The 144179-nt window shown below is 44.3% G+C and overlaps 2 protein-coding genes and 1 pseudogene across 6 annotated transcripts; 1 reads left to right on the forward strand and 2 right to left on the reverse strand.

Annotated features, from left to right (window-relative positions):
* Nucleotides 1-5919: 5919 nt before the first annotated feature.
* LOC132388655 (gastrula zinc finger protein XlCGF26.1-like) lies at nt 5920-8536 on the reverse strand. The gene has a single exon (XM_059961025.1). It carries the CDS (start codon nt 8415-8417, stop codon nt 6522-6524), a length of 1896 nt encoding a protein of 631 aa, XP_059817008.1. The 5' UTR covers nt 8418-8536; the 3' UTR covers nt 5920-6521.
* Nucleotides 8537-34018: 25482 nt separating this feature from the next.
* On the reverse strand, nt 34019-35665 carry LOC132388657 (gastrula zinc finger protein XlCGF57.1-like; annotated as a pseudogene).
* A 16334-nt stretch (nt 35666-51999) lies between these two features.
* LOC132388659 (NACHT, LRR and PYD domains-containing protein 3-like) lies at nt 52000-120502 on the forward strand. Of its 5 annotated transcripts, XM_059961033.1 has the most exons (12): nt 52000-52138; nt 55702-55870; nt 71249-71356; nt 93550-93783; nt 106647-106813; nt 107071-107242; nt 107340-107405; nt 115429-117142; nt 118177-118263; nt 118738-118908; nt 119064-119231; nt 119399-120502. In XM_059961033.1, exons 4-12 carry the CDS (start codon nt 93567-93569, stop codon nt 119484-119486), a joined length of 2850 nt encoding a protein of 949 aa, XP_059817016.1. In that variant the 5' UTR covers nt 52000-52138; nt 55702-55870; nt 71249-71356; nt 93550-93566; the 3' UTR covers nt 119487-120502. The 5 variants fall into 5 exon arrangements, with proteins under 5 accessions (XP_059817016.1, XP_059817015.1, XP_059817018.1 ...); XM_059961032.1 differs by lacking the exon at nt 71249-71356; XM_059961035.1 differs by lacking the exon at nt 71249-71356 and having other exon boundaries at nt 55706-55870.
* The last annotated feature ends 23677 nt before the right edge of the window (nt 120503-144179 follow it).

The following is a 144179-nucleotide window of genomic DNA, read 5'->3' on the forward strand; positions in this document are numbered from 1 at the left end:
AGGGCATGAGCTATAACGAGAGGCTGGACAAACTTGTGTTGTTTTCTCCAGAGCGGCGCAGGCTGGGGTGAGACTGGATGGATGTTTATAAGATTACGAGAGGAATAGATCGAGTGGACAGACGATATATTTTTCCTGGGGGTTGAAATGTCTAATACAGTTAAGGTGAGTGGAGATGTGAGCGGCGTTTGCTTCTTTCCACAGAGTAGTGGGTAAACGGACATCTGTCTGGGGTGAGAGACCAAAGCGGCCATGTGATCCCGTTTCCTGTTCACGTTTCTCTGCAGATCTGCAGCATCTGCGGGTCACTGCTCTACCTATACGTGTAGCTTCATCTTTCCCCGTTCAGACAAAGCAGTGAGATCCGGATCTGTCACGTCCTCTCGTTGTGGTGGACAATATGGTTTTTTTTTCAGCATGCTTCCTTCCACTGTTTTTACCTGCTGAAGTGCTGCCAATGTTTCTGGGTGTCTGACCCACTTATGTGAGAATTTAGCTTTTTATAATTATCTGAGCTTCTCATAAATGTGGACAGTTCAGTTAAGCTTCACTCCACTACTTCCAAAGCAACAACCCAGTCAGTCAAATAGTTCCACACAATTAAAATAGTTTATTACATCTTTTTTTCATTTTGTACTATTTATATAAATTAACAATGTGATAGTTATATTCTTATATTAAATCACAATTGTTAAAATCTATGGTAAAAAATTGGGTTCCACTGCTGAACGAATTTCTTGACATAATTCTGGTATTGATATGGGAGACCCACCACCAGTCACCTGATCCCACTTACCGCAGATCGTAATGAGAGATTAAAGCCTTTTCTATTTATTTGCGTTCCTCAGAAAGAGAACTGTTCAGTTTCCTTCTGTGGTTCCAGAGCAGAAGCTCAGTCTGTCTAATATTTCCACACAATTAAAATGGGGAATTTGTTTATTATCATCATGTACTGAACGACAGTTCAAATCTTCCCTGACGTACCATCCACACAGATCGATACATAACAACGGTACATCGGTCTGATATACGATAAAACAATAACTGTAACAAAGCATTATGGCTGCAGAGAAAGTGCAGTGGAGATAGACATATGGTGCAGGGTCACGTCGAGTCACATTGTGATGTCGAGTCTATTTAATCATTCATTTGGCTTATAACTGCAGACAGGAAGCCGTCCTTCAGCCTGGTGTTACGCACTTTAATGCTTTTGTATCTCCTCCCCGATGGGGGAGCGGGTTTGCAGCGAGAATGTCCAGGTTGTGAGGATCTTTAATACATGGCCTGGTTCTCCGAGGGAGTGGAAGTGTAGGGAGAGTCCATGGAGTGGAGGCTTGTTTCTCTGATGTTCTCTGCTCTCCAAAGTTCTCTGCAGTTCCTTACAGTCATGGGCAGAGCAGTAGCCATACGAAGGCGTGAAGTATCGACAAGAAGCTCACAGACCTCGGCCTTCACCCTGCCTTGTGTAGCTGGATCCTGGACTTCCTGTCAGATCGCCGGCAGGTGGTAAGAGTGGGCTCCATCTCCTCTGTCTCTCTGACCCTCAGCACACATACCCCACAGGGTTGTCTCTTTGGCCCACTCCTTTACTCTCTGTGCACCCATGACTTGTGTTGCCACCCACAGCTCCAACCTGCTAATGAAATTGGCTGACAGCACTACATTGATTGGCCTAACCTCAAATAATAACTTTCAATCGATCAAATGCCTCCCGACAAGGTTCGGTCCAAACATACTTTTCACGCTTCTTCAGGAGATTGGTCAGAGAAAGAGCGATAGCAGCAAAGTTCTTACGAAAATATCCATCCATTCCCAGAAACCTTCTAAGAGCCTTCTTATCAGTCAGAATAGGAACTTGAGAAATTGCCTGGACTTTTGCCCAAACAGGAGCCAACTTGCTTTGACCAACAACATAGCCAAGACAGGTCACAGTGGCATGGCCAAATTCACTCTTAGCTAACTGTAAAGTCGTCCTGAGAAAGCCTGTCAAACGGCTTCTCTGCTGCAGAGATATGCTCTTCCCAAGTGTCACTCCCTGTGGCTAACTCATCAATATAGGCATCTGTGTGTTCTAACCCTGGAATTACAGAATCAATCATTCTCTGGAATGATCCTGGACTATTTTTCCTTCTAAAAGAGAAAACAACCCAGAAGGTGTCACAAATGCAGAAATTTCTCTACCTCTGTCCGTCAATGGATCACACCAATACCCTTTCAACAGATCAATCTTTGTAAGAAATTTAGCTTTTCCAACCTTATTGATGCAATCATCCTCCCTAGGGATAGGAGAGGATTCTGTTTTTGTTACTGCATTTACCTTCCCATAATTAATGCAAAATCTAACACCACCATCAGGTTAAGGCACAATAATGCAGGGTGAGCTCCAATCTGATGCCAAAGGACTAATAATACCATTTTCAGCATATATTCAATTCCTTGCTCAGCCAATTTACACTTTTCGACGTTCATGCAATATGGGTGTTGTTTAATCGGTTTGGCTTGACCAATATCTACATCATGTACTGCGACTGTGGTTTGCTTGGGAACATCGGGAAATAAATCTTTAAACATCAGGATTACTTCCTTCAGCTGTTGTTGTTGCTTTGGCTGCAGATGAGCCAACTCGTTAGCAATGTTTTCTGGAACAACCGAGTTCATTAGCCTAACTGGGACAATGTTTGGCTTGTGAAAATTCTCAGACGAGTCGATTGTTTCATTCTCAGAGTTGCCAGATTCATATGTTTTGACAACAACACTCACAGATGGTGCCTGCTTGTCAAAATACGGCTTTATTATATTTATGTGTACCACCTGTGTTAGTTTACGTTGGTCGGGTGTTTTAATAGCATTATTCAGATCATTAATTTGAGAGACTATTTCAAGCACCTTATCTCCCACCTGGTATTTTCTTTCTCAAGCCCACTTATCAAACCAACACTTCATTTTGTTTTGAGAGATCTTTAAGTTTTGTCTCACTAGACTACAGACTTGGTGTAGTTTATTCTTGAACTTCTAAACAAAGTCTAACAAGTTAACATGTACATCCCCATCAATCCACTGTTCCTTTAACAAGGACAAAGGTCCCCTCACTATAAATTTTAAAAAGGGTTCACCGAATGCAGTTATAGGGCAGAGTGGGGCCATTGGCGTGACCTGATTCGGTTTACCCACAACTTGACAAGTGTGACAGCTTCTGCAAAAGGTCACAACATCTTTCCTCAAATTAGGCCAGTAGAATTATTACATAACTGTTTACAGTTTTATTCACTCCAAAATGTCGACCTAATGGCATACTGTGGGCCAAAGTTAAAATTTCAGCCATATAACTTTAGGAACTACAACTTGGTGAACAATTTCCCATTCCTCACTCGCTGGAATAGCAGGTGGCCTCCACTTCCTCATTGACACTTCATCATGAGATAATACCCTACTGGCACATTCTTAATCTCATCATCTGAGAGGGCTGTTTCTTTTAAAGCTTCAATCTCAGGGTCTCGGTTCTGTTCTGCTATAAACTCCTTCCTAGACAGGGATAAATCTTCCTCATCAGACTTACGACTGAATCCTGTTGAAACAATGAAGGCAGAAATTCCCTGACAAGTCATCATAACCTGAATCCCGATTTTGGCTATCATGGGTATCAGAATCATGCTGCACAGATTCGTCTGCGTCGGCATACTTTTAGCCATACTTTGAGTTCCTGCGCAGGAAGGATAAATGTTAAAACCCATCTGTGGGTCGTCAGCGGTTGTCTTAGTTGTCAACAGCGCTGCAGGAACAATTTTAGGTCATTCCCTAACAGCAAACTAACATCTTCCAATGGTAAAATGGAGTATAATCCAATTTTAACAGGTCCCAAAAGCAACCCTGACAGTAAATTTACCTTGTACAATGGCACAGAAACCATGCTACCCCCAAAGCCTTTAATAAGATTTACTTCATCAGTGTTCGTCTCATCACCAAACTTTAGAATGCTGTCTAATATAAGTGACTGAGAATCCCCAGTAACTCGAAGAATTTTGGGTAGTTGGGTTGACCCTTCCTTTACTAATACAAACCCATTTGACATAAAATGATCAAAAGCCTTCTTAATTCAGTCAGAGTTCTCAGTCCATAACTGAGCCTCAACAGAATGTTCAGAACCCTGTGGGTTTATAGGTGCGTCAACAAACTGAACACCAGCATTTGGGACTGGCTTCTTTTCATTTTTCTTATTCAGGATAGAACAATTAGCCATCACATGACCAGCTTTCTTACAATAGTAACAAGCAAGACCAGAATATTTCTCTTTCAACTGCTTCCCTTCATCCTTACTCTTGTCACTAGTCCCAGCTGTAATTTCTGGTTTACCCTGGTGATCTCTGGCACTCTTTTGGAAGCTCTTATTTGGGATAATCTTAACCTTATGAGTAAAAGCAAACTCATCTGCTATTCTATCAGACTCCTGCAAATTGGCAGTATCCTTTTCATCTAAATATGTCTTTATGTCGTCAGGAGCACACCTTTTGAATTCTTCAATTAAAACTAACTCTTTCAAGCTATTAAAATCATCATATACTTATCATCATCATCATATATGTGCACCAGCGATCAAAACACACAGACTTCTCATAAGCAAATTACATATGTCCGGTTCACAGATTTCCACAAATTTCAAAACTTTTGGGACCAACTCGTAAGCTTTGAGCACAGCCTGTTTCACTATGTCACAATCAGCTGCTTCATCAACTGTCAAAGCAGAATAGGCTTGCTAAGCCTCCCCCTTTGTAAGAGAACCAACCCTCTTTTGGCCACTTTAAATTCTAAGCAACCTTCTCAAAATGCTGTAAGTATTTATCAACCTCTTTCTGATCAAATGGAGGTACCAATTTAATTTCCTGACTAGCCTCAAACTTATTACCAGAGTCTAACGCTAGACCCCTTTGCTGAAACCACTGTATCTTTTCCAGCTCGAATAGCCTCTGTCTTTCTGCTTCCTCCTTCTGTTTTTCTGCCTCCTTTCTGATTTTCTGCCTCTCTAGCCTCAAATTGCCTCTGCCTTTCCGGAGCCTCCATCTTTAATTTTTCTAACTTGTCCTGGAGCTCAAGCTCACTAGGTTTACTTCCAGGAAACACGTCCAACTCCTCCACTTTAAACACACCCTCAGATACATAATGTTCAGCTATTACCCTCTGCATCTGTTCCCTCCTCATTGTCAATTTCAACATAGCAAGTTTTAACCTTCTGGCAAGACTCAACAACTCAATCCGTCTGGCATCCTCTAATGCCTCAGAGGTTCCCGCTTCCAAACAATAATCAGCATCCGCTGCTGATTTTCTACACACAAATATATCAAAAGGGACTTCCCCAATGAAATCGATAATTAATGACTACGCCCCCATAGCTGTTCATATCCCAGATGCAGGCCCCAATTTTGTTATGAATCGTAAAGCTTTAGAAACGAATCAGCACCAATAGACTACACCTGGAACAACACACACAAAATACTGGTGGAACACAGCAGGCCAGGCAGCATCTATAAGGAGAAGCATAGTCGACGTTTCAGGCCGAGACCCTTCATCAGGACTGCCTGAGACTGCCTGACAAAGGGTCTCGGCCTGAAACGTTGACAGTGCTTCTCCTTAAAGATGCTCCCTGGCCTGCTGTGCTCCACCAGCATTTTGTGTATGTTTGACTTCCAAGCATCTGCAGGTTTCCTCGTGGAGACTACACCAGGAGTCTGTTTTTGATCTTAAAACTATCTTTATTAGAATCGACTTATAATATAGTAACTTAAGCAAGATAAACAAAAGTTAACAGTGTTATGTGTATATATGTGTGTAAATATAAATCCAAAACTATTGAGCTTGGGGGGGACAAGGCTTGGAGTCTTGAGATGGTAAATTATGAAAGTTCAGTTCAACCACAAAATAGGTGATGAGAGAGATATATGTAATCCAGGGTAAATGTCGAGAGAAGGCAATTATGTCGAATTCCACAGGTTCCATGGTGGTAAAACAAGAGAACAGTCACTGTAGATATTATCTGTCATCCTTCCAAATCCACATACTAATTATCACCCAAAGTGACTTGTCACAAGGCGTATCGTCTTCAAGTGAATTACCACACCACACCCAGGCAAGGGTTAACACATCGGTGGTCTTCACATGATACCCCAAATCAGATCCACTCCTATGGATCAAACGAGGTGACAACCACACATTCGATGTATGATGAATCGATAATTAACCCATACTTGCGGGCATAGGAAAATTCCAAACAGTGACCCTTGGCACCTATTTCCCTTGTATCGATCTTTCCATTTTTCCTCCTTCATCTCCGTCTGACTCTGAGAGTCTGTGTCCTCAGTTAAAACTAAACAAGCTGTGAGTGATGTAAACAAGCTGCAAGTCAGACTGATTCACCTTCCTAATCTCTCTCTCTTAAAATGACAGTCCACAGCAAACAAAACCTAGGGATTCATAACAACTGACTGGTGTGCCAGTAGTTGGAATGACTGAGTGAATCCTATCCCACATTCTCAGCAGGTAAATGGCTCCTCTCCAGTGTGAACTCGCTGATGTCTCTGTAGTGTGGAAGAGTGAGTGAATCTCTTCCCACATTCTGAGCAGGTGAATGGCCTCTCTCCAGTGTGAGCTCGCTGATGTTCCAGCAATCTGGATGAGTTATTGAATCTCTTCCCACAGACTAAGCAGATGAACGGCTTCTCCCCAGTGTGAACTCGCTGATGTTCCAGCAATCTGGATGAGTTATTGAATCTCTTCCCACAGACTAAGCAGATGAACGGCTTCTCCCCAGTGTGAACTGACTGGTGTCTCTGCAGGGAGCGTGAGTGACTGAACCTCTTCCCACATTCTGAGCAGGGGAATGGCTTCTCTCCAGTGTGAACTCGCTGATGAGTCTGCAGGTCGGATGAGCGAGTGAATCTCTTCCCACATTCTGAGCAGAGGAACGGCTTCTCCCCAGTGTGAACTCGCTGGTGTTTCAGAAGGTTGGATGACAGAGTGAAACGTTTCCCACATTCTGTGCAATTGAATGGCTTTTCACCGGTGTGAGCACTCTCATGTCTCTGTAGGTAGGATGACTGAGTGAATCCCTTCCCACATTCTGAGCAGGTGAACGGCTTCTCCCCAGTGTGAGCTCGCTGGTGTCTCTGTAGAGCGGATGAATGAGTGAATCTCTTCCCACATTCTGAGCAGGTGAACGGCTTCTCCCCAGTGTGAGCTCGCTGGTGACTCTGTAGGGCGGATGAATGAGTGAATCTCTTCCCACATTCTGAGCAGGTGAACGGCTTCTCCCCTGTGTGAACTCGCTGATGACTCCGTAGGTTGGATGACTGAGTGAATCCCTTCCCACATTCTGAACAGGTGAATGGCTTCACCCCAGTGTGAATTCGCTGATGACTCTGTAGGTGGGATGACACAGTGAATCTCTTCCCACAGACTGAGCAGGTGAATGGCTTCTCCCCAGTGTGAACACGCTGGTGACTCCGCAGGTGGGATGACTGGGTGAATCCCTTCCCACAGACTGAGCAGGTGAACGGCTTCTCCCCCGTGTGAACTCGCTGATGTCTCTGTAGGCGGGATATCAGAGTGAATCCTTTCCCACAGTCTGAGCAGGTGAATGGCCTCTCCCCAGTGTGAACTGGCAGATGACTCTGTAGGTGGGATGACTGAGTGAATCTCTTCCCGCATTCTGAACAGGTGAACAGTTTCTGCCCAGTGTGAAGTCGCTGATGTCTCTGTAGGGTGGATAACTCACTGAATCCTTTCCCACATTCTGAGCAGGTGAATGGCTTCTCCCCAGTGTGAACTCGCTGATGTCTCAGTTGGCTGGATAAAGCACTGAATCCTTTCCCACATTCTGAGCAGGTGAATGGCTTCTCCCCAGTGTGAACTCGCTGATGTACCAGTAGGTTGGATAACTCACTGAATCCTTTCCCACATTCTGAGCATGTGAATGGCTTCTCCCCAGTGTGAACTCGCTGATGACTCTGTAGGCTGGATGACCGAGTGAATCCCTTCGCACAGACTGAGCAGGTGAATGGCTTCTCCCCAGAGTGAACTCGCTGATGTACCAGTAGGTTGGATAACTCACTGAATCCTTTCCCACATTCTGAGCAGGTGAATGGCTTCTCCCCAGTGTGAACTCGCTGATGTACCAGTAGGTTGGATGACCGAGTGAATCTCTTCCCACAGACTGAGCAGGTGAAGCGCCTCTCTCCAGTGTGAACTCGCTGGGGACTCCGTAGGTTGGATGACTGAGTGAATCTCTTCTCACATTCTGAACAGGTGAACGGCCTCTCCCCAGTGTGAACTCGCTGGGGACTCCGTAGGTTGGATGACTGAGTGAATCCCTTCCCACAGACTGAACAGGTGAATGGCTTCTCCCCAGTGTGAACTCGCTGGTGAGCCATTAGGTCAAATGACTGAGTGAATCCTTTCCCAGAAATTCAGCAGATCATCAGCCTCTACCAGGTGTGGTGTGAACTGACTGGAGTGTCCACAGGTCCAACTGAATCCTTTCTCACACACAGAACAGATAAATGGCCTTGCCCAGTGTGAACCTGCTGATGTACCTTCAATTGTGATAACTGAGTGAATCTATTCCCACTGTCTGAGCAGGTGAACAGCCTTTCTCCTGTATAAGATGACTGGCTTGCTATTTGGTCAAATGATCAATTGAATCCCTCTCCACAGTCTGAGCAGGAAGGATAGTCGATTGAATCCCTCGCTCCACTTCTTAAATATCCAGACAGAGACAGCAAAACTGGCGTTTTCTGTTTGAGATCCCCGGCGACAAATTCCTTCTCGTTTTTAACCTGTGAAAAGATTTACAAAATCCATCAATGGGTTTAGGATAACATTTCAGATGAGATTACTTGAGTTGCCATGGTTTGACTTGGTATCACACGGTTACAGTGAGGTTCAACCCAAGTTGGACAGAGAAATCATCTTCTGACTGGGCAGAGTGCTGGTATCTGGAATGACCATCAATTCCCTGAAGCTCTTCCTGTCTCTATAAGAATGGGGCATTTCTGCCGTCTCCAATCTGTGACCTGGCTCAGTTTGACTCTCTCCATTGGTATTATTCCCTGTTCCTGCTGAGCTGCATGGGTGCCTGGCCCCACAGTAACTGAAACAGTCTCACGCAAATTGTCTTTGTGGATGTGCATCTGGGAATTCTTTTATGTATTATTAACTTAAAGTGCTACAGCTTTAACACCATATAAAAAAATTCCTGCTGAGATGACTGGTTGGTCCGCACAGCTGTTAAAAGGGGTTAGAGTGAATTTTTGTAATATTTCAGGTTCTTGTAGAAAAGTACAACACAGAAACAGGTCCTTTGGGCCATCTAGTCTTGTGCTGAACTATTTAAATTGCCCCTCCCACACCCCTACAATCCAGGTACCTACACGAACCTCCTAAATGTTGAAATCGAGCTCGCATGCACCACTTGTGCTGGCTGCTCATTCCACACCCAGATGACCATCTGTGTGAAGAAGTTTCCCCTCATGTTCCCCTTAACATTTCACCTTTCACCCTTAACCCCTGGCCACTGGTTGAAGTCCCACCCAATCTCAGTGGAGAAAGCCAGCTTGCATTTACACTATCTGTGCCCCTCTACCACAATCAAATCTCCCCTCAATCTTCTACATTCCAGAGAATAAAGTCCTGACCTGTTCAATCTTTCCTTATAACCCAAGTCCTCCAAACTTGACAACAGCCTTGTGAATTTTCTCTGAAATCTTTGAATCTCTTTTAAATCTTTCCTGTAGGTAGGTGAGCAAAACATCACACAATACTCCAAATTAGGCCTCTTTTACAAGTCAACATAATATCCATCTATTGTCAGTATTTGGTTCACGAAAGCCAATGGGCTAAAATCTTTCTTTCCGTCACTATCGAACTGTGATACCACTTTCAGTGAATTAAGGACTTGTATTCCCAGGTCCCTTTCTTCTACAACACTCCTCCGTGTCCGACCAGTCACTGTGAAAGACCTCCCTTGGTAGGTCAAACCAAAGTGCATCAGCTCACACTGGTCTGAATTAAATTCCATTTTCCATTTCTCAAACCATTTTCCCAGGGGGTCCAGATTGCACTGCAAGCCATGATAGTCTTCCTCGCTGTCCACTACACCACCAGTCTTGGTGGTCATAAATCTGCTAATCCAGTTAACCACACTATCATCCAGATTACTGATATAGATGACAAACCACAACAGATCTAGCACTGATCCCTGTGGCAACCACTAGTCACAGGCCTCCAGTCAGAGAGGCAACCATCTGCTACCACACTCTGGCTTCTGCCAAAGACAGTGTCTCATCCAATTTACTGTCTCATCTAGAATGCTGAGTGACTGAACCTTCTTGACCAACCTCCCATATGAGACTGTGTCAAGTGCCTTGCTAACGTCCATGTAGACAACATCCACTGCCTTGTTTTCAACCACTTTCCTGATAACTTCCTCAAGAGACTCTGTAAGACTGGTTAGACATGACCTACCATGCACAAAGCCATGCTGTCTATCCTTAATCAGTCCACATCTATCCAAATACTTATATTTCCGGTTCTTGCACATACGTTCCAGTAACTTTCCCACTATTCACTACTAGTCACCACACCGTGGGTTTGGAGATTTCCCTTGAATTTCATAGAATCATAGACATCTATAGCACATTACAGACCCTTTGGCCCACAGTGCTGTGCCGACTATGTAACTTACTCTAGAAACTGACTGGGGTTTCCCTAGCACATAGTACTCTATTTTTCTGAGCTCCATGTAACTATCTAAGAGAGTGTTAAAAGTCCCTGTTGTATCCGCCTCGACAACCACTGCTGGCAGTGCATTTGACACATCCAACACACTCTGTGTAAAAAACCTACCCCTGACATCCCCTCCGCATATATTTCCAAGCACCTTAAAACTATGCCCCATCCTGTTAGCCATCTTAATGCTGGGGAAAAATCCTCTGGCTATCCACACACTCAATGCCCCTCATCATCTTATACACCTAAAAAAGGCTCTAGACATTAGCAAGGAAATTATACATTGCTCTGAGGATTTGTTAGAAGTAAGCAAAATTATGAGGGTATAGATAGGGTAAATGCAAGCAGCTTTTTCCACTGAGGTTGGGTGGGACGACAACCAGAGGTCATGGGTAAGTGGGGAAGGTGAAAATTTAATGGGAACATTTGGAAAAGTTCTTTGCTGAAATGGTCGTGAGAGTGCAGAATGAGATGTCAGCACTAGTGGTGAATATGAGCTCGATTTCACCATTAAGAGAAGTTTGACAGGTACCTGGATGGTAGGGGTATGGAGGGTGATGATCCCAGTGCAGGTAGTTGCAGGTAGCTTAAATGTTTTTGTGGCATTGACTAAATGGGCCAAATAGCCTGTTTCTCCACTGAACTTCTCCATGTTTCTGCGACAGAGAAGCTGGCCAAACTTGTTTGGAAGAGAAAAGGTTGGAGTGACAATGGAGCAGCAATGGCTGGAGTTTCTGGGAGCAATTCGAGAGCTGAGTAATCGATACATCCCAAAGACGTGGAAGCATTGGAATGGCAGCAGGGCACAACGTGGGTTAAATGAGAATCCAAAACCAACATAAAAGCAGAGGAGAGAGCAAACAAAAGAGCAAAAGACCATTAGGAAGCTTTTAGAATCCAACAGAAGACAACTAAAGGAAAGTCAGATGAGTTCAGGAGTGGAATTATGAAATGGCTGTCATTACTGAGTTTTGGTTGCACCCAACAGTCCGCGGCATTTAGAGGAACGAGATATCCAGGGCCTTAATATCTCTTGAAAACCAAGATTCCCTGCACTAGTTACCATTCAACTTTTATTTTGTCAGACACATACAAACTCTACACCCTTAAAATTTCACTTCTGAAGAACTCCCACTTACCAAGTTCTCCTTTGCTAAAAAACATCCTGTCCCAATCCACACTTGTCAAATCCTTGTAAATATCATAAAAATTGGCCTTTCTCCAATTTAGAATCTCAAGAGAGGTCCAGGCCTCTGCTTTTCTGTATTTACTTGGAATCTCATGATCAGTAGATACAAAGTGTTCCCATACACTAATTTCTGTCACTCGCCCTAGATCACTTCCCAATAGCTTATTGCACACTTCTACATCAGGAATTTTACATACTGATTAAGGTAGATTTGATAAGCTCTACCCCATCTAGTCTTTTTACAGCCTAGGATTCCAGTCAATAAATGGAAAGTTAAAATCACTCACTTTATCAACCTTTGTTTCTTGGCATAGTCCGCAATCTCTCTACAGATTTGTTCCTTGAAATCCCTCAGACTGTTGGGCGCAAGCAAGTCCAAGTAATGGCTACAATATCATAATTTCATGTCCTGAGGTCTGAATGACATCTGTTTGGTGTCAAAAATAAACCTTGCCCTCAATGTCACTGAAACAAAGGAGCTGGCTGCAGAATACAGGAGAAATGGAGACAGGCTGACCCAGGATCTGGGGTTGAGAGGGTGAACAGCTTTAAGTTCCCTGGCACACACAACACCGAGGATCTCACCTGGTCTGTACATACTGGCTGTGTGGTGAAAAAGGCACAACAGCACCACTTTCACCGCAGGCGGTTCAGGAAGTGTGGGACGGGACCCCAAATACTAACAACTTTCTACAGGGGCACAATTGAGAGCATCCTGACGGGCTGCATCACTGCCTGGTATGGGTGCTGTACTTCACTCAGTTGCAGGACTCTGCAGAGAGTGGTGCGGACAGCCCAGCGCATATGTAGATGTGAACTTCTCACTATTTAGGACATTGACAAAAACAGGTGTGTAAAAAGGGCCACTGTGTAAAAAGGATCATTGGGGACCAGAGTCACCCCAACCACAAACTGTTACAGCTGCTACCATCTGGGAAACGGTACCACAGCCAGAAAGCCCGGACCAACAGGCCCAGGGACAGCTTCTTCCACCAGGCCCTCTGATTGATTAATTCATGCTGATACAATTGTACTTTTATTTATCCTGACTGTCCTGTTGTATATACTATTTATTATAAACTATTATAAATTTCACATTGCACATTTAGACAGAGACGTAACATAAAGATTTCTACAACTCATGTATGAAGAATGTAAGTAATAAAGTCAATTCGATTCAATTCACCCTCTCCACTATCTGTTCTGTCATTCTGGCTCCGATCCTCCCTGCAACTTTAGTTTAACCACCCACCCCACAGGGGAGCACCAGCAAGCCTTGCCACTAGGATACTCATCCCTTTCTAGTTCTGTTCCACTAACTAACAAATCCCCTATCACCCCTTTGACTTTCCTCTGCCAGGTAATTCCTCCCAACAGTTTCTAAAGTGTCCACCTGTTGTTGTGTGGGATGGCAACAAGAGTACTCGGCGATGGCTATTTAACCTCATTCCCCTTCCTGACTCTCACCCAGTTTCCTGTGTCCTGCACCTTGGGTGCAACTCACCTCTCTGCACGTCATACCTATCACACCCTCCGATGCTTGGATGATGCGGAATTCATCCATTACCTACTCCAACTCCTTAATGTGCAGCTGGATATACACCTTCTACGTGAGGGCGTCAGGGACACTGGAGGTCTCCCCGCCTTCCCACCAATATCCCCTCTAATTTGTAGTGACCAGTGTGTGCAAAAACCTTGTACTGTACAATTTTTACCCAGTGACAACAACATGTGCAAACTGAATTTTACATAGAGAGGTATTCATTTCAACAGCGAGCAAATCACTGTCAGTAAGAACTTTAATCTCCTCTGGTTGAGTCTTGATTGAGTTCATCTGCACTCTCACACAACCTAAGTAACAGGTTAATGAAGGATTTACTCGCCGCTGCTTTTGCAAACCACCTATTTGTGATTTTCTTGCTAAATGATGCTTTCAATTTCAGATTTCCAAATATCACTCCTCTTCTTCCCACTTGAAAATCCTCCAGCAACTCTTGCATCACCACAATACACGAAGTATTGTACATAAGTATTTCCCCTGAAGTCTCACCCAGGTGACTGACAGTGGTGAACTCAGTGATGGTAATGCCAAGGAATACTGCCTTTAAGGACAGTAGTCTGTCTCCCTGGAGTCTGGCACATTTCTGATGTGAAGGCTACTTGTTGCCCAGGGCAAAGGTGTTTGATATCATTATGTAGCCAGACAGAATTGGTGGAAGCGTGTTCTCACTGGTAGAAAAATGCAGACCGAGAGGAGGTAGAACAAGCAACACACACAAAATGCTGGAGGAACTCAGCAGGCCAGGCAGTATCTATGGAAAAGAGTACTAATGCTGAATTCCTCCAGCAATTTGTGTGTGTAGCTTGGATTTCCAGCATCTGCAGATTTCCTCTTTGTGATTGGAGGTAGAACAAAGATGATTTTCTCAACTGGTGATGTAAAAGATTTTAGAGCCACAGAATAGAACACTGCAGCACAGTACAGGCCCTTCAGCCCTCCATGTTGTGCCAACCCATATAAACCTTAAAAAAAAGAACTAAACCCACACTACCCCGTAACCCTCCATTTTTCTTTCATCCATGTGCCTGTCCAAGAGGATGTTAAATACCCCTAATGTTTTAGCCTCCACCACCATCCCTGGCAAGTCATTCCAGTCACTCACAACCCTCTGTGAAAAAAAAAACTTACCCCTGATGTCTCCCCTAAACTTTCCTCCCTTAATTTTATACATATGCCCTCTGGTGTTTGCTGTTGGTGCCCTGGGAAACGGGTACTGACTATCCACCCTGTCTATGCCTCTTGTAATCTTTTAGCCCTCTATCAAGTTCTAGACCAGGCATGGGCAAACTACGGCCCGCGGGCCATATGCGGCCCGTTAAGCTTTTTAATCCGGCCCGCAGAACTTGATGAAATTATATTAATAAACCTTGTTAACGTCTTTTCCCCACAATTCTGGCGTTTTCCCAATAGATGACGCACTCTATATACATTGACCTTTGTTGAGGTGCAGCGTATTACTCCACATTTGCGCTTTACTCTTTGTTCGGCTCGACCTATTTGTGTGAACAGGCGTTCAGCGTCATGAACATCAACAAAGCCAGCCACAGATCCAAGTTAACTGACCAACCCCTCAGATCCATCCTGAGAATCGCCACAACAAAACTAAATCCAGACTTTGATGCGCTAACTAAAAAGGGAGACCAACAACACTGTTCCCACTGAAATTAAAAATAAGTTTCTTCGTTGTGTTATGTAAAAAATGCATTTGAAAATATTTTTTTCAATAAGCCTTACATGTTACATGTCATTCCTGTTAAGTGATGGACACGAGTAGTACGCAGGTGCACGTACGTTCTCAAAATAAAAAATGCACTCCAGATCAATAACGCGCTCCGCATACTGGCACGCTGGCATTGTTCTGCCTTTGTGCTGGTCGTTGTTGAGTTTTGGCACAGTGGACAATTGAATAAGAAGGAGTAGGACAAGTAGACCTGCATCTCCTACCGGTTTTGAAATAAAGACAGTCAGGAGGAGAGTGATGATGATAATACCTTGAAGGATAACAGAATTTTCAGTGCTTTAAAATAATAACTGTTACTATTTAAAAAAGCTGTATTTTATTCATTTAATTTTCAGTGTTTTAAAAGTCATTTCAATAAATAGCTAAATACCATGGGACTTCAAAGACAGATATTTTGTTGTAATGCATTTGTTCATTTTCAATTGAAATTAAAGCACATGTTTTCTACATATCCCATGATATTTTATTTTCTCTTATGAGGTGTATTACCAAAACACTCCGTCCATCTGCTCCTGGTCTGGCCCCCCTGTCAAATTTTAGAACCCTTTGTGGCCCACAAGTCAAAAAGTTTGCCCACCCTTGTTCTAGACCTTTCATATTATTTCACATTTCATAAAGATTGAAACAGAATAGGCTGAAACACACTGTTCAAAAGTGCTGGTGTTCAATCCACTTGGTGCATTGACTCATTACATTTTTTGGGTTTATGTTTGTCAGAAACACATCCAACAGATTTCCCATCAGAAGTGCAGGAAAATTCTGGACCTGATTTCAAATGAACCACTGAGCACTCTGAAAAAAAGGTGTGGCAGAGGCCGATTTCTCCCCTGTGCTTTTATTTTCAGTGTGAACTATGTAACATTGATGGTGATTAATGATCATTACTTTCAGGCGACAGCCCTCCAAACATGTGACGAACCACAGTAAAACTTAGTGAACCTGCCATGGTTGGGTCTTGGGTGTCGGACCAGCAGATTTTCTGTATTATTAGATGTTCTCATATTAATACATCATACCTCACTTCCAAATCACTGTTTTTAGACATCACATTATAGAATGATATGTTCCACATAACCTGCAAGTTTAAAAGAAGCTCAGAAAATAAGGTCAAAGTAAGTTTCAAAGGCATCTCGGAAACAGAAACGTGCAAGTTTAAAGGGAGCAGAGATACCTGACTGACCTGCATGAGGTGTTGAGCTACCTAAAATGCATTCTTGAACGTATAATGTAGATTTAAAGCAATAATTGGATTTAAATTATTTTATTAAATTAACATTATCTTGGATCTCTTAATCGTAATTCACATTTAATGTAGGATTAACCTTTCTGCATTTGGATAACTACAATTTTTGTTCTTTTCTTTCGAAAAATGCAGTCACATCATAACACTATTCAAACTTCAGACCAAAAGTCTTCTTTTTCCCCCTTCTATTTTTTCCCAGGAAAAAAATACTATAAACTTTTTGCTATTTAAAATTGGTAACATTTATCAATTCATGCTGTTGTTTAAAATTAAATTGCTTAACTCCATGAAGCAAACTTGCAAGTTCACTAGCTAATAAAGAATTGAACAAAGAGGATTGTATATTTTACGCACAAAGCAGCATAATATCAATGCTCCTACATCATAAATTGGGAGACAAATGTACACATCCCAACCTTATTAGGTATTTGTACTCAATTTTTCCCACAGATGGTGAACTGCTAATCTTGGCTGGTTCATCAGGCACAGCATGGAGTAGATCTGAAGGGAGCTGGAGTGGTTTGTGTATTTGCAGCAGTGCTGGGAGGAAAAATCAGCATGAATGATGAATGTCTTTAATGTCCCTTCCTATAAAATGCTCGACAGATGGTTCACACTTATTTGACCTTGAGCTTTTTTTTAAAAACCATATTACAATTTAGTCAGGATTACTTAGAATTTCAACATCTCTCTTCCAGTGAAAATAATAAGTGGGAAGGGGTATAATTTAAAGATCCTATATATTCAGTTTAATCCACCCCGTTCTAATGAAATGTTTATTCAGTTATTTATGCTATTGACAAGGCTCCGAATAAAGCAAATGAGGACCAATAGGTGTGATCCATTCTTACAACCAGTTCAATGGCATAATTTTAAACTCACTTCCCCAAGTTTTCACATTTAGGAGCAGAATCACAAGAAGAGCTGGCAAATGACCAGGGAAAGCTTCACACAGAATCACAGAATAATTATTATAAAATTATTGTTGGCATGAAAGGAGATCATCAACCAGAACTATCCTTTCAACAACAATCCTTTTCTCTTGCCCTGCATCACTGCAAAAGTTCACTCTCATTTCCTTTCCAATTCTATTTGAAAGTACCATCTTAGTCTTTGACAGTACTGTCCTGTGGATATCCAGTAACTGTGCTCTGGAAGTCCAATCCAAAGTAGAATCTTTGCTAATCTACAATGCTAGCAATGTACCTCACCATACTTTATCCCTATTTTCTAATCACAGGAAAGACTAAGTACTAATTTAAAACAAAGGCTAAGATTTAAACTTTCATCTTATGGTGATGATCATCTAATGTTATACTGCTATATATAAATAAAAGGGGTGATAGATAAGTTTGTGGCCTAAGGTAGAAGGAGACAATTTTAGAAAACCCAGCACATCTATTTTTCAACATAGTCCACTCCTACATTTACACACTTAGTCCAGCGGTCGTGGAGCGTACGGATCTTGCACCTCCAGAAAGTGTCCACAGATGGGTGATTGATAAGTTTTGTTCCCTTTCTCCGAGTTCCTAATCCTTGCATTTAGAAAGCTGGAGCTCAGCTCTGTCTGAGAGATCCATCGGTTCCCATTCCCTCATCAGCCGGGAGCTCCCCGGGGCCCGTGTACGGATCGTGGAGCTGAGAGAGAGGGAAGAGAGCAGGACTGTGCCGGGATTGCTGGCCACGGTGTCCGAAATTCAAAGGAATTATCCCGAAGTCTGTGTTTAAGATAAAAACACGGAGAATCACTCTTACCTGCATCCGACATTTTCAAAGCCTTCTGTGTACTGCGCGCATGCCTGAAACTCAGGGACGTCCTCAGCCTGACGCCTGCGCATTTCATCGGCGCTTCAGCGCCGGCGAAATTCTTAATGAATGGCCCTATGGGTAATCACGGTGCCATTAAACATTTGTGCAAGCACCGGTTCAATGTCCATACTTCATTCTTTTCGTGTGTATAGAAAAATGTACACATCCCAATCTTATTAGGTATTTGTACTCAATTTTTCCCACAGATGGTGAACTGCTAATCTTGGCTGTTTCATGAGGCACAGCATGGAGTAGATCTGAAGGGAGCTGGAGTGGTTTGTGTATTTGCAGCAGTGCTGGGAGGAAAAATCAGCATCAATGATGAATGTCTTTAATGTCCCTTCCTATAAAATGCTCGCCAGATGTTTCACGCTTATTTGACCTTGAGCTTTTTTTCTAAAACCATATTACACTTTAGTCATGATTACTTAGAATTTCAACATCTCTTTTCCAGTGAAAATAATAAGTGGGAAGGGGTATAATTTAAAGATCCTATATATTCAGTTTAATCCACCCCGTTCTAATGAAATGTTTATTCAGTTATTTATGCTATTGACAAGGCTCTGAATGAAGCAAATGAGGACCAATAGGTGTGATCCATTCTTACAACCAGTTCAATGGCATAATTTTAAACTCACATCTCCAAGTTTTCACATTTAGGAGCAGAATCACAAGAAGAGGTGGCAAATGACCAGGGAAAGCTTCACACAGAATCACAGAATAATTATTATAAAATTATTGTTGGCATGAATGGAGATCATCAATCAGAACTATCCTCTCAATTCCAATCCTTCTCTTGCCCTGTATCACTGTAAAAATTCCCGCTCATTTCCTTTCCAATGCTATTTGAAAGTACCATCTTAGTCTTTGACAGTACTGTCCTGTGGATATCCAGTAACTGTGCTCTGGAAGTCCAATCCAAAGTAGAATCTTTGCTAATCTACAATGCTAGCACTGCACCTCACCATACTTTATGTCCAGTAATTTAACCAAGATTCCGATTTTCTAATCACAGGAAAGACTAAGTACTGATTTAAAGCAAAGGCTAAGGTTTCAACTTTCATCTTATGGTGATGATCATCTAATGTTATACTGCTTTTCCATATACATATATATATATATATATATATATATAAATAAATAGATAGATAGATAAATAAATAAATAAGGAGTGACAGATAAGTTTGTGGCCTAAGGTAGGAGTCAATTTTAGAAAATCCAGCACATCTATTTTTCAACATACTCCACTCCTACATTTACACACTTAGTCCAGCGGTCGTGTAACATACGAATCTTGGACCTCCAGAGAGTGTCCACAGACGGGTTTTGTTCCCTTTCTCCGAGTTCCTAATCCTTGCGTTTAGATAGCTGGAGCTCAGCTCTGTCTGAGAGATCCATCGGTTCCCATTCCCTCATCAGCCGGAAGCTCCCCGGGGCCCGTGTACGGATCGTGGAGCTGAGAGAGAGGGAAGAGGGCAGGACTGTCCCGGGGTTGCTGGTCACGGTGTCCGAAATTCAGAGGAATTATCCCGAAGTCGGTGTTTAAGATAAAAACACGGAGAATCACTCTTACCTGCAACCGACATTTTCAAGGCCTCGTGTGCTGCGCGCATGCGTGATACTCGGGGACGTCGTCAGCCTGACGCCTGCGCAGTTCATCAGTGCTTCAGCGCCTGCTAAGATTTATTCGCGCAGGGCCTTTTGGGTAATACCGGTGCCATTAAACAGTTCTTGAAGTACCGGTTCAATGTCCATATCTCATTTTTTTTCGGGTATATAGAAAAAGTCTGCAGCTTTTTTAACGCAGGAAGCGGCTCACATGAACAATATACTCAATATCAACGTGTATTTAATGCCAAAGTAAAATGTGGATATAAAACACAAGAGATTCTGCAGTGGCTGGACATACAGAGACGCGCACACACACAAAATGCTGGAGGAGCTCTGCAGTTCAGGTAGCAACTAAGCAGCGGAGTCCACAGTCTAGGCATGCTGAAGAGGCTCGGTCTAAAAGTTGTTTATTTATCCCTTTCCACAATTGCTGCCTGATCTTTTGATTCCCACTAGTATTTTGCAGAAACTAACCATCTTTTTTTTCGGTCAACCAGTTTCCAAATTTTTCTGATCTTCCCTTTGTAGCCATATCCTGCTGGTCTGATTCCTCCTCCTCCTCGTAAACTCCAGACCCCATCTCTGTCTGGAGCCGCAAAGCCCTGGCTCAGGCTGGCAACTCTTTGGTTTCTGACTCTGCTCCATCGAAGATTCACTCGCTAGTCTGCTGTCAGACTTCAGAGGTGCATTGTGTTACGAGACCGCAGATTCGTTTACTGTGAGTGTCGCTTTGAGCGCCTGAGTGAGGCGGGGCTGTGACGTCAGACAGGCGCTGCAGCAGAGACAGAGAGACAGAGGGGGGAGGAGAGGGAGGGGAGAGAGAGAGATAGAGGGAGAGGAAGAGAGGAAGAGTGAGAGAGACTTCAGCTTGTCACTGCTATGCCCAAAAGATTGGGTTGATCATCGGCACGCAGTGCACAACGGATGTGTGACTGTCACTTCGTATAATCCATATGTGTGGATTTCCCTTACCCGGAATCGGGGTGTTTTGTGGTAACCACCCGAAGACGATATTCTTGTGACTGTCACCTGGTGATATTTCTAAGTGTATTTCGGAACTAATCGACGGATAAGATCTTCGGCGACTGTTATTCCGTTCACCCAGCGTGGAATGTGTGTGGAATTCTTCGTAGTTGCCTTCTCTCTACATCTTCGTGTGGATTTACAAATCTCTCTTCTCACTCACTTGTTCCGTAGATTACTGAACTTTTCCACTTTACCATCTTAAGACTTTAAGCATTGTTTCCCAAGTTTGATAGTTTGGAATACGTACAACACCGTTAATTGCTGTTTATTTCGTTCAATCTTTTAGATTTGGAGTAGATACTAATGAAGAGGGTGGTTTTAACATCGAAACCTGACTCCGTTAGTGATCTATTGCTGCTGGTACGTAAAAATTGCAACAACCCAGCTGTCTGAGGCACAGTCCTTTAAAATAGGTGAAAATGACACAAAACATTGAAAAGAGCGGAGAAGGAGTTTAACCAACTTCGTCCGGAGCCCTGAACAACGTCACAACCACAGTGAGCTCATCGTCTTGTTCAGCCCGGAGAAAATCATGCAGGAAATTCATGCAGGTGTATAAGATGATGAGAGGCATTGGTCGTGTGGATAGCCAGAGGCTTTTTCCCAGGGCAGAAACGGCTAACACGAGGGGGAATAGGTTTAAGCTGCTTGGAAGTAGGTACAGAGGAGATGTCAGAGCTAAGGTTTTAAAACAAAGAGTGGTGTTTGTGTGGAATGCATTGCCAGCGATGGTGGCAGAAGCGAATACAATAGAGTATTTTAAGAGTCTCTTAGATAGGTACACGGAGCTTAGGAAAATAGGTGGCTATGCGGTAGGGTAATTTTAAAGCAGTTTCTAGTGTAAGTTACATGGTCGGCGCAACATTGTGGGCCAAAGCGTCTGTAATGTGTTGTAGATTTCTATGATTCTCTGAAATTCAAGAGAAATCTCCTATCCCACGGAGCGGTGACTAGTTGTAACCTGTCATCTCAGGGAGAGTGAGAGGGAAACGGCGGGGGTAGATTTTAATATACTGATATGGAACAGAAACATGGGCAGGGACCAGATGGACAGAGTGGCCACTCTAGTGTACATTGTGAGTGTGTTAGAGACGATAAGAACCTAAGACACGGGATTTGATACAGAGCTGATTTATCTTTCACAGCTCCACAATATTAAACACCAGTCTAGTTTAAGTCTAACATCAGCAGAACAGACTCCTCCAATGCTCAGTGACCAGGGTTCTGTCCTGGGTACGATGAGCAGGCGCAAGAACTGCAGAATCTGACAGTAACAGTCCCTCATGAACCTGCAGCTGCCTTCAGTCACCGTGATGGTTAAACATTTAACACGGAGCTGATTTGAACTTCCTCCCTGATGTGAAGTTGCTGGTGTTGCAGCAGCTGGGATGATTGAGTAAAACTCTTTGCTCACTCCAGACAGAAATGTGGCCTCTATTTATTGTGAACTCAGCGGAGCATCACAAGGTGGGTGAACTGAATGAGTCTCTTCGCACACACGGAGCAGGTGAACGGCCGCTTCCCAGAGCGAAGCTGTTGGTGAATCTGCGATGGCCGACTGAATCCCTTCCAAAATGAGAGCCAGTGAATGACGTCACAGTGCTATAACGTCATGGCGATGTATCCAATCAGATCACGGACATGGACACGTGATCGGGCTCTCCTAGTCGCGAGTGGGGCGCTGTCTTCTCCAACATCTCCGCCTCCACATTCAAGGATCGGCGACATTCAAGCGCTGGTGAACTGACAGATACAGCGGAACTAACGAGCTGTTGTGTTTGTGAGTCCCAGCATGAAAGTCGTTCAGAGAGAAAAATCAAACTCCCACCCCAACCCCAGCTTAAAAAAAGAACGGCATCCCGATCATCAATCTACAAACCCCACCCCTCTGGACAAAAGGGTTATTTCAGGTTGGAGAGGGGTGTGGAGTTTTGAAATCAATTCCTTGTGGTGCCACCATCGTTAATTTAGCAAGTCCGGATTGGTGGATCACACAGCACGGAAACAGGCCTTTGAGCACCCCCCCCCCCCAAAGGAAACAACCATACCACGTACAACAGCGGAGGAGCCGGTGTCACCAGGGTAGCTGAAATCTGGAACTCACTGCCCGAGGTGGTGGTGGAGGCAGGTCCCTTCACAACATTTACGAAGAGGATGAGCATTGAAACTGCCGAGATACAGTCGGCTGTGAACCAAGTGCTGATGAATGGGACCCGTGTGGACAGTGAGTGGATGGTCAGAACAGGTATGGCCGGCCAGAGGCCTGTTCCCGTGCTGTGTGATCCACCAATCCGGATATGCTAAATTAACGATGGTGGCACCGCAAGGCATTGATTTCAAAACTCCACACCCCTCTCCAAACTGAAATAAACCAGACTGCACCCCTTTCTCACCTCTGGGAATATCTGTTTCTGTCAAAGTAGCATAGATTGGTCACTTCTGCTAAACAACTGGCAACTGATGAAGTTCCTGTGTCTTCTTGCATTAATGTTGCTTCCTTACAGCAAACCTAACCCTCTCACTGTGTCAGAATCAGTGATTAAATCAGACCCCAAACACTGTGCTTTCATCCCTGCACGTTATAACTGGAACCATCTCACTGAGGGTCTGATGGAGACATAGGATCATCTCCTCTGCTTCTGACGTTTCAAATACCCTCAGAATGGTTTTCTGATTCAGTCTGAAGGTTATGGTACATTCAGCTCGTCATCAGACCTGAAAAATCATGTCTTCCCGCAGCTGGTTCCACCTGTTGGTGTGTCCTCTTTCGTCCACCTCCAGGGAAGCTGCATCTCCACACAGACTCCTCACTTGAGAATACACACAGTGTTTTCTGTTGACTAATACACCGTGTGTGGACTCCGCTGGCAATTCTGGTGTTGTGACCCGAATCGAGACAAACACCACGCTGCCCACTCCACCAACAACACGGCACAGCCGGACACATAACAGGGGACTTTACATCCCACAACACTGGATTCAGTGATGAAACCCGTCATTAATGTTGTTGTCCCACTGAAAAGTCCATTAAGGTGCTTTTAAATGCCAGCGCTCGCCCACAGGTGACGTCAGACACAGTTCCCACGCGCCTGACGTCACACATGGGCTCCCCACACCGGGATCTGCCCTCACGTGCGCGGTGTCTTACGTCAACAACGCGCTGCTGTGCTCGAGCTTTATCGGTTTAACGGCTGGGCTAATAATCACGTGACCAGCCCCTCCCCCACCGCTGTCAACAGAGGATTTAGGAGCTGCGCTATTCCTATTGGTGTGAAGCGATGTCAGTCACTGGTTACAACCAGTCCCGGAGGCGGACATGCCGAGTGGGCGTTACCCCGCCGAGTTCGTCTCCCGCTCAAGCGCCGACCGCCTCCTCAGAGCGGAGAAAACCTCAAAGTAAATGTCCGCTTTCTGATTTATTTCCATTTCCCTCCGAGGGAAGTTGGGGGGCGTTTGTGAAGCGTCTCCTGCGACCGGAGTCTGATGTATCGCTGAGAGGTAGGAGGAGACCGCTCGGCCCGTCGGTTCGATGCCGGTTCCCCGGGGAGGGAGGGATTGTATTGAAAGGATGAAGATGCTGAGAGAGGGGGCGGACAGGATGTTTGTCCCGGTGGGGACAGGAGGGGCTCATCTGTGGAAATGTCTGAGCCCACGGTGGTGTCGAGCAGAGGGATTCACCACATTGGGGGCAAACACCGGCAGACTGTTGCCCTGCAAGCGGGGCCAATGGTCCGGGCAAAGTGACAATTATTTGTGCTTTGTTGAGATTGTACCTGGAATATGGTGTAAAATCCCGCTCCCCATACTAACACGGGTTTACAGACCAAAGAACAAACTGCCGGAGGAACTCAGTGGGTCGGGCAGCATCTGTGGAGGGAAATGGACCGTCAACATTTCGGGCCGAGACCCTCTCTCTGGACTGAGAGTGGACGGGAAATAGTCAGAGAAAAGAGGTGAGGGGTGGGGATGGGGCAAGAGCCGGGGAGAGAGAGGTGGATCCAGGTGAGAGGGGAAGTGGGAAGGTGGAAATAGTGACAGGGGTGGGAGGTGAGGGGTTGGGGCAACACGGGGCTGAAGAAGATGGAAATTAATTCTATAGAGGATTAACAAAGTGGTTAGAGAGCATTTGTTATAGAGAGTGCAATGAAGATTCACCAGACTGATCCCTGGAGTGGTGGGTCATCATATGAAGAAAAATGAAATGTAATACCCCTTTCAATTGGAGAATCGAGGACTGAGAGGTGAACACTGAAATGCACAACATCATTACCAGTTGAACCAGGGATCCCAGTCTCTGAAACAGGGGTGGACTACCCGGGACTGAGATGAGGGGAAATGTCTCCACTCCGAGGGTGGTGAATGTCTGTAAATCCCCACCACAGAGGGCAGTGAAGACTCAGTGATCGTCCCCACGTAAAACAGAGGCTGACTCATGTGTGGAGACCGAAGGGGTGGAGAAAATGAGGATCGGGCAGGAACGTGTGGCTGAGATGGGTGAGCAGCCACTACCTTGCTGATGGTTAGAGGGGCTGAATGGCCTCTTCCTGCTGTTTCTCACTTGATGTTTCAGAGTTCCTGTCCAGCAAGGCTCTGGAGGAATGTGAATAGAAATTAGTGTTTAGAAACACAAAACTGATTTAAATGAAACGTGAACATTTCCTTTTTGCGTCTGAGTTATGTTTTGGACCTGGATGGGAATTGAACCAGTGACTCTGTGACCTGGACGTGGAGGGAAAAGGATCGGGGAAGATATGGTGTGGAAAAATAATCATGTATCTGGGATAAATATGGAATAATGTGGGGAATGCGGTGGATGGGTCGGGCAGCGTGTGAGGGCCGAGGAGCAGAGTCACCGGTTCAGGAGGGAGTCCCTCCACCCGTCAACTGATCCCGTTTCCTGTTCATGTTGTTCCGCAGATCTGCAGCATCTGCGGGTCACTGTTCTATGTGTCCGTGTAGCTTCACCTTTCCCCGTTCAGACAAGTCAGTGAGATCCGGATCTGTCACGTCCTCTCGTTGTGGCTGGACAATGTTTATTTCTCTGCAACACTTTCTGTTGTTTCATTCCACTGTTTTGTGGTGCTGAAGTGCAACCGATGTTTCTGGGTGTCTGACCCGTTTATGTGAGAATTTAGCCTTTTGTATTTATCTGCGCTTCTCATAAATGTGTAAAGTTTAGTTCAGCTTCACTTCAGAATTTCCAAAGCAACACCCAGTCAGTCAAATTGCTCCACACAATTAAAATAGCTTATTGCATTTTTTCCATTTTTGTACTATATATATGTATATTCATATTTTAAATCACAATTGTTAAAATCTATTGTTCTGAATTATTTTCTACTGCTGCCGCAGGGACAACGAATTTCATGACACATGTCGGTGCTATTAAACCGGATTCTGATGGGAGACCCACCACCCTGATCCCAGGTACCACAGATCGTGATGTGAGATTGAAGCATTTTCCATATATTTGCATTCCTCAGAAATGACAACAGTTCAGTTTCCTTCTGAGCTTTCAGAGCAGAAGCTCAGTCTGTTTAATATTTCCACACAATTAAAATGGGAAATTTGTTTATCATCATGTACTGAGCTACAGTGAAAATCTTGCCTGACGTACCATCCACACAGATGGATACATTCCAACAGTACATTGAGCTGATATACAACAAAATAATCACTGTAACAAAGCATTATGGCTGCAGAGAAAGTGCAGTGCAGATAGGCAAATGGTGCAGGGTCACGTCCAGTTACATTGTGAGGTTGAGTCCATTTTATCATTCATTTGGCTTATAGCTGTAGACAGGAAGCCATACTTCAGCCTGGTGTTACGCACTTTAAGGGTTTTGTATCTCTTCCCCGATGGGGGAGCGGGCTTGCAGCAAGAATGTCCAGGTTATGAGGTTATTTGTGTACATGGCCTGCTTTTCCGAGGGAGTGGAAATGTAGGAAGAGTCCATGGAGTGGAGGCTTGTTTCTCTGATGTTCTCTGCTCTCCAAAGTTCTCTGCCGTTCCTTGCAGTCATGGGCAGAGCAGTAGCCATACGAAGGCGCGAAGTATCGACAAGGAGCTCAGAGACCTTCACCCTGCCTTGTGTAGCTGGATCCTGGACTTCCTGTCAGATCGCCGGCAGGTAGTAAGAGTGGGCTCCATCTCCTTTGTCTCTCTGACCCTCAGCACACATACCCCACAGGGTTGTCACTTTGGACCCCTCCTTTACTCTTTGTGCACCCATGACTTGTGTTGCCACCCACAGCTCCAATCTGCTATTTAAATTTGCTGACAGCACTACATTGATTGGCCTCATCTCAAATACTGATAACAATCAATCAAATGCCTTCTGACAAGGCTCGGTCCAAACAAACTTTTCACGCTTCTTCAGGAGATTAGTCAGAGGAAGAGCAATCGCAGCAGAGTTCTTACGATAATATCTATCCATTCCCAGAAACCTTCTAAGAGCCTTCTCAGCAGTCAGAATAGGAACTGGAGAAATTGTCTGGACTTTTGCCCGAACAGGAGCCAACTTGCTTTGACCGACAACAAAGCCAAGATAGGTCATACTGTCATGGCCAAATTCACTCTTAGCCAAGTTAACTGTAAGGTTGTCCTAGGAAAGCCTGTCAAACAGCTTTTCTACTGCAGAGATATGCTCTTCCCAAGTGTCACTCCCTGTAACTAAGTCATCAATATAGGTATCTGTGTGTTCTAACCCTCGAATTACAAAATCAGTCATTCTCTGGGATGTTCCTGGAGCATTTTTCCTTCCAAAAGGCAAAACATTGTATTCATACAACCCAGATGGTGTCACAAATGCAGAAATGTCTCTACCTCTGTCCATCAATGGAACACACCAATACCCTTTCAACAGATCAATCATTGTAAGTAATTAGCTTTTCCAGCCTTATCGATGCAATCATCCACTCTAGGGATAGGATAGGCATCTGTTTTTGTTACTGTATTTACCTTTCTATAATCAGTGCAAAATCTAACACTACCATCAGGTATGGGCACAATAATGCAGGGTGACTCCAATCTCATTTTGAAGGCCTAATAATACCATTCTCCAGCATATACTCAATTCCCTGGTCAGCCAATTTACACTTTTCTACGTTCATGCAATTTGGGTGTTGTTTAATCAGTTTAGCTTGACCAACATCTACGTCATGTACTACGACCGTGGTTTGCTTGGGAACAAAGGGAAATAAATCTTTAAACTTCAGAAATAATTCCTTCAGCTGTTAACCATATAAACCATATAACAATCACAGCACGGAAACAGGCCATCTTGGCCCTCCTAGTCCGTGCCGAACCCTTAATCTCACCTAGTCCCACCTAACCGCACTCAGCCCATAACCCTCCACTCCTTTCCTGTCCATATAACTTTTCAATTTTACCTTAAATGACACAACTGAACTGGCCTCTACTACTCCTACAGGAAGTTCATTCCACACAGCTATCACTCTTTGAGTAAAGAAATACCCCCTGGTGTTTCCCTTAAACTTCTGCCCCCTAACTCTCAAATCATGTCCTCTAGTTTGAATCTCCCCTACTCTCAATGGAAACAGCCTGTTCACGTCAACTCTATCTATCCCTCTCAAAATTTTAAATACCTCGATCAAATCCCCCCTCAACCTTCTACGCTCCAATGAATAGAGACCTAACTTGTTCAACCTTTCTCTGTAACTTAATTGCTGAAACCCAGGTAACATCCTAGTAAATCGTCTCTGCACTCTCTCTAATTTATTGATATCTTTCCTATAATTCGGTGACCAGAACTGTACACAATATTCCAAATTTGGCCTTATCAATGCCTTGTACAATTTTAACATTACATCCCAACTTCTGTACTCAATGCTTTGATTTATAAAGGCCCGCGTTCCAAAAGCCCTCTTCACCACCCTATCTACATGAGACTCCACCTTCAGGGAACTATGCACTGTTATTCCTAGCTCACTCTGTTCCTCTGCATTCCTCAATGCCCTACCATTTACCCTGTATGTTCTATTTGGATTATTCCTGCCAAAATGTAGAATCTCTTACTTCTCAGCATTGAACTCCATCTGCCAACGTTCAGCCCATTCTTCTAACCGGCATAAATCTCCCTGCAAGCTTTGAAAATCCACCTCATTATCCACAACACCTCCTACCTTAGTATCATCGGCATACTTACTAATCCAATTTACCACCCCATCATCCAGATCATTTATGTATATCACAAACAACATTGGGCCCAAAACAGATCCCTGAGGCACCCCGCTTGTCACCGGCCTCCATCCCGATAAACAATTATCCACCACTACTCTCTGGCATCTCCCATCTAGCCACTGTTGAATCCATTTTATTACTCCAGCATTAATACCTAACGACTGAACATTCTTAACTAACCTTCCATGTGGAACTTTGTCAAAGGCTTTGCTGAAGTCCATATAGACTACATCCACTGCCTTACCCTCGTAACTTCTTCAAAAAATTCAATAAGGTTTGTCAAACATGACCTTCCACGCACAAATCCATGCTGGCTACTTCTAATCAGATCCCGTCTATCCAGATAATTATAAATACTATCTCTAAGAATACTTTCCATTAATTTACCCACCACTGATGTCAAACTGACAGGTCTATAATTGCTAGGCTTCCTTCTAGAACCCTTTTTAAACAATGGAACCACATGAGCAATACGCCAATCCTCCGGCACAATCCCCGTTTCTAATGACATATTAAAGATCTCCGTCAGAGCTCCTGCTATTTCTACACAAACTTCCCTCTAGGTCCTGGGGAATATCCTGTCAGGACCCGGAGATCTATCCACTTTTAAATTTCTTAAAAGCGCCGGTACCTCCACCTCTTTAATTGTCATAGGTTCCATAACTTCCTTACTTGTTTCCCACACCTTAGACAATTCAATATCCTTCTCCTTAGTGAATACCGAAGAGAAGAAATCATTCAAAATCTCTCCCATCTCCTTCAGTTCCACACATAGCTGACCACTCTGATTCTCTAAGGGGTCAATTTTATCCCTCACTATCTTCTTGCTTTTAATATAACTGTAGAAACCTTTCAGATTTACTTTCACCTTATTTGCCAAACCAACCTCGTATCTTCTTTTAGCTTTTCTAATCTCTTTCTTAAGATTCCTTTTACATTCTTTATATTCCTCGAGCAATTCCTTTACTCCATGCTGCCTATATCTATTGTAGACATCCTTCTTTTTCTGAACCAAATTTCTAATATCCCTTGAAAACCATGGTGCTCTCAAACCTTTAACCTTTCCTTTCACCCTAACAGGAACATAAAGATTCTGTACCCTCATAATTTCACCCTTAAATGACCTCCATTTCTCTATTACATCCTTCCCATAAAACAACTTGACCCAATCCACTCTCTCGAAATCCCTTCGCATCCCCTCAAAGTTAGGCTTTCTCCAATCAAAAATCTCAACTCTAGGTCCAGTTCTGTCCTTCTCCATAATTATATTGAAGCTAATGCTATTCTGATCAATGGACCCGAAGTGCTCCCCAACACATACATCTGTCAGCTGACCTATCGCATTCCCTAACAGGAGATCCAACACTGCCCCATCTCTAGTCGGTACTTCTATGTATTGTTGCAAAAAACTATCCTGCACACATTTCACAAACTCTAAACCATCCAGCCCTTTTACAGAATGAGCTTCCCAGTCTACGTGTGGAAAATTAAAATCTTCCACAATCACCACCTTGTGTTTACTACAAATATCTGCTATCTCCTTACACATTTGCTCTTCCAACTCACGCGCCCCATTAGGTGGCCTATAATACACTCCTATCAGTGTTACTGCACCTTTCCCATTCTTCAATTCCACCCAAATGGCCTCCCTAGAAGAGCTCTCTAATCTATCCTTCCAAAGCACCGCCATAAGATTTTCTCGGACAAGCAAGTTGTTGTTGCTTTGGCTGCAGATGAGACAACCTATTAGCAATGTTTTCTGGAACAACCGAGTTCATTAGCCTAACTGGGACCATGTTTGGCTTGTAAAAAGTCTCAGACAAGTCAATTGTTTCATTCTCAGGGTTGCCAGTTTCATTTGTTTTGACAACAACACACACAGATGGTACCTACTTGTTCAAAAAAGGTTTTATCATATTTATGTGTACCACCTGTGTTAGTTCACCGTCAGTTGGGTGTTTTAATAACATAATTCACATCATTAATTTGGGAGACTATTTCATATGGTCTATTGAATTTCGCCTGAAGTGGATTCGTCAACATAAGGCAAGGACCTTATCTCCCACCTGGTATTTTCTTTCGCGAGCCCTGTTATCAAACCAACACTTCATTTTGTTTTGAGAAATCTTTAAGTTTTGTCTCACTGGATTACAGGTTTGGTGTAGTTTATTTTTGAACTTCAAAATATAGTCTAACGAGTTAACATCAATCCACTGTTTCTTTTAACAAGGTCAAAGGTCACTCTGCGACCAAATACAAGTTCAAATGGAGTAAAGCCCAGTGATTCCTGTACTGACTCTCTTTCTGTGGACAAAAGCAAATGTATTCTTTCATCCCAGTCTTTTCCATTTTCAACACAATATGTCTTAATCATTGTTTTGAGGGTAGAATGAAATCTTTCTAAAGCCCCTTGTGATTCTGTATGGTATGCAGGTGATGCAATTTGTTTTGCTCCCAGTTCTACCTGCTGGAATAATCCAAATGTAAAATTACATCCTTGATCAGACTGGATTTCTTCAGGCAAATCGAATAATGTGAAAATCTTGGTGAGAGCCTTCGCCACAGTTTTAGCTTTAATATGTATGAGAGGTATTGCCTCTGGGAATCTGGATGTGGTACACAAAATAGTTAGCAGATACTGATGGCCAGCTTTGGTCTTTGGCAATGGGCCAACACAATCCACTATAACTTTGGAAAAAGGGTTCACTGAATGCAGGTACAGGCCACTGGGGTGAGCTCATTAGGTTTACCCACAACTTGACAAGTACCTTTTGGAAACTCTTATTCAGGGTAAACATAACTTTATGAGTTAAAGCAAACTGATCTGCTAATCCAGCAGATTCCTCCATAGTGGCAGCATCATTTCCATCTAAATACATCTTTCTGTCATCAGGGACACACCTTCTGAATTCTTCAATTAAAACCAACTCTTTCAAGCTGTTAAAATCATCATTTACATGTTCAGATGTGCACCAGCGGTCAAAACACACAAATTTCTCGTAAGCAAATTCTGTATGTCTGGTTCACAGTTTTCTTCAAATTTCTAAACTTTTGCCTGTCTGCTTCTGGGACCAACTCATAAGCTTTGAGCACAGCCTGTTTCACTATGTCATAATATGTGGTGCGTGACCATGTGGTTAAGGTGTTGAACTAGCAATCTGAAAGTCATGAGTTTGAGCCTCAGCCAAGGCAGCTTGTGTGTCCTTGAGCAAAGCACTGAACCACACACAGCTCCTGCACATTTATAGCCCAGTGGCGATGATTGGGGAAGCATAAATAAATAAATAATAAGCTGCTTCAGCGCTGTCAAAGCAGAATAGGCTTGCTCAGCCTTCCCCTTAATTACACTTAGTAAGAGTATTTTCTTACTGCTTTTCTGTCTCCAGCCTGAAATTGCCTCTGCCTCCATCTTTAATTTTTCTCACTTGTACTGGAGCTCAAGCTCACTAGGTTTACGTTCAGGAAACACCTCCAACTCCTCACTTTAAACACCCCCTCAGATACATAATGTTCAGCTATTATCCTCTGCATCTGTGCCCTCCTCATTGTCAATTTCACCTTAGCAAATATTAACACTTTAGCAATACTCAATAACTCAATCCTTCTGGTGTCTTCTAATGCCTGAGAGGTTCACACTTCCAGATATCTATCAACATCCATTGCTGCAGATTTTCCACACACAAATAAATCAAAAGGGATTTATCCAATGAAATCGATATTAAATCAATCCTTAAATTTGTTCATATCCCAGACGCAGGCCCCATTTTGTTACAAACCATAACGCTTTAAAAAAGAACCAGCAGCAACAGACTACTCCCAGTGGCCATACATTTTATTTCCACATCCCATTCCCATTCTGATATGTCTATCCATGGCCTCCTCTACTGTCAAAATTAATCCAAACACAGGTTGGAGGAACAACACCTTATATACCGGCTGGGTAGCCTCCAACCTGATGGGATGAACATTGACTTCTCTAACTTCCGTTAATGCCCCTCTTCCACTTCTTACCCCATCACTGACATATTTAATTGTTTGCCTGTTTTCCATGTCTCTCTGGTGCTTCCCCCGCACCTTACTTTCTCCTGAGGCCTCCTGTCCAATGATTCTTTCCCATCTCCAGCTCTGTATCACGTTCGCCAATCACCTTTCCAGTTCTTAGCTTCATCCCACCAACTCCTGTCTCCTATCATTTCGCATTTCCCCCTCCCCCCACTACTTTCAAATCTCTTTGTATCTTTCCTTTCAGTTAATCCTGACGAAGGGTCTCAGCCTGAAACATCGACATTTCTTCTCCTTATAGATACTGCCTCGCTTGCTGGGTTCCACCAGCATTTTGTGTGTGTTGTTTGAATTTCTAGCATCTGCAGATTTCCTCATGAGTGTTATGTGTATAAATCTGTAGAAATAAAACTTCCAAACTATTGAGCTCGGGGGAAACAAGGCTTGGAGTCTTGAGATGGTAAAGTATGAAAGTTCAGTTCAACTACAGAATAAGTGATGAGAGAGAGATATTTGTAATCCAGGGTAAATGTTGAGAGAAGGCAATTATGTCATATTCCACAGGTTCCATGGTGGTAAAACGAGACCAACAGTCGCTGTAGATTTTATCTGTCATCCTTCCAAATCCACATACTAATTATCACCCGAAGTGACTTGTCATAAGGGGTATCATCTTCAAGTGAACTACCACACCACAGCCAGGCAAGGGGTAACACATAAGTGGTCTCCACAGGATACCCCAAATCAGATCCTCTGCTATGGATCAAATGAGGTGACAACCACACATTCGATGTATGGTGAATCGATAATTTGTCCACCCTTGTGGGCGAAGGAAGGTTCCAAACAGTGACCCTTGGCCACTAGTTCCCTGGTTTCAATTCTTCCATTTTTCCTCCTTTGTCTCTATCTGTCTCTGAGTGTCTGTGTCCTCGGTTAAAACTAAACAAGCTGCACGCGATGTAAACAAGCTGCAAGTCAGACACATTTGCCTTCTTAATCTCTCTCTCTCTCTCTCTCTCTCCACAGCAAACAAAACCTAGAGATTCATAACAATGGCCACTCCCCATTGTGAACTGATGGTGTGCCAGTAGGTGGGATGACTGAGTGAATCCTTTCCCACATTCCCAGCAGGTGAATGGCCTTTCTCTAGTGTGAACTCGTTGATGTCTCTGTAGGGTGAATGTCTGAGTGAATCCCTTCCCTCAGACTGAGCAGGTGAACGGCTTCTCCCCAGTGTGAACTTGCTGATGTACCAGCAGGGTAGATGACTGAGTGAATCCCTTTCCACAAATTGAGCAGGTGAATGGCTTCGCCTCGGAGTGAACTCGCTGGTGACTCCGTAGGTGGGATGACTGAGTGAATCCCTTCCCACATTCGGAGCAGCTGAACGGCCTCTCCCCAGTGTGAACTCGCTGATGAATCAGAAGGGTGGAAGAGTCAGAGAATCCCTTCCCACAGACTGAGCAGGTGAACGGCTTCTCCCCAGTGTGAACTCGCTGGTGTTTCAGTAGGGTAGCTAACTGAGTGAATCCCTTCTCACAGACTGAACAGGTGAACGGCTTCTCCCCAGTGTGAACTCGCTGATGTACCAGTAGGGCAGATGACTGTGTAAATCCTTTCCCACACTCTGAGCAGGTGAACGGCTTCTCCCCAGTGTGAACTCGCTGGTGTACCAGTAGGTTAGATGACTGATTAAATCTCTTCCCACATTCTGAACAGGTGAACGGCTTCTCCCCAGTGTGAACTCGCTGGTGACTCTGTAGGGTAGCTAACTGAGTGAATCCCTTCTCACAGACTGAGCAGGTGAACAGCTTCTCCCCAGTGTGAACTCGCTGGTGTCTCTGTAGGGTAGCTAACTGAGTGAATCCCTTCTCACAGACTGAGCAGGTGAACGGCTTCTCCCCAGTGTGAACTCGCTGATGACTCTGTAGGTGGGATGACTGAGTAAATCTCTTCCCACATTCTGAACAGGTGAATGGCTTCTCCGCCGGGCGAACTCGCTGGTGTCTCTGTAGGGTAGCTAACTGAGTGAATCCCTTCTCACAGACTGAGCAGGTGAATGGCTTCTCTCCAGTGTGAACTCGCTGATGTACCAGTAGGGTAGATGACTGTGTAAATCCTTTCCCACACTCTGAGCAGGTGAACGGCTTCTCCCCAGTGTGAACTCGCTGGTGAGCCATCAGGTCAGATGACTGAGTGAATCCTTTTCCCAGAAATTCAGCAGTTGACCAGCCTCTGCCCGGTGTGGTGTGAACTGATTGGTGTGTCCACAGGTGGGAAGACCGACTGAATCCCTTCTCACACACAGAACAGGTGAATGGCCTTGTCCAGTGTGAACTTGCTGATGTACCTTCAGTTGCGATGACCGGGTGAATCCATTCCCACTGTCTGAGCAGGTGAAAGGCCTTTCTCCTGTGTAAATTACAGGCGTGCCAGTTGGTCAAATGACCGAGAGGATCCCTCCCCACAGTCTGAGCAGGAAGGGTGGTCAATTGGATCCCTTGCTCCACTTCTTAAATATCTAGGCAGAGACAACAAAACTGTTGTGCCGTGTTTGAGCTTCCTGAAGACGAATTCCTTCTCATTTTTAACCTGTAAAAAGATTTACAAACTCCATCAATGGGTGTAGGACAACATTTCTGATGAGATTACTTGAGTTGCCAAGGCTTGATCTGGTATCCCACTGTTACAGTGAGATTCTACCCAAGCTGGACAGAGAAATCATCTCCTGACTGGGCAGAGTGCTGGTATCTGGAATGACCATTAATTCCCTGATGCTCTTCCTGTCTCTATAAGAATGGGGCATTTCTGCCGTCTCCAATCTGTGCCCTGGCTCAGTTTGACTATCTCCGTTGGTATTATTCCCTGTTCCCACTGAGCTGCATGGGTTCCTGGCCCCTCAGTAACTGAAACACTCGCACGCAAATAGTTTTTCTTGACTTGCAGCTGGGATCTTCTTTTATGTATTATTAACTTAAAGTGTCACAGTTTTAACGCCACATAAAAATTCCTGCTGAAATGACTGGTTGGTTCACACAGCTGTCAAAAGGGGTTAGAGTGAATTTTTGTATTATTTCAGGTTCTTGTCACAATCATAGAAAATTTCAACATGGAAACAGGCCCTTTGGGCCATCTAGTTTGTGCTGAACTATTTAAACAGCCCACTCCCACACCTCTGCCATCCAGGTACCAACACAAACCTCTTAAATGTTGAAATCGAGCTCACATGCACCACTTGTGCTAGCTGCTCATTCCACAGCTGGATAACCGTCTATGTGAAGAAGTTTCCCCTCATGTTCCCCTTAACATTTCACCTTTCACCCTGAACCCATGGCCTCTGGTTGTTGTCCCACCCAATCTTCATGGAACAAGCCAGCTTGCATTAACACTATCTGTGCCCCTCTATCACAATCAAATCTCCCCTCAATCATCTGCATTCCAAGGAATAAAGTCCGGATTTGTTCAATATTTTCTTTAACCCAAATCCTCCAGACATGGCAACATCCTTGTGAATTTTCTCTGAAATCTCTGAACTTCTTTTACAACTTTCCTGTAGGTAGGTGACCAAAACTGTACACAATACTCCAAATTAGGCCTCACCAATGTCTTCTAGAAGTCAACCGAACATCCATCTATTGTTATCAGTACTTTGGTTCATGAAGGGCAATGGACTGAAATCATTCTTTCCATCCCTATCTACCTGTGATACCACTTCCAGTGAATTAAGGACTTGTATTCCCAGGTCCCTTTCTTCCACAACACTCCTCCGTGCCCGACCATTCACTCTGAAAGATCTCCCTTGGTAGTGCAACAACTCACACTGGACTGCATTAAATTCCATTTTCCATTTCTAAAACCATTTTCCCACCTGGTCCAGATCACACTGCAAGCCATGATAGTCTTCTTGCACTCTGCTGAACCCCCAGTCTTGTTGTCATCCACAAATTTGCTGATTCAGTTAACCACACTATCATCCAGATTACTGAAAAAGATGACAAACAACAACAGTTCCAGCACTGATCCCTGTGGTAACCACTAGCCACAGGCCTCCGGTCAGAGAGGCAACCATCTGCTACCACACTCTGACTTCTCCCAAAGACTGTGTCTCATCCAATTTACTGTCTAATCTCGAATGCTGAGTGACTGAACCTTCTTGACCAACCTCCCATATGAGACTTTGTCAAGTGCCTTGCTAAAGTCCATGTAGACAACATCCACTGCCTTGCCTTCATCCACTTCCCTGATAACTTCCTCGAGAGACTCTGAAAGATTGGCTAGAGCCATGCTGTCTATCCTTGATCAGTCCACACCTATCCAAATACTTACAGTATATACCTGGATCCTGCACCCACATTCCAATAACTTTCCCAGTTCTGATGTCAAGCCCACCCACGTATAATTTCCTAGTTTATTTTTACAGCCTGTCTTGAACAGCAGAACAACATTGTCTGTCCTCCAATCCTCCAGTACCTCACCTGTCACTAAGGATGATTTAAATATCTGTGCTAAGGCCCCAATAACTTCTGCACTTGTCTTCCGTAGGGTCCTAGTGAACAACTTGTCAGGCCCTGGGGATTGATCCACACTAATTTGCCTCAAGACAGCAAACCCCTCCACCTCTGTAATCTGTACAGGGTCCATGAAGTTGATGCGGCTTTGCCTCACTTCTATAGACTCGGTGTCCATCTCTTGAGTAAATACGGATGCAAAAAAAATCTCCCCAAGTCTATGTTATCCCTTCATATGGATTACCATTCTGATCTTCCAGAGAATTATTTTTTTCCCTTGCAATCTTTTTGCTCTTAACATATCTGCAGAATCCCTGAGGATTCTCCTTGACCTTGTCTGCTGGGGAAACCTCATGCCTTTATTTCTTCCATAAGTGTTCACTTGAATTTCCTGTATTTCATAAGTACCCCATTTGTTCCTATCTGCCTGTACCTGGTATGCACCTCCTTTTTATTGATCTGGGAGAGGAAAGCCAAAGGGGTGATAGATCTGCATGGTGGGAGGTGGGGGTAAAGAGGGTTAAACTAAAGTTGCAGGGGGAATGGGAGTCTGAATAACAGAACAGATAGTGGTGGGGTTGTGGAGACAGATGTTGTTCAGGCCTCAGACAAAGTCAGGAATGAAAAAGTTGAGCATGGTGCAGTGAATATGCTGAGCCCTGTATATTTCAATACAAGGAGCAGCGTCGGAAAGGTGGATGTGTTCAGGACATGGATCAACACCTGGAATCAACACTAGGATCTGGCAACTGTGGACTGGGACAGGCTGCTTTATGGCAAAGGTGTGCTTGCTAAATGGGAGGCCTTCAGAGCGAAAATTTGAAAGTACAAAGCGGGTATGTCAGAATAAAAGGTAAAGATTGAAACTGTAGGGAAACTCGGATTGCAAGAGATATTCAGACCCTGGTAAAGCGCAAAATGGAATTGCATAACAGGGATAGGCAGTCAGTTTCTTATGGAGTATAAGAAATGCAAGAGGACACATAAGAAATAAATCCGGATGGCTAAAAGATGGCATGAGGTTGCCGTCACAGAAAAGGTGAAGGATAATCCTCAGGGATTCTAGAGATAGATTAAGAGCAAAAGGATTGCAAGGCACAAAGTTGGTCCTCTGGAAGACCGGAATGGCAATCCACGTGTGGAAACAAAGCAGATGGGGGAGATCTTAAATATTTTTCAAACTCAATTTACTCAGGAGATGGACAAAGGGTCTATGGGAGTGTGGAAAAGTGGCATTAACCATTTCAACCCTGGGGGAAAAAACACTCCTCTGGCCACTCACACGCTCAATACCCCTCATCATTTTATACACCAAAAAATGTCTCTAAATATAAACAAGGAAATTATACATTGCACAATCTACTTTCCACGATTCAGTACATTTACATGGCCAGGTGTGTAAAAAGGGCCCAACGAATATCAGGGAGCAACAGGCCCAATTCACCCCAACCACAAACTGCTCCTGCTGCTACCATCCAAGAAACGGTACCACAGCCAAAGGAGCAACAGTCCCCGGGACATCATCTTCCACCAGGCCATCAGACTGATTAATTCACACTGATACATTTGCATTTTAATGTTATATTGACTGTCCAATGCACAATCTAGCTATTATAAATTACTATAAATTACACATTGCACATTTAGATGGAGATATAAGGTAAATATTTCTACTCCTCATGTTTATGAGGTATGTATCTAATAAAGTCAATTCAATTCACCCTCTCCACTATCTGTTCTGTCATTCTGGCTCCCATTCCCCCTACAACTTATTTTAACCACATCACCCCCTCCCCTGCTCACTACCACTAGCAAGCCTTACCACTAGGATATTCGTCCCCTCTTGTTCTGTTCCTATAACTAACGAATCCCCTATCAGCCTTTTGACTTTCCTCTGCCAGGTAATTCCCCCCAACAGCTTCTAAAGTGGTCCACCTGTTGTTGTGGGGGATGGCTACTGCAGTACTCTGCGATGGCTATTTAACCTCATTCCCCTTCCTGACTCTCACCGAGTTTCCTGTGTCCTGCACCTTGGGTATAACTCACCTCTCTTCGTGTCATATCTATCACCTCCTCCAACTGCTGGATGACCTGGAATTCACCCATTTCAAGTTGCAGCTCATTGAAGTGCTGGGTTACAAGCTGCACATCTTGTAGGTGAGGGCATCAGGGACATTGGAGGTCTCCCCTCCTTCCCTCCACTACCCTTCTAATTTGTAATAATCTCCCCTCTAATTTGTAATAACCAGTGTGCAGATATATCTTGCACTGTGCATTTTTTACCCAGTGACAAGATGTGCACAGTGAATTTTATATAGAGAGGTATTCATGTTCACAGCTGGCAAATCACTGTCAATAGGAACTTTGATCTCCTCTGGGTTTGATTGAGATCATCTGCACTCTCACACAACCGATATAGCAGGCCTGTAACAGGAAATGGAGGATTTTCTCACCAAAGCTTTTGCACATTGTCCATATGCGATTTCCTTGCTAAATTACGCTTTAAAAAGTCAGATTTCCAAATATCACTCCACTTCTTCCCATTTGCAAATACTCCAGTAACTTTTCAATCACCAAAATGCAAACAGGCATTACTAGTTTCTGTATTCGACATAAATATTCCCCCTGAATCCTCCCCCAATGACTGACGGTGGTGAACTCAGTGAATGAAATCCCAATGAATATGAAGGGAAGGGCAGTAGTCTGTCTCACTGGAGTCTGGCACATTTGTGATGTGAAAGCTACTTGTTGCCCAGGGCAAAGGTGTTTGATATCATTACGTACCCAGAGAGAATGGGACAAAACATGTTCTCACCGGTAGAATAGTCCAGAGCAAGAGGAGGTAGAGGAAGCAACACATACAAAATACTGGAGGAGTTCAGCAGGCCAAGTAGCATCTGCGGAAAAGTGTCCTAATGCCGATTTTCTCAACTGGTGACGTAAAAGATTTTGTTCCCTTTCTCCGAGTTCCTAATCCTTGCATTTAGATAGCTGGAGCTCAGCTCTGTCTGAGAGATCCATCGGTTCCCATTCCCTCATCAGCCGGGAGCTCCCCGGGGTCCGTGTACGGATCGTGGGGCTGAGAGAGAGGGAAGAGAGCAGGACTGTCCCGGGGTTGCTGGTCACGGTCTCCGAAATTCAGAGGAATTATCCCGAAATCGGTGTTTAAGATAAAAACACGGAGAATCACTCTTACCTGGAACCGACATTTTCAAAGGCTTCGGTGTACTGCGCGCATGCGTGAAACTCAGGGACGGCCTCAGCCTGACGCCTGCGCAGTTCATCGGCGCTTCAGCGCCGCCGAAATTCTTAACGCATGGCCCTATGGGTAATCACGGTGCCATTAAACATTTCTGCAAGCACCAGTTCAATGTCCATACCTCATTTTTTATTATGGGTATAGAAAAAATCTGCAGCTGTTTTAACGCAGAAAGCGGCTCCCATAAGCAATATACTCAATATCAACGTATATCTAATGCCAAAATAAAATGCAGATATAAAACACAGGAGATTCTGCAGTTGCTGGAAATACAGAGACGCACACACACAAAACAATTCAGAGAGCAACCAAGCAGCGGAGTACACAGGCCAGGGATGCGGAAGGGGCTCTGCCTAAAAGTTTTCTATTTATTCCTCTCCAAAATTTCTGCCTGATCTGTTGATTTCCACCTGTGTTTTGCAGAAATTAATCACCTTTTTTTTTCGACCAACCAGTTTCCAAATACTTCTAATCTTTCACTTTTAACCACATCCTGCTGGTCTTATTCGTCCTCCTCCTCTGGACACCATTTCTCTCTGGAGCCCCTGAATCAAGCTGGCAACTCTTTTGTTTCTGACTCTGCACCATCGAAGATTCACTCGCTAGTCTGCTGTCAAACTTCAGAGTTGCATTGTGTTACGAGACCGTTTACTGTGAGTGTCGCTTTAAGTGCCTGAGTGAGGCGGGGCTGTGACGTCAGACACAAGCTGCGGCAGCCTGAGGGAGCGGGAGAGGGAGACAAGCTGTTGGAACTTCAGCGTGTGACTGCTATAGGCTACAACTCTTGCATGCCCAAAAGGTACGGTTGATCTGATCATCGGCACGCAGTGCACAATGGATGTGTGACTGTCACTTCGTATCATCAATATGTGTGGATTTGCTGGAGTATCCTGTGGTGTCACTTTTGTTGTCCCTTACCCGGAATCGGGGTGTTCTGTGGTAACCACTTGAAGACGATATTCCTGTCACTGTCACCTGGTGATATTTCTAATCTTCGGCGACTGTTATTTCGTTTACCCAGCGTGGAATGTGTGTGGAATTCTTCGTAATGGCCTTCTCTCCACATTTTCGTGTTGATTTACAAATCTCTCCTCTCACTCACTTATTCCGTGGATTACTGAACCTTTCCACTTTACCATCTGAAGACTTTAAGCATTGTTTCCCAAGCTTGATAGTTTGGGAGCTATATATATCCGCATTACACTGTTAACTTCTGTTTATTTCCTTTAATCTTTTATATTTGCAGTAGATACTGTTGGGTACCCCGTGACGGGTCAAAGAACCAGCAGAAATAGGAAACACCGTGGAGTCTGGTATTGCTGTAAACTAATGCTGTTTATTAGTAACTACGCGATACAGCAATATAAATGCAGATACATCAACCAGGTTAGCAATGATTATGTGTGTGTGTGTGTGTGTGTGTGTGTGTGTGTGTGTGTGTGTGTGTGTGTGTGTGTGTGTGTGTGTGTGTGTGTGTGTGTGTGTGTGTGAATAGGAAAGCCAAGCTTCTTCACGCCTCGGGGTGAATGGAGACCGTCTGACGGTGATGAGTGAAGTTCGGTTCAGTTCGTGGGATTGAGTCGAGTAGTGATGGAGAGAGAGAGAAGGAGAGGTTTGTGTCTTCAGGTAAGCTGATGCCGTCGATAGTCCCGTCGTCCTCCGAAATCCTTTGGAAGTCACCGACTGTGACACTACAAACGGGACCGTTCTTCAGTGGTGGAGTTATTAACCCAGGCGAGGGATGGACACTCGAATAACTCCCCACGGGTCACAGCCTTTTCACACTGCGAGAGCCACTGATCGATGCTCCTGATCGATCCTCCAAAACCCACGTTTTTCTGTGGACACAACAAAGCTCATTCAGTGTCCAAAACCATGTGTCTGGAGGTCTATCAGCGGACCTCCTACTTATCTCACCGTGCTGAGCCCCAGCTGTCCATCAACTAGTTCCTCCCTTCTCTCTCTGTAAGAACACAGAAGCTGACAGTGTCCTTGTAAAAGTGGAAACAAGCTTGCAGAGAAACCATAACACCGTCTCCGAGCAGTCTTTCCTCTCTCTCTCGCTCTCTCGCTCTCGCTCTCTCTCTCTCCAATGATTACAATACAACAACCATAACTACATCAGCACTCATGAACTGAACTGAACTATATACTTTTCTATGACAATTCATTTACCCCTAGACATCGATAGAGCTTCTTTATTATTGCTTGTTATTATTCCTACACTTTTAGGTTTATTACTGCTAACTTGTTTTATATGTATATTCGCATTATTGATATGGTTTTGCTTATTTTTATTAATAAACACCTTTAGTTTGGTACCACCAGACTCCAACAGATTCTTCTTTCCCTGCTGTTTAAATACCCAGTTACGGGGTACGTAACAAATCTCCTATCTCATAGAGTGGTGACCAGTTGCAACCTGTCATGTCAGGGAGAGCAAGAGGGGAACGGCAGGGATATATTTTAATATACTGATATGGAACAGAAACATGGGCAGGGACAAGATGGGCCGAGCGGCCTCTCCAGTGAGACACGGGATTTGATACAAACTGATTTATCTTTCATAGATCCACAATATTAAACACCAGTCTAGTTGAAGGCTAACATCAGCAGAACAGACTCCACCAATGCTCAGTGACCAGGGTTCAGTCCTGGGTGCGATGAGCAGCCGCAAGAACTGCAGAATCTGACAGTAACAGTCCCTCATGAACCTGCAGCTGGCTTCAGTCACCGTGATGGTTAAACATTTAACACGGAGCTGATTTGAACTTCCTCCCTGATGTGAAGTTGCTGGTGTTGCCGCAGCTGGGATGATTGAGTAAAACTCTTTGCTCATTCCGGACAGAAATGTGGCCTCTATTTATTGTGAACTCACCGGAGCATCACAAGGTGGGTTAACTGAATGAGTCTCTTCGCACACACGGAGCAGCTGAACGGCCACTTCCCAGTGCAAAGCTGTAGATCTCGGTCTTCGGTCTTGGCCTGAAACGTTGACTGCTCATTTACACGGATGCTGCCCGACCTGCTGAGTTCCTCCAGCGTCTTGTCCGTGTTGCTTTGACCACAGCATCTGCAGTGGACTTTGTGTCCAAGCGCTGGTGAACTGACAGATAGAGCGGAACTAACGCGCTGTTGTGTTCGAGATTCCCATACACAAATCCTTTTAATTTTCTACACTGTTAAAAGTTTACAAAGCACGTCAGTGGGAGAAGGACAACATTTCAACTGAAATAATTTTAGTCTCCATGGTGCCTTCTGATTAAGACACTGTCACATCTCAAAACAATTTAGAGGAACAAGATTTCATCTTCTAACTGGCCACAGTTCCGGAATCAGGGTCAACATCAAACTCTCTGCTTCCCTCTCTGTGTCAAAATGGATCATTCCTCCCCTTCATCAGTCTGTGACTTGGCTCAGTCTGTCTGTCTCCTTCGCATTCTGAGCATGCGCCACACACCCACTGAGATCACATTGTATTTACACGGCTGTGACTAGAGACTTTCTGATTATTATGTCCCTCCCGGCATTTGACGGTTGTAAACTCAGAGTCAGCAATGGTAGTGACCCTCAGGAGTAGGTGATTAGGCTTTTTCGTTGGAGATCGATAAACTGCCGGTAGTGTGTGTCTGGATGAGTGGGTCGTTTTCAGACTGGAAGGAGGTAGCGTTTGGAGTACCCCAGAGATCAGTCCCTGACCACAGTTGTTCACAGTTTAATGTCCTGGAGAGGCAACGAGATGTGAGATGTCCCAGTCTGCTGGTGAGGCAGAAAGAGTGGAGTTGGGGGAGGGGAAGCTATTCACATGCAATCTCGTAGCTTTGCAATCAGTACATAGTGCACTGTGGGGCTGCAGTGGCGGGTTCCAAACTGCTAATTAAATTTGCTGACCACACTACATTGATTGGCCGAATCCCAAATAACAACGAGACAACTTATGAAGAAGAAGTCATCACTCTACACGGTGGTGTCAAGAAAACAACCTCTCCCTCATTGTGACAAAAACACAGGAGCTGATTGTGGATTACAGGAGGAATGGAGACAGGGAGCACATTCAACATTTCCAAGTCTGTTATTGACACAAAATGCACATTTCAATATTGATCACTACACAATGCATTTTATACATTGTTAATGACATAAAACATATTTACAGATTGTTACGGACAGAGAATCGTATAACTTGTGTTCCGTGTGTTATCTGAATGTACTTGCGTGTGATGCTGCCACAAGTCAGTGTTTCTCTGTCCCTGTACCTTCCCGTACTTGTGCACTTGGCAATAAATTCAACAGGACCTGAGAAATCTCAGTGAGATTTGATTAGTGATGATCATCTTGGCAGCTCGGTAGGTCGAATGTATGAGACAGTACACTGTTAAATGCAAAACCCTGAACAGTGTTGATGATCAGTGGGATCTTAGACTCCAAGTTCATCGCTCCCTGAGAGAGACTGCACAGATTGATCGGGTGGTTAAGAAGGCAAATGACATGGTTGTCTTTATTAGTTGAAGCATTGAGTTCAAAAGTCGGGAAGTTGTGTTGCTGCTGTTACGAGCCTGCGGTCGTACTGTGACTGTTTCTTTAAGAGCGCCGGCGTGAGGAGGCGGGACTATGACGTCAGTCACAGGCTGACAGCGCTGACTGAGGACTGAACCATCAGAGAGAGAGAGCGATCTGCAGACAGGCAGTCGGCCAGTCTAAAGGGAGAGAGAGACTGGAAAAGCTGATCGCTTCAGTTAGTCGCAGCTGAGGCTTGGAACTCTCCTATGCCCACAAGAGTGGGTTGATCATCGGTAGACGGAACCACAACGAATGTCTGTGGCTGCCACTTCGTATAATCCATAGGAGTGGGTTTTGGAATGTCTTGTGTTAACCCTTGCCTGGGTATGTTGTGTGGTAACCCCTGGAAGACGGTATTCCTCTGACAGGTCACTTTCGTTAATCGTATGTGGACGGATTCAGCGGATAAGATCTTCGTCAACGGTATTTTGAAGTAACGGCCTTTTCACCCTGTAAGACTCTGAGCTTTGTTCCCTCAGGCTCGATAGTCTGGGAATTATATTTACACATATATTCACATAACACTGCTAACTTTCCTTTATTTCGTTAAGTTACTATATTATAAATAGATATTAATAAAGAGTGGTTTTAACATCAAAACCAGACTCCAGTGTGAACTCTATTGCTGCTGGTTCGTTTCTAAAACGTTACAGTTGGTAGCACAGTTTTATAAAACTCGATTAGACCACATCTGGAGTGTTTCATACAGTTCAGGTCGCCCCCATTCTCGGAAGGATGTCGGGGCTTTGTACAGGGCGCAGAAGAGGTTTACCAGGACACTGCCTGGATTAGAGGGCATGAGCGAGAACGAGAGGCTGGACAAACTTGTGTTGTTTTCTCCAGAGCGGCGCAGGCTGGCGTGAGACTGGATGGACGTTTACAAGATTACGAGAGGAATAGATAGACGGGACAGACGATATATTTTTCCTGGGGGTTGAAATGTCTAATACATTTAAGGTGAGAGGAGATCTGAGCGGCAAGTTTGCCTCTTTCCACAGAGTATTGGGCAGCCGGAGTGTCTGCTTGCGGTGGGAGACCAAAGCGGTCACGTGATCCCGTTTCCTGTTCACGTTTCTCTGCAGATCTGCAGCATCTGCGGGTCACTGCTCTACGTGACGTGCAGCTTCATGTTTCCCCGTTCAGTCACGGCAGTGAGATCCGGATCTGTCACGTCCTCTCGTTGTGGTGGACAGTATGCTTTTTTCTGCAATATTTGCAGCATGTTTCATTCCACTGTTTTTACCTGCTGAAGTACAGCCGATGTTTCTGGGTGTCGGACCCACTTATGTGAGAATTTAGCCTTTTCTATTTCTCTGAGCTTCTCATAAATGTGTACAGTTCAGTTAAGCTTCACTCCACTACTTCCAAAGCAACAACCCGGTCAGTCAAAAAGTTCCACACAATTAAAATAGTATATTACATCGTTTTTTTTTCATTTTGTACTATTTATATAATTTAACTATGTAATATTTATATTCTTATATTAAATCATAATTGTTAAAATCTATAGTTATGAATTAGGTTCTATTGCTGCCGCAGAGACAACGAATTTCATGACAAATGCCGGTGCTATTAAACCTGATTCTGATATTGATCTGGGAGACCCACCACCGGTCACCTGATCCCAGTTACCGCAGATCGTAATGAGAGATTGAATCCTTTTCCATTTATTTCCTTTCCACAGAAATGACAACAGTTCAGTTTCCTTCTGTGGTTCCAGAGCAGAAGCTCAGTCTGTCTAATATTTCCACACAATTAAAATGGGGAATTCGTTTATTATCATCACGTACTGAGCTACAGTGAAAATCTTGCCTGACGGACCATCCACACAGATCGATACATTACAACAGTTCACTGAGTTGATATACGACAGAACAATAACTGTAACAAAGCATTATGGCTGCAGAGAAAGTGCAGTGCAGACAGACATATGGTGCCGGGTCACGTCGAGTTACATTGTGAGGCCGAGTCCATTTTATCATTCATTTGGCTTTTAAACACAGACAGGAAGCCGCCATCGAGCTTGTCATTCCTAATAACTGCAGGTCTTCTTTTTTTCTCACTTTCTCGTGGCACTAGACAGGGATGTCCATTAACCCCTTTATTATTTAATCTTGTATTGGAGCCTCTAGCTATAACACTACGTGAAGCTAAAAGTATTCTTGGTATCTCTATGAATGGAACCATACATAAGATTTCTCTTTATGTAGATGATCTTTTGGTTTTTATTTCAAATTTTGAGGAATCAATTCCTAATCTTTTGGAAACACTTAAAGATTTCGCTAAATTTTCTGGATTTAAACTTAACTTGAATAAAAGAGTATTTTTCCATTAAATGTCCCTGTTAGTGTATATAATGATATTCCTTTTAGAACTGTTAATACATTTAGATATTTAGGTATTATAGTTACTAAAAAATATAAAGATCTCTATAAAGCGAATATAGTTCCTTTAATGGACTTCATGAAACAATTTTCTAGATGGAATCCACTTACTTTTTCTTTAATAGGTCGTATTCATGCTGTGAAAATGATTTTACCTAGATTTTTATATATTTTTCAAAATATACCTATCTTTTTAGCTAAAAAAATTTCGATCAAATTGAAAACCATATCAGCAAGTTTGCTGACGATACTAAACTGGGTGGCAGTGTGACATGCGAAGAGGACGTTAGGAGAATACAGGGAGACTTGGATAGGCTGAGTGAGTGGGCAGATACTTGGCAGATGTCATTCAATGTGAATAAATGTGAAGTTATCCACTTTGGAAGCTGGAACAAGAGGGCAGAGTATTGTCTGAACGGTGTCGAGTTAGGTAAGGGAGAAATGCAAAGAGACCTAGGAGTCCTAGTTCACCAGTCAATGAAGGTGAATGAGCAAGTGCAACAGGCAGTGAAGAGGGCAAATGGAATGTTGGCCTTTGTTACAAGGGGAATTGAATACAAGAGCAAGGATGTTCTTTTGCATTTGTACAGGGCCCTGGTGAGACCACACCTGGAATATTGTGTACAGTTTTGGTCTCCAGGTTTAAGGAAGGACATTCTGGCAATTGAGGAAGTGCAGCGTAGATTCACTAGGTTGATTCCTGGGATGGCAGGGCTGTCTTACGCAGAGGGGTTGGAGAGATTGGGCTTGTATACGCTGGAATTGAGGAGATTGAGAGGGGATCTGATTGAAACGTTTAAGATAATTAAAGGATTTGATAGGATTGAGGCAGGAAATATGTTCCAGATGTTGGGAGAGTCCAGTACCAGAGGGCATGGATTGAGACTAAGAGGTCAGTTATTTAAAACAGAGTTGAGGAAGAGCTTCTTCTCCCAGAGAGTTGTGGAGGTGTGGAATGCACTGCCTCGGAAGACGGTGGAGGCCAATTCTCTGGATGCTTTCAAGAAGGAGCTGGATAGATATCTGATGGATAGGGGAATCAAGGGATGTGGGGACAAGGCAGGGACTGGGTATTGATAGTGAATGATCAGCCATGATCTCAGAATGGCGGTGCAGACTCGAGGGGCCGAATGGTCTACTTCTGCATCTATTGTCTATTGTCTATCAACCGTCATTTCATATTTATAAAATAATGGAAGGAAACCATATAGCATAATTCAAATTATGATATTTGGCAAAAGAACTCTCAAATTCGAATCGAGGATCAAAGGTTCTACTTCTATTTTTTCCAAACTAAGACATAACATTCCTTGAGAAAACGATTCAATTAATGTAGGGGAAGAAATATCTTTCCATTTTAATAAAGTAGCCCTTCTTGTCAGTAGTGTAACAAATGCAATTACATGTTGATCTGAAGATGAAATACCCTGAATATGATGTGGAACTATTCCAAATAGACCAGTCAATCTATTAGGTTGTAAATTTATTTTCTGAGCTGTAGAACTTGTAGAAAATAAAGATTTCCAGAACTATTTTAATGAAGAACATGACCAGAACATATGTGACAAAGTAGCTACTTCAGTTCTACATCTATCTCAGCAATTGTCTATACTAGGAAATATTTTAGATAGTCTCTCCTTTGTTAAATAATAACGATGACTAGTTTTACATTGACTTAAACAATGGTTGGCACATATAGAAGAAGAATTTATGTTTTTCAAAACTCGAAGCCAATCTTCATTAACAAAGGTCATAATAAGTTCTCTCTCCCAATCTTGTTTAATCTTTAGTGATAGGTTCTCGTTTTGTAACAAAAATAAATTATAAATTCTGCCAATGGAACCTTTCACGAAGGGATTCACTTTCAAAATTGTATCCAACAAATCAGATTCTTGTAAACATGGAATCTTAGGTAAATATTGTTGTAAAAAAGTCTAAACTGAACATATTGCAAAAAAATGTGTATGAGCGAGAGAAAATTTGTTAATGAACTCTTCAAAGATCATAATGGACCATCACAAAATAAATCTGTAAAAGAATGGATCCCTTTATTTTTCCATAGGAGAAAAATGGGGTCAGTTGTTGAAGGTATAAATAAGAAATTTCGATGTAAAGAACTAGTCATCTTAAATTGTTTAAATTTTTTAAAGAAACGAAACTGAACCCAAATCCGTAGGGATTGTTTAATAACCGGGTAAAGATTTAAATTTGGAATTTTAGAGAGATGTAAAAGTAATGGAGCTCCTAATATTGAAGTTAAATGAAATTATTTAACTGCTTTTAATTCCAAATCAACCCATAATGGATTTTGGTTCTTATCAAGACAATATAACCAAAAACAGAATTGTCTAATGTTCACAGCCCAATAATACTCTTAAATTAGGAAGTGCAAGTCCACCATCTTCTTCAGATTTGTGTAAATGATACTTATTAATTCTTGGTCTCTTATTGTTCCAAATAAAGGAAGAAATAAGTGAGTCAATTTGATCGAAATTTTTTTAGTTAAAAAGATAGGTATATTTTGAAAAATATATAAAAACTTGTATGTGGACGGATTAGCACACAACAAATAGAGAGATATTTGTAATCCAGAATGAAACGTATAGAAAAGACCGTTACATCAAAATAACCGTCGACGATGTTCTTATTCGTTGAATCCGTCCACATACCAGTTTACAGCGAAAGTGACCTGTCACGGAATACCGTCTTCCAGGGGTTACCACACAACATACCCAGGCAAGGGTTAACACAATGTATTCCAAACGCCACTCCTATGGATTATGCGAAGTGACAGCCACACACATTCGTTGTGGTTCCGTGTACCGATGATCAACCCACTCTTGTGGGCATAGGAGAGTTCCAAGCCTCAGCTGCGAATAACTGAAGCGATCAGCTTTTCCAGTCTCTCTCTTTCTCTTATGGTTCAGTCCACTAGACTTCCTGACTGGGAGACCTAAGTCAATCCGGATCGGGATCAGCCGCTCCAACACCATCACACTGAGCACGGGGGCTCCCCAGGATTGCGTGCTCAGTCCACTGTTGTTCACTCTACTGACCCACGACTGTGCTGCAACTCACAGCTCGAACCACATCATCAAGTTCGCCAATGACACAACCGTGGTGTGTCTCATCAGCAAGAACGACGAGTCAGCTTACAGAGAGGAGGTGCAGTGGCTAACGGTCTGGTGCAGACAAAACAAAAGAGATGGTTGTTGACTTCAGGAAGACACGGAGCGACCACTCCCCGCTGAACATCGACGGCTCCTCGCTGGAGATCTTTAAGAGCACCAGATTTCTTGGTGTTCACCTGGCGGAGAATCTCACCTGGTCCCTCAACAGCAGCTCCATAGCAAAGAAAGCCCAGCAGCGTCTTTACTTTCTGCAAAGGCCGTGGAAAGTCCATCTCCCCCCCCCCCATCCTCATCACATTCTACAGGGGTTGTATTGAGAGCATCCTGAGCAGCTGCATCACTGCCTGGTTCGGAAATTGCAACATCTCGGATAGCAAGACCCTGCAACAGATAGTGAGGTCAGCTGAGATGATCATCGGGGCCTCTCTTCCCGCCATCACGGACATTTACCCAACACGCGGCATCCGCAAAGCAAACAGCATCATGAAGGACCCCACGCACCCCGCATACAATCACTTCTCCCTCCTTCCCTCTGGGAAAAGGCACTGAAGCATTCGGGCTCTCACAACCAGACTATGTAACTGTTTCTTCCCGCAAGCTATCGGACTCCTCAATACACAGAGCCTGGACATTCACCTTACTGCCCTATTGTCTTGCTTATTATTTATTGAAATGCCTGCACTGTTTTGTGCACTTTATGCAGTCCTGGGTAGGTCTGTGGTCTGGTGTAGTTTTTTTTTCTTTTCTGTGTTATTTTTTATGTGGTTCAGTCCAGTTTTTGTACTCTGTCATGTAACACCATGGTCTTGGAAAAAAAAACACGTTGTCTCATTTTTACTGTGTACTGTACCAGCAGTTATGGTCGAAATGACAATAAGAGTGACTTGACTTGAATCGGCAGCATCTGCGGATTTGTCTCCGAGGCCCCGCCCACGCTCTGATGACGCAATAAGCACACTGCGCATGCTCACATTCCCGGGCTGGGCAGTGATTTTTTTTTCTTTGTGTTGAAGCGGGTCTGGAGCGGTGGATTGTCCACGGGATCCGGATCGGGAGAGGGTCCTCGCCCCCTCGGGCGGCGAGCCGCGGGGGCCGGTCGGATCATTCTCTGCGGAGCGGGACCGACAAGATCCATGCGGTGAGTATTGAGTTCGGTCCCGACCGATGCTGGGCAGTGAGTCCCAGTAACTTCCCCGAACTCGCGGTCTCACCCCGCTTCCTGAACAAAACCTACCGGGGTCTGTCCGGGTTGTGAGACCTTCACCTCGAACCTGGGGATATTTTCTACGATGTGTTGATAAAAGTTGGTTCAGGGAGAAGGGTAAATGCCAAAGTTCCTGTTGCTCTATCTTGTCATTTTAGCACATAGTAGTGTGTACTGTTAATGCTGTATCTGTGTATTGCCGGAGGGCCATCAGTGATCGTCCTTGATCCCTGCTCCCCCCCCCCCCCCCGTTCCATCTGCTTAATCCCTGCCCATCTTGTTCAACCTCTGTCCAGCCTGTATCCCACCACCTCGATGATAAATGTCGACAATCTCTCTTCTACCGTTGCCTTCATTGTGAAGTCTTTTGCCTCACGGAGTTATTTCTGAAATCAGTGTTTGTTACCTGGAACTGCCAGAGGATTTATTTAATGCAGAATGAGGGAGGATAAAGGCAGTCACTACAATTTTAGTTTCAAAGTTACCAAACGGCCGCTGTGTTAATCTTTGCCAGACGGAAACTCCCAGTATTTAAAGTTGAGTCCGATATTTCCTGTTTTGGTCATGTTTGGAGAGGCAAATTCCCTGTTGCCAGGAACAGCCACAGGATCTGCAGGGAGTGGAGCACAGTTTTATCGCTCTCTGGTCACTTCCTCTCATTGAGAGTTAGTGGCCTCGGGAGCAGATGTAACAGACTGATAGTGGGTGGGGAGGATGTTGTGAGCATTCACTGTGTCGAATGCATTAACCCTGTGTTGGAATGCAGAGAAAACTAATGAATGTGGGACTTAAATTTGTGCAACTTCGTTCAGGCCGTCACAAACATCTTGTAATCAGTCAATAGTTGTGCATCATTTAAAGTCAAAAGAGAAAATGCTGAAACCGTTCAGCAGATCGGGCAGCGTCAATTCTGATAGTGAGTCTTCCACAGTTTCTCTTTCCATAGATCCAATCTGATGTACCGAGTTTCCAGCATTTAATTTCAATTTGAAATGAAAAGCCTGTTGTTCCTGTTAGCCTACAGGAAATGCGACGGCAAATTGTACTGGGCAAATTCTCATTTAACAATCGGATAATGATAAAATGCTTTCAGTTTAGCTGGTGGAGACAATGTGAAACGTATCCCTGCCTGCTGGTGACCCGCGCCCGCTGGTGACCCACGCCCAGGTTTTCCAGCCCGATATCTGGCCCAGTCAGAGGTTTATCAGGTTCCCATTCTGCCATCGGTTGATGCAGGAGTGTCAGCCTTTGAACTCTGAATGGCGGACACATGTTACCGGCAGTAAGGGAGTCCTCTGAAAATTGGTGTTTGGACTGTATACCTGGGGTGTAGACTCCGGGAAGATGGAATAGTCAGTATTTGGGATTTGACCAGGTCAGTACTTCTGTAGCTGGGGCTGAATGTTCCTCCTTCCATAATGAATCAGAAGTCTCGGGTTGCTGGACATTGGTTGTGGGGGAATCCCTGATGTGGGGAGGATGTGTGAGGATTCTGGGGTCGGTAAGTGTCACGTTCAGCTGTGTGACCCGATCACAGATTGTGGCCTTGGTGAAGTGGATCTGGGGATCGGGCTGCTCGGGCTCATCAGCTGTTGACAGAGTGTTTCTGGTCTGGTCTCAGTTGTTTGTTTTTGGGGTTCCTTTGGAGGCAATGAGTGATAATCTGAGGAGAGAATGAGGATGCTCAGAGGATGTGCAGACCAACTAGCAGATGTTCTCACTGACATCTTCAACATCTCCCTGAGCGGCGCCACCGTTCCAACTTGCTTCAAGGCCGCCACCATCGTTCCCATGCCGAAGATGTCTTCAGCGTCCTGACTAAATTACTACCGCCCTGTTGCACTTACATCCATCATCATGAAGTGTTTTGAGAGGCTCGTCATGAGGCATATCAAGACCCTGCTGCCCCCCTCACTGGACCCCCTGCAGCTTGCATACCGTACCAACTGCTGAACAGATGACGCCATTGCAACCAGCCTCCACCTGGCCCTAACCAACCTGGACAAAAAAGACACATGCGTTCGGACGCTGTTCATAGACTTCAGTTCAACATTCAACACAATCATCCCCCAGAAACTGATTGGAAAGCTGTGACTACTGGGTCTGAACACCTCCCTCTGCAACTGGATCCTAGACTTCCTGACTGGGAGACCTCAGTCAGTCCGGATCGGGAGCAGCATCTACAACACCAGCACACTGAGCACAGGGGCTCCCCGGGGTTGCCTTCTCAGTCCACTGCTGTTCACTCTGCTGACCCACGACTGTGCTGCAACACACAGCTCGAACCACATCACCAAGTTCGCCAGTGACAGGACCATGGTGGGTCTCATTAGCAAGAACGATGAGTCAGCTTACAGAGAGGAGGTGCAGCGGTTAACGGACTGGTGCAGAGCCAGCAACCTGTCTCTGAATACGAACAAAACAAAAAAGATGGTTGTTGACTTCAGGAGGACATGGAGCAACCACTCTCCACTGAACATCAACAGCTCCTCAGTAGAGATCATAAAGAGCACCAAATTTCTTGGTGTTCACCTGGCGGAGAATCTCACCTGGTCCCTCAACACCAGCTCCCTAGCAAAGAAAACACATCAGCGTCTCTACTTTCTGTGAAGACTGAGGAATGTCCATCTCCCACCCCCCATCCTCATCACATTCTACAGGGGTTGTATTGAGAGTATTGGAGCAGCTGCATCATTGCCTGGTTCGAAATTGCACCATCTTGGATCGCAAGACCCTCCAGCGGATAATGAGGTCAGCTGAGAAGATCATTGGGGTCTCTCTTCCCACCGTAACGGACATTTACACTACACGCTGCATCCACAAAGCAAGCAGCATTATGACGGACCCGACACACCCCTCATACAAACTCTTCTCCCTCCTGCCATCTGGGAAAGGGCACCGAAGCATTTGGGCTCTCATGACCAGACTATGTAACAGTTTCTTCCCCCAAGCTATCAGACTCCTCAATACCCAGAGCCTGGACTGACACCTTACTGTCCTATTGCCCTGTTTATTATTTATTGTAATGCCTGCACTTTATGCAGTCCTGTGTAGGTCAGTAGTCTAGTGTAGTTGTTGTTTGTGTGTGTTTTTTTTTTTCTCTTTGTGTTGTTTTTTTTACGTAGTTCCATCTAGATTTTGTACTGTGTCCTGTAACACCATGTTCTGGAAAAACGTTGTCTCATTTTTGCTATGTACAGTGCCAGCAGTTGTGGTCGAAATGACAATAAAAATGACTTGACTTGAGTTGAGCTTCAGGGTTACAGGAGGAAGGCAGGAATATTGTTTTGGAATAAAATCAGCCATGGTTGAATGGTGGAGCAGACTCGATGGATAAAATCACCTCATTCGGTTCCTGTGACTTATGTCTTTCAGTGAGTTTTTATTTAGGAACATTCAGATCATTATATTTGTCTTCAATCTTTAGATTTCAGTGAGCAGAAATGTTTTGACCTCCTTTGTATTGTTAACATACTTCATTATCTTTCATGTTAAAGTTAGACCTGTGGTGAGAGATTTATTGGAAGAAAAGCCCACAACTGGAAGCAAACCACGACTGAAGACGAGGGAACAGCAACAAGTGAACCAGCCCGAGGACGGAGATCATCAACTGGAGAGAACCCATCTGACTCGGAGACTCCAGTAATTCAGTCAGGAGAAAGTTTGGTGAGTCTCCTTTACTCAAACACTGGTCCTTTAGACATTACATACCTGTACAAAGGAAGGTAGGATATAGTTGGAGTGAGACCGAATGTGCCCAAAAGTACCAGTTATGCCTCTGTCAGAACAGTTGCAATCACTCCAGCTCTGGTGATGTGCTGTCAGTATCCCAGCTCTTTAAATTCACTCACATTCCCTCAGTGTTTGTTCATTTCAAGGTCTTCCATCCTGTGAAGCAGCTTTTGGTCACTTCTGAGTGGGGAGATGGAAACGAAGGGGAGAGTTTATACTTAATATCTTTCCAAATAAAAAATACTTTGAAATTACTTGCTGCAAACTTGCTTGAGCTTTTCTCAACAACACACACAAAATGCTGGTGGAAGACAGCAGGCCAGTCAGCATCAAAAAGGAGAAGCACTGTCAACGTTTCAGGCCGAGACCATTCGTCAGGACAGGAGATGAAGGGTCTCGGGCTGAAACGTCCACAGTGCTTCTCCTTATAGATGTTGCCTGGCCTGCTGTGTTCTACCAGCCTTTTGTGTGTGTTTGAATTTCCAGCATCTGTAGATTTCCTCGTGTTTGCCCTCAGCATCACCCCCTGCTTCCTGCCATTCAGCTGTTCCCAGACTCTGGGGCTCTGTCACAAACACAATGTTCAGGAAGGTTAGTCAGATGGACCAAACAGAGGGTCTGGCTGACCTGTCCTTTTAATGTGACACCCCTGAACTCCACTTCAACTCTATTCAACTATATCTGGGAGAACTTCAATGACCATTCCTCTCAGCAAACAGCTGTTTGAATGATACACTGACTTACAGGAAGGGGTATCTGTGGTTCTCATTGTCAGGGTGTTTGGTTTACCAGGAGACAAAGACTCCTGTGTTTACACTGCAGCCGAATCCGGTTTACATCAGTCAAGCCATTGTTTATGAAAATAGTAAACAGTAGATTACTGCACTGGCTGAACCACCCAAACCAGATCACCCTGGAAAGTCCTCCCCAGAAACATTTGGGGTTTTGTGACCCAATTCAAGAAAATGGCCATGCTGCCCACTCCGTCAACAACATGGCAAATCCGGGCATGTGGCAGGGGACTTTTCCTCACACAACACTGGGTTCAGCGATGACATCTGTTATGCTTTCTTCATTATCCCCATGAAATCATTAAAAATGTCCAGTAAACAACTTTTGAAAACAAGTTCTCACCCACATGTGCTGTCACTCTGCACCCCCACATACCTGATGTCATGTGTGGGTTCCCCACATTGGGATCTGACATCGCGTGTGCAATTCCTTACATCACACTGGCGCAGAAACAGTTGAACTTTACTGGCTCAGGTAACAATGGTCTGACCCACCCACCCCACCCCACAGTCAACAGAGGAATTACTCTCTTCCCATTGGTGTGAAGCAATGACACAAGGGACAAGGGGGCTCGTCTGTGGAAATGTCTGAGGCCATGGTGGTGGCGAGCAGAGATATTCACCACTTTGGGGGACAATTGCTGGCAGACTGTTGACCTGCAAGTGGGGCTAATGGTCTGGGCAAAGTAGATTGGATTGGTGATGGGAGCAAGGATGGACTGGTGTTGGGTATTATTAAATTACAGGATGGACATGATGGGCCAAGTGGCCTGTTCCTGGTCCTGTGTTTAAAGAGAAAGAATAACCAGACCCTTCTTGGCCCTACAGGATGTCCCATTTGGTGTTTTAGCGACCAGTGCTTGGAGCTCAGTTGTTCCCAAACTGTGTCAACAATTTGGCTGAGGGACCAAATTAAACATTTCCAAGTCAGCTCTTGGAAAAAATGTATATTTGTATAATGTTAATGACAGAGAATGTATATTTATGATTATTGATACATTTTTGTTTCCATATTGTTAATGATATAAAACTTATATTTACGGATTGTTACTGACAGAGAATCGTATAATTTGTGTTCCGTGTGTTATCTGAATGTACTTGCCTGTGATGCTGCCACAAATCGGTGTCTCTTTGTACCTGTACCTTCCCGTACTTGTGCACTTGGCAATAAATTCAACAGGACCTGAGAAATCTCTGTGAGATTTGATTAGTGATGATCATCTTGGCAGCTCGCTAGGCCAATGATAGAGATACTACAGTGTCAAGTACAAGACCTTAACAGTGTCGATGAACAGAGGGATCTTGGAGTCCCAAGTTCATCGCCCCCTGAAAGTGGCTACACAGATTGACAGGCTGGTTAAGAAGGCAAATGACATGCTTGCCTTTATTAGTCATGATATAGCATTCAAAATTCAGGAAGTTATGTTGCAGCTTCATGAAACGTGAGTTTGGCCACATCTGGAGTATTTCATACATTTCTGGCTGCCTCATTCCAGGGAGGATGTCAATGTCCCTGGAGAGCGTGCAGAAAAGGCTTACCAGGATATTGCCTGGATTCGAGGGCATGAGCTATAACAACTTGGGTTGTTTTCTCTGGAGTGATATAGGCTAGGGTGAGATGATGGAGGTGTATAAAATTATGAGAGGCATAGATAGAGAAGACAGACAATATTTTTTTATCCTGGTTGTAAATGTCTAATACAAAAGGCCATGTATTTGATGTGAGAGCGGCTAGTTTGAAAGGAGATGTGAGGTACAAGTGTTTTTACCAGACAGAGTGGAGGGTTGCTATGATGTGCTGCCCGGGGTGATGGTTCTGGCAGACACAATATTAAGAGATATTTAAATCAGCACCTGGATGTGAGGAAGCTGTGGACATTATGTCAGCAGAAGGGATTATTTGGCCATTTGATTCCTAATTTAATTAGCTGAGCAAAACATTTTGGGCCGAAGGGCATGTTCAGGTACTGTACTGTTCAATGTTCTGTGTCTTTTGTCGAGAGGTTTCAGGCAGACGGAGGCAAAAGGAGTGAGTGGGAGCAACAGGTCAGCTGGAGCCCAGTGTGAGATCACCCAGTTCTGTAGGAGAAACAAAAACTGTGTGTTTAATGGTGAGGGACTGAGGTGCAGTGGGTAGGGAGGGAGGTAGAAGGTACATTGGGTAGAAGGTGTGGGAAAAGGCTCCGAAGCATTCAGGCTCTCATGACCAGACTATGTAACAGTTTCTTCCCCCAAGCTATCAGACTCCTCAATAGCCAGCACCTGGACTGACACCTTGCCCTATTGTCCTGTTTATTATTTATTGTAATGCCTGCACTGTTTTTGTGCACTTTATGCAGTCCTGTGTAGGTCTGTAGTCTGGTGTCGTTGTTGTGTTTGTTTTTTTTTCTGCTATGTGTTGTTTTTTTACGTAGTTCAGTCTAGTTTTTGTAATTAACACCATGGTCCTGAAAAACGTTGTCTCATTTTTACTATGTACTGTACCAGCAGTTATGGTCGCAATGACAATAAAAGTGACTTGTCTTGACATTGTATTTATTGTAAGAGTTATTAGGTATAAGAGTGAAAATGACTTTAACGATTATTTGGACTTTGTTGAGATTGTACCTGGAATATGGTGTAAAATCCCGCTCCCCATACTAACACGGGTTATACAGACCAAAGAACAAACTGCCGGAGGAACTCAGTGGGTCGGGCAGCATCTGTGGAGGGAAATGGACCGTCAACATTTCGGGCCGAGACCCTCCCTCTGGACTGAGAGTGGACGGGAAATAGTCAGAGAAAAGAGGTGAGGGGTGGGGATGGGGCAAGAGCTGGGGAGTGAGAGGTGGATCCAGGTGAGGGGGAGGTGGGAAGGTGGAAATAATGACATGAGTGGAAGGTGAGTGGTTGGGACAACACGGGGCTGCAGAAGATGGAAATTAATTCCATGGAGGATTAAAAAACCTAGTGAGCTGGGATGCAGTCCATCTGGCCCAGTCTCTGAAAAAGGGGATGGACTGAGATGAGAGGAAATGCCTCCACTCTGAGGGTGGTGAATGTCTGAAAAACCCCACCACAGAGGGCGGTGAAGACTCAATGATCATCCTCACGTAAAACAGAGACTGGCAAATGTGTGGAGACTGAAGGGATCAAGGAAATGAGGATCGGGCAGAAACATTTGCCTGAGATGGGAGAGCAGCCATCATCTTGTTGATGGTTTGAGGGGCTAAATGACCACCTCCAGCGGATTCTCACTTGATGTTTCAGTGTTCTTGTCCAGTGAAGCTCCGGATGGATGTGGATAGAAAATAGTGTGATTCCAATGAAACCTGCACAATTCCTGTTCGGGTGGGAATTTTACGTCGGACCGGGATGGGAATCGAGCCCGTAACTCTGAGAACCGGGAGGTGGAGCAATGGGGACGGGAAGATACAGAGGGAAAAATTAAAAATGTAACTGGTGTAAATATGAAATAACGTGTAAAATGCGGCAGGTCGGTCGGGCAGTGTGTGAGGGGCTAGGAACGTAGTCGCCAGTTCAGACGGGAGACCCTCCACCCGTCACATAATCCAGGTTCTCGCTCTCATTTCAAATGCAGATCTGCAGCATCTGAGGTTTTCACTTCCGAGGCCCCGCCCCCACTCTCACAGTCTCCGGATGGGCTGGGGTTTTCTTTCCGTTCTGTGTTGAAGGGGATCGTCGACTGGGAGCCAGTGAACCGATCACTGTCTGCGGGACAAATTGATCAAGTTCTCATCGGTCAGTATTGAGGCTGGTCACTCGGGGTGAACGCGACTGACAATTTCCCATCGGTGACTACTGGGGCAGGGGGGAACCTGATGTTAGGAAGTGAGTCCCATAAATTTCCTCGAACTGGCGGCCTCGTCCCACTTCCTGGATACAACCTGTTGTGGTCGTTCTGGTTATGGGACCTTCACACAAAACCGTCTGACATGAACTGCCGCTCAGCCCCTGGTGTTCTGGTCCCAGGAGCGATGTCAGGACTAAGCCCATCCGTTAAGTTGTACCTGGGGAACTTTACCTCCATCACTCAGCCCGGTAGTGGATCTAGTCTTCACCTGGATCGATGTCTGGGGTCGATAATTGTTTTACATATTTCCAGCACACTGGAAGCGGACGTTCGGTACATTGTGTCCTTGCAGACGGAGGGTTAAACAGAGTAATCGCACCCTCGGGACACTGCTCCTCGTGATGTGTTCAGCATATAGATTAAATACGCAGGGTGACAGTATGCAGCGTTATCGCTCTCTTTTCCCACTCTTGAACCAGATTGTTGTTCCGTGGTCAGTTCTAACTGTTGCTTCTTGATCTTCATACAAGTTTCTCATAAGATCAGATGTTTAGTTATCCCTATATCATTAAGGACTTGCCACAGTTTATTATGGTCCACAATGTCAAAGGTTTTAGAGTAGTAATTAAAACATAGATAAGTACCTTCCTGGAATTCTCTCGATTTCTCTATTATACAGCGTATGTTTGCAATTTGGTCTCTGGTGCCTCTGCCTGTTCTAAAACCAGCTTGCACATCCGGCAGTTCTCGTTCCATATATTGCTGGAGGCCTGCTTGCATTATCTTTAGCATTATCTTGCTATCATGTGAAATTAGTGAAATTAGTGAAATTATTCGGTAATTTGAACATTCCTTTATATTTCCGTTCTTGGGAATTGGGATAAAAAACTCCCCCCCCCCCCACCCCCCAGTCTAAAGGGCATTATTAGGTTTGCCAGATCTAAGGTCAAATTTCATGCAACACTCTTATACCATCACCCTTTAAAATTTTAAACAATTCAACTGGACTCCTGTCACATCCTGCAGCCTTATTATTGACAATGTTTTCCATCGCCCATTTGACTACACTTCCAGAATGTCTGGCTCGAGGCGATGAGGGAGTCATTGCAGGTGTCTTCGCTGTTGGGATATCTCCTGTACAATTTGGTGTTTTCCTGCCATCTCTATTTTTTAAAATATTTTTATTGATTTCTTACAAAAGAGAATACAGAGTACAGGAGGATATATATCATATGTCAATTACAATATATTAGAATCACGCTTACAGTCTCATTACCCCATACTCAAGTAAATTAAATTGAATGTTAATATTGAAAAGATATAATTTTATAATCAAAAAATATCTAAACCCACTACCAAAATAGCTGTTTGGTAAAGAAAGGAAAAAGGAAAAAAAAATCCTTATCATATAGTAAAACATATTATTAGCCAACATCTGTACTCGATAACAAATCAAAGATTTTGATAATAATTTTAAAAAGTTCCCCACAATGTGAGAAAGTCTTGTCTTGATTCAGAAATTGAACACCAAATCTTCTCTAAATTTAAACATGACATTGAGCATGAGTAGGCAGAGCAACATCTATCCAACTTAGTAACAACGCCCTCCTCGCTATAAGAGAAATAAAAGCCAAAATGTGCAAATCGGGTGTCTCCAAGATAATATCTTTTCTCCAACAATACTGAATAAGACAGTCAAATGGTTTGGTTTATAATTTACTTTAAAAAGTACAGAAAAGGTTTGAAATACTTTCTTCCAGTATTTTACAAGACTCGGGCGTGTCCAGAACAGATGAATTAATGAAGCCTCTCCATTGTGACACAATTCTGTCACAATGGGTAGATATATACGAATTGAAACGAGGCAGCTTATCTTTTGTCATGTGGGCTCTATGGACCACATTAAATTGTAAGAGGGAGTGACGGGCACAAAACGATGAGGTATTAACCAATTTTAAAATTTCATTTCAAGTTTCCTCAGAAATTATAATCTGTAAATCTTGTTCCCTGAGATGTTTAATTTTGTCTATAGCAAAGTCTTTCGTTCCCAACAACAAACCATAAATATTAGATATTGATCCATTATGAAAAGGTTTCAAATTAAACATTACACGTAATAAATTCGTATCAGGACTTTCAGGAAATGTATGTAATTGAGATCGCAGAAAGTCACTAATCTGTAAATGTTGAAAAATGTGGGTTTTTGGTAAGTTATATTTAGCTGACAACTGCTCAAACGAAAAGAGACATGCTCCAACAAATAAATCCTGGAAGCATTTAATACCCAGTCTATCGCAAACTTTCAACATTACAACAGTCATAGAAGATTTAAAAATAGTTATAAAAATGGGACTTGAAAGAGAAAATCTCAACAAACCAAAATATTGTATCCAACACCTCAAAGTATGTTTAACTACAAAACTATCAGTTAGTTTACTTAAAAATAATGGAATTGAGAATCCGAGAAGAGAGATGATAGAAAATGTATTAACAGAGTCAGCTTCTAAATAAACCCAAACCAGCCTGTTCTCTCGGTTAATATAATATAACCAAAACGTAAGATTCTGCATATTGATTGCCCAGTAATTAAACGTAATATTTGGTAAAGCTAAACCTCCATTCTTTTTTAATTTTTAGAAAATGAACTTTATTTAGTCGAAAATATTTACTTCTCCATATACATGATAATATCAAGAGGATAAAAAAAATAAAGATTTAGGAATAAAAACAGCTAAGGCTTCAAAAGCATGAACATTTAGACAAGTTATTCAATTTAGTAGAATTAATTCGGCCAATCAACGATACTGAAAGGGGCAACCATTTTGAGAGTACCCTTTTTACATAATTCAGCAAGGTAAAAAAAAAAAACCCTCTAAGTAAGATTCTTAGTAAATGCTACGCCGAAATAAGTGAATTGATTTCTTGCAATACTAAAGGGACTGTTAGTATCAATTTCTACCAAATTATTCAAAGGGAAAAGCTCAGTCTTACGAAAATTTAGTTTATATCCTGAAAACTGACTAAAAGAGCAGAAAAGTATGGAAGGTAATGAAGTCTCAACATTAGCAATATAAAGGAAAAGGTCTTCAGCATAAAGAGAAACATCGTGAGTGATACCTCTCCTTAAAATGCCAGTGATATCATTGGATTCTCTGAAAGCAATAGCTGAGAGTTTTAAAGCCAGATCAAGATTCAAAGGGCTCAAGGAACAACCTTGTCTAGTTCCATGTTGAAGTTTAAATGGTTTGGAATTCTGAGAGTTAGTAAGGACCCAAGCAGAGGGAGATAAATAATTTAATCCTTTGAATAAAATCGGACCCAAAATTAAATTTTCCTAAGGTTTTAAATGAATAATTCCATTCAACCCGATCGAAGGCTTTCTCAGCGTCTAAGGATATCACACATTCCAATGTGTCTTTAGAAGGTGAATAAATAACATTCATAAACGACGAATATTAAAATGGAAATATAGATTTTTAATAAATCCATTCTTATCGTCAAATATAACAGATGGTAAAATATTTTCAATCGTACGAGCCAGAACTTTGAATAGGATATTTGTGTCAACATTAAGTACGGAGATAGGTCTCTATGACGCACATTTGGTTGGGTTCTTATTCTTTTTAAGAATAAGCGAAATAGAATCTTCATAAAAAGATTGTGGTAAACTACCCAATTTAAAGGAGTCCGAGAGGACTAACTATAAATGAGATGTAAGCAATGTGCAAACAGCCTTATAAAATTCTCCAGAAAAACAGTCAGGACCCGGAGCCTTCTCAGAGTGCAATGAACATACTGCCTCGGCAATTTCCTATTTAGAAATAGGTGGATAGTTGAATAGGTGTTCTCGGTTATCATCAGAAAATGTAGGGATATTTAATTGATCTAAGAAATTATTCATTACAGTATTATCTTTCGGAGAATCAGAGCTAAAAATTTTAGAGGAAAATTCTCTAAACGTATCATTTATTTCTAAATGGTCAGTTATCACTTTTTGATGTCTTCTGCTTCCGTAAGGTCCTTCTCTTTCTTGTCTTTTACGATACTCATTTTTGCATTAAATGGTCCTTCGATTTGTCTAATATTCTTGAATAGATCTATTTAAAAAAAATTGTTGGCTTCTTCAGCTTATTTGCATCGTTCCTTTAAGTAAGTTTCTTTTTCTCTCCTTCCTATCGTCTCGAACCTTGTGTTCAGTTGGATGTATTTATTGCAACCTTCATTGGCCTTCACTTCTCTTCGCTGCTCAACCTCCACGGAAAGTCATTTTGTTTTCCTGGTCTTCTTCCTGTTTGCAATACTTTTTGTTGGCACCTCTTGTATAATGCACCTTACTTTTATCCATAGTTCTTCTGGATTTCTCTTCACCATGTTTATTCGGCATATTCCTGAAGGATGCGGGTAACATCAAACTTCTGGTACATTGGTTTTCCTAGTGCTCTTCAGTTTCATTCTGAATGTTGCAACAAGCAGTTAATGGTCTGAGATTGCAAGAGAACAGAGGGGCCGAGAAGGTTAAGTGCCCAGTTCGCTCAATGCGGTGACACCGGCTGGTGAAGAGGTCTTTCCCAAGCCATCCTTCAACAGTTAGGGTACTGAGTGCAGGAGTTGGGACATTATTTTATTTTAATTGAGATACAGCGAGTCGCGCTGGCCCATTAAGTCCCCCGATTTAATCCGAGTCTTATTACAGGACAATTTATAATGACCAATTAAACTGCCCACCTGTCCATCTTAAACCTGTATGCATGTGTGGTTGGGGGGACGGCGGGAGCGGTGGTGCAACTGGAGGGCCCGGAGGAGACCCATGCGATATGCGATCACTGTGAGAACCTGCAAACTCTTACAGGCAGCGGCCGGAATTGAAACCGGGTCGTAAGAACTGTAAAGACTTGTGTTAACTACTGTGGGGCCGCTGTATAAGTCGTTGCTGATACTGTGTTTACAGTACAAAGTATGGTTTTAGCCACAACGTTTGAAAAGGCTCGGTTAAAGTTAAAAGAGTTCAGAGAAGATATGCGACTGTGTTGTCAGAACATAAGAAATAGGAGCAGGCTTTGGCCATCCGGACCATCGAGCCTGTACCGCCATTCAATAAGTTCATAGCTGATCTGCGTGTAAACTCAGCTCCATCACCTGCCTTAATTCCCCTACAATGTCAAAATCTATCTAACTGTTTCATAAATATATTTAGTGAAGAAACATGCTTCCCTGGGCAAAGAATTCCACAGATTCACCATATTCTGGGGAAAACAGTTTCGCCTCATCTCTGTCTTAAATCTTCTCCCCTGAATGTTGAGACAATGTCCCCTAGATCTAGTCTCATGTACCAATGTAAACTCTTTGCTTCTATCTTATCTATCCTTTTCAAAATTTTGCATGTTTCTATAATTCCCCTCTCGTTATCTGAACTTCAGTGAGTATAGTCCCAAGCAACTCAATTTCTCCTCATAGGTTAATCTCTTCATCCCTGGTTTCAACCCTGTGTACCTCCTCTGCACCGCCTCTAAAGCCAGTATATCCTTCCTCAAGTATGGAGACCAGAACTGCACACATTACTCCAGGAGCAGTCTCGCCAGTACCCTGTATATTTACAGCAGCACCCCCCTGCTCTTGAATTCAATCCCTCTAGCGATAGAGGCCAATGTTCCATTTGCCTTCTTAATTACATGTTGTACCTGCAAGCCCACATTTTGCGATTCATGGACAGGCACTCCCAAGTCCCTTTACACAACAGCATGCTGCAAACTTTCACCATTAAATAAATATCTGTTCTTCTATTATTTCTTCCAAAGTGGATTATCTCGCATTTAGCACTTTGTATTCCATCTGCCAGATCTTGGCCCACTCACTTGACATGTCTATATCCATCTGTAGACTCTCCACATCCTCTGTACAACTTGCTTTTCCACTCAGTTTAGTCTCATCAGCAAATTTTGCTACGCTACGTTCAGTCCCCTCTTCCAAGTCATCAATGTAAATGGTAAACAGCTGCGGTCCCAGCTCCGACCACCGCGGCACCCCACTCACCACAGAGTCCCAACCGGAGAAACACCGATTTATACCAACTCTCTGCCTTCTGTTGGTTAGCCAATCCGCTATCCATGACAATATACTTGCTCCGACTCTACGCATCCGAATCTCATTTATAAGTCTCTTGTGGGACACCTTATCGAACGGCTTCTGGAAATCCAAGTATACGACATCCAAGACTTCCCCTCTATCCACTGCACTCATTATGTCCTCAAAGAACTCCAGTAAATTTGTCAAACAGGAACTGTCCTTTCTGAATCCATGCTGCGTCTGTCTAATCGAACCACTCCTTTCTAAATGTTTCGCTATTTCTAAATTAATGACAGTTTCAAGCATTAACCTGACTACAGAGGTTAAGCTGACTGGCCTATAATTGCCCGTCTTTTACCTACAGCCTTTTTTAAGAAGTGGCGTGACATTTGTTGTCCTCCAATCCGCCGGGACCTGCCCAGAGTTTAGAGAGTTTTGATAAATGATTACCAACGCGTCTACTATAACCTCCGACAATTCCTACAACACCCTGGGATGCATCGCTTCAGGACCAAGGGACTTAGCTACCTTCAGGCCCTCGTTTTCACATCACTCTCTCTTTAGTGACAATGATTTTATCGAGGTCCTCACCTCCGATTTCGTTCATAACATCCCAGATTGGCATATTAGACGTGTCCTGCACCTTGCAGACCGGCACAAAATAGTCGTTCAATGTCATTTCCTTATCAACAATATCAATATCATCTTATCATCTTCCAAGGGACTTACGATTATATCCGGACGTGTATGATGTATCGCACTATCTCTATTAATGCATTGGTCGTAAAATAATTGTAGGACTCTGACCCTAAAATTGTTCAGAAATGTATTTAGAATAAAGTCTGGTATCTTTCGTGAATTTTATTTTAAAGAGAGATTTTGGTGAACGATGCGCGCCACTAGATGGCGCCTGCGTGAGTAATCAGATTGAATAAAAATTTTGCAGGTTCCTGGAATGTTTTGGATAGTTCCTGGTTTCTGTTGACATTTTCTGCTTTAGTTCTCTTGAATTTGTTTTTTTTTATTGTGTGATGTTGATATTTTTGTGTTAATCCCTGTGGCAAGGATAGGGGCTTTAAGTTCGCGTACCCTCCTTTCCATAGCCCGTCGGGCTTCCTCTCCGACTGACGCTGGCCAGTCTCTCTCGGGAGTAGTCTTGGCAGCGAGAAGTTGGTCTCCTCCCAGTCCAGGAAGTTCCGTATATGATACGGAGGAGCGCCCGTAAATCTCCAGGCAGCGGGTTAAACATTTGACAGTTCCGAGTGAGCTAATTATGAAAAGCTACAGGTTTTTAGTGGATCCGGGGCGTCGCTGATCGGACTGCGAACGTCAGCCGTGGTCCAGGGTTTTAAATTAGGGGTATCATCCACTATTATCCATGGGATTTGAGAGGTCCCTCTCCCCTGCCTGGTGGAAACTCGACCTTCTGTGAACAGAGCGTCCGTTCCCGCCCGTAGGCTCCGGAAGAATAGGGCAAGGGGGCAGGGTTCCATACCAGGCCAGCGAACATCTGGTTCCGTCACACCCTGGGCTAGCTATCCGTTCTGGGGTCTTTATTGTGGCAATCCCGCTGCCATTTCTATAATCTCGATACTATTTATGGGGAGTCATAGGGCGGCGGAGGCGCCAGCTGAGTTTACAGACCTCCCAATGGGGCTTCGGACTGACGTTAGAATCTGCCATTGGACTATTATTCTCCCATTTCTTGGTCTTTACCTTTGGGCGCCGGTGCCGCTTTCCACCTCTTCCCATTCAGAAAACCATGTAAGTCAGTTCCCAATTAGGATCCCCACGCCCATTCTCAGATTCTTCCTTCCGATATCCGAATTTTACCAAACCGAAAGAGACTCCATTGGGCCAATCTACCTGATCCAACACGTAAATCACTAGAAAAGGTAGCTGGGTACCTGTTGTCCCCTGTTTTCAACCAAACCTTATAGGCGGACGAACCCGATGGAGTTAACGTGTCCCACAATAATTGTTCTGTGTTCTTATATTTTGCAATCTTCCCCTCCGTGTCCTTATTCACTGGGGTCTCCGTGTTCGGATCAGCAGGGTGCCGTTCACCGGGGCGTCCTTTGTTCTTTTCTAGTTCGCTTGACCAAGACTTACTGGCCTCGTTTCCCATTTTAACATGTATTTCTATCATCGTTTATTCCAGTTATTAGTATTCTACGTTCTATTTCCTATGCTAACTGTGCTTCGTAATCAGCTGATTAAGATATACAGATACCAGGTTCCCCTTAAATTTAACAGAAATATATCGTCAATTAGGTCTGATCTCCTCTCCCAGTTTCATTCTTGTTCTTACCAGAGCTCAGGAACTGGGCACCGGCCGGTCAGGGGCGGCCTTACTCCCGCCTCGCCCTGGTCCTGATCTTGATTCCCGTCTCTCAGGGAAGTCTTACAGGCAGGGATGAGATTCCTGTCCGAGGGGCCAATTACTCTGTCGGGGTTCAGCTGGATCCCGTACACAGGGATCCAATCCTCGCCGCCAGATTGTCAGGGATTTTCCTTTCCACACAAGACTGGGACCTGGGTTCTCGTTAGGAGACTCTTTATTTACGTGACATGGAGAGCAGTCCCTCCGGAGAGAAACGCCCTCGCTTACAATCCTTATGGTTGATTCTAACGGGTGTGGTTTGTAAACATTTAATTATTTGGTATTGTTCTGAACAAGCTGAGGGAAAAAAAAACACTATAGTCACGTGGCCTCGTGGTGTACCGCTGAAGGCCAGTGGGCAGTTCGACGTAGTATTTTGTCGACGTTAGAGGGCGCCATCAGGGTTTTATACTGATCCAGACATTACGCAACACAAACACGGAAGCTATACTCCCGCAAACGAATTCACCCAGCCCAGCTGACCAAATTTCTCCACGCAAGCGATAGAACCTTCCTCAGGACCCTGGTGCAACCAAAAATCCTATATCACACACAACAGACAAACCAATATATTGTACTATAATCCGGTTAATGGAATACAAAGTGCGTGCAGTAAAGCCCAGCACTGGGAAACAGTAAACATTTAGTAACCAGCTCGCTGTCAAGTGACGAGACCTCAGTGGTGGTGGGATATTCATTAGTCTCTCAACCCGAGGGAAGAAGTTATTACCCGGCATTCCTAGTGCTAATATGCATGCACCTTCATCCTGACCGCCGTGTGTCAAAGAGATCATGGGTTGGCTGGTAGGGATTGTCAACAATGCTTTGGCCCCTTCGTCTGCAACGCTCTCGGAAAGTGTCACAAACAGGGCCGAGTGAGACACCGATCAACCTCTCGGATGTTTTTACTCTCCCCTGTATTGTCTTGTGGTTCGATGCCTTGCAGCTTCCGTACCATACAAAGATGGCGCCGGACATGACGCTCTCCATGGTGCTCCAGTATACGCTGCTGTGGCCTCTTGACTTGTGTGGAGGTGTTGTGGGTCCAGGTTAGATCGTTTGTTATGTGCACACCAAAGAACATCATCCTCTCCACCCTCTCCAGAGCAGAACCATTGATGATCAATGGAAAGTGGTCGATCTCTGCCTTCTTGGTCCCCCAACATCGCTTCGCTTTCTCGTCTCCACGCTGACACTCGTGCAGTTGTTCTCGCACCATTTGACAAACCTCTCAACCTCCTCTCCGTGTGCTGATTCACCATTGTTGCTGATGATACCGACCACTGCAATATCATCACAGAACCTGATGATGTTGATTGAGCTGAGTCTGGCAGTGTTGACATCAGACAGCAGTTTGGATAGCGGCGGACTGAGTACAGAGTCCGGATAACCGAGGATGAGAGGCGAACGGATAGAGGCGTACAAGATATTGACAGTTATTGAGGAATGCTGTAGAAGAATGACCTAGGAATAATGGTGCAGTTCCCTGAAGGTAGAATCTCATGTGGATAGGTTGATGAAGAAAGCTTTTGGTATTCTGGCCTTTAGAAATCAGAGCATTGAGTATAGGAGTTGGGATGTAATGTTAAAATTGTACAAGGCATTGGTCAGGCTTAATTTGGAGAACTGTTTACAGTTCTGGTCACCGAATTATAGAAAATATGTCAACAAAATAAAGAGAGTACAGAGAAGATTTACCAGAATGTTTCCTGGGTTTCAGCACCTAAGTTACAGGGAAAGGCTGAACATGTTAGGTCTTTATTCTTTGGAGCGTAGAAGATTGAGGGGGAACTTGATAGAGGTATTTAAAATTATGAGGGGTTAGACAGATTTGACGTGGATAGGCTTTTTCCATTGAGTGTAGAGGAGATTCAAACAAGAGGACGAGTTGAGAATTCGGGGGCAAAAGTTTAGGAGTAACACGAGGGGGAACTTCTTTACTCAGAGAGTGGTAGCTGTGTGGAACGAGCTTCCAGTAGAAGTGGTAAAGGCAGGTTGCATATTGTCATTTAAAATTGGATAGGTATATGGACAGGAGAGGAATAGAGGGTTATGGGCTAAGTGCCTGTTGGTGGGACTAGGTGAGAGTAAGCGTTTGGCACGGACTAGGAGGCCGAGATGGCCTGTTTCCGTGCTGTAATTGTTATATGGCTATTGTTCGTGTGGATAGTCAAAGGCTTTTTCTCCCAGGGCTAAAATGGCTAGCACAAGAGAGCATATTTTTAGGTGTTTGGAAGTAGGTACAGAGGAGATGTCAGCGGTATGTGTTTTTTTTTACACAGAGAGCGGTGAGTGAGTGGAATGGGCTGCCGACCGCGGTGGTGGAATCTTTTAACTCCGGGATGGCGCCACGGAGCTTAGAAATGTAGATGGCTGTGGGTAAAACCGAGGTAATTCTAATGTAGTGTCATGTTCGGCACAGCACTGTGGGCCGAAGGGCCTGCATTTTATTTAGGTTTTCTATGCTTTTATGTTTCTACAACCCAGAGGAGCAGCGGCGGGGCGGGATTAAGCTAGTGCGGGTCCTGTAGCATATGCTACAAAGGTGCCCTAAATTTAAAAACATGCACATACGTATTAAAACATAAATTATTTACTTGCACAGTAAAGTAATTGAATTTTTTTCATTTGCTATACAGCCAGATAATACGACAAATGTCCCGCAATTCAGTAATAGTATTACTTACATGCAGGTATCAATTTCAAATGTCAAAAGTAACAAAACTACAATTTAAAAGTTAGATTTTCTAGATTTGGCATGAGCAAGTTTGTCGATCTTACTGGAAATGTCTATTTCACGCAGAAGTTCATGTTCAATACTCATTGGTGTGAGATTGTTCAATCTGTTTTGACCCATGGTGCTCCTTAGTTCATTTTTAATGCTTTTCTGTTTTGAAAATGAGCATTCTCCACCGCAGTTGGTAACCATGAGTGACAAATAGATGCGCAACTAGACCCCGTCCGGTATTGCAGCCTTCAACCGAAGTGCAGCTCCCAATCTCCGGCCTCTCCGCAGACCGCTTCGAACGCACATCGTCCCGCCCACTGACACCACTCAGCCAATGAGAGCATGATTCTCCCAGCAGTACTCGCTGATTGGCTGAGAGTGTGTTTGAGAACGGGTTGCTACCGGGAGCTGGCACTGTCAGTCTCAGTTTGCTCTCAGAATCAAAGGAAGTTCCCCAAAACAAAGTGCACGACTTTAATATCAGAATGAAACTGCGTTCACAGTTTGTCGGAAATGCAGGAACTCAATCCACAGTACTTTGTCAAAAACAGATGGCTGAAGTCATTTACTTAAGTGTAAATGAATCGTCGACCCAAAACTCACTCTGACAGTGGTGAGAATACGGTGAGATGCCGATTTCACCAGGCTGCAGCTTGCAAGCATTTAGTGAGGGCGGGTCGCATCTGCTACTTCTGCTACTAGGTTAATCCGTCCCTGGGGAGTGGTGGGGTGGAGGGGTGACTTCTGTTACCCGGGAAGTATGGTCCCTTTGCCCCTGCCCGGGTAAATTGTCCGGCTCTGCGGGTTTGCGTGGGTTTCCCCTGGGTAGCGTCCTCCTCACCTCGGCTCCGGCCAGACTGAGTGTCTGTTCCTCTGGAAGGGAGGAGGCCTCACCTCAGCGGCACGACATTGAATTGGTTAAATTGTGCACAGGAAGCATTCAGCCTGTGAGGAATGGAGGCCACTTGCAATCCGTTCTGGTGTGTGTCCTCGCCACAGGCTCCTCGTGTCCCAGGGGTCATAAAGGTGTCTGTGCATTTCCTGTGCGGACTTGCGCATCTCCCCCCCCCTCCCGTTGCACGCAATCCGCTCCCTTGTTTTCTGCAGGTTTGTTACGTGGGATCATGAATGGTTAAGGACAGACAGATTTGAGGAGAACAGAACTAGCAGGAACAGAGAAACAAAACATGCCGACAATTTAACTGAGTAGAGGAGACAGGAACAAACAGAGTAGTTGTTGGAAATATCGAAGGGTTGCAGGAGTTTGAAAATCACGGACGGACCGATGATTCTAAAAATAGACACTGGTCGGATTTAATCATTGCTTGACGGGGATTCCAGTCTCAGTGATACACTCCCACCGGCTCTCCACTCCGAAACAACCCCACACAAACAGCAACAACACCTCAGGCTGCTGTTCCCGATGGAACTCGGCGTTTCACACCATCATCCGCTCAGTACGAATCAACAAGATTCAGACGGGCTCCGCTCCTCTCTCTGCAAACGGATCCGCAGTTCCCTCGGCGGGAGTTCACAGTCAATACAGATCAGTAAAAACTACTTCTTGCTCGCTGAGAGTTAACACAGGCACACCTGAAGGATGTGTGCTCAGTCGACTGCGGTACAATCTGTCATGTTTGTATTGTTACGTACTTGTGGTACATGACAGTGGTACCTTTGTCACGTGACTGGGGTTGAAGCTATACTGGACTTGAGGTAATGGTCTTGTGATGGTGGATTGACGTCATTTTCCCGCCAGCAGAGATCAAGTGACAGGTTTTTTTTCAGGTTATAAAAGGAAGACCCCACCCTGTGAGGACGGGCAGTTCGTGGCTGGATTTGCCAAGTTGACTTCATGCTACTGCGTGATTTACTGTGATAACGCAGTTTAGTTGAAAGATGAAGTTTTATCTAATGCCTAAAGTTTAAAAGGTCATTGCCAGCAGGTTCTTTACAATTCTGCTAGGTTGAGAATCAGTGGAGAGTGAAGATCGGAGTTCGGGAGTTAAAGATCGAGGAGAATCGATTTCTACGGTGAAACGGGTTCGGCCTTTGTTTGATCCTTATTGGGAAGGATTTCGTTGACTATTCTCGTGTTAATCCCTGGGAATAACAGAAAGGATTGAGGATAGTGTGGAAGGAAAGTTCAGTGCCTTTAAGCCGTTCCGTTTCGTAAACTCTTCGTGGGAAAGGTTCGACGCCGGGGATCGAAGCAAAGCGACGTGAAAGAGAATTTAAATCGTCTTATAAAGTCTCTCCTTTTAAATGGACTGTGAGCATTTCGAACTTTTGGCAATACCACTTTAAAGAACTGTTTTTGCAATATCGCTTTAAGAACCGTTTGAGCTGCCGCACAGCAGTTGATTTCCGGTTACGTTGGTGTTTGTTTACTTTTGGGGGGTTTGTTTTCTGTGTTTAATAAACGTGTTGTTTGTTATAAAAACCCTTGCCGAACTCATACATTTATTGTTGCCTGAATACGTAACAGTATATCTAAACTTACCTACAAGATCTGTGATGTATTCGCATGCTGTATTCTTAAGAAAGTTTTGTTGTTAGAATCTCAGCTGACCGAGAAAATTGCAAAATCTTGCGAAATTTCACGGACGTACATGTATGTGTAAGTCACGAGAGTCCTTTCCCCGCTCCCATTTTACCGCAGATCTGCCTTGTTTCCGAGGCTCCGCCCCCAGCTCTGATGATATAGATTACAGTCCAGACTTCCCTTCAGTTCTGTGTTGAAGCGGGTCGGCGGCGGCGGCGGGTCGTTTGTAGGATCCGGATTAGGAGACGACCATCACCCCCAGAGTCGGGAATCCGGGGGAGGGTTCACTGTCCGGGCGTGAAAACAAGTTCTCATCGGTGAGTACTGAGGCTGGTCCCCAGTGTGGACGTCTGATGTAAGGTAATGCACCCAGTTAACTTCCCCGATCTGGCGGCCTCTCTGCGCTTGCTGGACAGAACCTGCCGGGGTCGGTCTGACTTGTGGGACCTTCACAACATACCGACTGAGATGAGCCGCCGCTCAGCCCCTCTTGCCCTGGTCCTGGGAGCGAGATGGGGTGGTGATACCGAGACCGCACTCATCCACTGAGGTTTATCCCGGGAACATTACCTTCGTCACCCGGCCCCGCATCGGTCAAACCTTCACCTGGATCGATAGCCGGTGTCTACAATTGTTTTACATCATTCCAGGGCGCGGGAAGCGGCCCTTCCACCTGTTGTGTTCTTGCAGACAGAGAAGGTTAACCCGAGTAATCGCACTTTCGGGACACTGCTCCATCTGTCTGAGTAGATCCATCTTTCACCCGTTCAGACAAGGCAGTGAGATCCAGATCTCTCACGGCCTCTCGTTCTGGGTGGCCATCGTTGTATTTATTTTTGTTGAATCCATGCCACTGTTCCGACTTGCCGAAGCGCAGTCAGTGTTTTCTGTTTTATAACCCCATTAAATGCAAGAAATAAGCTTTTTCCAGTTATCTGGGCTTGTCAGAAGTGTACAGTGTACATCGAGTTAGACTGTGGGATCAAGAGTCCAACTTATCACCGGGGAACATTCAATGTGCTTACAACAGCAGCCTGAATGGTTTCCTGGAGTCTGGTGCTATGTGTTTTCAATGTTATTTTAACATCTTCCATCCGGCTGAGAAGAGAGAATAGCGAGGGTTATGAGGATCTTTGATACTGCCTGCTTTACGGATGCAATGGGAAGTGCAGTCACAGTCCAGGGAGGGGAGTCTGGTTCCCGTTATGTCCTCAGCGGTGCCCACAGTTTCCTGCAGTTCCTTGCAGTCAAGGGTAGATGGTAGCCTTATGAAGGCGTTATGTGCCGGGATGGGACACTTTATATGGCGTTTTGATAAGGTCTGGGGAGGGGCAATGTGCCTAAGCCAAAGTTATTGTTGTTTGATCTAGGCTTGTCATTTTAGTATCTTTTTCTAACGTTTTATTCAGTGCCCGTGTATCGCTGAATAACCACCAGTGACTGTCCTTGATCCCTCACTCACATGGCTCCATCTCCTCATTCACTCACATCTTGTGCAACCTCTCTCCAGCCCGTGTGTACCCACCTCAATGATGTACAGTATATCAGTAAAGTTACCTGTAACATTTGACTCATTGTGAAGTGTTATCTTGCACATTCTATCTCACTGAGTTTTCCAGGAATCGGTGTTGTTAGCTAGAACGACAAGACGTTTAATTGAATGCTGCACCACCTAGTAGGGTAAGAGCTACAAGCTACAAACCCGGGTTATGACAGGAGAAATTCTAGCATGGATTACGCAGTAGTTGATATGTAAGAGACAAGGAGTGTGAATAAAGCGAGGCTTTACTGTTTGAAAGATTCCAGGGGAAATTACACGGGGGTGAAAGTGGATTGGATATTGTAGGGAATAGCACGAATGGGTTGAAAGACCTGTTTCTGCGCTGTTAGAGAATGAATCTAAATTGAGCGTCTCACTGGCGTCGCAAATGCTCAGAGGAAACACGTTGTCAGGCCCTGGAGATTTAAACGTTCAATTTCACTTCAAGAGAGCAAGCGCCTGTTCTGTAAACAGTATATGTTTATGTACATGACTTGACGAACGTTTCCTCATTTCTATCGACTCTTTCTCTGTCTCTTAAGTACATGGCAGAATGGACCGTCGAAGCTGTTTTCATCAGTAGTGGTCCAGGAACTAGGAAGAAAACCTCACAATCTATTTAGTTCTATCTAGCAACCTTATCCTCCATCATTCTATCCAGTAGCAGGGGTCGAACTTGATTGTATTGTCAAATGCAGGTTTACGTAATTCAAATGTACAGAAATTTGATAAACTTTTTCATCGCTTAACTAAGCAAAGACGGAAACGTCAGGAATATCAACACAATATAATGTGTTTTGTAAATAACAAATTATCGGCATTTGAAGCAGATTGATCGTATTCAACAAAGTCTTTTAATTTGAAACAGCTTCTCTTTAGACGTGTAGAGCTGGAACTAGCAGCAGATTGACTGGATGCACCTCGGAAGGGTCGAAACAGCAACTGGTATTTTCACCAAATTGGCTAAGTGTTCAGTATTCATTGTGGTCATAAGGAAATTCAGAGCATATGTGGTTTAGAACGTCACTTCATTTTTCGTTTAATACTGGTGGGGCTTTTCCTCAGTCACCAGGGAAACAGCCCACCAGAACTACAAAGAGTGTTGGAGCTTTTTAACACTCTGTAGTCACAGCCCTTTAGTGGAGATTCAGTGGCCTCAGGATCCAGTGTGGATTAGAGGATGCTTTGAGCATTTACTGTATGGAATATATGATGACTAATCAACGTTGGGATTGTATTTATGCAAATCTTTCTAGAATGTCACAATCATTTTGCAATCAGTTAATATCTGTACATCAAAAGGAAAGAAAAAAACCCTTATACTCTGTTTCCAGGGCTATATTTACCATTTAGTATTATAATATTTTGTTCCTGCTCCACTACGGGAAACGTGGCGGCTAACTGATTTGGTGTAGATCCCACTCAACAATAAAATGATCAACAATATGCCGAATTTATCTGTGGAGACAAGGTATAATGTATCCGGGGCCATTTTGTGAAACATGGCGCAGAGGTCAACCCGATCCCCGTCCAGACAACGGTTCCTCAGGTTACAATTCTGTCATGTAGAATGTGTAGGTGGAGGAGTGTTATTTTTTCGAACTGTGTATAGCTGAGACGCTGCAGCACATTAGCGGCAGAAAGGAGTCCTGGGGGTGTTGGACCATCTTGTTGCTTCTACAGACGGCACTGGGCATTCCTCCCTCCGCGATAAAGCAGACGTCTCGGACAGATAAGCACGGGTTGCGGGAATTCTGATTACACTCTGCTGTGTGAGGCAAGGGAAAAAATGTGCGAACCTCTGGTATATCACAAAGGTTTTGACACGTATAAAAGACCCCTCGTACACGCTGCTCAGGCGTATGAGGTAATGCGTTAGTGTTAATGCTCTGTGCTCACATGTTTGGTTCTGGAGTCCCTTTGGAAACAAAGAAGGGAATAAGTTGCCCTTCCTTCCCTCACAGTGAGAGGCTGTGAGTTAGTGGGCTGTTCCGTGTTTGCAGCAGTAAACATGGACCGGGGGTTAGTGTTCAATCAGTGTTTGGAAAGTCCCTCTCATTGTTCCCTTCGGTCAGATAGTGGAAACCAAACAGAAACTGCAGAAGGAGAAGGTAAAGACAGACGTCTCGGTATTACAGAAGTACCAGCATTACAGTGGTATATAGGGAATTACAGAGGTATGAGAAGGGAAATTGGCCAGAATTGATTGGAAATGATGGGAAATTACAGAGCAGCAATTTGTGGGAAGCTGAAGGGTTGGCAAGGTTGCAAACACAAACAGAAGACAAGAAAAGTTATTAAAAATGTAAAGTTTGAATACCAAAGTAATCGAGCCAATAATACTAAAGAGGTTCCTAAACGTTTCTTCAGATGCATAAAGTGTAAAAGAGAGACACGACTGGATATCGGAACGCTGCAAACTGGGGATATAGTAAATGGGACAAGGAATGGGGGCCGAACTGAATAAGTATTTTGCACCCGTCTTCATGGAGGAAGACAGTGGTAGTATATTGGTAGTTCCAGCTGTCAGGGGGCATCAGGTGTGTGAAGTTACCATAACTGGAGAGAGATTTCTTGGGAAACTGAAAGGTCTGAACTTAGATATGTCACCTGGACTAGATGGCGTGTCCCCAGAATTCTAAAAGCGGTCGCTGAAGAGATCGTGAGACGTTAATAACCTCCTTTCAAGAATTACTAGCTTCTCTAATGGTTCCAGAAGACTGGAAAATTGCAAATGTCACTTCACTCTTGGAGAAAGGAATGGTGCCAGTTTGTCTGATCTCAGTATTTGAAAAGATATCGGAGTCTGTTATTAAGGGTACTTGGAGACCAGACATAAAATAGGCCGTAGTCGGCATGATTCCCTCAAGGGAAAATCTTGCCTGACAAATCTGATGGAGTTCTTTGCAGAAATAACAACCATAATATAGAAAGGAGAATAGGTTGATGCTGTGTATTTGGCTTTTCAGAAGATCTTTGTTATGTTGTCAGACATAAAGCTGTTTAACGAGCTACGAGATCACAGTATTGCGAGAAAAAAATCTGACATGGATAAAACAGTGGTTAATTGGGAGGGAGCTAAGCGTAGGAACAGCATGAACCTTTTCTGAATGGCTTCCAGTGACTAGTGGTGTTCCTCAGGAGTGTGTGTTGGGACTGATTATATCTACGTCATATGTTAAAGATTTGGGCGATGGAATTGATGTCTTTGTTGTAAAGATTGCAGACCGTATGAAAATAGGCGGAGGGGCCTTTGTTTTGATGAATTAGAAAAGGTACAGAAGTTCATAGACAGATTAGGACACTCGGCAAAGAAGTAGAATACAATATACGAGAAGTATATGGTCATTCATCTTGGTAGACGAAATGAAAGGGATAGCTATTTTCTACATACAAAAATAAACTGAGATGCAAAGGTACTTGGGGGTCTTTGTGCCGCACTTGGAGTATTGTGAGCATGTTTGGGCCTCTTATCTTCGAAATGAATGTGCTGAAAATATATAAGATTCAAAGGTTATTCACAAAAATGATTCCACGATTGAATGTCTTGTCATATGAAGCACGTTTGATAGTTCTGAGCCAGTATTCACCGGAATTCAGAAGAATGAAGGGTGACCTTTTTAAAACCCGTCGAGTGGTGAAAAGCCTTGATAGACTTGCTGTGGAGATGATAACCATATATAACCATATAACAACTACAGCACGGAAGCAGGCCAACTCGGCCTTTCTAGTCCGTGCCGACTCTTACTCTCACCTAGTCCCACTGGCCCGCACTGAGCCCATAACCCTCCATTCCTTCCCTGTCCATATACTTAGCTAGATTTACTTCAAATGACTATACCGATCGTGCCTCTACCACTTCTACTGGAAACTAATTCCACACAGCTACCACTCTCTGAGTAAAGAAATTCCCCCTCGTGTTATCCTTAAACGTTTGCCCCTAACTCTCAAATCATGTTCGCTTGTTTGAATCTCCCCTACTCTCAATCGAAAAAGCCTATCCGGGTCAACTGAATCTATCCCCCTCATTATTATAAATACCTCTATCAAGTCCTCCCTCAATCTTCTACGATCCAAAGAAAAAAGAACTAACTTGTTCAAACTTTCCCTGTAACTTCGGTGCTGAAACCCAGGTAACATTCCAGTAAATCTTTTCTGTACTCCCTCTATTCTGTGTTTCCTCTGGTGGGATAATCTACAAGCAGGTGACAGTACCTCAGAAAAGAGAGGCGCCCTATTAGAACGGAGTGTGCTGGAATTTATTTTACCATGGTATGTTGAATCCGTGGAAGTTTTATTTTGCCACAGACAGCTGTGGTGGCCAAATCTTTGTGTATATTTAAGACAGAGGTTGATTGATGCCTGGTTGGTCAGAGCATGAAAGGGTATGGTGAAAAGGCAGGAGATTGGGAATGAGAAGAAACTTGGATCTGTCATGATGAAACTGTACAGTGGACACGATGGGCCAAATGGCCTAATTCGGCTCCTATATCGTATGGTCGAATGGAGATAGAACATATCAGAGAACGTAGAATAGTACATCACAGGAACACATTCTTTTTGAATTAGACTCGGAATCAGTTTCCTGAAACTTCTTCTAAATCACTCAATTTTTAACACATCCTTTCTCATGTTAGGGGCCGAAACCTGCTAAGGATACTCCAAGCGTTGCATCATCAGGAATTTATAAACTCTCAACTGTACATGACTTCTTTTATATTACAGTTCTCTTGAAACGAATGCAGAGATCGCATTTGCCCTCTTTACTACAAATAAACCTATATATTAACTTGTAAGGAACTTGCACAAGCACTGCCAAGACTCTTTGTGCCTGTTGACATTTTTTTTTAATTTTGAGCCCAGCTTGTCCATTATCTCCACACAATTAAAATTGGAAATCTGTTTGTTATTCGCATGTACCGATGTGCAATGAAAATCTTGTTTTGCATACCATCATACAGATCAAAAGAACACAACAGTAAATTAAGGTGATATAAGGTAAAACAATAACAGTGTGTAACAAAGTATTATTGTTTCAGAGAAACTGAAGAGCAAGTAGGCATATGGTGCAAGATCATAGCAAGTTACATTGTGAGGTTAAAATGCATCTTATCTAGTTGGGGACCATTCAATTTGCTTATAACAGCAGAATGGATGGCGTCCTTGAATCTGGTGGTTTGTGTTTTTCAGTGTTTATTCTTCACCCCAGATGGAAAGCGAGAATATCCAGGATTGTAAGGCTATGCTGCCTGCTTTGCTGATACAACTGAAAGTTCAGACACAGTCACCGGCAGGTAGTCTGGTTTTCCTGATGCCCTCAGCCGTCCACAGGTCTCGGCAGCTCCTTGAAGTCACGAGTAAAGCAGGAGCCGTCCGAACACTTAAGGTATCCTGTTGGGGATACTGTCTACGGCAGGTTGATGAAATTTGCTGAGGGTCAAAGGTCACATGACAAAGTCCCTATTGTTTGTTCCATCTCTCTCATTTGAGAATATTTGTATGTAATAAAAGGTATTATAAATTTAGTATCTGTTGTATTGCTGGAGGACCATCTGTGAGTGTCCTTGATCCCTTCTATCACCTTGGCAATTCAGCTTATTTTGTTCAGGCTCTATCCTTTTTTTTTTTTGTCATGTCAATGACATATATCAAACATCCCGTTCAACCTCAGTCCAGCCTGCATCGCACCAGCTCAATAATATATATCGGGCATTTTGCTCAACCGCTGTCCAGCCTGTATCCCGCCACCTGAACGATATATACCTACCATCGTGTTGAACCTCAGTCCAGCCTATATCCCGCCACCTCAATGATATGTATCAACCATCTTGTTCAACCTCTGCCTATCCTATATACCACCAGCTGAATGATTTGTATCAGTAATGTTTCTTCTAATCGTTCCTTTCATTGTCAAGTAACGCTTTGCACCTCTTGTCGCAATGAGTCATTCAGGACTCAGATGTTGTAGCAAGAACTACCAGCGATTTAATGGAAATCAGCCATTACAATATTAGTTTCACAGTTACAAATTTATTGCAGTATTAATCATTGTCATAATGAAACTCACAGCAGATGATGTGAAATCAGGCATTTCCCCTTTCGTTTATTTTCGGTTCCTTATCGTTTGAGTGTGCCTTTCATTTGTAGCTTGTTAATACAGCTAACTGTGGGACCATTTTCAAAGACTGTGAATCTGTATAGCAATGTCAGTTTATTTTGTCATACACGGAAAATATTTCCCATTCACAGTGTCAGTCATACCCTGGTTTATCTTGCTAAATTCCAACAATTCGCTGTTGTCGGTATTAAATTCCCTCTACTATTTTGTAACCTGACTTCCCAGCTGGTCCAGAGCACAATGCACCTTTGGCAGCCTTGCTCACTGCCTGCTACATCCTATCTCGGTATAATCCACATATTTGCTGCTCCAGTTTGCCACATTTTCAACTGTCATCTAAATCATTAATATCAATGCCAAACTTCCAGTCGATTTCCCTGCAGTACCTCGCGAAACTCATGCCTCCATTTGGACAGTCAACGATCTGCAAGCAGTCTCTGTTTTCTCCACTTGCTTCATCCTGAGTTCCAATGATCTTTCCCTTTCGGACTAGCCTCCCATGCAGAACTTTGTCAATCGCCCTGTAAATGTCAATGTAGGCAATGACACCCACTTTCCCATCATCAATCTTATTATAAGTTCCTCAAAATCTCAATAACTTGATTAGATATGACCTGCCAGTTTGTCTAATCCTCGGCCAGTCGTCCGAAATCCTATACATTCCGTTTCTTAAATATCTTACAACGACAAACACAAGACGGATGGCAGGCTCACGTCCCTATAATATCCGTTCTAATATTTCGAGCCTTTCTAACATATATAAGCAAAACTAGCTGTCCTCACAGTCTTGGTCATTTTGAATGTCAGTGCAAGCGCTCGAACAGTTTCAGCACTAGCGCCTCAGAGGCTAAGAGCGAACACGTTGTCCGGCCTTTGTGATTTATCCATTTAAATTTACCTCTAGACAGCAAGCTGCTGTTCTGCAATCTGTACACCTTCTGGGACTTGACTAACCTTTCTTCATTTCAATAATCTGTGTATCTGTCTCCCATGTAAATAGATGTAAAGGAAAGTCATTGTCGATCTCCCCCATCCCATTCGGCTCCATACCTAGATGTTCAGGAGTTCTTTTGTGACAGTGAATGGGGCAGTAAGGAACCATCGGGTATGATAAATAAATTTTCTTGCTAGCAAAAGGTCTGTTAGTCCTGGAAATGTGCTCATTGTAGTTTTTGTTTACAAAGTTCTCAAGAAGGTTTTCTGGAACGAAAAGCTTTATGCACGAGGAACATTTGCTGGATCTGGGCCTGTTCTCTAAGGAGGTGAGTTGGCGCTATAGGAAAACCTTGTATGCCTGGATACGCGGACGGGAAGAAGATGTTTTCATCATCAGGGGAGTCCAGGATCTGAGGGCACAGCCTCACAGTCCATTCAGTTGTAAATAGGACCCTTCTCCTCCATCCAACAATCTGTTTGGAATTTCGCCTGTATTGTCAACAAAAGTTTTCCGCTTCTCGAAAGTACATTAATTTGATAGAATTATTGACATTTAATTCAGGAAAGAAAGAAAATTCATGGATATCATTGTATTTTATAATATTGTATTGCAATGTATTGTATAATAACCCATTACCGATAATTAGGGCAGACAGGGCGTATCCTGCAATTAAAATTTTGATTTTCAGCCAGCTCTACACTTGCTGAAAGTTCCGTAGAACTGAAGCAATCAGCGGATTTACTGAATGCACCTCGAGACATGGTTGAAACCACAACTGGAATTTTAGCTGCCCCATTACCAAAGAGTTGAGTTCCCAGTGTTCATTGTGTTCATAATGAAACTCAGATGATTTGAGGTTTGGTCTGCTGTTTACTTTTCTGGTTCGTTCTGGTGATCCACTTCATCAGTCGCAGGTGTAACAGGTTCAAGGGGTGTTGAAGATTTTCATCTCTCTCTGGTCACTGCCCCTCAGTAAATGCCTTGATCATTTACTGTATGGAATATATGATGCCTGTGTTGGAATGAATAGAAAACTAATGAATGTTGGGATTGAATCTCTGCAAATCTGCTCAGGATGTCACAGACAACTTGCACTCAGTGAATAGTTGTGCATCAGAAGAAATGAAAGATCTCAACTGAGTTCCAAGTTTACTATTTTACATTAAAGACATTTTCCTCCTGTTACACTACCGGAAATATGCCGGCTAATTTACCTGGGAAGAATCCCACTCCACAATAAAATAATGAACAAATGTGCTCAATATAACTGTGTAAACAAGTTGAAATGTATCTGTACACACTTTGTTCCCGTACCCGGGATTCAAGCCCGATTCCTGTCCAGAAAAGTGTCATCAGTTTTCAGTTTCGTCACGGGTTAATGGAGGAGTCTTGGGCTTGAACTGGAAATAGTTGAGACATTATAGCATATTACCGTCAGCACAGAGTCCTGGGAGTTTAGGACCATGGGTTATAATGCTGGTATAGGGACTCCAGGAATATGGAACTTGCAGAGTTTGTCTTTCGGATAGATTGCGCTTCTACAGGTGGATCTGGATGGAACTCCTCCCGCAATGAGGGAGAGGTTTCGGGCAGATAAACAGTGCTTGTGGGGAATCTCTGATTGCCGAATGGTTAGATCTGTTCCTCTTCCCACAGCTGTTCCTTACCTGCTGAGCTTTTTTAGTAATTTCTGTTTCAATTTATTACTTTCACTCTGGAAACATTTAAATCTCTTGGAGATAGGTCTGTGGATAGGCCGTCATTTTGTGATAGTTAGAAGAGCAGAAATGAAACCTCAGCTTTTATCAGTAAATTATGCAGGTACCAATTTACCTGTCATTCCTGGAAATATGTTCTGTACAGCTTTTGCTAACGAGGTTCACAATAATAATGTCAGGACTTGGGCTTCATGGACGAAGAGCATTTCATTGCTGTTAACATGTGCTCAGTAGAGTTGGGAAGGATGGTGCTGGGGGGGGGGTGGTGGAGGATTGTGAAATGAAATGGATATTAATAGATTTGTTCACTGGGATTATAATATTTGTCTTCCACATTTAAATTTCTATCAGTTTCGTCTTTAGGAACATAGAACAGAAATATTTTGTTCGTCCTTTGTATTGTTAAGGTGCTTTATTATCTCTCTGATTAAAGTGAGACCTGTGGTGAGAGCTTTATTGGAAGAAAACCCCAAAACCACGAATGTAGACGAGGGAACAACAAGAAGTTAAACAGCTGGAGGACTGAGAACATAAATTGGAGAAAACCCTTCTGACTCGGAGATTCCATTGATTCAGTCAGGAGAAAACTTGTTGAGTCTCATTCACTCAAACACTGGTGCTTTAGACATTACATACCTGTACAAAGGAAGGTAGGCACTAATTGGAGTGAGACAGAATGTGCATAAAAGTAACAGTTATGCACCTGTGAGATCCAGTTGCAATCACTCCATTACTGGTATTGTGCTGTTAGCCGCCCAGCTCTGTAAAGTCGCTCACATTCCCACACAACGTTTGTTCACTTTAATATCTTTTATCTTCCGAAGTAACTTTTGGTCAGTTTAGATATTTCCTTGCTTGGCCGTGTCACGTCATAATAATCTCATTATTATTGGATTGGGGAGCATGCCTTGTGAGAAGGTTGAGTAAACTCGGCCTTTTCTCCTTGGAGCGACGGAGGATGAGAAACGACCTGATAGAGGTATACAAGATGAAGAGAAGCATTGATCGTGTGGATAGTCATTGGATTTTTCCCAAGGTTGAAATGGTTGCCACAAGAGGACACAGGTTCAAAGTGCTGGGAAGTAGGTACAAAGGAGATGTCAAGGGTAAGTGTTTTATTCAGAGAGTGGTGAGTGCGTGGAATGGGCTGCCAGCAACGGTGGTGGAGGCGGATGCAATAGGATCTTTTAAGAGGCTCTTGGATACTACATGCAGCTTAGACAAATGGAGGGCTGTGGGTAACACTAGTAATTTCTAAGATAGGGACATGTTTGGCACAAAAACGAAGGGCCTGTATTATGCTGTAGGTTTTCTATGTTTCTATGACGGATCCATCTTTCATCCCCTCCACTGTCTCGTGTCTACAACAACAGAACCCCCGACTATTGAGCTGCCAGTCCAACCACTCCTGCAACAATGGCAGGAAGATCATAATTCCGGGTGTTAATCCATGCCCTGAGCTCATCCGCTTGTTGTACGATACTTCTTGCGTTGAAATATACGCAACTCTGGAAATGAGTCGCACGATGCTCAACTTTCTGTTGTTTCTGACTTTGCTTGAGTTGTTCACAACATCTTCCTCCACAACGTCTTCCCGAACTGCTCTGACACTCTGGTTCCCATCTCCCTGCAAGTCTGGTTTAAACCGCACTGTTGAAGATGAAAATATGACTTCCACTCCAGTTAATGTGTAACCAATCTCTTCTGCTCGGGTTCCAACGTCCCTGTAAGAAAACACAAAGATCCAAAATTTTATGCCCTCCCTCCTTCGCCAAACCATAAGTCACAAGCTTTCTTCCGGCCTGAATACCACGTTGCACTGATAGCAATCCTGAGATTACAACGCTGGAGTTCCTCCCTTTAACTCATCACCTAACGCCCTGAACTCTCTTTGCCGAACCTTGTCACTCCTCCTACGCCATCACTGGTACCGAAATGGACCACGAGTTCTGGCTGTTTGCCCTCGCAGTTTAGAATGCTGAGACTGTATCCGGGATTTCCCGGACCCTGGCTCGCGAGAAGCAACATAACATCCCGGAATCTTGTTCTCATCTATAGATCCTAATTTCCGTTCCCATATCTAGAAAAATAGAGGGCTATGGGTAAGCCTGTTAATTTTTAAGCTTTTGGACAACTTTGCGGGTCGAAGGGCCTGTATTGTACTGCAGGTTGTCTATATTTCTATGCTCTATCTACCGAATGCCCAGTCACCATAGCGCGCATCTTTTCCACACTTCCTCTGTAACTTTTCCGTGCTCGGTCTACCACAGACAGAAAATGCAAGTTAACCTGTAGGGAGTCTTACAGACGAAGTCCCAAGGCCCTTTGCGCCTCGGTGTATTGTATTTTCTCCTCATTTAGAAAATAGGCAACATTTTCATTTCTTCTACCAAGCTGCTTACTTCTCGATACTGTATTACATTTACCCCTTCTTTGCACATTCCTAATGTCTAAGGTCTACTGTAGCTCCTCAAATTCCTCAAAACGACCTGTCCCTCCTCCTATCTTCATGTCTTCTGCAAAGAGTTAAATAAGGCCCTCAATTCCATCATTCAAATCATTGCCATTTAAATTAAAAATAAGCGGTCCCAAGAGGCACCCCTGTCGATAACCTCAAGTCACCGTCAGACAGGAAGAAAAGCCCCATTATACTTCCACTCTTTGTCTCTTGCCAAGTAGATACTCTTTTACCCATGCTCGAATATTTCATACAATACCATAGCTTGTTAAACACCGTCAGGTGTGGCACCTTATCAAAGTTCTTCTGAAAATCCAAGAACATAATATCGATTGATTCCCCTTGAAAAGCCCTGGTTGCTATGGCCAATTTTATTAACTGCATCCACGTACCCCGAAATCATATCCTTAACAATCAATTCCAACATCTTCCGAACCAGCGAGATGAGACTAACGAGTCTCTAATTTCCTTTGTTCTGCATCACTTCCTCCTTGAGATCGGAGAGGTTTTTGCAATTTTCCGATCTTCAGGAACCATTCAGAAAACATGTAATTCTTGCAAGATTATTGATAATGCGCACACAATCACTTCAGCCATCTCCTTCATAAACCTGGTGTGTACATTATCTGGTTATGTAACTTGTCTGCCTTCTAGTTTTCCCAAGAACCTTCTCTCTAGTAATGGTAACGTCACACATTTCATGTCCCTTAACAGCTGGAGCAACGACCATACGGCTAGTGTCTTCTACGGTGTTGCAAAAACATTGAGCTCGTCGGCCATTCCCTTGTCCCCATTACTACATCTCCAGCATCGTTTTCCAGTGGTCCGATATCCACTTTCGCCTGGATTTTACACTTTATGTATCTGAAGAAACTTTTGGTATCCTCTAGTATTATTGGCTAACTTACTTTTGTACTTCATCTTTACTTTCTTTATGACATTTTAGTTATCTTCTATTGGTTTAAAAAGTTTCCTTTGCTTCGGCTTGCTAGTAATTTTTGCAGCATTAATTGTCCTATATGGCATTTATGGCGGTTTTGATTAGCCATTGTAAGCCATGGTTGTGCTATCTTGTCACTAAGACTAATTCTTCTTCTTTGGACGTATGTATCAGGACGTTTCCGAATTGCCTACATAAATTCCAACCATTGCTGAACTGACTGCATGCATGCTGTTGTTATTTTCCAATCAATTCTGGCCAACTCCTCTTCTATGCCTCTGTAATTTCCGTTACTCCATTGTAAAACTGATACATCTGACTTTCACTTTTTTTCTTCTAATTTTAGGGTGAATTCAATCATAGAATAAACACTTTCCCCTAAGGGTTATTTTACCTTAAGCTTTATAAACAACTCTGGTTCATTGCACAACGTCCAATACAGATTAATTCATTCCTTAGTGGGCTCAGCCGTCAGCTGCTCAAAAAAGCCATCTCGTAGGCTTTATCGGAATTATCCATTTTGGAATCTCACACCAACCTGATTTTTCCAATCTACCTGCATATTGATATAGCCCATGGCTATTGTAACACTGATATTTTGGCAGAAGTTTTCTATCTCCCGTTGAAACTTGCAAAGACCACATCTTAAATAGTATATTACTCCAATAAGGGGATTTTGTTACGCTTGCAGTTCCTTAGTTCTATCCACAAAGACTCAACACCTTCCGACCCGAGGTCACCTCTTCATAATGACTCCATTTGTTTTGCTACCAACAGAACCACACCGTCCCCTTTGCCTTCCTGGCTATCCTTTCGATACAATGTGTATCCCTGGACATTGAGCTCCCAGCATCATCTCCTTTCAACCACGATTCAGTGAACCCTGAAACTGTTCTGGTCCGGTCCGGAGCCCGCAGTCCAGGACTTGATCTGGTCCGCCGACTCCGGACTCCGAGTCTTGTGGCCGTCCCTCCTTTGAATCTTGATCCAATAAGTCACACCTGTGGATCGTCGTGCCTTTTTGGACTCAAGGAGGCGCACCTGATGCCCATCGGCTGGCAGGTGTAGATAAGGGGCTCCGGAACAAAGTCCAGTTGGGGGGTCGTTCTGTTTGTCTTGTCCTGCTTCTCTTGTACGCTCTGGTCCAGCTGTTCCGTCCGGTTTTCCTTGCTGGCGCTATCGCGCTGTTTGCCTGTCTATCCCGTTCTACCCGTTCATCATGGCTGCCCTGCTTGCGCTTTTCGCCTGGATTCGTTCTGTTCATCCTGTTCGCCCCGGCTTGGTGCACTCACCGCTAATCAACTAGCTCTGTGAGTCAGTTCCAGAGTTACCCTGGGCCGAGTCCCCTACTTAAGATAGGCCAGGTTACCGTTGCCTGGCGGAGGACTTTGCCTCATTCCTACCCCTCGCTTCCGACGAGATGTGCCCCGCACCTGCTCAGGTTTCCCGCGTCTTGCCCAGTCCCGTGTTCCTGCCTGGGAGGCAGCTCTGCCCAGGAGTTATGCAGCCCGCCAGAGGCTCTGTTCACTGCATTCCTTGTCCGAAAGATCCATCCTCTAGCCTAGCCAAGACCCTGCCTTGCCATGAACTCCAGGGTCCTGCCTGGCCATGAACTCCAAGACCCTGTCTGTTCATGAACTCTAAGACTCTGTCTGGAAATGAACTCCAAGACCCTGCCTTGCCATGAACTACAGGGTCCTGCCTGGCCATGAACTCCACGACCCTGTCTGTTCATGAACTCCAAGACTCTGTCTGGAAATGAACTCCAAGACTCTGCCTGGCCATGAACTCCAATACCCTGCCTGGCAATGAACTCCAGGACCCTGCCTGGCCATGAACTCCAAGACCCTGTCTGGCCATGAACTCCAAGACCCTGCCTGGCCATGAACTCCAGGACCCTGCATGGCCTTGAACTGCAAGACCCTGCCTGGCCATGAACTCCAGGATCCTGCCTGCCCATGATCTCCAGGATCCTGCCTGGTCATGAACTCTAATACCCTGTCTGGCCATGAACTCCAAGACTCTGCCTGGCCATGAACTCCAAGACTCTGCCTGGCCATGAACTCCAAGACCCTGTCTGGCCATGAACTCCAGGATCCTGCGTCAGCATGAACTCCGGGATCCGCCTTGTCTTGCCTGAACTCCGGGAACCGACTTCCTCCTACCTTGTCTGAACTCTGGGACCCTCCTGCCTTCTCTGAAAAAGCTCTGTATCCCAGGATCACCTTTGAATGCCACGTCCCTCATGCACGTCACGATTTACCCATCTTATTCTATCCTTTAGTTGTTCCTTTCCTGCCCCAGTACTTCAGTGCCTGCGTCCTGCATTTGGGTCTATTCCATTTCCCCCTATGACAGAAACATCGTATCTACCAGTCTGTAACTGATCTATAAATGTATCAATCTCCATTTTGTATGCTGCACGCATTAAAGTATGACACCTTTTCTACGGCAGTTCACATTTTTCGGTTGTTTCCGCGTTTTGTTTACAACACATCACGTTGACTGCCGTTTTACTCTGTCATCAGCCTCTCCTTGCTATGAGTCTCACTATACGTTGTCCATCTAACTCGTATTCAGCACTATCGTGCTGGTTCCCATTTCTCTGCCAAATTAGTTTAAACCCACTGGAACAACTATAAACGACACGTCGGCAAACAGTTAGACCCCAAGGGGTTCAAGTGAAGCCCATTTTTTAAAATGTCTTACCTTCCCCAGGAGAGCTCCTAGTCATCCATAAATGAGAACCACCAGCCCCTGCATCAGTTCTTCCATCACGCATTCACGTGCCAAATTATCCCTTTCTTACCAGCACCCGTACGTGACACAGGTGCAGATCCAGGGAGACCTGTTTCTCAGCATTCCACATCGCTCCCTGAAACCCTTACTCACATTGTCTACCGATGTCACTGGCGTCAAAATACACCAAGGCCTCTGGCACTTCACCGTCACCCTTCGGAGTGCCATGGACACGATCCTGGCACCAGGGATGCATCATAACATCCGGATGTCTCCAGCGCGTCTAACGAACAACGTCTCTGTTCTTCTAACTAAGGAATCTCCTATCATCACTGGTCTACTTCTCATCTCCCTACTTTTCTGAGTCACAGCACCGGACGCAGTACCATACACCCGGTCACTGTAGTTCCCACTGATAGGTGGTCCCCCTCAATGGTAACTAAAGTTCTATACTTATTATTGAGGGGAACGGCCACGTGTGTGTTCTCAGCACTAGCTGAGCGTTCACTCTGTCTCCCAAAAGTCACCCAATTATCCGTCGGCTGGAACTTAGGTGTATCTACCTACCGGATGCTCCTATCTATCATCCTCTCCAGTATGTCGAGATTCATCATGCAGCTTTCTCTCGGGAGCTGCAGCTCAGTTCACGGGATACATGTGTTTATCTGGGAGACTAGATGTCTCCCAGAATTCCCACATCCCGCGAACATTGCGGAACAATTCCCACGTAGCCATTCTCACGATACTATGAAGTCATAGACGAGGAATGAACAAATAAAAGCCGAGGAAGTAACTTACAAGACAATTTACCTCACGCATACCTTATCTCAACAAAGCCACTCTCAAGTCTGTCACGCTCTGAAGAACGGCCGCTCGAAGAATGGACGTCCCGCTTGTATCTGTCTTATTTTATTGACTCTTTCTAATGAATATTTTTTGCTGATTCGTCTCTCCTCAACAAAGAGAAACTGCCGAGAAGCTCTTCCGTTAAAAACTCGATTGAAAGCTAAATATTTAAAAGCACTCCCTGACGTCGATTGCACAACTCAGATAAAACTGCCGCAAAACTTTCCTTATTAAATATTCGACGCAGTTTTGAATGAAATATAGCTCTTACGATACTCTGCCTGTTGCTGATTGTTCGCTCTTCGAATCAGACAAACTGCCGCGAAGTGATGCCTCAAAAATCGATCGTCATTCCGACTAAGAGAAAAGTGAGTTAGTCTGATTAAGAGATACAGAAAATTGGCTAGAAATTCTGCTCTTTTAAACCTTCAATGCGGATATCACTAAACGGTAGCTGCTTTTACGCAAATGCTAGGAGAAGTACACATCTCCTATTTACTGTCTGGCAATGTCAGGATTCATACTCTTCCAAATCTGTGTTTATCGCCACTCCAAATTAAAATCATCTTAATCATTCATCCAAAGTTTATGAATTGAACAATATCAGACGGTTATGTCTCCCATCATTCTTGTCTTACTTCTAGGAGTTTGTTTTTTGTTGAAATGTTTAGAGATGCGCAGTATTGGATATACTGTACACCACATGTACCGATAACAAAAGTGCATATTCTGGCACGCAATGACTTTACACAGCCTCACTTAGAAGATATTGCAACGATGTTTAAGAAAATCTTGTGTTTGGATGAGACTAAAGTGAGACTAATTACGCATCTGCCAGGTAATATCATCCCTACTGTGAAACCGTGTGGAAGTTTCAGCATATTATCCGGATGCTTTTCAGCAGCAGGGATCTGGAAATCTGTTCAGGATTGGGGGAAGGAAGAATGCTGCTAAATATAAATAAATCGTGGCTAAAACTTGTTGGTCTCTGACAGTCAGCTTAAGCTGGAGAGGAAGATCGTCTTTCAGCTGTACAACGACCCAAAGGATATCGCCAGGACAAAAATGGAGTTGCTTCAAATAGAGAAAACTGATGTCTTGGAGTGGCCCAGGCCACTGTAAAAAAACAAAAAAAAAATCAAAAACTGCAAGGTAAGCAGTTTAAAACTATAGACCTGTCTTTGTTCCGTTAACAGCTGCTAGAGGTGATTCAAATAATTACGGAGCAAAGACAGGTCTATAGTTTTAAACTGCTTACCTTGCAGTTTTTGATTTTTTTTTTGTTTTTTGATCATTTAGAAACATAGAAACATAGAAAATCTGCAGCACAATACAGGCCCTTCGGCCCACAAATTTGTGCCGAGCATGTCCCTACATTAGAAATTTCTAGGCTTGCCGACAGCTCTCTATTTTTCTAAGGTTCATGTACCTATCCAAAAGTCTCTTAAAAGACCCTATCGTATCCGCCTCCACCCCTGTTTCCGGCAGCCCATTACACCACTCACCACTCTCTGTGTAAAAAGCTTACTCCTGACATCTCCTCTGTGCCTACTCACCAGCACCTAAAACCCGTGTCCTCTTGTCGCAACCATTTCAGCCCTGCGAAAAAGCCTCTGTCTACCCACATGATCAATGCGTCTCAGCATCTTATAGACCTCTATCAGGTCATCTCTCGTCCTCCATCTGTCCAAGGAGAAAATACTAAGTTCACTCAACCTGTTCTCGTAAGGCATGCTCTCCTGATTTTGGGCTCAGCTGTTGAACAAAAAGGGAGCATGTGATTCACAAATACAATCCATGGATCAAAATCCATGGTTGTAATATTAATTTATGTGACCCAAGGATCGGGGGCTGAATACCGTTTCAAAGTCGAATCTGGTCAATTGAGGAAGCCGCTTATTTGGGACATTGTTTGAAAGTCGGAATTTCTATCATTTATTTGGGACACTGTACCACTTAATTGGGACAGGAGACTGCTGCTTCATTATCTTTAACCTGGGTTTGCATTTTGCAGGGAGCAACGCAACTGACATGGGTGGCATACTTTCATGCTGCGGAGCTCTGCTGGAACGCTGCTGCAAGGACAGAGTAGCTGATCGTGCCACAGAATCGAGTGACAGTGAACGAAGAGATTGTATCGAACGTACTCAATATAATGGAGATCCAGAGGCAGAACCCATTTTACATGAAGAGGCTGCTTTCAGCACAGATGTTTTGGAATCGTCTGAAAGCTTTGGAAATAGAGCAGGTTAGTAAATTTCAAGCAGTTTCAAATTAACCATTGAGTATCATGTAAAATATTACATAAGAACACTGCCTAATTCTGAAATTGGTGAGAAGACAGCTTACTATGTCAGCAGATTATAAAAGGACAGACACGTTTGATTACTCTGCTGGACATTTTTATAAAATGTAGCTGTTGAGGTAGATGAGCGTGAGTCAGTGGGCATGTCATACAACGTATTTCTCCATCCGTTCCTACATCGAGCACGGGGTAAAAATCCATGCCGCCAATTATACGCATACGTCGAACTAACCTATCAGCCCAAACGTCTTTGGAGTGTGGAAGAAAACCGGAAGCCCATGCGTTCACGCAGAGAAATATCGACCCCATAGGCAGAGCCTCTTCACAACAAACCTGGCACAAGTTGAACAACCTTGCAAGGAAATATGAGCATACCCTGCTCAGTCATATTTTGCAAAGCTAAAAGGGATTTATCCGAAACGGATGTTGGCTGTAATTACAGCATGAGAAGTGTCAGCTAAGTACTGGGCAAAGCGGGATGAATACTGTTCAACATTTCACTTATTAAATTTTAACTTTTTCATACTTTACCATTTTTTTTGTTTCCATTGTGTAAAGGAGCACGTGATCCACAAATAAAGAAGTATCATTTAAATCGATCAACATCTCTGGTTGTAATAAACATTTATGTGACTCTAGGGTGGGATTGATTACTTTAATAAGGCAGTCGAATCCTTTAATTGGGCCATCAATTAATAGGCCGGACGCTTATTTAAGACACCTCCCTAAGAAAACAACTCAGATCGAGAAAATATCTGCGATTTATTTCATTTATTTGGGACATTTTGCCACTTAATTGGACCAGGAAACTGTAGTCAAATAAATCTTCCCTAGCGTCAGTTTCTAATAGTTCTTAACCAGCATCAGCTCCGTGTTTCATTCCGCTTCAACATGGATTTGAAGTTTACAGATAGCAAAGCAAACGAAATGGGAGGAGCACACAGTAAAATTCTATCAGAAAACCTACCGCATGAGGAGTGTGATCATGCCACAAAATGGAGTGAAAATGAACACAAAGATTCAAAAGCTATGCACAAGTGGAGCCAATTCTCATAATGGGTTTCCCTTTGACATAGATGTTCCGGAAGTGTCTGGAAGCTTTGAACCTGAAGCATGTTGGTAGATTGCAAAATAGTTTCAAATAAACCATTGAGTACCTTGTCAAATACTTCATAAGAACTGATTCTGACATTCATGAAACGATAGCATACAGTTTGAGCAGGTTTATCAAAGGGCAGACATGTTTAATTAGAAGCTTCACATCAAAAGTAGCCGGACAAATCGATGAGCAGGAGCCAGTGGACTTGACATACAGTGTACACCACACCCTATCCCATCCTTCATACAACACGTCAGGATATGTTCGCGCCACCTAATATATGCAAGTAATCAATTAAGCTACTAGCCCAAACATGTTTGGAATTCGGTAGGATACCGGAAACACAGGGAGAACGTATAGGCTACTTAACCAGCTGCGGGATTTAAACGCAGGTCGCTACTGCATAAAGACACTTTGCTAACCGCTATGCTACAATGCCGCCCTAACCTAAAATCCTAAACTGTTCAAACATTCCCTCTAACCGAAGTCCTGTAACTCAGGCACATTGCTGTATATTTTTCTCTGCGCTATATCAATCTTATTGATATATTCCCTATAGCAGGCAACCAGAACCGAAATCTGGGTTATTAAGCTGCCAGTCCTGCCTCTCCCTCAACCAAATCTCACCAATCGCTACATTATGATCCATATGCTAAGCTTATAGGCCTTATGAACAATATTCCCTGCACTAATATAGACGCAATTGCAATCAATTTCCATTCATGAATTTATGTACAGGCCTGGCATATTTTCCGTGCAGCTCCTCCACTATCTGCCCATTATCCAGTAATCGTACCATCTGTCCAGTGGTTCCCATTCCCTGCAACTCTAGTTAAAAAGCCTCTGAGTGCTGATAGTAAACCTCCCCGCAATGATATTAGTCCGTCCATCGTGAAATTAAAGTGCAGACTGCTATGTCTATACAGATCTCAGCTTCCCTGGAAGAGAGCCAATGATCGACAAATCTGGTCATACCTCCTCAAACAACTCGGTAGCTACATTTTAAACTGTGTTATCTTCCTTTTTTCTGGTCTCGGTAGCACTAGGGACAGGTAACCTCCCTGAGATAACAAACCTGGTAGTCATGTCATCCTGCCATTTAATTAGCACCCAAGTCCCCAAACACTCTTTGCAGGACCTTGTTACCTTCCTACCTATTTCATCGGTACTGAAGTGTACGGATACCTGAGGCTGCTCACCCTCCCAGTTAAAAATGTTACAGACTCGATATGAGATGGCCTTGTCTCTGGCATCTTGGAGGAAACCTGACAATCGGGGATGCTGTTCTACCCTATCACTACTGCCTGCCTGCTTTGCCATCGTCTCTTCTGCCTCACAGAGCCAGGCAGTGGCAGACACCTGACGCTGCAGATCACCTCTGCTGAGCCATCCTCCCGACCGTATCCGAATCAGTATACATGCTATTGAGAGGAACGGGGACAGGGATACCCTGCACTGTCTACTATCTGCTTAGTCCCTACTGACTATTACACAATTAACTGTGTTCTGCACCTTAGGTATAACTACCCGTCCTTATTACCTGTCAATCAAATCCTCAGCATCCCAAATATTCCAGAGTCCATCCAGCTCCTGCTCCAGTTTCGCAATGTTCTCTGGCAGAAGCTACAGCTGGATGAACTTCTTGCAGATGTAGTCGGCAAAGACACTGGAGGTCTTTCATTCTCACATCCCACAAGAAGTGTATTCCACTGTGTTGGCATCCTCACTCTCTGATTGTGCAATAAAAAGGAGGAAACTTACCCTTAAGTCAAACGATATTCTTTGCCTCTACCCGCCGAACTTCTTAAGCAAATCCTTTATGGGGACCAATGGTCCACTATCCGGAGGGCAGAATCCGAGTCTGCAACAGACAGTGCTGGATGGTCTTAAAGGGGCTTGAAAGGGGCTGAGGAAGTGGTGGACACGTTTTCTGACAGGTTAGATTTAAAATACGCAATTTTGCCTTTACTGTTGATACAGTTCTACTTATGTTGAGAAACATCAGGCAAATTTCATCCGAAGACTGGCAACCATTTTGATACCTGGGTACACTTCTGCTCTTCCATCGTCGTCGATGAAGACCTCGACACTATTTGATGATGGTGTCGAGACTAGGGCCTAATTTGGATTTAAGTGAGGGAGAGTTGCACAACGTCAGCCTCAAACTCTCTTCCCAATTCCCATCTGGTTCCGGTGGCAGCACAAGAGTCGAGACGGCTGGAGATGGGACTGGGCGCAGTGCATGACCAGGACAACTTCTGTGTCTTGTTCCACGACGCTTGAAGAGATCGCCTTCTTGACCGTTGGACCTGCCATTGGTCTCGTCCGCTCTGTCCGCCGGAGTCTGCCTTCACATGCTGGGATAGACAACTCCCTATCTCACCGAGGGTTTGATACCCGTCGGCTACCCTCACCTGGTTTAGCCGGCTTGTCGAACCCGTTGTCCGGGGTGTGGCCGCTGTCGCAAGCAAACAGCTGCGGGTAACCACAAATGAGAGTGGGGATCAAAGGTGGACAAACCTCTCTGAAAAGGACGCGACATGTTCCCCACCAGAGGCGCTACCCCTTCCTGATATCCCATACAATCCCTTGCACAGCAGAACCAGGGAGAATCGCACGTCAAAGAATTAAACTGGCAGCTGAAAGGAGGAGAGAACTGTGTGGAGTTTTAAATAGCCGATATGGTAGCATTGCCGTAACTCTGCAGTTCTATCAACGTTGGGCAGGATACAGGTTCAGAACTCACTACAGTGTCTGGAATAGTGATATGATAGCATAAATCAGTGGTGAACAGCCAACGTCCATAATTTTCAGCACCAAATTTGTACATATAACCCACTCAAGGAACACGACCTGACCCCGTTAACCTCCCTCAAATATAGCATTTAGTCTGATGTCAAGAAATCTCAATTTTGCTTTTATCAGACCTTAAAACCTACTCCTCCTTGACTTCAGAGACTCCCATATGCCTTCTGGCAAACTCTAGCTGAGATTTAATGTGAGTTTTTTTTTTGTTTTTAACAGTGCCTTTCTCTTTGACACTCTCCCATAAAGCTGCGACTTGTGAAGCACCCAGGAACAGTTCTTGCCTGTGCAGTCTCCACCATTTCAGGGACTGACGCTTGTTAGTCCTCCATTGTCATAGGTCTGTTGGTGGCCTGCCTCACTGGTGCCCTTGCACGGGCACTCAGGTTTTGAGAACATCTGCTCTGGGCAGATTTACAGCTGTGTCATTTTCTTTCCATTTCTCCATGATTAACTTAACTGTACTCCAAGGGAGACTTACTGACTTGTTAATGTTCTTTTATCGATCTTCTAACCTTTTCATGGAGTTGCTTTGAGTGTTCCTTTGTCTTTAGGGTGTATTTTCTGCCAGGATACTGACTCACCGAAAGCTGGGCCTTCCAGATACAGCTGAATTTTTACTACAATCAATTACAACACCTAGACTATATATAGGACTCCAAAAACAGATATCCATTAAACTAATTATGTGAGATCTAAAGCCAATTGGCTGCCCCAGTGCTGATTTTGTGTCTCATGTTAAAATAGGATGAATGCCGATGCAATCAAATATTTTGTGTTTTATATATGTTATTAATTCCGATGACATTTCAAGAGAGCTGTTTTTACTTTGAACACAAAATTATTTTTATGTTGATCAGTGTTAAAAAGCCACATTAAATCTCCAGCATATTAGAGTTCCACAATGTTATGATGACCATGTAACCTACTCTAGAAACGGCTTAGAACTTCCACCTTGGATCCCATGCCTCCTTACTTTCTCAATAATCCTTACATGGGGTACTTTATCAAATGCCTTGCTGAGATCCATATACTCTACATCAACGCTCTTCATCAACGTGTTTTGTTACATCCTCAAAAATTCGGTCAGGTTCATCAGGCATGACTGGCCCTTCACAAAGCCATGCTGGCTATCCCGAAACAGATTATGTCTCTCCAAATGCTCTCTCGGTATCTTCTCCAATATTTTGCTTATCACTGAAGTAAGTCTCATTGATCTTTAGTTTACTGTGTTATCTCTACTCCATTTCTTGAACAGGGGAACAATGTTTGCAACCTTCCAATCCGATGGAACCTCTCCCGTCCTTATTGATGATGCAATGATCATCGCCAGAGGCTCAGCAATCTCCCTACTCGCTTCTCTCAATAGCTTGGGCTATATCTCGTCCCGGCGGTTATCTAATTTAATACCTTTCCAAAGTTCTAGTGCATCCTCTTTCCTAATGGCTATACACTCAAGATTTCAGTCCACTGTAAGTCATCCCCACATTTCGTGGTGAATACTGAAGCAAAGTATCCATTAAGTAACTCAGAATATTTGAAATAATCGGCAGATTCAGAAACTTCTGTTGAGAATATAGCGGTGAATTTTAACTAAACCAAGTGTTACAAGAGTGTAGGGAGCGAACCCAAGGACAGGACACGGGCCGGAGATTGAGTCTAAATTCTTACACGGGTGTAAACGCCGAACAGCAAATAGAGCTCTGATATGGAGCCTTGACATGGAGCCTTGATTTAGAGCCTTGACACGAAATCCTGACGCGGAGCCTTGACTCAGAGAAGTGGAGTCTGAGAGGTAAACCCGGAAAAAGGAGCTAGACAGAACAAACGGTTCTAAGCGGTCAGGGAACGTAGTTACATCATAGGAAAAAAGACCAACGGACTGGAGACTAGTGGTTGTGACGCCGAGGTTCTTGTACTGCAGTTCTTGGTGGAGACCAGGTGTTCTGTCATCAAAACGAATTAGCAGTAAATGGGAAATTAACAATCGGAATTAAGGCATAATCAAAGGGGATTAGGAGCAGAATAGGGGATTAACGATCGGGACCAGGACAATGCCTCCGCCCTCAACGGGATCCTCCATGCGAACCAGCAGGCTTGTTCAGATGGGCCGGATGGAAATCACGAATGAGGGAAGGGTCCAAGATAGATAGATAGATAGATAGATAGATAGATAGATAGATAGATAGATAGATAGATAGCTACTTTATTCATCCCCAAGGGGCAATTCAACATTTTTCCAGTGTCCCATACACATATTGTAGCAAAACTAATTATATACAGTATTTAACTCAGTATAAATATATGCATCTAAAATCACCCTCCCAAAAATCATTAATAAATAGCTTTTAAAAAGTTCTTAAATAGTTTACTAAAGTGCATTGAGTGGTAACTTAATCTCAGTCCTAACCCCGGCACTTTAACATGTCTTGCCCCTGGTGGTTGAATTGTCGAGCCGAATGGCGTTGGGGAGTAATGATCTCTTCATCCTGTCTGAGGAGCATTGCATTGACAGCAACCTGCTGCTGAAGCTGCTTCTCTGTCTCTGGATGGTGCTGTGCAGAGGATGTTCAGGGTTTTCCATGATTGACCGTCGCCTACTCAGCGCCCTCTTCTCTGCCACCGATGTCATACTCTCCAGTTCTGTGCCCACGACAGAGCCCGCCTTCCTTACCAGCTGATTAAGACGTGAGGCGTCCCTCTGCTTAATGCTGCCTCCCCAGCACGCCACCACAAAGAAGAGGGCGCTCTCCACAACTGACCGATAGAACATCTTCAGCAGCTCACTACAAACAAGATGAAGGAGAAGGCAATCCAGAAACGTTGCTCCAGCTGTATCCCTCCCAATCGAACAGGTACCGGATGCCCCTTCCTCGGCGGCCCACATGCAGTATTCGCCAGACGGTGTATGGTGGGTGGTCGTCAATGATCCGCCCGGATGGAGGGTGTTGGGCAGGAGGGTACAAAGGGCAGACAGAGACCGGTTTCAATTGGTAAACATGGAATGTAGGATGGATGTGCATAGGTCTGGGCAGTTTGAGTCGAACTGACATGGGGTTTATAATACGCTCAATCGCGAAAGGTCCTAGGAAGAGAGGGGCGAGTTTCATGGGCCGAAGGGGATAGGTAGCACGGAAATGGCCGGACTGGCTGCAATGTAGACACTCACCTGCTCTCAGTCTCCGGAGCCGCTCAGCGGGAGAAAGGCGGTTCCGTCCCAGCAGCATGAGTTCCTCTGCCGGGGCGGTGGGAATGGCAGGAGGAGAAAGACTATGGCGTTCTATTGGACGATTGTCCACCCTGGTAGCTGGGGAGATGAATGAATCCAGTTTGTCATGGTCATCTCTGAGCCAACTCGCTGAGACCACTCCGAAATACATAGAAACTTAGAAAACCTATAGTTGTGGTGAAACTGACCCTACACTAGCTATTACTAGGACTACCGTAGCCCTCTATTTTGAAGCTCCATGTACCTATCCAAAATTCTCTTAAAAGGCCCTTTCGTATTCTCCTCCACCACTATTGCCGGCAGCCCATTCCATGTACTCACCACACTCTGCGTACAAATAATGGCCCTGATATCTCCTCTGCACCTACTCCCAAGCACCTTACACCTGTGCCCTCTTGTGGCAACCATTTCTGCCCTGGGAAAAGGCCTCTGACTACCCACACGATCAATGCCTCTCATCATCTTATACACCTCTATCAGGTCAACTCACCTCTCATCCTCCGTCGCGCCAAGGTGAAAAGGCCGAGTTCACTCAAACTATTCTCATAAGGCATGCTCCACAATCCAGGCAACATCTTTGTAAATCTCCTCTGCATCATTCCTATGGCTTCCACATCCTTCCTGTAGTGAGTCGACCAGAGCTGAACACAGTACACCAAGTGGGGTCTGACCAGGGTCCTACATAGCTGCCACATTACCTCTCTGCGCCTAAACTCAGTTCCACGATTGATGAAGGCCAATGCACCATATGCCTTCTTAACCACAGAGTCAACCTTCGCAGCTGCTTTGAGCGTCCTATGGACTCGGACCCCAAGATCCCTCCGATCCTCCAGACTGCCAAGAGTTTTATCATTAATACTATATTTTGCCATCATATTCGACTTACCAAAATGAACCACTGAACACTTATCTGGGTTGAACTCCATCTGCCACTTCTGAGCCCAGTTTTGCATCCTATCAATGCTCCTCTCTAACCTCTGTCAGCCCTCCACACTATCCAGAGCACTTCCAACCTTAGTGTCATCAGCAAACTTACTAAGTCATCTCTCCATTTCCTCATCCAGGTCATTTATAAAAATCACGTAGAGTAAGTTTCCCAGAACAGATCCCTACGGCACTCCAGTATTCACCAAACTCCATGCAGTGTATGACCCCTCTGCAGCCACACTTTGCCTTCTGTGGGCAAGCCAGTTCTGGATCCACAAGGCAATGTCCCCTTGGATCCCATGCCGCCTTAGTTTCTCAATAAGACTTGCATGGGTTACCTTATCAAATGCCTTGCTGAAATGCATAAACACTACATGTACAGCTCTTCCTTCATCAATGTATTCAGACACATACTCAAAAAGTACAATCAGACTCATAAGGCACAACGTGCCCTTGACAAAGCCATGCTGACTAATTTCCAAATTTCCATAAATCTTCCTCTGAGGATCTTCTCTATCGATTTCAGGATAGCAATCTCAGGATTGCTACCAGTGTCACGTGCAGGTGGGTTTAGAAATAGTAAGATAGTGCAGATCAACTCGTGGCTGAAGACATGTTGAAGGAGGGAGGGCTTCAGATTTATAGATAATATTTATAAGATTTATAGATAATTGGGCAATTTTCCAGGGAAGGTGGAACCTGTTCCGCCGGGACGATTTACATCTGAACTGGAGAGGAACAAATATTCTTGCAGGTAGGTTTTCTAGGGAGGCTCCAGTGGATTTAAGCTAGATCAGATGGGGGGAGGGGAACCGGCGTTTGGGAAAAGATGTACGGGAGAAGCGAAAATAAGAAGACAGTAACGTTCTTTGTACTGTTAGAGATAAACAGAGCGGAAGAAGTGGGGAATTTCTTAAATGCATTTATATTAATGCTAGGAGCATTGTAAGAAAGGTGGATGAGAGAGCATGGAATTATACCTGGAAATATGATGTTGTAGCTATTAGTGAAACATGGTTGCAGGAGGGGTTTGATTGGGAACTAAATATTCCTGGATTTCGTTGCTTCAGGTGTGATAGAATCGGAGGGACAAGGCGGTGGGGGAGGTGTTGCGTTGCTTGTCAGAGAAAATATTACAGCAGTGCTCCGATGGGATAGATGAGAGGGTCGTCTAGGGAGGCTATTTAGATGGAATTGAGGAATGGGAAAGGTCTAGTAACACTTATAGGGGTGCATTATAGACCACCTAATGGGGAGCGAGAATCGGAGGAGCAAATTTGCAAGAGGTAGCAGATATTTGTAGTAGGCACAGGGCGGTGATTGTCGGAGATCTTAATTTTCCACACATAGACCGGGTTGGAGTTTCTAAAAAGTACGCAGGATAGTTTTTTTTTTTGCAGCAATACATAGAGATACCGACTAGTGAAGGGGCAGTGTTGGATCTCCTGTGAGGGAATGAAATAGGTCCGGTGACGGAGGTATGTATTGGGGAGAACTTCGTGTCCAGTGATCACAATACCATTAGTTTCAATATAATAATGGAGAAGGATAGGAATAGACCCAGGGTTGAGATCCTTGATTGGAGAAAGGCCAACTTTGAGGAGACGAGAAAGGATTTAAAAGGAGTGGACTGGGACAATTTGTTTTGTGGGAAGGATGTAAAAGAAAACTGGAGGTCTTTTAAAGTTGAAATTTTGAGGGTACAGAATCCTTATGTTCCTGTTTGGTTAAAAGGAAAGGTTAAAATTTGAGAGAGACATGGTTTCAAGGCATATTAGAAGTTTGTTTAGTAAAAAGAGAGATATCTACAATTAACATCAGCAGCATGGAGTAAGTGAGGTGTTCGAGGATTATAAAGAATGTAAGAAGAATCCTATGAAAGAGATTAGAAAAGCTAAAAGAAGATACGAGGTTGCTTTGGCAAATAAGGTGAAAATAAATCCAAAGGGTTTCTACAGTTATATTAATAACAACAGGATAGTGAGGTATAACATTGGTCCCTTAGAGAATCAGAGTGGGCAGCTATGTGAGGAGCCGAAAGAGATGGGATATATTTTGAAAAAAATATTTTCTTCGTATTCACTGAGGAGCAGGATATTGAATTGTATAAAGTAAAGGAAACAAGTAGGAAAGTTATGGAAACTATAATTATTAAAGAGGAGGAAGTACTGGTGCTTTTAAGGAATATAAAAGTGGATAAATCTCCAGATCCTGACAGGATAATCCCTAGCACCTTGAGGGAAGTTAGTGTAGAAATAGCAGGGGCTCTGACAGAAATATTTCAAATGTCATTAGAAACGGAGACGGTGCCAGAGGATTGGCGTATTGCTCATGTGGTTCCATTGTTTAAGAAGGGTTTTAAGAGTAAACCTTGCAATTACAGTCCTGTCAGTTTGACGTCAGTGGTGGGTAAATTAATGGAAAATATTATTAGAGATGCTATATATAATTATTTGGATAGACAGTGCTGATTAGGAACAGTCAACATGGATTTGTGCGTGGATGGTCAAGTTTGACAAACTACCTGAATTTTTGAAGAGGTTACGAGGAAAGTTGACCAGGGTAAAACAGCGGATGTTGACTATATGGACCAGTGAGACTTGTAACATGGTTCCGAACGGAAGGGTAGTTAGGAAGGTTCAATCGTTAGGTATTAATATTGAAGTAGTAAAATGGATTCAACCGTGGCTGGATGGGAGATATCAGAGAGTAGCTGTGGATAATGGTTTGTCAGGTTGGAGGCAGGTGAATACTGGTGTGCCACAGTGGTCTGTATTGGGTCCAAAGTTGTTTGTCATATACATTAATGATCTGGATGATGGGGTGATAAATTGTACCAGTAAGTATGCAGATGATACAAAGGTCGGTGGCGTTGTGGATAATGAAGTAGGTTTTCAAAGCTTTCAGAGAGATTTAGGCCAGTTAGAAGCGTAGGCTGAACGATGGCAGATGGAGTTTAATGCTGATAAGTGTGAGGTGCTACATTTTGGTAGGAATAATCCAAATAGGACATACATATTAAATGGTAGAGCATTGAAGAATTCAGCAGAACAGAGTGATCTAGGAATAATAATGAATTGTTCCCTTAAGGTGGAATCTCATGTGGATAGGGTGTTGAAGAAAGCTTTTTGTATGCTGGCCTTTATAAATCAGAGCATTGAATATAGGAGTTTGGATGTAATGTTAAAATTGTACAAGTCATTGGTAAGGCCGAATTTGGAGTATTGTGTACAGTTGCGGTCACCGAATTATAGGAATTATATCAACAAAGTAGAGAGAGTGCAGAGAACATTTACTAGAATGTTACCTAGGATTCAGCACCTAAGTTACAGGGAAAGGTTGAACAAGTTAGGTCTTTATTCTTTGGAGCGTAGAAGGTTGAGGGAGAACTTGATAGAGGCATTTAAAATTAAGAGTGAGATAGATAGAGTTGACGTGGATAAGCTTTTTTTTCCGTCGAGATTAGGGGGATTCGAACAAGAGAACATGAGTTAAGATTTAGGGGGCAAAAGCTTGAGGGTAACAGGAGGAGGAATTTCTTTACTCAGAGAGTGGTAGCTGACTGGAACGAGCTTCCAGTCGAAGTGGTAGATGCTGGTTCGGTATTGTCATTTAAAGTAAAATTAGATAGGTATATGGACAGGAAAGGATTGGAGGGTTACGGGCTGAGCGCCGTTTAGGTGAGATTAAGCGTTCGGCACGGACTAGAAAGGCCGGGATGGCCTGTTTCCGTGCTGTAATTGTTATATGGTTATATATTTATAAATTATGAACCACTGAGGTAAGACTCACTGGTCTATAATTTCCTGGTCTTCCACTGCTCCCTTTCAAGAGTAACAGAACGATATCGGGAAAGGTCACGGGTATGCTGGCGAATTATTTTAATTTATAAATATTGCCTTGACTCTGTGTCTGGGTTTAATTTAATATCGGCAATTTACAAACTATTTGTGAAGGGACTGATCTGAGAGATGAGAGAGAGAGAAACATCTCTGCGCGAACTTAGGAGTACAATTACTGTCTACATGCTGTTCTTATTAGCAGTCTGTGATGCACATTAACACAGTGAGGTATTCCAGAACACAAGTCATTCTGCAGATGCTAGAAGTTTCAAGTAACACAAAGACACACTGAATACTGACAGAACTTAACAGGTCAGGAAGCATCCATGGTGAGGAATAAACAGTTGACGTTTCAGATCATGACCACAAGGAATAGAATGTAATGTGGCAAAATCTAGAATTTCTGTCCCCTCATTTCCAGTCCCAATGAATGACCTTGGCCCGAAATATCAATTGCTTATTCTCCTCCATGGATGCTGCCTGACCCGCTGAGTTCCTCCAACATTTTGTGAAATATCCCAGAGATTTGCCAAGGAAGGGATTGAATAGGCAGGCAGAGCACCAGAATCTGACCAGAGCAAAGCAGTTCTAATGGGCAGTACGAAGATAGTTATGTCCAATGGTCTCTGTATTCTTAGGAATAAGCAGTGTCCTTTCCAGAGTCGACGTTTATTCTCGGGGACAAGAAAGATCTTCTTTCAGCAGATGTAACTATACATCCCAACACCCCACAATCCACACCCCACCAACCACACATTCCGGGACCGCGCCCATTGCCCCAGATACTTCAGAATATGTTTTGTGACCTGCTGCGCACCATCTTCAGCTACCAGAGAGAAAGTTACTGCCCGATATGGTGTCAGGCCTCAGTAATTTCCTTAATCCTCCCCATTTTCCTTCACAGGTCCGAGTTCAGTGATCACCGAGCTCTTGGCAAGCTGGAACGATTTCCAGCTGCTGCAGCTGACGAACTTCTACGGGGACAGGCTGGAGCAGGCGATGGAAGGAGGGGTGCACGAAGTGAGCCAGGCGTTAACGGTCGAGAATCAGTTCAGCGGAGAGGAACATCGGGTGAGTGGAAGGGAGAATGGGTTTGACTTCTCGCGCATCACGTGTCGGAAATCTGTCTCATCGCATATGAAATTAGATAAAAGAACAGCGAGGACATAAATACTGTTCATACAACCTCAAACATGTGAATCTGAACCAGTGATAGAAAAGGGTGAAAAGGGTGACGGCCCAGTGTGATCCCGTTACAGAGCACATCATTTACTTCTTATTCTCTGTGTGATGTCAGTCCCCAATATGTTCACCGTTACTCTTCACAGAAAATCACTGATCTCGCTGATAAGGGAGAGCGGGCGGACAGTTCTAAACTCCTCCTGAGCCTGGTGATGGAGAAAGGCTCCCGCGCCCGGAGGGTGATGTGGGAAACCTTTGTCAAAATGCGGAATGCAGTCCCAAAGTTCGACAAAATACTGAAGGAAATACAGGGATATGGTGAGATGATATCAGAGATTAATTTAAATTTGGATTGAAACACAGAACACTTAACAATTTTACACATTATTCCCTCAATTTCTTCAAATTCATACAGGCTGTGATCCCTCCCATCGATCAAACCCCGCTCAAGATTTACTTAACGTTCTCAGTGAGCTGAAAGGTAAGTGAACATGCATCGAACATTGAAGGGTTATACACTGGAATAGGCCATTAGGCAAATAATATTGTACCGAATCAGCTAAGATGTAAATCAAATGCACTCAAACTCTAGTCTTTCCTTCCTGCACCATGTCCATGTGCCTCCATCTTCCTTCCATCCATAGGCCTGTCCAAACGTCTCTTGAAAACTTCAAAGAATTAGCAGGCAGTGCTTTCCAGGCATCTATGACACTGATTAAAAAAAAACTATCCCTCACATCCCCCTTCATTTATATACTCTCTCACGTTCAATGAATTCCCTCTGGTAATAGACATTTCAACCGTGACAAACCGATTTTCTCTATCCACTCGATCTATTCCTCTCATAATCTTGTAAACCTGTGTCAGAGCCCCCCTCGTCCTCCGATGATCCAGAGAAAACAAGCTAATTTTATCCAGCCTCTCATGATAGCACATGCCCTCTAAACCAGGCAGAATCCCGGTGAACTTCTTCTGCTCCCTCTCTAAAGCCTCAACATCCCTCCGGTAGTGGGGTGATCAGAACGGTACGCAGTGGCCCAGATGAGGCTGAGGCGGAGTTCATCAAGTTGAAACTTGGCCTCTGTTTCCACCAACAGTTGTAATTTGCGTCGGGCGGTTCAGTTTTTGAGCCCCAAGGATCTGACCAGGTAAATATTGGAACTGAGACAGAGAACACAGTGAGACACAGGGAAACGTGTTTGCTAGAGGGAGAGTTTTCAAAGGACATTTTGTGGAAAGAGGCAGAGAGCTGGCGAGTTTGAGGAAAGTGGTCACACCGCTCTGGGGCCTGCAACTGCAGATCCCCACCGGAGTGAGTGGAGAAGGGGCGATCTGGAGAATGGAAAATAAACTTATATTTCTTCACAGCAAATAGTGAAAACCTTCCCTTGCCAGGCACTGCCCCTCCTGAACAGCCTCACCCTGAACCATTTTCCAAACTCCCCCAGTTCCCGCAAATTATATTTTCTCAGAGTTGGGCGTCCACTGAAGTTCCAGTCACAGAATAGTAATAATAGCATCACTTTAATTAGAAAAGCAGGGAACATCCCAACTGGTCTGTTCAACCACAGAGCAGCAGATGAACCCGCTGTGTTTACATCTACACTCCCTAGTGCAAACACTGCTACAGTGTTAGAGAGGGTGAGACTGGGGGACAGATTCCACAGCTCAGTACACAGAAGCTGAAATTCCTGTCTGCCGGTGTTGTGTGATGGACACTGTGGAAGGATGAGAGATGGGAATTAGGACAGGGAAACCGAGGGTTGTGGATTGTGGCAAGGAAGGTGCAGAGGACTGAAAACAATCATAATTAATATTGAGATTATGTAAATTCTGAACGTCTGGATGAGAAGCTGACTGCATCCGTAAATACAATGTGTCGGTGAAAGTGGAGCCCGAGGATTGGATCAAGAGATTGTGAGGCTTCATAATCACAGAAGGAGTTGGATCACAGAACGCTACATTTAACAGAAGAGAGGGTTCTTTGACTCCTGATGAAGGGCTTCAGCCCGAAACGTCGTCACTACCTTCTCCCATGGATGCTGTCTGGCCCGCTGAGTTCTGTCAGCATGTTGTGTTTTTATTTATTTCCAGCATCTGCAGATTCAGTCGTGTTGTATTTCAACAAACATCGTTTTCCCACGCTCCCCATCTCGCCGAAATCTGTTGAATGGAGAACCCACACATTCTCAGCAGGGTCCTGACACACAGGGAGATCCCACACACCCCTGACAGGATCCTGACACACTGTCAGACACCCACACCGTAACAGGGTTTTGACACACTTTCAAACCCCACACACTGCTGACAGGGTCCTGACACTCTCTGAGACCCCGCTGTCAGATTGCTGACACACTGTGAGACAGCACACACTCCCTCCAGGATTCTGACACATTGCGTTTGCACTTGCCTTCCTTACCACAGACTCAACCTGTAAATTAATCTTCCGAGAGTCCTACACGAGGCTGCACCTCTTGTGTTTGAACCTTCTCCACATTTTGATAAATGTCGGCTCTGTTGTTCTTTTTTACCAAAAATGCATTATCATATATTTTACAGCACTGTATTCTATCTGCCAATTTTTTCCCTTTCTTCCAATTTTATCTTGGTAGGCAGCCTCTTGTATGGCACTTTATCAAACGTCTTTTCAAAATCCAAGTAAATGAAATCCATGGCCTCTTTTTTTCCCACCTTTCTTGCTAATTCCTATAACAACTCTTAACTCTTAACAGATTTTTCAGGCAAGATTTCCCTTGGCAAGGTTTCACACTGACTTTGACTTATTTTATCATTAGGCTCCAAGTACCTCATCCTTAATAAGAGCCTCCAACACTTGGCCAATCACTGAGGTTAATCTAACCAGAATATAATTTCCTTTCTATAGCCTTGATCACTTATTACAGCTGTTTTTAAGTTGCCTTGTTAAATTTTAAAAGCTTGCCAATTACCCGACTTTTACTCACTTTTGCTAGCATATGCCCTTCCCCAGCCTTTTAGCAGTCCTTAACATCCTTTGTTAGCCACGGTTGTCTACCCTTGCCATTTGAGAACTTATTCCTCTGTGGGACATACATATCCTGCGCCCTGTGAACTATTCCCAGAAACTCCCGCCGTCTCTGCTCCGCGCAAGTATCCTTCTTCAATCCTCCGCTGCAAGCTCCTCTCTCATGTCTCTGTAATTCCATTGCTATACAGATACAAGTCAGCTATGCTTCTCGGTCTCAAATTGCACTATGAATTCAATCATATTATGATCACTGCTTCCTCAGGGTTCCTTCACGTTAAGCTTCCTAATAGCATCTGGCTAATTACACAGTACCAACTCGAAGACAGACTTTCCAGAGCAGTGTCAATCACTAGCTGCTCTAAAGCCATCTCGTAGGCGTGCAACAAATTACCTCTCTTGTCATCCAATACCAACCTGAGTTTCACAATCCTCTTGCATATTTAAGACCCCATTGCAATTTTGTCATTACCCTATAGCATGCCTTTCCAGTGTGGATAATATTTGAAGGCCGATTTAAGTTTCCATTAATATTTTCTTAACTATTGCAACTTCTTAACAACAACTATAAAATCAACATTCTCCGACCCTATAATACTTCTTTCCAAAGACTTAATTCTATCACTTACCAACAGAGCCCTTATAAGCCTTCCTGCCGGCCCTTTCGATCGAAAGTATAGCTTTTGACGTTAAGCTCCCAACTGTCGTCTTCTTTCACCTACGACTCAGTAATGCCTTTCATCTCATACCGACCGATTTCTAATTGTGCAACAAGTTCATCCACCTTATACTGAATGCTACGTACATTTATATACTGCACCTTCCATTCTGCATCCTTTGTCCTTTTGAAATTTGCAACGTTGATACAATTTCATTCTTTGCTCTGACTGCATTTGTAGCCAGTCATGCGATTGTCCTTCCTTCCATTCATGTTACACCTATCAGCTACTTGTAAAGCTGATGGCTGATCCCCAGCTCTATCATTCTGGTTCCAATCCCCCTGCCATATCAGTTTATACTGCTTCAATAGCTTCAGTAAATCTGCCTTCAAGAATATTGACACTCCCGGAATTTAAGTGCAACACGTCCCTTTTGTCCCGATTATTCAGAAATCTGATTCCCTCCTTCCAGCTCCAATTCTTCAGACATGCATACCTCACTGTTTACCTGTCCTTACTGTCGGGTGGCACAGGTAGGAATTAGGAGATTACTACACTTGCAGTCCTACCTATCAGCTTCCTTCCTTTGTAACTCCGTGTATTTTTTCAGCACCCTAAACACTGTGAGACCCCCACACACCTCTGGCAGGGTCTTGACTGTCTTCGTGACCCAACACACCCCTGAATTGATCCGGACACACCATGAGACCCCCACACCCCTAGTACGGTCCTGAGACACTGTGAGACCCCACACATCCTGACAGGGTCCTAAGACACTATTAGATCACACATACCTGGCTGGTTCCGAACACTCTTGCGACCACACAAACCCCCGGCAGGTTCCTGAGATCACACACATCCCTAGTAGGGTACTGAGTCAGTGTGAGATCCCACATACAACCGACAGCGTCCTGACACACTATGAGACACCACACACCCCTGGCAGGGTCCTGACATATTGTGATCCTGCACACTCCTGAAAGGCTCTGCAATCTCAGTGAATTCCTGTACACACTTGGCATGTTTCCGACATCCTTATATAAATCTGTTCTCATCTGTAGTTTAGCTGCAACTAACTGTCCCTACACCTCATCCAGACCATGTATTACATTGACATCTGCCTTCTCCTAATTCAGGTCCTCAATTCAGGGCATCGCCATTCCTTTCCATAACAGAGACACAATGCTCTCCACCGCCACTCCAAGCACTTGTCCAGATACATTATCTCCTGCCTAGTAGATACAGGTTATTCTAATAAAACTTATTGTAAGGCCGGCAATGGCAGGAAAACTAACATGATGGAATTGTTTGGTCTGAACTAGTTAGTTCAGCGGAAAGAGCTGTGGGTTAGGTAGTGGGATTTTGAGTGTTTATCAGCACATGGAAGTGTGATGTTAGAACCATAGAAACATAGAACATTACAGCACATTGGCCCTTCTTGGTTGTACCGAACCATTTCTCTGCCTAGTCCCACTGACCTGCACCTAGACCATCTCGCTTCATACCCCTCTCATCCATGTACCTGTCCAAGCTTTTCTTAAATGTTAAAAGTGAGCCCAAATTTACCACTTTAACTGGTAGCTCATTCCACACTCCTAACACTCTCTGTGTGAAGAAGCCCCCTCCCCATGTTCCCTTTAAACTTTTCCCCCTTCACTCTTAACCCATGTCCTCTGGTTTTATTCCCTAGCTTTCAGTGGAAAAAGCCCGCTTGCATTCACTCTATCTGTACCCATCATAATTTCATACACCTCTGTCAAATCTCCCTTCATTCGTCTACGCTCCAGGAAATAAAGTCCTAACCTATTGATCCTTTCTCTTTAACTCAGTTTCACACGTCCCAGCAACATCCTTGTAAACCTTCTCTGTATTCCTTCAACCTTAGTAATATCCTTCCTGTATTTTGCTGATCGTAACCGCACACAGTGCTCCAAGTTCGGCCTCACTAATGCCTTACACAACTTCACCATAACATTGCAACTCTTATACTCAATACTTTGATTTATAAAGTCCAACGTTCCAAAAGCTCTCTTTATGACCCAATCTACCTGAGACGACACTTTTAGTGAACTTTGTATCTGTATTCCCACATCTCTCTGTTCTACTGCACTACTCAGTGCCCGACCATTTACCTTGTATGTTCCACTATGATTTGTCCCTCCAAAGTGCCTTGCCTGACACTCGTCTGTATTAAACTCCAATTGCCGTTTCTCAGCCCATCTTTCTAGCTGGTCGAAATCCCACTGTAGGCTTCGAAAACCTTCCTCACTGTCCACTACACCTCCAATCTTTGTATCATCAGCAAAATTGCTGATCCAATTTACATTATCATATAGATCATTGATATAGATGATAAGTCACAATGGACCCAGTACTGATCCCTGTGGCATACCACTAGTCACAGGCCTCCACGCAGAGAAGCAATCCTCCTCTACCACATTCTGGCATCTCGCATTAAGCCAAGGTGTAATCCAATTTACTACCTCTCCATGTACTCCTACCGACTGAATCTTCCTAACTAACCTCCCATGCGGGACCTTGTCAAAGGCTTTACTGAAGCCCATGTAGACAACATCCACTGCCTTCCCTTCATCCACATTCCTTGTGAACTCCTCGAAAAACTCGAATAGATTTGGTAGGCATGACCTAACATGTTGAATCTCCCTTATAAGCTCCTGCCTATGCAAATACTCCTTCCAATAATTTACCTACTACCGACCGCAAATTTACCGGTTTATAATTTCCCGGTTTAATTTTAGAACCTTTTTTAAACAACGGAACAACATGAGCTATCCTCCAATCCACCGGCACATCACCCATAGATACTGACATTTTTAAATATATCTGCCATGGCCCCAGCAATTTCAACAGGTAGATAGGTTCGTAAAAAGAGCTTTAGGCACATTGGCCTTTATAAATCAACGTATTAAGTATAAGAGTTGGAATGTTATGGTGAGGTTGTATAAGGCATCGGTGAGGCCGAATCTGCAGTATTGTGTGCAGTTTTGGTAGTAAAATTTGTTGATCTTATTTGATTGAGAGAGACGGAATTGGCAGCCCAATTTTCTAGAGTTCTGATATTTCAGATTTGAGGGCGAGGTTAAAGTGATTGGGGAGCATTATTTACTGATCTTGGAAATTTGGCAGCTGCACTGAGAGGAAATTCTGGCGAGTTCAAGCACTAAGGCAATATGGGGAGTGCTCAAGGTTAAGGCAGATGCGATCATCCCCAGTAGAGATACCAGCTGCAATATGGCCTCTTCATTAGTTCAGATATTACACACATTATTCCCAGAACACATCCCACCATCGGAGATGATTCCTGAAATACACTTGCAGTAAGGAAAGACGGGACAGAATATGCTGGGTCATCAGCAACACATGGAATGTTAAAATTACCTTCTGCAGTAAACTAGCTGCTATTGCATCTTTCCAGAATTTACCTGCATATCAAATCCTCTATCTCTACTGGGGATGATCGCATCTGTCTTAACCTTGAGCACTCCCCATATTGCCTGGGAGAGCCGTTGGGAGCAGTGAACACAAATTCTGTTGTAATATGGCTGTGAATACGGACAGGTCTGCAGCTAAATTGAGGAAGGCAGAGTTTAATGTGCCATCAGTCTGGCACTAAAACGTTATTGGCAGAGGTTCGCATTCCCGTGCTGTTCTATGTTCCATGCAGGTCCTGGAGCAGCTGAAAACCTGAACCACCTGCTAACGAAACTTCCCGGTCTCAGTTGCTTTCTGCAGCACCCGATTTGAAATCGCCGTGGTCTCCAAACTTGTATTTAAAGTCATAGACCATAGAAACACAGAAAAAATAGTAACATAGTAAAGCCAGAGCACAATACAAGCACTTCGACCCACACATTTGCGCGGAACATGCCCGCACCTTAGAAATTACTCGGCTTACCCATAGCTCTCCATCTTTCTAAGCTCCATGTACTATCTGAAAGTATTTTAAAGGACCCTATCGTATCAGCCTCCACCACCGTTGCCGGCAGCTCATTCCTTGCACTCACCACTCTCTGAGTAAAATAAAAACTTAACCCTGACATCTCCTCTGTACCGACTCCCCAGCACCTTCAACCTGTGTCCTTTTGTGGCAACCATTTCTGCCCTGGGGAAAAAGCCTCTGACTATCCACACGATCAATGCCTCTCATCATCTTACACACCTCTATCAGGTCACCTCTCATCCTCCGCTATCCAAATTGTGTAGTCGGCTCAACTATTTTCTGGAAGAACTCAGTGAGCTGATCAGCATCTGTGATGATGGGGGGGGGGATTGTTTGCTTTTTAATGTCAAAATGCTGACTGTCTCAATCTCCTGAAAAGACAATGACATTTTCTCCCCCCCCATCACATCCCACACAGTGGACATACTGATCAAAGACAGTACTTCTTGAATCAATGACGGGGAGAGGGGAGGGATAGCTGTGATTCCCGATCTGCTCCTTTGTTTGAATACCCACTACACTCTTCTCTATCTCCATACGCCACGTCAATACTGGACTTTCAAAGTTCTTCCACAGGAACAATGACATCTCTGGCATTAATGGGAGGATGTCCAGTACCGGACAGTTGGGGGTCAGTAAACTACCAGGGAAATACTCACCTTCACAGCACAGTTAATATGAAAATGTGATGATCTGGTTTTTATCTGGACTAAGTCACTCTGTCCAGTCGGCAGTCTGTTAATTGAATTTACTTTACTGCACGAACATCCATTGATGAATCCAATTAATGCAATAGCTTTGAGCTAACACTTATGTGCTTAAATACTGAGTTCTGAGTTGAGGCATCTAACAGTTTGTCCACTGTCTGTTCCCATGGAAGATGTTCAACAGAAACACAAGGAGACTCTGCGGGCACAAACTGAAACACTGAGAGTGAACACGATCCTGATGAGGGAGAAGGTGAAGGTTTTCCAGCTGGTTGATCGATACGCTGAGCTCACGGTCATTTCTACTGTTGGAAATCGGAGACTGGTGGAACATGAGCTGCTGGCAAGAGGCAGAGACCATGAGGACTGCACAGAAAAATTCCGGTTCGATCAGTTGTTCCAGAGCAGCTTTTCCAGGAGTAAATCAAAATCTGGGATTTCGGCAGCAGTAGCCGGAGTCGCTGGGATCGGGAAAACAACAATGGTACAAAAGATTGTTTATGACTGGGCCACAGGGAAAATATACAAACAATTCAAGTTCGTCTTCAGTTTTAAATTCCGGTATTTAAACTCTATCAACTGTCGAATAAACCTGAGGGAATTGATTCTTGATCAGTATCCTTACTTCCGGAATATCCTGAGGGAGGTCTTGAAGAACCCAGAGGGATTGCTGTTTATATTCGATGGTTTGGATGAATTCAATGACATAATTGGTTTTGCTGACTGTCAGAGAGATACAGATCCTCAGCACACATGCATAGATCCTGAATCCTGGTGTAAGGTGTCTGATATTGTGGTCGGTTTAATCCAGCACAGGCTGCTCCCAGGGTGTTCGGTGCTGGTGACAACACGCCCCACTACGTTACAATTATTGAAAAAGTCGGAGATAAATCTCTGTGCTGAAATCCTGGGATTTGTTGGTGAGGAACAGGAGAAATATTTCCACAGGCATTTTGAAGATCAGACGGTGGCAGAAGCTGTCTTCAAACACGTGAAGCAGAACGAGATCCTGTACACCATGAGCTACAACCCCTCCTACTGCTGGATCCTCGCTCTGGCACTGGGCCCCTTCTTCACACAAACAGTCAGGGACCCGCAACAAGTTCCCAAGACCATCACCCAACTGTACTCTTACTATATTTACAACATCCTGAGAAATCACGGCCGTGAGATTGAGAACCCCCGTGATGTGTTACTCAGGGTTGGTCAGATGGCCTTCAGAGGAGTGTTCGAGAGGAAAATTGTGTTTACAGATGGGGATTTGATCAACTACAAACTGCAGCCTTCCCAGTTCCTGTCCGGGTTCCTCATAGAGCTTTTGGAAAGAGAGGATTATGACCGGAGCGTGGTGTACACATTCCCACACCTCACCATCCAAGAGTTTGTAGCTGCAGTCGCACAATTCCTGAATCCACATCCCGGGGATATCTTGAAATTCCTCACTGAAGCCCACAACACGACAGATGGGCGGTTTGAGTTATTTCTCCGTTTTGTTGCTGGTCTCTCCTCCCCAATGACCGTTGCGGGCCTGGAGGAGTTTCTGGGTCCATTTCCTCATCAAACAACCTGCCGGGTTATTGACTGGGTGAAGGAGGAGGTTAAACGCCAGAGTGGAAACACATGGAGTGAAGCTGGTAAAAGGAGTTTCCTGAACACATTGCACTACCTGTTTGAGTCTCAGAATCGTGGACTGGCTCAGGCCGCACTGGGATCTGTGGAAACACTTTCATTCAGTGGAATGACACTGACCCCGATTGACTGCGCGGTCCTGTCTCAGGTCATCGGACTCTGTGATACAATAAAACACCTCGACCTGGGGAACTGCCACATTCAGTGTGAAGGAATACAGCGGCTGGGACCCGGGCTGCACAAGTGCCAGGATTTGAGGTAACTTGATTTATCTTTTACTCTGATCTGTGAAACTGTTCCATAGGGATTTGGGTAAAACTGTAGTAAATCAGATTGAGAAGAATTGTGACAAATGCCCAGGGTATCGGTCAGTAATTCCCCAAGGACGGGAGGGTTCTGTGGTTCCTTGTGAAGGGATGTTGGAGACTTCATCAGATCAGTGAACAACGGCCATTGGTTTAATGGGAGTAAATCACAGGAATGTCCGTGTTTCTCGCTGCCTGTGACACGTCCATTGACAATGTTCCTTCTCACTGTTACTGACACCCAGACCGATACTGACTGCAGCAGGTGGGTCAGAGATTCACACCACCTTCCAGGTGAGAGACAAGAGACCGTCATCACACTGTCCCAGTGAGAAAGAAAGAAATAACATTGTGAGATTTTCCACCCCTGCCCACAACCATAGGCGTATCACCTGTCCCGATTGTGGGCTTCATTGAAAACCCACACCGCCTGTGCCATGTCTTTAGGCCATCCCCTCGTCTGCCAGATTCTTTTTTTCCCATTGATATCCTCCTGTGGGACCGCTCATCCCCATCCCATTTTCTCATGGGGATCTCTCTGCTCCCCATTTCCCATACATTCTGTGCCATCTCTCCTTCTTCCTTCTACACCCCATTCCACTTCCTCCTGCAGATTCTTTCTGCCTATCCCTTTTTCTCAGGTGGGTCTCACTGACACTTTCCCATTCACAAATCTTCCTCACTGTGGCACTCTCTCCCACTTTTGACCCGGGCTCCTTCCACACCTTTTCACGTCTGGAACACTTTTCTATCATTCAGAGTATGAGACAGAATATGTGGAGTTTGCAGGGTCACATTGACTGACTAAATTACTGACATTCGGTGAATCCCCTTGAGCTGGGCAGTGACGGACATTGACAGTGATGGGAACTCTGATCAGTGATTTTCTGGAGGGTTTAATGTTTCCTGAAATATCCGAGTGAGAGAAATTCCCTCAGACCCACGGTTTGAATCACTTTGTTCATCATTTTTTCTGTTTGTGCTTAGCCTTGGTCACAATAAGCTGGGAGATTCAGGAGTGAAACTGGTGTCTGCGGCTCTGAAGAACCCGGGGTGTGAAATACAGAAACTACGGTAAGTACTGGACTGTGGGAGATAGTGTTTACAGTCACTGGGTGTCTGACACTGAACATTAATGTGATCAGTAATTGTGTCACTGATAAACATTGGGGATTTGTACCGTCTCCTGTTTCTCTGCGCCCACCCTCACTCTCTCTCATCTCCAAGTTGACCCGTGTCGGTCTCACAGATTCGGGTGCCGTGTATCTCGCCTCCGCTCTCAGTACAAACCGATCACTGGCAGAGCTGAACCTGAGTGATAATATATTGGGAGATTCAGGAGTGAAACTGGTGTCTGTGGCTCTGAAGAAGTGGAAGGGTAAAATACAGAAACTGGAGTAAGTACCATATTGTGGGAGATTGTGTTTACAGTCACTAGATGTCTGACACTGAACATTAATGTGATCAGAAACTGTGTTACTGATAAACACTGGGGATTTGTACCGTCTCCTGTGTACTTGCGCGTTACCCCCTGTCTTGTATTTGCAGGTTGATTGACGTCGGTCTCACAGATTCTGGTGCCGAGGACCTCGCCTCCGCTCTCAGTACAAACTCATCACTGACGGTACTGGATCTGAGTGATAATATACTGGGAGATTCAGGGGTGAAACTGGTGTCTGCGGCTCTGAGGAAGTCAGAGTGTAAAATACAGAAACTGTGGTAAGTACCAGACTGTGGGAGATTGTGTTTACAGTCACTGGCTATCTGACACTGAACATTAATGTGATCAGTAATTGTGTTACAGATAAACACTGGGGATTTGTACCGTCTCCTGTCTCTCTGTGTCCTTCACTCTCACTTTCTCTCATCTCCAGTTTGTGCCGTGTCTGTCTCACAAGCGCTGGTGTCGACCACCTTGTCTTCGCGTTCAGTACAAACCCATCACTGACGGGGCTGTACTTAAGTTACAATTTTCTCACAGACCAATCTGTGACTGCTCTTCGCCGCCTCATACAGACCCTCCCGAATCTGCAGCGGATCGAGTGAGTGTTTGTGTGAATGTTCAATTGATAAAATATTAGCGGATCCGCGGGTATTCTGGTGATAGTTGTCTGTGCGTGTCGTTGAAACATTAACCCCGGTCCCCTGTTACTGACACTATTGTGTAATCTGTTTATTTCATCTTTATTCTCCCACCCATCTGTTTCAGGCTGATTGTGAATAAGTTCAGTGAGACCGGGAGGAAGGAACTGAGTTCTTTGGATGAAACCAGACCCGGTCTGAGAGTATCCGTGTGAACATTCGCGCCCACGGAATTGGGACATTTTTTGCCGAATTTCCCCGTACTCCCTTTTAAGAGCTGCCTTCCCTATTTAATAACCAATGTTTCCAACGGACCACGCTCCAGCCGAGTGTCCTGTGACGTCACAAGAGGTCTGGCGTAATTACGTGTCCTGCCCAGCGGCGCTGCTATCTCCTGGTGACTGGTTTCGGGAGCTCCTCCAAGTGAAGCGCCAGGGACTTACACAGTCTGGGACCTCAGTGTTCCTGGGATGGATTATCCAGGGAGAGAATCCTTATGCTCACTTCGGGCTGAAAACGGTACATTCCACAGTGTAGCCGATATAATGATGTTAAATTGACAAATCCCTCGGCAGTGACCCTGGATCTGCAGCGATCTCGGACACCTCCGTGAAGTGTGATTTTATACTCATCGGTCCCCCGACCAGAATGACGGTGAGAAACGGGACTGATTATTCAACCGGTCACTCGTTGTCGCCGGTCAGTCAATTATGTGTGACTGACAGGGAGGTTGCAGCCCCTCTTTGAGTATCTGATGGGACTACTGCTTAGGTTCTGGCAGCATCTTAGCTCGGCGCTCCTCATATACGGACACCCAGTACACAACGGGGTGGGACCCTAGGAGGAGCTCCTGGTGCGCTTGCTCCTGTGCCTGGCAGTGATACTCATTTACCGATCTCGCAGTCAGAAAATGGAGGATTCTACCTGATCTGCCTGCTTGCCCCTCTTCCGACGATACGTTCGTGACCGGCTGTCTTTGGACAGGGAGTATCCGATCGCAATAGGTACATTGGGGGATCATCGGGAGCGGTGGCCCGCAGGCATCTGACTGTTTAATGGACGGTAGTAATCATATTTTAATCTGAGTGTACTCCCTGTCTTCTGTATACGTTGCGCAAATAAACTTTTATAGTTTTGTTTAAAAAAATAATGAGCAACATATATTCATGGAGGTCAGACGTTGTTGAATTTACATTTGCCACGATGCAATCATTAAACCGATGTAAATTCCTTTCTTGGTGTCGGTCTTGAGTTTTATTCGAGGAGAGAAACGGGTCTGAGGTTACTGCTGCTCCGCGGAACAGTGCAAAGAAACAGTGGTCCATAGTGCCTCAAACTGCAGGCTGAGGTAGGTCGGTCTCACAGTCTGGTGCCCAGGAACTCGGTCGCTGCCCAGATCCGCGCACCCTTCTCGCTCTCGCAGACAAAACGACAAAAGCCCATATATTGTATTAAATCTGACCTGCGTCCACAAAGGCCCCGAACAGGAGAGGCATGGACAATAGAGCAGCGGTGAAGCTCCCAACGCACCTTCCCATCACACACTCCCAGGGTCAAACTCTCTCTGCCTCTTGCCACAGCACAATCACGTGATCAAAACAATGTAAAGCTCTCTCCATACCGCCCATGACACTCTCCCGTGGTCAGACACAGAAAGACGTTTCGTACACACAGTCCCATCAGATAATCTTGGGATCTGACACAGACTGAAGCTGCCCACGCATCGTCCCATCACACGCACACAGGGACAGACACAAAGGGAGGCTCCCGCCAAACCTGCCTGTCATACAATCTCAGGGTCAGACACAGAGTCAGTATCGCTCAACAGCGACCGACCGCATACTCACGGGTTCATATAGAGACTGAAGGTCCATCCAGACCGTCCCATCACACCCTCCCGGAGTCAAACAGAGTACAGCTCCCTCCACACCGTCTCATCACACAATCCCAGGATCAGACAAAGACTGAACCTCCCTCCACACCATCCCATCACACAATCTCGGGGTGTACTCGCCTTTCACCGGTGGGTTACTCCAAGCGGAGACTGATGGGACGAGCCCCCGCTACGCGCTCGCTCTCTCTCTCTCTCTCTCTCTCTCTCTCTCTCTCTCTCTCTCTCTCTCTCTCTCTCTCTCTCTCTCTCTCTCTCTATCGTATTACGGCGGTTGGCACCCAGCTTAATGGTGCATTCCCGCCTCCTTCTGCTCCAGAGTATGCGATGGACTCACATTCTAAATCCCTTCACCCAATCGCACACATACACATACCCTAACCTACACTTTATCCTCCCCATCCTAGTACCCTATTTCTGTTTATCCATCATATCCTATAAAACAAAACCCTGTGAATTCCTGCACCCCAAATTCAGATTAATTCTCATCGTCTCTCTCTGTATCCCATACTTCCTGCAACTCAGAACTACATGCTCTACTGAATCCACTTCCTGACTTTCCTCACACCGTCCTGTCTGGTGTTTCCCTATCAATTTCAATGTTTGGTTTAGTGCACAGTGCCCCAACCTTAAACTGGTCCGCACAATTCCGCACAATTTCCTCTCTTCTGTATCTACTTCCTACCCTAGTACCTGCAACACTTTGTTGTATTTGATGTAAATGCCTCCCTTTCCCCTCCCTGTCCTATCTTTCTTGCCACATTTGGTTAATTTATTCACAGATTATACACTTAAATTCTGCTTTACTGATAATAATGTGCATTTCTATATTTTCTTTCTTTCTTGCCCTCTTTGCCAACTCATCCACCCTTTCATTGCACTTCACCCCTACATGAGCTGGAACCCATAGAAATTTTACCTGACCTCCCTGATTTGCAACTCTTGTGACTGACTGAAGGACTTCATGAAGTACATCTTGCTGGCTGTTTGAGTGAAAAGACCTTAAACTTGCTAGTACTGAAGATGAATCTGAGCATATCAACGCTTTGACTGGTTTAGTTTTCTCCACCCAACGCAACACAACCAACACTGCCAACATCTCCACTGTATACACCGCTAACTTATCAGATGTTCTTCTGCTGATTGCAATTGCTTTTGCTGGTATAGCCACCCCACACCCTGTCACTGCTGTCTCAGGTTCCTTGGCACCATCTGTATAGACCTGAGTATAATCACTATACTTTTTCATCACATGGCAGTTAAATGCAATTACCAAATCAGTTTTATACTTTCCTTTCCTTTTTAACTATAACACATGCCAGTCTACGTCAGGCCATACCAGCTTCCATGGAGCTACAACCTGATACATTACTGAAGGACTTATCCTTAGATCAAACACTCCACATGTTCTAGCAATATTACTCCCTACCCGACTAAACTTTTCCCTCTGAAACCTCCTATTTTCCCAGGACTCCTGCAACACTCCTTTAGCAGGGTGAGGAACATTTTGTCCCTGCAAATTAACCGAGTAGTTTGCCATCAATTCCATCCTTGCTAATTCCAAAGGCATTATTCCCATTTCTACCTGCAGGGCTGATACTGGTGCTGTTTTAAAAGTCCCACTGCACACTCTCAAGACCTGAGCCTGAATCACATCCAATTTCCTTATAAGAGACCGAGCTGCTGGTCCATATGCTACACTTCCATAATCCATCACAGATCTTACTAAAGCCACATATATTCTCTTTAATGCTGAACAACTTGCTCCCCATTCCCTACCAGTCAAACATCTCATCACGTTTATTACTTTTTTACCTTTCTCCTCAACTTTCCTGATATGGTCTGCCCGCGTTAATTGTGACTCAAATATAACTCCCAGAAATTTAAATGATCTAACCCTTTCTAATTCAATCCCATACATCCTTAACTTCTTCCCTACTTCAATTCTTCTCCTAGTGAAAAATACAGTTTGAGATTTTTCCACTGAAGATCTACATCCCCAATCATAACCCCACTCTACCACTTCATCAATTGCTCTTGTAATTTCCTGATTATATGCTCCGTGTTCCTTCCTGTTTTCCACAAGGCCCCATCATCCACAAACAGAGACCTACCTATATTCATTGGTACCTTTGTAAAGACATCATTGATCCCCCGCTACCCTCAATCCCCGAGCTATTTATATTCACAGTCAACCAGATGCTCATCAGGTGGTGGTGCTTGAGTGAAAGCCGAAATGAGGGACAGTCGAAGGGCCTGGAGTCTGGAGTCAACGGACCGGACCGTGAACAGGAATGCGGATTTCGGACAGGACCATGATAGAAATTTGATAGGGAGGAAGAAAAGTCTGATGTAGCAATATTTCAGTGGAGTGAGGGAAATTACAGTGGTATGAGAGAGGAAATAAATTGGAAAGAGCTTCTGGCAGGGATGCCACCAGAGCAGCAATGGCGTGCGATTCTGTGAAAAATGAAGGAGGTGCAAGACACGTGTATTCCAAAGGAAAAGAAATCCTCAAATGGAAAAATAGTATAACCACAGCTGACAAGGGAAATCAAATCTTTTGTAAAATCAAAAGAGAGGGTATATAACGAAGCAAAAATTAGTGGGAAGGTAAAGGATTGCGAAGTGTTTATTTTCAACCTACAGAGAACAACTAAAATCATTAGAAGGGAAAAGATGAAATACGAAAGCAAGCTAGGAAATAATATCAAAGAGGATAGTAAATCTTCTTTTCTAAGATGTTTAAAATAAAAGATAAATAAGAGTTGGTTTGGCAGCGCTAGAAAATGAAGCAGGAGAAAAATAACGGGCTCAAGCTGATAGCTGATGAACTAAGTGAGTATGTTGCATCAGTCTTTACCGTGGGAGACACTAGCAGTGGGTCTGATATTCTAGTGTGTGAAGGAAGAGAAGTGGGTGCAGTTACTACTACAGGAGAGAAGGTGCTCAAAAGGCTAGAAGATCTAATGGTGCAATAGTCACCAGGAGCAGATAAATTACACACTAGAGTTCTGAAAGAGGTAGTACTAGAGATTGTGGTGGCATTAAAGATAATCTTTCAGAAATCATTGGACTCTGGCATGGTGCCTGGTAAAATATCACTCGACTCTAAGAAAAGAGGAAACCAGCAGAAAGGTAATTATGCAAAATGCTGGTGGAACATGGCAGGCCTGACGAAGGGTCTCGGCCCGAAACGTCGACAGCGCTTCTCCCTATAGATGCTGCCTGGCCTGCCGTGTTCCACCAGCATTTTGTGTGTGTTGTTTGAATTTCTAGCATCTGCAGATTTCCTCGTGTTTACTCTTTAGAAAGGAAATTATAGACGATTATAGAAATTATAGAAGATGTTAAATTCAATTGTTAAGTTAGAGGTGATGGAGTACTTTGTGACGCAGGACAAGATAGTAGAAAGGTAGCATGGTTTCCTTCAGGGACAATCCTGCCTAACGATCCTGTTGAAATTCTTTGTGGAGATTACAAGTAGGGTAGATAAAGGGGGCGTGGTAGCTGTTGTATATTAAGGCTTTCAGAAGGCCTTTGCCAAGGTGCCACACAGAAGACTGTTTATCACATTAGAAGCCCATGATATTATAGGAACATTACTAACATGGTTAGAGCATTTGTGATTGGTAGGAGGCACCTATGTGCATAACAGGATCCTTTTTCTGGTTGGCTATCGGTGCCTTGTGGTATTCCGCAGGGGTCATTGTTGGGACCAGTTCTTTTTAAACTGTATATAAATGATTCAGATGACGAAACTGATGGCTTTGTTGACAAGTTTGTAAATAATACAAAGATAGGTGGAGGGGCAGGTATTGTTCAGGAAACAGGTAGGATGCAGAAGGACGTAGACAGATCAGCAGAATGGGCAAGCAAGTGGAAAATAAAATACAATGTTGGGAAATGCATGGTCATGCACTTTGCTAGTAGGCATAAATGTGCAGACTATTTTCTAAACGGGGAGAAATCCCAAAAATCTGAGATGCAATGGGATTTCGGAGTCATAGAAGCATAGAAACATAGAAAAGCTATACCACAATACAGGCCCCTGTGCCGAACATGTCCCTACCTTAGAGCTACCCACGCTTTACCTATAGCTCTCTATTTTTCTAAGCTTCATGTAGCCATCCAGAAACCTCTTTAAAGACCCTATCGTTTCCGCCTCCACCACCGCCGCCGGCAATCCATTCGAAGCACTCACCGTTCTCTGCGTAATAAACTTACTCCTGGCATTCCCTTTGTACATATGGCGCACACAATAGACACACCGGCAGATTCGCAGATGAACCTTTACATCACCTAGATAGACTCTTTAGGGCCCGGACTGGAGTTGAGGGAGCTGGTGAATGGCCAGAGTAACATTTTGTCCTCTTACAGCAGTAGGCTCCGGGATGGAGATTTCTGGGAAGGAACAAATGGACAAGGGTAACACGGAGGGAGAGATCCATGCCGAAAGCGGAGAGAGGAAGTAAGTATATCTTTGGTTTTAGGGTCCATTTGGAGATGCTGGATGTTGTGGAAGACGACGTACTAATACAGAGATGCACTGGGTGGTAAGTAAAGACTAAAGGAACTATATCACTGTTAATAAGGAGGTAATACATGGTGAACAGGGATGTTTCGGAAACGATGGAGAAACGTGATAGGGCAGCATCAATGGTGGCGGAAGGGAAGACCCGCTTTTTGATGAAGGAGGGATTCTCTGAATGACTGGACAGAAAGGCTACATCTTGGGAACAAATATAGAGGAGACGTTGGATCTGAGGAAAGGGAATAGCATTTTTACAGGAGACACGTTGGGACCCCCATGATAGCATGAAAATGGATGGATTTGGCAACGATGTTGTTCGACAGTCTGTCCAGGAAATGGAGACAAAGAGATCGAGAAAGGGGATGAGGTGTCAGAAATAGACTGTGAATTTAAAGACAGGGTTGAAGTTAGAGGCAATATTACTGAAACTGACGGGCTCTACATGGGTGTATGATGAACCAACAGTGCTGTCGTCAAAGTGGCGGAGGAGGAGTTGAGAAGTATTTTCGGGGAAGGCATGGGACATGGATTGTTCGACCTATCCAACGAAGAGGCAAGCAGGGCTGGGAACCATACAGACGTCCGTGGCGACCCAGAGGCCGATGCAAGTGGGAAGAGAGGAATGAAAAAAAAAATTGATTGTGAAGCCCAGTTCTGTTTGACGAAAGAGGGTGGAGGTGCAGGCGAACTGTTTGGTTCTTTATTAAACCTACAGTACAATACAGGCCTTTCGGCACAGAAGTTGTGCTGAACGTGTCCCTACCTTTGAAATCACCAGGCTTAACCATAGCCCTTTATTTTTCTAAATCCCATGTACCGACCCAAATGTCTCTTGAAAGACCCTATCGTATATGCCTCCACCACCGTTGCCGGCAACCCATTCCACGTACTCTTCACTCTCTGCTTAAAAAATACTTACCCCTGACATCTCCTCTGCACATACTGCCCAGCACCATAATCCTCTCTCGTCTTCTGTTGCTCATTTCAGCGCCAGCAAAAAGCCTTTGACTATCCACACGTTCAATGTCTCTCGTCATCTTTTACACATCTATCAGGTCACCTCTCATCCTCCTTCTGTCTAAGGAGAAAAAGGTCGTGTTCACTCAACCTGTTTTCATACGGCATGCTCCCCAAAACAGGCAACATCCTTGTAAATCTCCTTTGCACCCTTTCTATGGCTTCCATATCCTTCCAGTAGTGCGGTGAATAGAACAGAGTGCACTACTCCAAGTGGGGTCTGACCAGGGTTCAATATAGCTGCAACGTTAACTTTCTACTCCTAAATTTATTTCACAATGAGTGAAGGCCAATACCCCATATGTATTCTTAACCACAGAGTCAACATTCGCAGCTGCTTTGAACGTCCTATGAACTCGGACGCCAAAGATCCCTCTGATCCACCAGGCTGCCAAGAGTCTTACCATTAATACTATATTCTGCCTTCATATTTGACCTACCAAAATGAGCCACTTCACACTTACCTGCGTAGAACTCCACCTGCCACTTCTCAGCCCTGTTTTGCATTCTATCAATGTCTCGTTGTAACCTCTGACACCCCTCCATACTATCCACAACATCTCCAGCCTTTGTGTCATCAACAAACTTACTAACACATCCCTCCACTTCCTCATCCCGGTAATTTACAAAAATTACGAAGAGTAAGTGTCCCAGAACAGATTCCTGAGGCATGTCACTGGTCACCAACTTCCATGAAGAATATAACCCGCGTACAACTACTCTTTGCCTTCTGTGGGCAAGTCAGTTCTGGATCCACAAGGTAATGTCCCCTTGAATTCCATGTCCCTTACTTTCTCAGTAAGCCTTTGATGGGATGCCACATCAAATGCCTTGCTGAAATAGATAGACACTATATCTACTGCTCTTCTTCATCAATTTGTTTAGTCACATCCTCAAAAAATCCAGTCAGGCACGTAGGGTACGACCTGCCCTTGACAAAGCCATTCTGGCTATTACCCAACATATTACATCTCCCTAAATGTTCATAAATCCTGCCTCTCAGGATCTTCTCCAGCAACTTAACAATCACTGAATTAAGACTCGCTGGTCTATAATTTCCTGGCCAATCTCTACTCATTTTCTTGAATAAAGTAACAACATCTGCAACCCTGCAGTCCTCCAGAACCTCTTCTGTCCCCACTGATGATTCAAAGATCATTGTCAAAGGCTCAGCAATCTCCTCCCTCGCCTCCCACATCAGTCTGGGGTACATCTCATCCGGTCCCGGTGAGTTATCCAACTTTATGCTTTCCAAAAGCTCCAGCACATCTTCTTTCTTAGTATCACATGTTCAAGTTTTTTAAGCTTCTTCAGGTCATCATTAAAATCAACAAGGTCCTTTTCGATAGTGAATACTGAAGTCGTATTCATTAAGTGCCTCTGCTATTTCCTCCGGTTCCATGCACACTCTCCCGCTGTCATACTTGATAGTTTCTATACTTTCACATCTTACCCTCTTGCTCGTCACATACTTGTAAAATGCCTAGGGGTTCTCCTTAATCCTACCCGCCAAGGCCTTCTGATGGCCCCTTTTGGCTTCCTTCTTAACCTCCTTCCTGTTCGCTTCTAATATTCTAGATCTCTAAATTACCGAGGTCTCTGAAACTTTTGAAATCTTTTTCCTTTCTTCTTGACTAGATTTATTACAGCCTTTGTACACCACGGCTATACACTTCCATAAGTTCCCTGTCTAATTGGAACGTTTCTATGCAGAACTCCACACAAATATCCCCTGAACGTTTGCCACATTTCTTCCGTTCTTTTCCCTGAGAACATCTGTTCCTAATTTAGGCTTCCAACTTCGTTCCTGATGAACTCATTATTCCCCTCACTCCAATTAAACGCTTTTCTAACTTGTCCGATTCTATCTCTCTCCAATGCTATTGTAAAGGACACAGGATTATGAACACTATCTCCAAAATGCTCTCCCACTGAGAGATCTGACACCTGACCAGGTTCACTTCCCAATACCAAATCAAGTAAGTCTCTCTTCTTGTACGCCTATCTACATATTGTGTCAATAAACCTTCCTGAACATACCTCACAAATTCCGCCCCATCTAAATCCCTTGCTCTGAGGAGATGCCAATCGATAGTTGGGAAATTAAAATCTCCAATTACGACAACTCTGCTATTATTACACCTTTCCAGGATCCGTTTCCCTATCTGATCCCTCGATATCCCTGTTACTAGAGGGCGGCCTATAATAAACACCCAGTAGAATTATTGATAGCTTTCCTGTTACTAAGCTCCACCCACAGAGACTCGGTAGACAATCCCTCCATGGCGTCCATCTTTTCTGCAGCCATGACACTATCTCTGATCAACAGTGCCACGCCCCAACCACTTTTGGCTCCCTCCTTTTCCTTTCTGAAACATCTAAAATCATACACTTGAAGTAACTATTCCTGTGCTAGAGACATCCAATTCTCTGGAATGGCTACCACATCATATCTCCAAATACTGATCCACGCTCTAAAGCTCATCCGCTTTGTTCACAACACTCCTTATGTTAAAATAGAAGCATCTGAAGCCTTCGGTCTGAGCAAGTCCCTTCTCTATCACCTGGCTATCCTCCCTCTCGCACTGTCTACAAGCTTTCTGTATTTGAGAGCCAACCTTCTCTTCACCAGTCTCTTCAGTCCAGTTCCCACCCCCTAACAAATCGAGTTTAATCTCTCCCCAGTAGCCTTAGCAAACTCCACGACATTATATTCTTCCCCCTGATATTCAAGTACATCCTGTCTTATTTGTACAGGTCACTGCATCCCCAAAAGAGATCCCAATGATCCAGAAATAGGAATCCCTGCACCCTGCTCCAATCCCTCAGCAGCGCATTTATCCTCCACTTCATTCTATTCCTATTCTCACTGTCGCAGGCCGTAATCCCGAGATTACTAACTTTGCGTTCCTGCTTCTGAACTTCCTTCCTTACTCCCTGTAGTTTTTTTTCTTCTGGATTTCTTCCCTTTTGCGACCTGTGTCATTGGTACCAATGTGTGCCACGACTTCTGGCGGTTCTCCATTCCACTGCAGGATATCTGGAAAGCGGTCTGAAACATCCCGAACCCTGGCATCTGGGTTGGAATCTACCATCCGTGTTTCTTTCCTGCATCCAAACAATCGCCCGTGTGACCACCTAACTATAGAATATCCTATCACTACTGCCTTCCTCTTCCTTTCTCTACCCTTCTGAGCCACAGGGCTAGACACTGCGCCAGAGGCACGGCCACTGTCGCTTCCACTCCTCCCGAACAGTACGCAAACAGGGGGTAGTTATTGTCAAGTACAGCCGCAGGAGTATCCTCTAGTATATTACCCTTCTCTTTCCCCCTCTTGACTGTGACCCGTGGCCCCGGTGTGACCACCTGCCTGTAACTCCTCGCTGTCACCTCCTCGCTCTCCCTGACCAGACGAAGGTCATCGAGCTGCAACTCCAGTTCCCTAACGCGGTCCCTTAGGAGCTGCAGTTCGGCGCACCTGGTTCAGATATGGTGTCCGTGAGGCTGGGAAACGCCAGGACGCCCTGCATCTGACAGCGAGCACAGAAAACTAGCCTCACGCACATACTTCCTCCTTTCCACAGATTACACCGGTAAACCTACCTCGCCTGGTCCCATTCCCGCCTAAGCCCGTTGAGCCAAAGCCCTATGACTCTTCTGCCCGCTCCGAACGCAGCCCGCTGGATATAGTGGCCTTCTTTTTAAACATTTCGCCCTCTACTGCCTGTCGTCACGCCGCAGCCTCGCCTCTTTTTTACCCCGATTAGTAAAGCGTGCCTTCGCTCCGAAACGTCAGCCGTTCACTCGCAGCCTTCTTGCTCCAGTCTGTATGTAACCTTGATAAAAGCAGATAATTGCAGTGGAAACAAAACGGTACCATCTGGTTTATTTTCGTATGCAGAGGGGTGAGGAGTTTTGAAGTCAATGCCTTGCATGTCCGGAGTGGTGGATCACTCAGCACAGAAACAGGAGTGATATCCTGAACACACAAGATAACTTATCTATCCTAATGTTTTTTTCAAAATTTCCAGAACATTCTTTCTCTTCACCCCGACATGTTGCAGCACATCAGCCCATTTAACACGCTCAGAAACATCCAGATCCCCCTTATTAGTGAAGAGTGAAGTAAAGTGTTCTTTCAGGAACAGCCATACCTTCCCCGATGCCAACGCATGTGTCATCTTCTATCCCAGATCAGTTCCTACATTGAATCTAGTCATCGTCTCTTCGCATAGATCTAAAATGCCCTGGGGCTTTCCTTGTTCCTCCTTTGTAAATCCTTCTAAAGACCTTTCTAGCTCTCTTAATTCCATTCTTCGTTCGTCACTGGCTAACTCGCAACTCTCTACAGTCCTATCGGAGTCTTGCTTCCGACACGTTTAGCCTCTTTCATCTTCTTGACGAGATGATCCACATCTCTTGTCAACCGTTGTTCCATCGCCCTTCTGTCCTTTCCCTGCCTCAAAGCCACAAACCTATCCAGAACCACATGCAAGTGCAGTAGGAAATACCTCCACATTTCCGTTCTGCATTTCCCAGAGCACATCCGTTCCAGATTTCCAGCCACATCGCATCATAGTTCCAATTCCTACAACGAATTACTTTCTGAACTGAAACAGGGCAATGGGGAGATCGTGCAACCGTATGATTCGAGAAATGACACAGTCTGTAGTGTGTTAGTGGACAGCGTGATTAGTTCGGAGACCGACACGTGCAGTGGGGAGAGAGGGGGACAGTGTGATTAGTTCGGAGACTGACGCGGACTATGGGGCGAGAGAGGGGCAGTGGAATCAGTTTCGATACTGACAGTGGCCTGTGGGAAGAGAACGGGGCCGTGGGATTAACTTAAGGATTTACACGGGCTGTTGGGAGAGAGTGGGACGGTATATTTAATTTAGGGACTGACACGGTCTGTGGAAAGAGAGTGGCACAGCGTGATTAGTTCGGAAACTGACACGGGCTGTGGGGAAAGGCTCTGACAGTGTGATTAGTTCGGCGATTGACGCGAACTCTGAGGAGCGAGTGTGACAGAGTGTTTAGTTTGGAGATTGACACGGCCTGTGGAGACGGAAACGGACATTGTATTTATTGTGTGAACTGACACGGGCCGTGGGGAGAGAGTGGGACAATGTGATTCAAACAAGAGGACATGATTTGAGAGTTAGGGGGCAAAAGTTTAAGGGTAACACGAGAGGGAATTTCTTTATTCATAGAGTGGTAGCTGAGTGGAATGAGCTTCCAGTAGAAGTGGTAGAGGCAATTTTGTTATTGTCATTTAAAGTAAAATTGGATAGATATATGGACAGGAATGGAATAGATGGTTATGGGTTGACTGCGGGTTGGTGGGACTAGGTGAATGTAAGCGTCCATACGGACTAGAAGGGACGAGATGGCCTGTTCACATGCTGTAATTGTTATATGGTTATATGTGATGTTTGGGGACTGACACAGGTTATGGTGGGAGCAGGATAGTGTGATTAATTTGAGGACTCTAACGGGTCTGTGGGCAATCAGAGGACAGTGGTATTACTTTGGAGACTGACAGCTGTCTGTGGGGCAATGGTGCAGTGAGATTATTTTCAAAATGATACGGTTCTGTCGGATTAGGTTGGGAACTGAGAAAGTGCAGCGGGATTAGTATGCGTTCCCTGTTTATTAAAGGAGGCTGCTGGAACAGAGTGGATCACAATAAAATATTAATATTATTATATTTTGCACAAGTCTTCTGTTTGTGATTCCATAAATAGTTAAAGTGATCGATCGAGCTATTTTAAGACCATGCAGCGAACTCACTCCTCGCCGTCGTGGAGCTCCCCCTAGTGACCCAGCGCTGCATTACCGCGCTCTCAGGACATCAGGACCACGGAATGCGTGAGCTCAGGAACACCGCCGACTCCACGACGGAGGGAATCCGGGACTACCCTCCCCATCTTCCAGTTTTCCGGCCGCGGCTGGCTCCATGGATCAGTCACACAGTTTTCAGATCAATCTCCAACCTTCCATTCGCTCTCCCACCGACAGGCAAGGAGACCATGCCGTCCGAGAAGCGCAGGGTCGGCTGCAAGGATGGTGATTCCGGTGGAGAGACGGAGCGTGTTTCAGCTCGGGGGAAGAACGGGAAGGAGTCGTGAAGTTGGGAAGAAGTGGACGGGAAGTATATGAACGTCTCCATCAGATCAATTGCGACAATGTAGCATTTTGATAGCGGGAGGAGTACCGATTGGACATCTTGCGCCATGAGGCGCTCTCTCGGCGCGGGTACTCGAAGGCCCTGTTTTGCGGGTGGATTCAGTCCGCAGCTCCCGCACTGTAAATTGCCTGATATGTCTCATTTCTTACGACTAGGTACAGAAATTTCATTATACGCGCAAACGTAACAGGAGGTGGGGGATGGTGTCACAGAGACGGGGAGGAAGGAAGGAATCATAGAGAGCTGAAGTGACGGTGAAGGTAGCGAAGACCGGGTGCGGAAAGGGAGATTGCGTGTACGCTGTGGGAAGGATGGCGTCAAGCAGTCGGGTTTGTGAGGGGTCAGCGAGATGGGGAGGGTTGGTTGTTTCAGAGGGACTTCAGATGGAGGCGCAGCATTCCTAGAAAGCTCCGCGAAAAGGAAATAACTCTAACACCTCACTGTACTTGTGCTCAGTCTTTTTTTCTTACTCACAATTATCCAGCTCACCCTAATCTCTCCCTCTCAACCCCCAGTGTCTATTTCCCTCCCCTAGTTCTTTTTTTTTAATCTCCCGGCTCTCTATATCCCACATCTCTCCGTCGAGTTACTGCCCCCCCCCCCCATTCAATTTCTAACACCGGTTCGTCACCCTCCCATTAGTCTCACTCCTTAACCCCGTCACACTCTCCTTCGAGACTCCCCCTCCCCCAGTCCTTTCTCTCCCTCCAGTCCCTCGCTAGGATCTCTGTATCTCTCTCTACAGTCTGTATTTCTCAGTTATCCTTCCCTCTCCCCGTATTGCTACCAGCTTGTTATCCCTCTACACCACGGTCTCTCTCCTTTCGGGTCTCTACCAATCCCTTCTTCTCTGCGATATCTCTCCTGATCCCAAATTTCTATCCTTACACCAGGTTTCTCTATTTTCCCGACTCCCTTCCCCTGGTCTCCTCCTCTGTATTCCACATCGGTCTCTGTCCCCATCGCTCTCCTCCTCCTTCCCCCTCTCTCCCAGATTCCCACCCTTCACCCTTCTTCCTCCAGCTCTCTCTGTCTTTTCTCATTCCCTCCATGTCTCTCTGCCCCGTACACTCTTTCAGCCTCTCTCACCGATTACAGCACCTTCACTTTAATTCACTATGATCCTTCCTCCCCGTCTCTGTGACACCATCCCCCATACTTATGCGCCTATGATGAAATTTTTGTTCCTAGTCGTAAGAAATGAGACACATCAGACACACCCGTCACTTTCTCTCACCCTACTTCTCGTTCTCTCCCTGCAGTTTATCTGTCTCGCCCCATCTTTTCTTCCCCCTTTCATGCTCCCCGGTGTCCCTTCCTGTCTTTCTTTTTTCACCCTCGTCTTTCTCCCTCGCTCTCAAGTTTCTATCTGCCCCAGTCCCTCGTTACGCCATTCTATCTCATTCAATTGTCTCTCTCTCTCTCTCAACCACTCGCTTCCTCTCTCAACTCTGTATCTTTCATTCCCCATGTCCCCCATTCCCCAATTTCCCTCCCAGTCTCACTCCTCCAGTCCCTATCTCCTCCTTCTCCCATCTGGTCTCTCTGCACGCAGTCTCTTTCCTGTCAGTCTATAGTACCCATAGTCTCTCTTCCACACTTTCTCCCCAGTCTCTCGCCACAGTCTCTCTCTCTCCACCTGTCACTCTCCTCCAGTGTCATTAACCCAGCCCCGCTTTTACCAGTCACTCTAGGAGACTCTCTTTCCCAAGTTTCTCTCTCCCCTGTCTCTGTTGCCCACTCTGTCTCATCAGTATCAACCTCCGCCGTCTCTCTCCCCGCGCTTTCTTTCCCCGCAGTCTCTCTCCTCCAGTACTTTTCCCCTTAGTCTGGCTTCCCCAATCTTTCTCTCCCACGGTCTCTTTCTTCCCAGTCTCTCTCAGTTCATTCTGCGGCTCTCTTTCCAGTCTCTCTCTTTCCTTCAGTCTTTTATCCACCCCAGTTTCTTGCTCCCATATCTTCAACCCTCCTACTTTCCTTATCCCTCTCCCCCGGTATCCGTCTTTCTCTCCCCAACTTCTCTTCCTCCGATTCTGTCTCTCGGTCCCGATGTTTTGCACAATCTCCGCTTGTCTCTCTCTCTCTCTCTCTCTCTCTCTCTCTCTCTCTCTCTCTCTCTCTCTCTCTCTCTCTCTCTCTCTCTCTCTCTCTCTCTCTCTCTCTCTCTCTCTCTCTCTCTTATACATGCACCCTCTTCCTCTCTCTCTCTCTCTCTCTCTCTCTGGCTCTCTCAACCTCTCACTGTCTCTCTGTCTGTCTCTCACCCTTTTCTCTCTCACCCATCCACCCACCCAACAACCACCCTGCCTGCCTCTCTGGTCCCTCTGTCCTCTGTAAGCACGTTTCTCTCTGATTTTCTCAATGCCGCTCTGTCTTCCCAATCTAGCTCTGAAAGCCTGCAAGTTCTGATTTATTTATCTTATTGACAATCGTGCCTCTTTCACCGTCGCACATTTAAATAGACGAGATGCTATCCTGGAATGAACGCGGGGAGAATTTCTGAGTCAGTCTGTAAAGGTCGGGGTGGTGGTGGTTCATGTAGACAGAAATGGGAGAAAGGAAGTGATAGAGTGTGAGAATGCGGGGGTGAGATGATAGAGAGGGAGATGAGGAAGGAGGGGGAGCATTAGGGTGGGAGGAGAAACGAAGCGAACAGAGGGAGGAGTGAGAGGATGTCGAGGCGTGTGGAGAAAGGGGAAGACGGAGAAGGTGAGCTCACTGTGGGAGGGCGGCAGGGTACAAAATCTGGAGGGAGCTGCGCACACTCAGACAGGGTGTTCAATTCCCTCTTTCCCACTCGCAGTAAACCTTCTAAGGATATATTTTCATCAAGGAAAGCAGGATTCAACACTCCGTGCGAATATTCCGGTAGGAAGTACACGCCACTGAACTGAAATGGAAGCTCAACCCATGAATACGAAGATGTTATCATCTTTGAAGAAAACTTTAACCAGTGGATGAACATGAGGAATCCACTCGATCGGAGCAGACCTGGTGTCCAACATCTGGCTTAAAGTCGGAGAACACTTCTCAGAAATAGATTGGCTCCTTTTGGAGACACAGGACCAGGTGGCTTACACAAACAAAAAAAATCAAAAGTACAGAATGAACGCCCAACACATTCAATTAAAAAAAAACTTGTCACTCAATAGGACACTCAAAGCTGCTGCGCAGGTTGATTCTGTGGTTAAGAAAACATGCGGTGCAATTGGCCTCCATCAATCGTGGAATTGAATTTAGGGGCCCACAGGTAACGTTTCAGCTATATTGGACTCTGGCCAGACCCCACTTGGAGTATTGTACTCAGTTCTGATAGCCTCACTGCAGGAAGGATGTCGAAACCATAGAAAGGGTGCACAGGAGATTTACAAGGATGTTGCCTGAATTGGGGAGCATGCCTTATGAGAATCGGCTGGAATGGCTAACACGAGAGTACAGTTTTAATGTGCTTGATAGAAGGTACAGAGGAGATGTCCGGGGTAAGTATTTTACGCAGAGTGTGGTGAGTGCGTGGAATAGGCTGCCAACTGCGATGGTGGGAGCAAATATGATAGGGCCTTTTAAGACAGTCCTAAACAGTCCATGGAGCTGAGAATAATAGATGGTTAAGGCAACCCTAGGTGATTTCTAACGTAAGGACGTGCTCGGCTCAGCTTTGTCCTACAGCTCTGCTATAGGTTTTGCATGCATTCTCTGTTTCTAACTTACAAAAATCAATTAGTGAAAAACACCAAATATATACTGACTTCATAGAGGAAATAGAAAGTCTCGGGCACAAGAACAATGTATACATTGTCCCAATTGTAATATCTATAACTAGTTTCATCCCAAAGTCAGCACAGAACAATATTAAACAGATCGGCCAAAAAGGTTATCTTTATGCAAATACTAAACACCACGAGAATAGTCGCAAAGTTCTCAGCAATAGAGAAACGAGTGTGCTTGCCCATCTCCGCATTTCAAGTTTTACTGGTTTTAGCTGAAAACAATAAAAATATTAATAGACGTGCGGTTGTAGTGGAGTGAATCCAGAGGGAATTCAGCATGCAGATTATTCGGGTGGATATTTATCAGACATCAGGCGGTAAGATGACTTAGCAGAGTAGACGTTGAGAATTTGTACCGAATTTTCCTCCATTGTGAACAGAATTCATGTGTTCTGTCGTGTAGAGGATTTCTCCGGGACAGGTTTATTTAATGCGAAGGACAAGTGTAAGGTTTTCTGTAAGCTCGTGTGGACTGTTGACCTTCTCTTCCCATTGCCTTCTTATGCAAAAGACAGACAATCGAGTGAGATGCATTTCTGCCGATGTCTTCAGATCCTAACCCCCTCTATCATTATTGAAAGGGGTGTGGCGGTGAGGATACCGGGAATAAGTTGAAAAAAATAAAAATAAAAGGAAGGATTAGTTTAATCATTGGTACGAGTTGGAGGTCGCAGGTTGCTGAGCCCTAGGTGTCTGATCCCATGCTGTGTCTCTCGGGCTCTAAACCAGATTCATTCTCCCCGCTGCCACGTTCTCCGATCATGCCATTTCTGTGGTGTTAAGATGGAAAACATGGCCACAGCTTCTGAGAAACACTTAGATATTTTGTTTATTAATTATTTGAATAACTGACATGAGTGGATATTTCGCTGCGCTGATGAACTGCTCTTTGAACTTGGACTGAGTTACCCCATAAATAAATGTGTTTGTGCAGCAACTTAATATCATCAGCATGTATCCGAACTGTTCAAATATGTTTTGCGAATCGTTGTAATTATTTGGATCCAATCCAGCAATTATGTAATAAAGGAATTCGGTAACATCCACCAACCACAGGATGATGAAACTTCCGGAGATGGAGAGAAGTAAGATCACAGACCTCCTCCTGCTCTCCATCTCCGGGTCACTGCGGTTCTCCGACTTGCTCTGACACCTCAGCCCCTTACGGACGCGACTGGTCACTAAAATGTGTCTGACTGTCAGAGCGTTTAACAGTAGTATCAACATGAATGGAAGTAATGGCGTTAGAACGGTAGAAAACCAGTTATATCCCACCCACCCGGGATCCGTATAGTATCCTGGCTTTGGAATACAATCCCAGGGTATATTGCCAACCACTTTCATAGGACGATATCTAAAGAAGTCGGGCAAATTTTTAAAACAGAACAGAATGCCGGTTGTTGTCAGAACCACAACCGCAGTTTTCCCCGTGCAATACTTTGCTTTCCGTTTCTGACAACAGATGGCGACAAACCGATCAAATGTAAACATGACGGTGAACCAGACAGAACAGTCCATGGCTGCAAATCCCAAGGCAGAGATCACACTGCACACGGGGGTGATATCCAGTAAGGTCCCGGGGAAGTAGTAATAACTGACCCGCCATAATATGAGTTCAAAGCTGATGGTTAGTAGATCCGCCATTGCCATGGCCATCAGGTAGCGAGTTGTGCAGGTGGAAATGCCGCATTTGCCACGGGACAGGATCACAATCGCCACTAAATTCACTGGGGAAGCAGCAAAAATAATGAGTGAGTTAGTGTCCCGCTATTCCGTGGGTCTCGTGGCACAGCCAATCCGGAAATACAGAACTATCAAACTGTTCGTGCTACTCATTTCTGGAGGTTTAAAAGGTGTAAGGCGGTTTCCGGAGATGCCCACACGGATGCGTGCTGGGCGAACGGGTGCGGTGCTCGGTACTGGAAGAGGAGCAGTGCTTGTGGAGGACTGTCCCGTTCCCGTCACCCATGTTCTGACACTCTCCCCATACAGTGGACACCCGGCCTCTCGGACTCTCTCCATGTCCAAGGCACGATGCGGAAAGCAGTTTTATTTCATCCGTCTGCATACCTCAGTCTCGCTTGCTTAATATTCTGCAATTCCTTTAGACTTTGTCAATGTCAGAAAGCTTAAATTTTCGCTTTGGAAGATTTTACCTGACTTCTGAACTTTCAGATAGCTTGCACGTTAATGCTTAAACCATCCAATCGAATAACAATATGGATACTTCAAAGCATCTGCCTCCTTCAGGGGTTGCTCCAGACTACTGCAGCGTTATTCTAAATACTTCGAAGTATTTTTTTTCTTCCTGGGCGGAGTGTCGCATGAACCTTACCCCGTCTGAACTGTAACGGGCACTGCTGGGTTAGCTCTTAACTGCCTCTTCACTACACGATTCATAGGGCGTGGAAACAAACCCTGGTACTGTCAAACCACACAGACCCTTAATTGAACTTTCCAGACTCACGATAGTTCGGAGTTCAAATCAGAAATCATATCTCAGACAAGAAGAAATCTGTAGATGCTAGAAATTCAAACAGCAAACACAAAATGATGGTGGATCACAGTAGGCCAGGCAGAATCTATAAGCAAAAGCACTGTCGACGTTTCGGGCCGAGACCCTTCGTCAGAACGGAAATTATATCTAGCGCTTTCCTCGAAATTTCATCAGGGTTTCGCTTCCTGCGTTCGCCTTCAAACCTGCAACAATCACTAACACAGAGAGGGATACCCTTAAATTTGAATTCAAACATGTTGCTTCATTGAAACGAATAACACCAACAAACCCGTAAATGTGCCGAGCACAGTAAATGACTGGAGTTTACTTTGATTGCAGCGTTACAACATGAATCCATCTCCCTGGTCTTTCACTCTACATCTGTTTCAACTGCCGATTTAGTTTCGGACGAGACCGCGGATTAAACTGCAAGGGAACTTCTGAATGAGGACAGAATTTTGTCACAAAGTCTGCACCACATTCACCGATACACCGGCATCACAACACTATCGGTAACTGAACGAGTCCGAGGACCACGCAAACAGAACCGCAAATGTTAGTTCGCCTCTGTTCTTACCAGGAACACCGATAACGGCAATGATCATGTATCATATCTTTCGCACGATGTAAAATGTTTCAAGCATGCTCTATGAGATTCAGCCTCTCTTCCAGCTGCCCGCGATCTCGCTGAAGAAACTCTGAGGTGATGAATCTCCACGGTCATTCATTTATACTCGCTCCAGCACACTGAATGTTCAATACTACACAGGGCTGACGTGTCTTCCAACAGCTGGGGTAAAAATAAACATGATGTAATTTAAGTAAAATCCCAATCGTGATGAGGAATGCATAACTTGACATGAAATTGCAAAATCTGAAAGATGAAGAACTGACGGTGCGAGAAGTCCGTGCATGTTATTGTGTAACACTCCCATGCTCAGCTCTGGGGTTCAAGCTCGTATTGTTGATCTTGTCCATTCCTAGCCTCTATAGACTTTGCCATCAAAGACCAATGTCGTACTGTCATTGGGCTGCTCTGTTTGACCCTGGGAAGTGTCTTTCTTATAGATCATCCAATAAGAATATGTTTTAATGCATAATATGTATATGTTGATTGTACAATACAGGAATATAGCGAAAACTCTTAAACTAATATAATATCGATGCCTACAAAGATAATGAACACATGCAAACCATTAAATCATATTAATTGCAACACACACAAAATGCTGGATGATCTCAACAGATCAGGCAACATCTCTGGAAATGAAATCACAGTTCACGTCCTGGCCGAGACCCTCCTTCAAGTTCATTAACGCTCCGTCGAGTACAGCAGCTCCGTCAACAGAAAGCCGAATGTATCAGTGGCCATCCATTTCAATACTTATCCCCATTCCCGGTGCGACATGTCACAACACATCTTCTTCTTCTTCTGCCACGATGAGGGCCTCTCAGGCTGGAGGTCTGACACCTTATATTCCGTTTGCGTAACGTCCAATCTTACAGCATGAAGTTGGATATCTCCATCTTCCAGTATTTCCGTCCACTTAATTTTTCCACTCTGGCCTTTTACCCTTCTCCTCTGTGGCGGATCACATCCCGCTGATGCCCATCCACTCTCCACTCCGATCAGGTTCCTACGTCTCCAGGCCTTTGTCTTTTCCACCTATTACCGTCCAGCTACACTTCGTGCCCCAACCTCAATCATATAGCTTCACCTACAACCTTCTAGTTTGTCTCCCCAAACCCCCGTCCATCGGGACTCTCCCACTTTTCTACAGTGCGGCCTGAAACGTTAACTGTTTATTCATTTCCACAGATGCTGCCTGACCTGCTGAGTTCCTCCGGAATGTTGTCTGTGCATCAGATCGCACTCTATCACATGGTAAACCGGCTCCCATCATGTGGCGCACCGGTATGAAGCAAAGTAATTCAATCACGTGCACATGACCCCCGAATCATACCGACAGGGCATCTGCATTCATCACATTTTTACCAGCAAAGACAATTGGTAGAGTTGTTAATAGAGAGATAGATCGTTGTACTTACATATTCGACATTTTAAACTTCATTTTCACTTTAAATATATCAAAACATTGTATAATCTGTTTTATTTACTTTTTGCGCTGACGTGCTACATCGATGTACGTGTGGTCTGAACTGAATAGCTCACAAGAAGAGTTTTCACTGTGTCTAGACACTCGGTGAAGTAATAAGCACATGTGCTATTGGTTATGGGATGAAATTGATCAGTTTGACAGATCGACAGCGAAGGGCAGACATGGGTCAATAATAAACTCCCTGCTGATTACATTCCGTGGATGAGCAGGGCTGGGATATTCATAAAGAGTGACAGGGATCTCGAGAGTGCTAATGTAGAAAACACATGGAAGATCAGACATTAATGGAGGTGGCAATGCAGATTGATAACTTGATTTTCAATACATTCCGAAGACCTGACACACTGCCGGGAAAGGTCATGATGCAATAACATATAACAGAACTTAGAATATAGAAACCCTACAGCAAAATGTGTGCCCACAAACCTATGCTGAACATGTCCCTACCTGAAAACTACCAAGGCTTTACCCATAGCCTCTATTTTTCTGAGCTCTATGTAGACATCCAGGAGTCTCTTAAAAGACCACCGCCGCTGACAGACCATTCTACTCACTCACCACACTCTGCGTAAAAAAGTTATCCCTGTACCTGCTTCCAAGCACCTTAGCCTTTTCAGCCCTGGGAAAAAGCCCCTGACTATCCACACGATTAATTTCGTCTCATTATCTTGTACACCTCTATCAGGTCACCTGTCATCCTCTATCGTTCCAGGGGGAAAAGGCTGAGTTCATTCAACCTATTCTCATAAGGCATGCTCCCCAATCCAGGCAACATCCTTGCAAATCTCCTTTCCATCGTTTCTATTGTTTCCAAGTCCTTCCTGTAGTGAGGCGACCAGGACTGAGCTCAGTACTCCAAGAGGCGTCTGACCAGGGTCCTATATAGCTGCAACATTACCTCTCGGCTCTTAAACTGAATCCCATGACTGACGAAGTCCAATACACCGTATGCCTTCTTAACTACAAAGACAACCTGCATAGCAGCTTTGAGTGTCCTTTGGACTCAGACCCCAAGATCCCTCTGATCCTCCACACTGCCAAGAGTCTTACCATTAATGCTATTTTCTGCCATCATATTTGATCAACCAAAATGAGCCACCTCACACTTATCTGTGTTGAACTGCATGTGTCACTTCTCAGCTCAGTTTTGCATCCTATCGATGTCCCGTTTTAACCTCTGATAGTCCTTCACACTATCCACAACAACCCAATCATTGTGTCATCAGCAGATTTGCTAACCCATCCCTCCACTTCCCCATCTAGGTTATTTATAAAAATCACAAAGCGTAGGGGTTCCTAGAACAGATACCTGAGGCACACCACTGGTAGTAGTCGAACACTACTGGGCTTCTATGTAGAATACGATCCGTCTACAACCACTCTTTGTCTTTGGTGAGCAAACCAGTTCTGGATCAACAAAGCAATGTCCCCTTGGATCCCATGCCTCCTTACTTTCTCAATAAGCCTTGCATGGGGTACCTGATCAAATGCCTTGCTAAAATCAATATTCACTGCATCTTCTTCCTTCCTTCATCAATGTGTTTAGTCACATCCTCAAAAAATGGTCTTTGACAAAGCCATGCTGCCGATTCCCAATTATATTATGCCTCTCCAAATGTTCATAAAACCTGCCTCTCAGGATCATCTCCACCAACTCACCAAGCACTGAAGTAAGACTCACTGGCCCATTGTCTCCTGGACTATCTCTCCCTTTCTTGAATAAGGGAACAACATCCGGAAACTTCCAAGCCTCCAGAACCTCTCCCATCCTCATTTATGATGCAAAGATCATTGCCAGAGGCTCAGTAGTCTCTTGTCTAGCTTCCCACAGTAGGCTGGGTACATCCCGTCCGGCCCCAGTGACTTCAACAACTTGATGCTGTCGAAAAGCTCCAGCACTTCCTTTTCCTTAATATCTACACGCTCAACCTTTTCAGTCCACTGCAAGTCGTTCCTACAGTCGCCAGGATCCTTTTACATAGTGAATGCTGAAGTAAAGAATTCATTAAATACCTCCGCTATTTCCTCCAGTTCCATACACACTCTCCCACTGCACACTTGGTAGGTCCTATTCTTTCACGTGTTATCATCGGTGTCTTCACATACCTGTAGAGCATCGTGGGGTTTTACTTAATCGTGTCAGCCAAGGCCTTCTTGTGGCTCCTTCTAGCTCTCCTAATTTCATTCAAGCTCCTTCCTGCTCTCCTTATAATTTTCTAGATTCCTATCATTATCCAGTTTTTGGAACCTTTCGTAAGCTCTTCTTTTCTTCTTGACTAGATTTACAACGGCTTTTGTACATCACGGATCTTGTACACTACCATCCTTTCCATGTCTCATTGGAACGTACCTACTCAGAACCCCACGCAAATTTCCCCTGAACATTTGCTTCATTTCTTCCGTACGTTTCCCTGAGAACATCAGTGTGCAATTTATACTTACCAGTTCCAGCCTGATAGCTTCATATATCCCCTTACGTTCAATTAAAAGTTTCCCTAACTTGTTTGTTCCTAACCCTCTCCAATGCCATAGCAAAAGAGATAGAATTGTGATCACTATCTTCACAATGCTCTCCCACACTGAGACCTGACACCTGATCAGGTTCGTTTTCGAATATCAGATCAAGTCCATATCGAGATATGAAACTTTCAGAACACACCTAACAAACTGTACCCCATCTAAACCGCTCGCTCTAGGGGGAAGCCAACCAATATTTTTGAAATTAAGAACCCCCACCACAACAAACCTGTTATTATTACTCCTTTCCAGAATCTGTTCCCTAACTGCTCCTCGATGGCCCTATTACTATTGGATGGTCTATAAATACATCCAATAGAGTTATTGACCTCTTTCTATTCCTAACGTCCACTCACAGAGACGCCGTAGACAAC

The sequence above is a fragment of the Hypanus sabinus genome, unplaced genomic scaffold (assembly GCF_030144855.1).
Source record: "Hypanus sabinus isolate sHypSab1 unplaced genomic scaffold, sHypSab1.hap1 scaffold_375, whole genome shotgun sequence".
In the NCBI taxonomy this organism is placed as follows: domain Eukaryota; kingdom Metazoa; phylum Chordata; class Chondrichthyes; order Myliobatiformes; family Dasyatidae; genus Hypanus; species Hypanus sabinus.

Coding starts and splice junctions, on each gene's coding strand:
- LOC132388659 (XM_059961033.1), top strand. CDS start 93,567: ATGGGTGGCATACTTTCATGCTGCGGAGCTCTGCTGGAACGCTGCTGC. Junction 93,784..106,646: donor AAGCTTTGGAAATAGAGCAG/GTTAGTAAATTT, acceptor TTTCCTTCACAG/GTCCGAGTTCAGTGATCACC. Junction 117,143..118,176: donor CACAAGTGCCAGGATTTGAG/GTAACTTGATTT, acceptor GTTTGTGCTTAG/CCTTGGTCACAATAAGCTGG.
- LOC132388655 (XM_059961025.1), bottom strand. CDS start 8,417: ATGGCTCACCAGCGAGTTCACACTGGGGAGAAGCCATTCACCTGTTCA.